Raw genomic sequence first — 144,179 nt, forward strand, 5'->3', positions numbered from 1 at the left:
ACGTGTAGATAGCAAACATAGCAAAGGATGGCATAGGAAACATGACTCATAGACCTGATAAAAGGGGTTGCTGCTTTTAACATGGCGCTGATTAGAGGAAGCAGGTTGAAAACTGTCAGCTGTATCAAGAAGTGCTGTGATGTTGCGTTCGGCACCTGATAACATCACACAAATCCAGTCATGTTAAGCAGAGCAGGAAGTGGGTTGAGTTGAAGCATACGGCTGGGGCTCCCCGCTGAGCTGCACAATGCTGACTGACAGAGCGCAATCCCCCATATCTGCGGGTGAGGATCAAGGCCGCCTCACACTCAATCCCTCCAAATTGGGCTCAAGTCAAGAGGAACATGGCTTTGACAAAACTGCGTCTGAGGACCGCTTTTCTCCAGACAGCAAGGTGAAGTTCAGTGTGTCATGATTGCTGGGATAACGGCTTTGGTTGAATTACAAACGGGAAAGTAGGTAGTCAGCATAATTATAAAGATACGCCGTTATCATTTGGAAGCATAAACTCTATAGACAGTACCCACGAAAATCAAAAACAGCAAGCTTCTTGATCTAAAACAGAGCAGATAACAACCCATCATAAGAACAGTTTGCGATACGGCACTCAACGGTGGCATTTCAATAAACAGCAAGGCAGAATGTGTATCTTTAGACTGAATGGCATTATAAAACCAAATGAGTTGTGAAACTTGAAGTGGCAAGTTCTATTCACCTTACTCCGGGAGTTGCTGTGGGCGGGTTGTATTATTTTGCATGGGGCTGCTGATCTTGACAGCAAAAAAGTTGTATACGGACTACAAAGCTGTTTTAAAACCTCCCAGAGAATCGGTGCAGTGTTGACTTGTTGGTCACATGAACATAAATGGTTTTAAACAAATCAACCTACTTTATATCATATGTTAGTGACAAAAATGTTCTAAAATTCTCCATTGAAATGAATAAAATGGGATTTCAGCTAAATGTGAATGTGCCACCACAAAGAAAGTGGAGTTTGGCAGCATTTGGAGGCAAAAGTGGGCGGGGCAGAATCAGGTGAATAGATTAGAGAAAGTCTAATAATATATTATGTTGTTAATGTTAGAGCACCACCATAGTTTCATTACAAATTTCAATTCAATCCTTCCTATTTATGTTATAAGTCTGATGAAAAAAATAAAATCGACTGGACTGACTGGCCTTCTAGATCTCAAGTAGCTTTTGTACACCGTCAAATATAAAACATTTGAACTCAACTGGGACTAAACACAGAACAAACCTGGACTAAACCAGAACTAACTATGCACTAGAACAGGATCAAACCTAGTCAACATCCAGACTAAACTAAACAACTGCGCATTGTTTGAAAATTCACATAATTTCCAACCTGCTTTTAAATGAGCATTCCCTTCTGCATTATTCAATCAGCGTGCTCCACCATCTTCCTTCCTTGACCCCAGTGGGATAGTGCTTCAACAATAACCAAACACGCTTACCCTACCGCGACTCTACCTCTGACAACAAGAATACATTTATAATCAACTGACGAAAATGGTCCATGTGTCGTGTGCTGAAAAGATTGAAAGAAAAGTGGAGTGACTGAATGGTGCCAGTGTGCGGCTGGGTGAGGACTGGAGAGGGAAGCTGACAGGTATTTCTGGACAAATGTCATCTGTCACCCCACGCACTCCATGTTCACTGGCTTCTCCTTAGGGGTTAGTTCCGTTTGACAGTGAAGTGAATCGCAGGCAGTCTCATCCCTAACAAAGGAGAGGAATAGAAAGTAGGACTGCAAAATAAATGCCAACCGATTTGAAACGGTGCTGTTATAGGTAGTAAAATGTTTGTGCCTTTGCAAACATGTAATAGTTTGTCAATAGGGCTGAACAACATATCGCAATTGAATCAAAAGTGCAATTTGAGTTGGTGTAATTACCAAATTTGCAAAAAACAAAATATTCTGTCTTTGTATGGAAAAATCCTGTTTTACCTCTAGTTTAGACCTCTAAAAAATTCTGTCTTTTCTCAAATGGAGTTGAATTACAATGTGCACTCTCAGAAAAATCCTACGTTTTAGAAATAAATAGCAAATCTAAAAGCAATAGCCAGTATTATTTCTCAGGACTTTCTCTTTTGTCTCTTTTGATAAAAAAAAAAGCCTGGACATGTTCAAAATGTGCAAAAGGAACTGGATTTATTGATTTATTGTATTGCATTTTTTCGATATAGTTTGGCCGTAAAGGAAAGCACTGTGACTTCATGTGCCTGCCTTCTTACTAAGCCAAAAGATAATTCCATCGACATTTTATAATTACTGCTACATTAGTGCATTGATATTACTTAATGAAGAGATATTTAATAAAGTTAAGTGTCCATCATTAGAACTATACTAAAATGTCAACTAGCCTCAGTTTAATACAGATTATTCCTATTATTAATGCGTCTATTTTTGATGATGTAAAAATGGCTAGTTCAAGATTGCATTCATTGTATCCCGGCTTTTAATATGCTGCCAAGTCGAGGTTTGGCTTTGCGGCTTAAGTGGGAGCTAATCGCTTAATTATATTCTTTTGCAGCCATTACAACGCACAATGCATCAAAATAGGGCTATTAAAGCTAATGCAATATGTAGCAGAGAGAATTCATATTTGGTGCAGCTCTACCGACATAGCTCCAAGACATATGATGAAAATAACAGCAGGACTAAATCTAAACACCCTGCCGTCCTACATCTTGAAAATGTGATGTTACATTCTGTGAAAAATACTTGATAATTCATGCATGTAATGGTTGTGTTCTGCTTTTGTGGTCTGCTGTTGTTTGACTTGACAATGAAGATAAGCAACAAGTGCACTGATCAATGTTTTGAGGAAAATATATGAGATATGAATCTTTTATGCCACAGTCTTTTCATAACAGCGCAGAGTGTATTTTCCATGGCTGAATACAATTACAATATTAGTGCATTCAAAAACTATATTAACAACTGTACAATAAATATGACAAGCAAAAAGCAATTAAGTTGGCTTATTTTGGTTTTGCTCTCCCTGATTATTATTATAATTATGTAGAGTTTTTCTATTCAAGTGTGCATTTAGCTAAAATTACTGCATTTTCTGAAGTGAAGCCAGAAAGGAGAAGTGATTTGTTGTTCCAGTTGTCAGAGTAATGCGGTTGAAGAAGATGAAGACGGTGAGGAGGTTTGTAGATCTGCTGCTGCGGTGAAGAGAAACATGGATAACTGAGAACGATGTGAGATATGAATGAATAAGACAAAGGTCAATTTTACATAATTTCAACAGTAAAATTTGGATGCCTCAAAGTTCAGAAGAAGGCCAACAAAAGTCTACGTTTGGAGAAGATTTAGGTCAACAACAAACTTTCCTTTTCCTATTGTTCAGATTACATGCCGTAGCTTTATTTCAATATATTATGAAAGTGCTTTTACAATCAATTCATTCTATTTTGCAAACCCCTATTCCACAGTTTCAACTTAACATGCTAAGTTGGAGTTAAAAGTCTGTAAATCTCCTTTCTCAATTGCAATGTCACCTTCTTTGACAAACGCCTAGTGCTGCATTGTGTCCTTTGAAAAGCCAGCCTGTTGTCCCCTCAGGCCCCATCGCCGTGCCAACCACCGGCTTACATCTTCCACTGCAGCGCCGATGCTTTTTATCCTCTCTTCCAACCAGCGCTTAACACCCTCTACCAAAACTGAGATGAGAGCTCTCCATTGAAATGAGACACTAAAGATCAGCTGCGGAAAACGAGAGCGTGATCCAAGTGCTGTCCTCCAAATGGATTAATAAACGAATATGCAAAATATGATCATTTAAGCTGCCAAAAATGTAGAGCTGCAACGATTAAAAGGCCTATTACGCTATTTTCTGGTGTATGTTATAATGTTGTGTGAGTGGTGTTTTGTTTCATTCACACATGTTTAACAGACAAACTCTGCATATTTCTCTTCTCTTATACTTCTCTCAAACAAACAAAAAAAAAACAGTGTGATGTCATGTGGTAATACAGGAAGTGCTCCACTGTGTTTTTAAACTCCATACTCCTTCTCTAGAATCAGTTGGATCATTTCAGCCCTCACATTGCCGATAACTACTGAACCAAAGGTAAAAGCAGCTGTTAACTTAAAAACTAACACTTCCTGACATCACAAGGTGGAACAGAGCATTTTGAGCTTTGGAGATGTAGAAGGACTAATAATAAAAGATGACTCCAATATGTGTGAATGAAACAAAACACAACTCAAGGTATGTTTTAGTTTTTGAAGAGGCCACAACATTGTAACATAGCTTAAAGCTCACAAGAGTAAATTCTGCATAACATAGGACCTTTAATAGACTAATCGTGACTCGTCGAATATTTAAAAAAGATATCCATAATATTCAGACCTTAAAACACTTAGACCTTTTTCTATCAAAGACAGTGGCAAAAAAAAGAGTAGGCTAAACTATTTCAGAATTTCATTAATAATACACTTTATTCCTAAAAATTCTCTATTTAAAAGTAGGCCTGTCATGATAACACACTTTGAAGTTTGATATATCGCTAAAGTAAACATAGATGATAAATGATAATATTGAAACTCATTTATGCCACTGACACAAGAACCAAAGAGCAGATTTAAACCACAAAAGCTACTCTGAATCTTCAATATTGTGAAAAATCATGCGCTGCTATAAATAAACCGCAGAATGAAACACGTTAGTACATAGTTTACATCTGTAATGAGCCATAGATGCTATTGATTCAACCTTTAACAGCTCAAATCTTATAATATAGTCAAAAAATAACCAAACATTTCCCAGTGGTACAAAGTCCACACGATAAATACTAACCACCAAAGATCATTGTTCCATCTTTCATATACTGAACGATAAGTCGATATAGTGACTATCGTGACAGGCCTATTCAGAAACCTTCAGTCTCCATATTTCAACCCTTATTTGGTTGATAATGCATTTAAAAAGTCAGTGTATGACAGAAATAATCATTTGACTAGTTCACTCATCCAAAAATGAATCGCCCTCAAGAATGCAAGAGAAGTACTAAAAAAAGTAAATCCCCAAAGCTTGTATTTCATATTCTAATAAAATTTTCACTGCTGGGTACTACTGTGGTGTAAAAGATAACTTGATTTCATAAAAGTGGAGTGCGCCCTGTGGTTGTCTTGACTACTGAGACGGCATACGGCATCTCCGCACTTCCTCCCACTGCAAACAAAAGCTGAAAACCTGCGGCTTGAGTTTACACACCGCACGAGACTTGTCTTATGGAAGAAACAAGCCTGTAAAAAATATTCCCCTACGGTTTATGTTCTCAGCGGGCAGGTATAGAGGTTTCGAGACAGAGGATGCAATGCTGTTGAGAGCAGGTTTGTAGGTTCAATGTTAGCAATGCTCACAAGAAGTAAATACACACTTTTACTAAGATATTAACCATATCTTGAACTATAGATACGACAATTAGTCCTTCACGATACTACATTTTGAAGCACGGCATATTGCCACAGATAAATATCACGATAAACGATAATATTGAAACTACGTTATGCCAGTGACACAATAACAACAAAGCAGGATAATCCCAGTAAACAGTATCATTAAAAGGCAACAAATACATGAAGTTACTTTTTATACTATACTTTCTATAGCTCAAGAAAGTATATAGCTCAAATCTAACCATATTACAAAAAAAATTAAAGAAACCTCTTCATTAGAAAAAAAAATTGCACACACGATAAATATTGAGTCCCATAATATATTGTTCCAGCCAACAAATACTGACCAACAAGTCGATGTAGTAACTATCACGACAGGCCTAGTCCTTTGTGGATGGCATATTTGAGGTTGTAACCAAGTTGTAATGTTGCTTCATCAAAAAAGTACTTTGTAAGGATTTAGTCATGCGTGTTGGATTTCTACCAACTGATATAAAGAGGTGATGTATTACTTTTACTGGATTTGCTTTGCATTTATGTAATTTTTTTTAAGTTCTACCTTAAATTAGCTTGTTATGATAGTTTCCACACTCAAATTATCATTATTACAAGTCTGTCTTGTCTTGTTTTCGGTATATCTGTTTTTTGTTGACTTTTTTTGTTACGATCTTTGGGCAGCTTAAGTTGTATTTTAAATGTGCTATATAAATAAAACTGAATTGAATTGAATAGGTAATTAGTCCAACTTTATTTGAGATTCAACCAATTCTAATCACCAATGATACGCTGCTTTTTAATCAAAACATCCATAGCCATTCCTCACCATTCGTCAGTAAAAGCATGTGGTTTGGAGCAGAGTTCAGACTTTGGAGGAAAGAATTTGAATATTTTTTTGCTAAATGCTACTGATTAAAAGCCTGTATTGACTATATTCAGGAAATTCCTATTGAATATTTATTTATTTTTGAATCAAAGCAAATCAAAAATTGTCAACGATGAACAGGATGGGAAAAAGTCAGGATTTTTTTATTTTTTATTTTTTTTTGTCAAGTCTTAGCATAACAACAATAGTGACAATAGTGGAATTTAGGGCTGAATTCTACCTATTTCATACATTACTTCATTATTTGAACTTACAGAAATATGAATTATGAATGTTAGGCAATCCAAAAGTGCTGACCTTATATAGCTGAAATTGGAATATGCTAATATGCTACAAGAATTATGATCTAATTTTGAATACGAACAACATAAATGTCTTTTTTCCACCTACGCAACATCGCCCGTCTCTGCCTCTCCTTCTCTCAGCCCACTGCAGCAATCCTCATTCACGTATTCATCACCTCCAGAATCGACTACTGCAATAGCCTTCTGTACAGCCTACCCTCCACCCACCTACAAAAACTGTCCTATGTCCTCAAACGACTCCACTGGCTCCTCGTACAACACCGCATCCAATGCAAGGTCGTCCTCATCACCTACAAGTCCCTTCATAACCTGGCCCCTCCCTATATCACCAACCTCTCAGATCAGCCGACACTAACCTCCTCACTCCCCTCATCAGGACAAAGCACCGAACCTTGGGGGAGAGAGCCTTCGCTGCTGCCGTCCCCGCCTTCAGGAACTCACTCCCACAACCCATCAGGAGCTCGGACTCATTGCAGCACTTCAAAACACTACTAAAAAGTCACCTGTTCAATCTGGCATTACCCCCATGATTCCCACTTGTCTTCTTCTACTGTTTTCTTGTTGTTTGTGAAGCGTCTAGAAAGCGCCCTATAAATCCAATGTATTATTATTTATTATTATTCTTTACTTGCTGCTTAGTTCCTGCAGCTGAAAAAAACAGTTCTACACTTGAATATTTGGAGAAAAAAAAATCATTCTCTTGACCAATGCTGACAAAAACAAGCTTCTAGACATAATGCCTTGTGTGTACTGTCTCAGCCAACATGGCAAAAACAGAAAAGTTGATTCCAATTTGCAAGTCACAGAATATTGGCACCTTTCCAAAGCTCCGCTCAAAAACAAGAATTCTGAGATCAGAGTACATACACAAAATCATGCAAGAAGGAATGAATTTGTCTTGTTTGTTGATATTTAACTTATCAAAACATTATGATGCATTATTCATTTTCCAGTTTTAAGATGCACACGCCAGGGTTTAACCGAAAGGCAGCCAGCATGCATATAATTGATTGAATTGGTTAGTCAGGTCAACAACCAAACAGAACCCGTTTTATTATGACAAGTATTTGAAAGTCTAATTTACACATTTACATAATACAAATGCTTCTGTTGTTTTAATTTTCACTCTAAAATCCATTGTAGTCATTTGCTGGACTACACTTACCAAAGTCATTCTCTTCTGAGTAATATCTGTCCATTCAAGGTGGTTTGAACAGACTTCATTAAATACAGTGGCGAGAGGAGAGAGTACTATGCATTATGCGTATTAATCATCTCCTACATTTAAAAAGGGCTCTGTACTCTCCACTCTGAAGCACTGATGAGTAATGTATGAATGAATAGTGACAGCCAAGGACAGATAAAAGGCAAAATTAAACAATAAATCTGCTCTTTTAGACTGTTGATTGTGATATATGCTAAAGCAATCCTTGACTATGTTTCACTGTGTTACGTTTTCCTTATCGCCCGTCAGAAGTAATCACATTGGATTAAAGGAGAAAAACATTACGGTTTGATTTGTTATGTAAACAATTTGAATAGAGATGTTACGTCCTTACACCTCCACTGGAGTTCATTTCGGAGCTTAAATTGCTGTTATGACAAACCAGCTAGTTGTGTTTATGTGAGGTTGCATACTTTACAGATTGGAAATTGGTCAATTGCAATAGTCCAGCTGTAGACCTGGTTTAGATCCTGTGGGACTTGGATGCTTGGTACTTGGTGTGAAAAGTGAGATCCAGAGTCGAATAGGGCTTGGCTGTACCCCGTGATGCTAATGACCTAAACCTATCCATTATATCTGCTGTGAATGGTTAAATATTTCCTTTTCTACTTGTAAACAGATGCATTTTCAAAACAGTGAAACATGTCCCTGTTGGTATTTCGAAGACCTACAGCATATATTTTCATTCCAGTAACACACACACACATTTTATTTGAATAATTTCATCTCATGCTGTTTGTATAAATGCCACTTATTTACAATTTTTAATCTTTAAGCAGTCATTTTTGTGTGGTCATTATAAGATGTCTGTATAATCCCTCAATCGTCCAGGTATTATCCATCATTTTTCTTTTGCTTAGGTCATTATAAAATAATAAATCAAGGCAACAGCAATCCAGATCAGGTTATTTTAAACTACAGGGGGAAAATTCAGATATACGGGGAGAGTACCATAGTGTTCTGTATTAATGAGATTCCTCTTATTGACTGAAATCGTAAGTCACTGAAGTAGCAGTAACTACCTATCCACTGGGGCATACGACGTACATGAAAATCAAAGTCATATCCAAGCTCACTGTGCCAGCTAACTGAACGCCAACCTTGTAGTCACTATCTATAAATAAAATCAGGCCTTGTGACTTCTGCACCCTGCTGGGAAAACAACTCACAAGAGAACCAGCAACTAACAGCCAGAACCCTTCACACTTCACTGGAAAGACCACAATCAGCTGAACGCCATCTTGTCCGACAATCAAAAATCAATAATGTTGCCTTGGTACGAGCTACACAAAGAATAAGAATCGACTTTGATTATACTTCAGTCAAGGGAAACAAAAGCAATGTAATCGAATGAGAGACTTACACATGTATCAGGTACAACACTGATGTCTGTTTGTGTAAAAAAAAACAAAGGCAGTCTAGAAGGCTGAATCATCGGCCTGATGTTCTAAAAGTGAGATGAAAAAATAGCTTTAAAATCGATCAAGAGTTAAGTGCTTCTGGTCAACCATGCCAATAACACTGAAAACTCATCTCTCTTTTGGTTCTAAGAAAAGGCTTTCAGTTCTGCTTTCTCACATTTAATAGAAAGGCTAAGCTAATAACTGATTTCTAGGGGCTATTTGTGAATTCATTATCAAATACACTTTTTGCAAATTGTTTAGGACCTAAAAATGTTGAGAAAAAAAGAAGGCTCTAATATGTTTTATCACAGTAGTCATCAAGTCATCACTGTAAATTGTGCGTAGGGCAAGATTTATAATGAGTTGTCTATAATAGATGGCCAAGCAGCTACAGTTTAAGTTGTCGGTCAAAGTGATATATTATACTATTTCTTTGCCAGGAGTCGAGCACAATGTCCAATCTCATCAGCTGTTTCTGAACCAACCAATCAAAACTTTCTTCTACCTTTGCCTCTCAGGTTATTCCTATAAGTACACTCTCTCATCACGTGCAGCATCTTAACTGCAGCAATAGAACCCTCAGCCTCTCAGCCTCTCCATCTTCTCCATCACCAGCCACCAGCCTGTCTAAGCTTTTCCCATAAATCTCTTTCTTCATTCTATTCCAGACATTTCTACTTGCCAGGGCCCAAGCGCCAAAGGTTGTCCATTCATTAAATTATTCATGGCACCTCATTCATGTGGAGTTGTCAAAAAATGATACCCAGATATTAAAACTATTTAAACTGGACACTGGGTATCAATACTGAAAAAAACACAGCCAAATCTGACCTTTCCTCAATAGTTTTACAATATTCTTAGTACACATAAGAACTAGTATAAAACCATATTGTTGTGGAATAAATGAAGTAGCCAGACAGTCTAGAGAGGACAGGCAAGACATTGGATGTCTAATGCAGGAGAATTTTATTTACCACCAATACAGGACTTGTATACTCAAAACACTGTCATATTGTCCAGTTAAGTCTAGCTATGCTTCTGTTGTTGGACATATTAGTCAGTGACACTGCCAGACTGAACTTTTTCTCTATCCTATATGGTAATATTAAAGAAACTACTATTCTGTTTTAATATCCTTGAGATAATGAAATCAGTATCAAGTCTTTAGTAATGAAATCAATAATTCTCAAAATTGCAGTATCTTAGCAACACTGCTCTAATAATTGAATTTATATTTTTAGTTTTCATTAAACATATTATGCAAAATCGACTTTTCACAGCTTTTAACCATGTTATAGTTGTTTCCCCTTCTCATGTATCCTCTTATAGTTGTATTTGGAATGATTCAAGCATGTTTGATGACATATTTGACTCCTGTTTTCACCGCCACCAGTATACGTCCACTGCTCTGTACTTATTTTGTTCTCCAATTTTGTTTTGTTAATCGGAGAAATGCATAGGATTCGTCAGAATGGCCAAGTCATTTTGCTATAAATGAAAAAATCTGCTGCACGCTAGTGTAATGTGCAGCTATCCATAAGAGGAGACGACAACTTCATGGCTCTTTGTTGTGATGAAGTTTACAGCAACGTCAGCTCCCAATGGGCACCGTGGGTTTCTAACATATAAGTCAGTGGACTTGTTTCTTTTATTAAGTCAATTTAGATGAATATTGCGATTTAAAATGTCCAAATTATAACATAATGATCCACGGGTGTCATAGATTATAACTATGTAGCAGGCTCAAGCACAATATGTCTTCTTTAATTACATAACATCTGAAATTCAAAGCCATTTTCACCTCCTCTCAATTGTCGTATAGGCCTTTGCCCACTGCAAACTCTCCCCCCACAGCCCTGTTTGAGCCTCTGTACCTGTGAGTGCTGCCCTCCCGCTGCCTCTGACTCAGCCTGGCTCCAGCCCAGAGGTAGCGGCGTTTGTGTGGCATTTTCTGTAGGGACCGCCACCGCCACTTAGACTTATTGTTAGCCCTGAAAAGCCGCTGATTTATCGAGCTGCCTGTCCAACTGAATGTCAACTCTCCGAAGTCACACACATCACCATTACAATTTCAATAGCCACAGAGCATTTTCAAATCAAGAGGTGTACTTAACACTTACACCCGTTGTAATCTGGTATTGTAGATTTTAACAGTAGATGATGGGCTGTTTGGAATGGCTAGAATAGAGTTTAATTCCCGCACAGACCTCATTAGATGCTAGCTCCTGAATGCCATGCGGTTTTTCCAGCAAACAGCCCTGGAATGCCAGCTCCCACAAGCACAGCAGCAGGTTACGGCAGCTTAGAAATTCATGCATAGAAAATAGAGAAATGCAGAGGTTAGTGAAGCAGTATGTGGAAAGGAATGCGAGCTATATATTTCTTCTTTGTAGCACCTATATGATGCCACTCCTTGCCAGACTTCTATGGACTCCTATATGAAAAAATAACGTACTATTTTTACGTAGAACTGTAGTCGAAGTAATAGTAGAAACCAGGAACTCTAGATAAATCAAGAGTTATTTCTGTATAGATTGCAGTGCCCTTGCCCTTTGGTATAGTGGTTTAGACTGCCACACATGTTTTTTACCATCTTGGGGTCACTGGTTCGATTCCCAGTCTACCCATCTCTCACGCCATGGCTCTGGTGTCTAATAAAACTTATGGGCCAAAAAAAAGCGATATTCCACTTCCTCCTTTATTCCATACTGAATCCAAGCAATGAAGCAAACAACACCAGCACCATCAGCCATCTCAGGAAAACACTCCATTAAAATTGTCTTGCCCCAGTGCCCATATTTTGTAAACAAAGCTCTTGGGGTCAAAATGAGACTGCTATGCATTTTCTGTATCTAATTATAAAGTGGTTTTACCTTCCATGAACCAGGAAGTAAGGCTGGTACGCTGTTAGCATGCTGATTGTTGTTAGCATTACCGTGACGACCTCTGAAATTTGTGGAAAGCGCTCATAAAATCACTGTGAATAATTAGGATGCGTTAGGAAAGTGGGGAATAAGTCTGGGCTGCAGCCAACTGCTTAAAAGTAGTTTTAGAACAGTCAAAATAAGGTTTAGCACCATGATGGACGTATGACAGGTATGGGACTAAACTACTTTACACCTTATTTGAGATTTCTCTGCCTACTTAACACTGTAGCAACAACAAACAGTGCAAAAAGACACATTTTCTACACAAATATTTTTGAAAAGCCACAGTGAACATTGCAAATACTTCAAATTCCTAACATGCACAAGCTGCCATGGTCGCACTTTCTTATTAACTCCACTCAGATATTCCACGTTGCTTAGCCTGCGCTGATTTGTCTGTTCCGTGTGAATCCAGGCTCTCTTCTTGCAGCACCTGTGCCCTTCTTCAGCTGTAGTGTGCTGCAGAGGAGGGAGAGAGGGAGGGGGCCCGAGCAGCAGCTGTAGCAGTGTGAGCGGGGGCCATGATGAAAGGGTGCTTTTTTCCCCACTGAATTACAGCCCACCTAGGTCCCTGCTAGTGCTGCCAGTGTAGTGCGCCCGATACAAGTAAGCCATCCATAATACCAAATCTCAACAACTGCATCCCGGATTTCAAAAACAGGAAAACTGCATTGTCGCAATATATTTTGAAGGTACTACCGAGATAATAATTGCTATTAAAACTAGTATACAGTTTGAAAAGGTATCAAAACTGAAAGAAATCTCATACAAAGGACAAAGTTGGACCTTTCCTTGATGGTAATAATTATTTGAACATGATATTCTATTATATAAATGCTTTGTTTATAATCTTCAAGACTTTCGAGTAGAAGTGGAGACTTTTCCTCAGTGTCTAAATCAAGTTTGAGACTACAGTTATAACACTACTAGTTATCACAAAGTGTCATTATTATAATTAACCTTTGCCATATTGAATGGTCAGCTTTGTGTTTTAAATGCAGTGCTCTGTTGCAGTAGTAAACTAAATAAGACTTTTTTTTATATATTTCTAGTATTACATTTTAGTTATTTCTATGCCTGACGGTCTTCCTGTTACAATCAGTCCCATTATTGTGACTGCAGTGGCCAAAAACTGTCGGACACAACCTCACAACATTAGCAGGTGCTCTAGTGGTTACCCTTTGGCTCTCACACAATTTCTACACTATTGCTTTTACCATGAGGTTAATATCTGAATTACTCTAAATTGGATTTTAAAGAGGGGGTATTATGCAAAACAGATTTTTTTTTGGAACTCTCTACCATGTTATAACATTCTTCCCTCACCTAAAACCTGCCTGAGGAGGTTTAATATCTCATCCTTGCATGTTTGAGTAATCCTGTAATCTCTCCCAGGCACTATTCAAACCCACCTTACAGTTATCAGTATGAACAACACTCAGCCCACAAGCCTACGTCACCCATGCACCTGCACAAGAATTTTTCATAGAAGTACAAAAGATATACAAAACAATACACTGCAGCTTCACAAACCTGATGCGATGTGCAGTAGTTTCATTAGCGGGATGCATGCTGATTGTGTTGTGATAGCGCTCTGTAAAGGTAGGGACTTACAGAGACTGTAAGTTTCATTTTTTTCATTTTTCGTTTCATTTTTGACACAGAGTGTCAAAAATGAAACTGAAGCTAATTCAACATTTCAATACATTGCTTTTGGCGAATATAGCATTTTCAAAAATATAAAAGGTAACATGATAATTGAAATATGTTGTGTTAGTAATGAATTCCCATGTAAGTGTAAAACTACCTCTTTAATATTGTTAGGTACATATATTTTTCTCATGTTAATTCTACAGCTTCAAAAGGAATTTGGCATTTGGTGTAACTAGACGGACTAATGTGGTTGTCTGAAAAGCTGTTATTATCGCTTATATCCGTCATGCTCCAGTAGTGGTCTATTGTAACACAGTGCAGCTCTGCGGAGATGAGTGGCTGCAAGATAGGAACACCATGGCTTGCGATAATCAGGCAGCCTTCATCTGGATAGTCCTTAATGGGGGATTTGGCTCCAGTTTTACAGAAGCTATTATCTACTATTATGGTGCGTATGGTACAGTGGAGTCATGGGAGAATGAGGCGTATTATATGATTTTGCTGCCGTGCAAAGAATGTGAATAACATGTAGGCATCTAGATGGGATCAGGTCAGGCAAAAATGGCTGAAGGTTATTTTAAACTGAATGTGAAGATATTGACATGCAGCTTGGAAAATGATTGAGGTATTACTTTGTCTGGACGGTTTCGCAGTATGGCATTAAACTGATTTACATAGAGACAAGGAAGTGAAGCAACTAGGCTGAGTTTTATTGGTCTTTTTGTGCAATAAAACACCTGTACTTGAGTGAAACATAGATAAGTTTAATGCCATACTGTGGAATATTACTGGCAAAGCAATAACATTTTCAAGTGGTGTATTAGTAATTGTTTAGGTGAAGAGGTGAGCAACTCATAACTGTAATTGTGACAGTCAGGGGCAAATTATAATAGGCTATTTGAATATATCACCTATTTACGTATTTCAAAGTAGATACTCATTTGAACAAGTATCGATACTAAAACCATTCACAAGAGAGAAATGAACCTTTCCTGAATAGCTTTAGAATGATCTTGAGCTGTATCAGAGCAAATATAAGACACACAGGCTAGTATACACCCATGGACCACTATGGAACATACCTCGACGACTGAGGGATTACACAGATAAGATAAGACCACATGGGAATATAGAAGAAAGTACTATGATTTAATGTTGAAAATTACATTCTATTGTCTAAAGAAAGAGTTTTTACTATCATCGTGGTATCGAAATTGGTATTGAGTATCAAGTATATATATTAGCATCGAAAACAAGTTTGAATTTCTACTGTTCACTGGATCTGTGAACACCGACAGCATCAGGCAAGTAATTCTTTATAGACAAGCCTCCATCATCTACTATTGTCAGAAAACATTTTTCATGCTTTTGACATCGTACATTTTTAACATAGTTGGATGATGGTGTTGCTTTGGCACAAGTTGTTTTCTACTCATTAAATATACATAGTTGAGCTAACAGGAGCAAGGCGGAAGAAGAATGACCTGGTTGAACTGAAGAGGTGCTTTTTAGATAAGGACTTACCAAGTGTAGATAGAGCAGTGCATGTGCATGTTTATAGTAGACTGAAGTGGGGGATAATATAGTAAATCACATCATAAACCCTGGGCCCATTTATGCTACAGTGGAGCACAAAAAATGCCAATAACATCTAAGCTATATGGCTAACTAGCGTAGCTGCGTGGCCATGTTGGTATTATCATCCATTCTGAGACACATAATTGAGTTTATCTTGAATGTGCAGAAATAAAACTTCAGACCAATTTCAAGGCTTGGCAATTTCATGGACGGCCTCATTTTTACAGAGCAAGAAAAAAGAATCTACTGCTGATTTGGCTTCAGAAGACACATCAAATTGGATTAGCTATGCACAAAATACTCTAATGTAGTGGAAAGGAAATAGACAACTCCTCAATTTGAGATGATCCCAGCAGACGTCTAATTGTCCTGGGGTATTTGTGAGTCATATTAGGATTCCATTGGGCTATTTTGGTAAATACATCACAGTCATGCTAATCCGGTTTGTGCTCAGGGGAAAATGATTGCATAAATACAATATGCTGCACTTCTGGAATGTCTTAACACCTAAACTCCGCCCACAACTACATTTCAAATAGAGGCACTAAACTGGGCAGTACCTGTGGACTAAAGAAAACAGTGAGGGGAGAGGAAGAACAAGGTCTTGACATATGAGAAACAGTGTAATTGGTCAATAAATTCTTCCACACTTTAAACTCCATCCCTAATCTGGGCAGTCTTTTGTGATGTCACCAATTACTTGAAATTGCAGTGGTCGTTGGAGGCAGTACGCAGTTACTTGCTGCAAATTTACCTTGTTAGTGCTAAAATTCCCCAAAAATGATCAGGAACGATATATAATCCTATTAAAACACCATATACACATTTTAGTAGCAAAATCAGGTTTTATTTTTAAGGCATTACAGAGATATTTTCTTGTTACCAAATAGGCTGCCAATGGGAAAAGTAATGTTTATAGACTAAAATTTTCTTACTCCTGAGGAAAGGCTTTCAAATATCTTGAAAATCAGAAAAACTGTCAACCATTTGGGATAATTGACAAAAAATATATACAAAACTACTCAAATTAAGATAATCTTTACTGTGTTTTTTCAAGGAAAATATTGCCAGAATTCATCAATGTAGGACACCATGTATTTTTAATGATTTGAATGCTAGCACTTTGACACTATTGCAGGTTTGTGGCCATGTTTCAGGATTTGGTGCATTAGTGGAATGAAACGTCGGGTGCACCTGTCAGATTAAAGGGATTGAAGGTATTCCATGCTGTTATTTGTAGGCTAACTGTAAAATCTAATCGCCTTGTCATGCAGCCAAATAGATTGAATGGAAGTATGCTAGCTATTTTTATTGGACGTCAAAGAGCCCCTGTCCTGAATCACGTACACTAGCTGCCTTTTACATTCACCCAGAGAATGAAAGTGAAATATTTATAGTGTGTTTTGCTTCCTGTTGTGCGCACTTGGTTGGTGTGTATCTCAGATTGTGTACATGCTAAGGGGAAAAGAAGAACTCCTCTTTTATGTTATGCTGCTTTGATTATTACTTGCACAGTTAATATTCAACATGGCGCCCTCGGAGGACTGCGCGAGTCATTTTTAATTTAGGCCTATCTATGAAATGTGAAAAGCCTATAAGTGCGTCATTGGCTGTGGTATAAGCATCAACTGGATAATTCCCAAAACAGTTGTGCTTATTTTCACTTTCAATTTGGTTCAGATGTGGCTGTTATCCCGTTGCTGTATTTAGAAAGAGTTGGATTTTGGGAAGCAGAGGCAGAAGCAAGTTGTAAACACAAACCAAATCGACATTCATGCTAGATCTTATAAAAAGACAGAGAATGAACACAGCAATATTGATTGATTGGATTTGGAAATATGGCAAGGCCAAATATTGTAATTTTAGTTAGCCAATATTTGGTCTAGCTAGATATCCAAATCCAACTCTAACCCTAACCCTGCCGTCCATCTTTGAATTGAAATTAAAGCAGAACTAAGTAACATTTTTAACTTATTTTATGTCATTCAAAGTCCCTCTGGTGGTTACAAAGGTGATTTTGGGGTGTTTCAAAGGTCTGCTGGCTCACCCAGCAGTCTCTTGAGCAGAAAAAACAGACATGCAACTTGGTCGCCACCGACTCTCAGGAGTCTGTTCTCGCTCTTGCGATAAACAAATTGCTTTATGGCAGTTCAATATACACGCAGGTAACCAAGCTAGTGACAGACCCCTTACCAACACTGTCCACAGTTCACTACAAGAATAAATGTTCATTTGTGATGTATCAGCCATGGCACAACCAGATAAAAGACAGAGGAAGCCTTTGTCCAAGGATGCAAGGAAAAGGACAGGTGAATTGGACAGGGCTAGAGATCAAACACGAGTAAATCTGGGGAAGGCGTTTGAAGAATGGAGAGAGCTCAAGGAAAGAGAAAGGCGGAAGAGCGACGCAGATCTGGCAATGTCATTATTGATCACGTAAGTTTTATTTGCATTACTCACGATATCATTGTTCTAGTTATGTCATTGGAATAATTGTTTGCTTTAGTACGCAGTTACATCTGCATGCAGCTAGTGTCTTGTAAACAAGAAAAAATGTGCAAATTTGATGTGATATCTGACTATGGCTAACTTCATGCCCACCATCAAACGAGATTATCCATTTGCATGTGATCCGACCGCTTGTCACGTTGGGGTTACTGCTGTAATTGACACACTTTCATCCGTATGCAATAATGTTATATGTTTTAGCAGCTAGATGTGTTCTTTGTTGTCAATGAGCATTGTCAGTCTGTAAATGGAGCAATGAGCAACTTTAGCATGATGTAAAGTCAGCCCGAGGCTGCATTCACTTTAAACAACTTTGTGTTCTGGTTATAGTTACAAATGTTGGCAAACCCAAACCACATCTACACCACTGTCATTACCAGGTCAAGCCTCACACAGCATGTACACAAGATATTTACAAGAGGCTTATGTATAGGATAAAGTAAACTAACATTGCCAAACTGAGACATTTTGTTGCGTAAAGTGTTCAATGGCTTTATAGCTTTAAATTTATTTTTGGAACAGGTATGGGTGACTGAGGGACTGCACAGACATAAAGCCACATGATAATATAAAATAAAAGTACTATTATTTAATGCTGAAAATCACATTCTATTACCTAAAGAAAGGGTGTTTTCTATGATCAATGTTGTATGGGAATCGGTCGAGTATTGAGTCTAGTATCAAAATCGATTTGATTCATCTATTTGGAGTGTAATCTCTAGAGCAGTGGCTGTCCAACATTTCACAGTACAGCCACAAGTGTAATCTCTAGAAGAAATGTTGATAGCAGCTCAAATGACTATCTATTTTCATTTTGATAATGTTAGTACCAGCATGTCAGCAAATAAGCTAATACCCAGATTTTGTTCGCTCTTGTATTTTTTCAAGTTGTTTTACAGCAAACTACAGCAAGTACAGTATTATGTTGCGGCATTACATTAAGAAACACACCATCTATTGTTTCAGAGTTGATCTTATCATGTAGCCAGCTGAATGCAATTTCTGACACCTAAAATAATGTGAGAAAGTCAAACCAAAGGATTTGCTGGCAAAAAAAAACAAAAAACATTCCAGACATTTGTGGCAGAAATAGCTTGTCAGGCTTGCAGAGTTTAAATGGGTTTTTCAAAAAGTCTTTCCACATATTCCATGAGCCTGAAGCGGGACTGCTGACGATAGAGTCATCAAACTCCCAGTGAAACATGCTCCATTTCCACAGTGTAAGGGAGAGGGCTGCTGTTGCTACGGCAGCCAGTTGAAATCAAAGCTCCTTCCGTTTGGTGAATCCCGTGGGTCCTTGGACTGGTTTGCTTCTCTGATGTTTCTCCTCTCATCATCATCACCATCGTTTTCACCGGAGACACCGCTACCACCACGGATGGCCTTTAACACTTCATTACAAGCGCCTGACACAAACTGGCACGTTCGACAGTCTCCACAGAATCCAAAGAAGATTGTGTAAACGCCGGCAAATCCACGTGCACACAGGCCCCGAAATTACCTCCGGGAATTATGATCATTAAAAGAGATAGAGCGCATTATGAAATGGATAGAGAGCTTGGGGCTGAGGTTGGAGCTTTGATCTTAAACTGAGGAGAAAGTGAAGGTAGCGGCTTACATCTTAATGCAAGGCAAACCCATCTAGAGCTGTTAAAAGATGGTCCATTTAGCTTAGCTGTGTGAGGAGTTCATAACTTCTAGCTTTCTAAAGCAACTGGAAAATTCTGTCATACTAGCCAATCTCTCAGGTCATTCATATAAAGGTACTCTCTCTCCCATTCCATCAACTATGAGTTCCAACCCCTGATACAACCTAATTCAACCACAGCAGCAGAACTCTAAACCACCCCAGCCTTGTCATTTTCTCCTCGTCTCCATTATTTGTCATATTGGTAACCTGCCAGGGTTGAAGCGCCAAAGTTGATCTATTTACTACATCATAGCTTCTCACATTTATCTCTCTGCTTTTCGGTCATATCATCGTGTCCTTGGTGAGTGAGTGACAGCTGGATTTAACCACAGTGAAGTGAGAATTTTCCAAAGAAGATGACTTTATTTACTGTTATTGAATCGTGATAAAATCAAAATCATGATCTGGCTCCAAGGAAAACAGGATATACATTTTTTTCCTATAGTATTAAGTTTAATTTCAAAATACCTATCTTGGAATTATGTAACAGTTTTAAATCTAAATTATGTTTTTATTACAGAAACAAATCTTGTATCCCATTGAATTACAGAAAATAAACTGTTCAAACAACTTTTCTTTCTGTACTGGATTATGGAGGTATAATATATATATACCGGTACAGACTTCAGCCTCTACTTTGAAACCTTTAGATACTCTCTCAGCCCTTCATTTCAGAGCAGGCAGTGATTTAAAACCCATCAGTGTACTCTCTATGAAAAAGTAGGTTGGTCATCACTATCCGCCAGAAGAGAACAACACTGTATAAAATGTATTTATAAGGGACTACTTGATAGACTGCCTGAATGTCTCTCTAGTTTGTTGAACTTTGACACGAGGGCTTTTAATACAAGATCTCTTGATGGTCTATGTCTAAAAACTGGTCACACTAGAACTGAAATGGGGAAAAAAAGCTTTCGGTTATTTTGCTTCCCAAAAATAGAATACATTTCAAGGACATGCAAAACTGGATACATTGGTACCACTAATGCACTTTAATAATGTGGTGATTTATAATCTCACCCGCACCTGTTTTTAATGTTATAAATGGAACTATGTAGTCATTTGTTTTGGTTGTTGTTGTATTGTACTGTATTTTAACAGGGCATTCATGAAAAAGACTGGTACTCTCATTGGACTCTCCCTGTATAAATAAAGATACAAGAAAAAAATGAAAGAGGTTTTTGTTCAGCAGTATCATGAATAACAAAATAATGTATATGCCAATAGTAACATAACTGCTATGATCAAATGTGCCTGTATGGTGAATGTGTTTACCAATGTATGTAATTGACTACCTTCTTCACTGCTATAGCTCGATGATGTTATTCAGATCTTATTGTGACTTGACAAGAATATGATAAGCAAAGTTTCAATGGTATCTCTAAAGGTGGCGCATCTGTTCTTGCAGCTTTTATAGCCGTATGTATGCATTAGCTCTCACTTAGAAGTCACTTAGAATGCCACAATTCTACCTCAATCTCCCAACACCCACATTTTCATTACCTCTCTAAGTACGGCTCCAAAGGACACAGCATACTTTTTGACTAATCGCAGCCATGCACTTAACCCTTTTCCCACACAATCACCTTGCACTTCAGGGACAGACAATATACGTAGAGATGACTTACGATCAAAAACAACACAGCCTCACTGGGAATGGTCATTAAACGCAGGATGGCTCACCACCTCGCTTGAGAAGACATGTTGTTGTTCTCCTATAGCAGTCCTAAGACAATTACTCATCTCCAATCCAATAACAGTAGCCATCACATGCTACAGCAAGCGCCCCGGATCAATTAAAACTCATTTAACGGGATTCGCGTGGAATATAATCCGCCCGTGCAGTTCAAATCCTATTGTGATCATTAGTAATCATTTCCCAGCGCTGGAGGCATAGATATGTCCATAGGTTTACAGACACAGTCATTTATCAACACGCAAACACAGCAGGCTTTAATCAATCCAATGAAGCCCAGTTGAAGCAGTGCACTGGGCTAGCCCGGCCATCAATCAATCAGCCCCCCCAATGCTTAATAGTTTAATTCTCTTGTTTGAGGATCCTCCGGAGAGCAAAGTGAAAGCACGTCTGAGGTAAGCTATATTAAGGCCAAAGTGATGGAGAGGGGCTGTGCTACTGTTATTGCAGCAGGTTCACAACATTAATTGCTGGTAATTAACAAGGGCCTATTACCAAGGAAACGGGGAGGAGATCGAAAACTGTGGATAATTATAATGGTGCTTTTTTTTCATTCTGGAAAAAGAAAAAGGGAGTACATTTTAGCTTGTTTATTTAGGATAGGATAGGGTGCTGTGACTCCATTAAATAACATCATCAGGTTGGATAGCCTGCTCTGTCAAAATGTTCAGACTAATTGTGAATAGCTACAACTGGATGATCATGTATGAATCAATTATTGACCTCAAGTTTTCACACATTGAGCCATGGATTCACTCATGTAAACAAGCTTTTTTTTCTATTGTTGCTAGCTGAGGAGGTAGGCTAACTTGTTATTTTCATACTCATGTTCATATTGTACCAAACTAAACATGTTTTAAGCCCTTACACGTGGACTAATAGCCTTTTGTTTGCATTATAAAGACTTTTTGTCAACTATGCTACATCCCAATTAACTTATAAAGGCTCATTTAGATCACACTTGTAAGTTTTTGGGGTTTTTTTCCTAGCACGCCTTTTGCATGTGACCGTCTTAAAGAAAGATCATAAACTAAGTGTGTAAAAGTGTCCATTTCTGTGTCTTTTCCCTGGCGCCTGTCCCCCGTGAGCTCGTCTTTACCGCATTACCTCGCATCTCCACACGGCACACTTACGTCTCTGAAGCGATTCCAGTGCTTGATCTTGCGGCTGTACTGTGAAATGGTGGACAGCCACTGCTCGTCTTCCATGAAATTCCCGGTCTTATCCGCTTCTTTGCCGCTCTTCCCATCGGTCTGGAGACTGGAGCCCGCCAGCATCACCAGCGGGACGAGAAGGCACACGATATCCGTCATTTCCACCATGGCCGCGGTCAAAAACACCAGTGTTCGCTCGGGCTGTCGGTGTTCCTCTGCTGCCGGAGGAGGGAGAGAGGATGCTGAGGCTGTGATAAAACTACCAACTGATTAGCCTATAGGAGCGCGCGGCTGCGGAGAGAGCGCGAGGAGAGAGCGCGAGGGGAGAGCGCGAGGAGGCGGCGAGGGGAGCGCGAGGGGAGGGCTCACGCGCCGGTAAGGAAAGGTATGGACCAATGGTATGGACTGCAGCTAAGGGTACACTCTGTGGCCACAACTGGACGTTTTAAAGTTCAGTCACCCCCATTAGGCTTGACTTTTCCAGATTTAGCACAAAGACGCTCAGAGATGATGCAGATAGGAGTTACAAATAGCCTAGTTTTATCTCACATTTAATCACAATGCAAATGAGTGCATAATGATTTTGTATTCAATTTGAATAGCCCTAAAACAACTAGGATTAGGCTTCCAGTATAAGCCTGTGACAAAGGACATTTTTCTCTCAGCGAATTGCAAGTAACAAGCAACTTTAAACATGTATTAACACACAATGGGTTTACACATAAACAGTGTGTGTTTGCATTTGTGCTTTTTAATGTTTTTCCTTTAACTTCACTTATTCATTCATCAGAAAAATAAACACGTGCAAAATGATTAAGAATACCATTTTTCTCTTTTCTGTGGATTAATATTGATTTTTCCCACATCGCAGTGATACAGATTTCCAAAGAGGGGGGATAGTTTTGTTGATGTAGCAGAAAATGCGCAGGTGTAAGTGAAAAGTGTAATGATGCTCTGCTCTATATACAGCCTGTGTCCCACTAAGCCACTGAGGCAGGTAGAGCCCCAGAAAGTGGAGCAGCTAACAGCGTGGCAGCTATAATCAAGTTCATTAATTACCCCTGCACTACTTCGGCTATATTTATGTCAGGGAAAATACAAACAAGTCCACAGTAAACTTCATAGCCTATCTCATATAAAACATTGGGTACAGCTATTAAACACACAGCTATTGCAGTTTATTTTTAAGATTGTAGAGAGCCCCACAGCGAAAGTTCCCCATGACACTGAAAGTTTTTAAGTCAGATGGCCTTCCATGTGGATATGTCTTGCCCAAGGATACAATAACAATTTCAGTGTGATTACAGATTGACAGCTTCTATCAAAAGTAAAATATGTCATTATGTTTTGCTATAGGCATGGGACGAAATTGAAATTTAGTGTCACAATTATCATGGCCAAAATAATTGTGATTAACGATTATATCATGATAATTATTGTTGCTGACAGTTTAAAAATGTTCTGGATACGAATAATTACAATTTTAATATTATGAATAGGTTTCATATTTAAACAACAATTAAAGTATTGTACAGTGTTACAACTGAAAACAACAGTGATCTAGAGGAGATGATCAGGGAGAAGTTTTTTTTTCTGCACATTCTGATGATGCAGTGGTGGTTATCTTTGTTAGCGATGTTATGGCATTCTTTATCCTAAATCTTTACTTGTATTTTTATAAATTGTTATAGATCTCTTTGACCTAACCTTCATGATATTATCTGTTATTACACACAGGTGTATCTCTTGTCTGTTAGTCTACAAGACGATGTGTCCAGCGGCCTTGAGCCCCTTAGACTAAACCGGTATGATTGTTTTGATGGTATAAATACACTGTATGCATGTTCATTTTTCATCTGAGAGCGAGATGACACTAGAGGGACAACAGCTCTTTGAGGATTGTGCACAATTGATTCAATAAAGCTGACTTTTTGATTCACGGCAACTTCTTTGTTGATTTTATATTTTTTAAGCTTTTTATTATTAGAAATTCCACAACAGTGATTATCACGATTATATAAAAAGTGCCACGAATGATTGTTGTCAACCCTTTTTATCACAATAAACAAAATTATTGTTTATCTATTTTGCTATTTTGTGGATTAAATCAATGGATTTTAACCAAACATTTATTTAAAGCTGCAATCTGTAACTTCTGTCTCCATGGAGATGTCATGTTCCACAGTGCAGGATTAAACATGCACAAGCAGGTGACACTACCAACAACATATTTCTTTTAGCAATTAAAATACCTGTGATTGAAGAAATGCAAGATAGATATGTTTAATGCCATACTGCGGAACATTCCAGGCAAGAAAAGTTACATTATGCACCTTTAACAATTGTCTGTGTTGGCCTACGTATTTTGTAGCATATACTACTGTAAAGATTTCCAAGCTGATGCCATGGGGAGACTGGATGTGGAGGGAGAAAAAATCACCAACCTACAGAACAGGAATCAATATTAACATATCGCTGTAATGAGTGAATGCCTCAAATGCTACATCCCTGTATGAAACTCAATTCTCGATAAATTCTATGACAACAAATCAATGCGGTCCAGGATCCGTCGTAGTGTTGTGATGGCCTATAGATGTTGCCTCGGTGTATTCTGGGAAGGGAAGCCTGCTATGTTATCTCACAATCTGTATCTCTCCTCTGCCTTTTCAGTGTCTCCCCTGGGAAACACAGTCAGTGACAGCTCCTAACTGGAATGCTGCACTATGACACTAGCTTTGTCAACAGCCTCTAAAATATATAAGGTTTATATGAGGATCATTTATTTATTGGATTATCAATCAGTACATTTGATCTTGCAGCCTGAATAGCAAGTGTATTATCTATTCAAAATAAAATAGGTTTAAAGGTGCAGTATGTACCTTATCTGTTTGTCTATGGAGATTTTATGCTTTGACAAGAATGTTCCACTGTAATATCTCCATGGTAACGGATTGACACCTGACCGAAAAATGCGTAGATTTAAGAGATGATTAAATATAAAATGAAAGGTAACCTGCTCTTTCGTGCTTTTGTAGGATAATTTAAAATTTTGTGCCATACTTTAGCACATTTCTAATGCATTGCTAAAGTATCATCTGAATATCTTAATATACATTTTTGTTAATATAATCCACCCCAAACATGTAGTGTTGTCATGATACTAAAATCTCAATCTCGATTTCGATAGTAAGGATTGAACTCAATACGAAATACCGATTCCAAAAACACAATGATCATAAAAAAGACTCAACAATAGAATGTGATTTTCAGCATTAAATCACAGTACTTTCTTGTATATTCCCATGTGGCCTTATATCTGTGTAATCCCTCAGTGGTGCAGGTATATTCCATAGTAGTCCATGGGCATACTTGTTCTGGTACAGCTCTTTCTAAAGCTATTCATTAATCAAGGTTAATTTCTGTTCTGTGAATGTGACTTTTTAAATATCGATACTTGCTCAAATGAGTGTCTATTTTTAGCATCAATTAGGATTTGATTTTTGATACTTTTGACAACCCTACAAACATGTATCAGTTTCTTGTTCCTATATAACAAACCCTGGTCTCCTTTAGTATCTCCAGAGCTACTACTTATTCTTTCTTTACTGTACTGATAACTGGAGAAATGAGAATCTAGTTGATACTAGTTTAGTATATTTTGGTATTGAATTGTTTGTCAACCAAATTTATACTGGTGGATTTCAGATTGTGATGATGTCATACTCCCTGATGGGCGGCACAAGGCCACACCTCCTCGTCAAAGCCTGATCCTGTCAAATGTCAGAGGCTAACCAGGCCCGGTCTGTTTAGTATTTGGATGGGAGACCGCTGGGAATACCAGGCGCCAGTGTCCTTAGGCAAGATGCTTCACCCACATTGCCTAGTATGAAAGTGGTGGACATGTGAGTGTTGGTGATGTTTGGAAGAGCTGATGGCGCAGTTTGGCAGCCTTGCTTCCATCATTTTGCTCCTGGGCTACATTAGTATTATTTTTATTAAAACCCATTTTCCCTGTTGATTATATTGTACTTCGCCATGAAATAGCCAAAAGACAGATGCCCAAATACTGAACCTGATATTTGTGCTATGTACTGGACCCAATCATTCAGTGTATTACAACAAAACTCTGCAGTTTAGCTGACCCCCATCTGTATCAAATAGTACTGGCCCATAGAATGTGGAGATGTCATCTGAGACCCAGCAGTACTTTTTGGAGCCAGTATGTCTAACTTCAAACCCCTTCCAGCGAAAAGTAGAAAAATACTATACTTATAGATTGTGAATACAAAGAAAGAAAAGCGAAAACATACCAGCCAACTGTGTCTCTCTTATTAGAAGCTGATGAAAAGGACCAAAATGGCGGAGTAATTTTAGAGCCAGGGCCATGGGGAGTTTCAGGTAATCTCCTTGGGAAATCTTGAGAAAATGTCCACCTGTCTGTCAGTCAAAGTGCCGTCCGATGGTTCTAACGGAGAGCAAATTGAACTGTGTGTTATCTGGCATGGCTGCAGGGCGGGGACATATACAAAGATCAGATGATACAAAACACATGTCAACAGGAAAATACGTGCGGAATGCTAGCACCGAAGATGATATTTATTAGCTTAGGGCAACTTGGTATCAATCACTGGTGCTATTTCGTACGCCTTCTAACCCAGGTGTCAAGTTTTATATTTACAGTAGAGCTATTGTTTGGCTAATAATGCCTTTTCTTGCTTTAGTATGCAGGTGGAATGGGAGCACATGTGGGACCTTTAAGATGGAAGGAGCAGTGCTTCAGTGTGTGCTAAATGCACAGTAATACTGGATTATTACACACTGCACAAAGTTAGCATTATCAGGTTAGAATCCTCATTGTAAAGAAATAGATCAATGATCATTGACTGTGCTTCAGTTTGTGTGTGAGGAACAGGAACAGAGAGCTGGCCATGCAGATGTTTAAAGTGCACTATGTAACTTCTAGCCGAGAGTTGGCAACCAGCTTGTCTTCTTGGAGATGTGATTCTTTGCCAAAAATGTTTCACAGTTTTTAACTTATCTCCATAGGGTCAAGTAGGTGATGCCACTTTAGATCAAGTTACAGATCAGGTCTGCGGAAAGGTGAGCTAACTTACAGTTTTAAAAAAACATGATTTTTAGGGCTGTCTCACATCTTCAGGAAGGTTTTAGCTGCATAAAACTGAAACCCTGATTCTCCATGTTTAGTCCTGACTCTGGCACCAGCAGGAGGCCGGTCCCTGAAGTCCTCAGAGTGTGAGACGGTTCATGTGGCTCTAACATGTGGGAGATGTACTTTGGTTCTGGTCCGTGGAGAGACTTGTTCACACAGAGCTGCTTTAAAGTCTATTCTCTGAGCCACAGGAGCCACAGAGACCTAAGCACAGGACACATGTGTGAAGTACTTCCTGGTTCTAGTCAGCACCCGAGCAGCAGTGTTTTGGATGTACTGTTCTGTCTTAACACTCGTTTGGCAAGGCCAGTGAGCAGGACGTTACAGAAGTAGTCTAACCTACTGGAGGTAATTGCAGGAATTGCAGTCTCTACGAGTCTGGTTTTCACTGTATTCCTTTGATTTTTGCAAAGTTTTTTTAGGTGGTAAAAAGCTGCAGATGTTATTGATTTGATGTGGCTGTTAAAGTTCAAGTCTGAGTCCATTGTTACCCCTACATTTCCAGCCTGATTTGAAGGTTTTAGAGAGAGAGAGACTGGAGGTGACTGCTGACACTTTCTCTATGTTTCTGTGGACCAAAGACTTTGACTTCAGTCTTGTCTGAGTTTAGCTGGAGAAAATTTTTTCCATCCACACACTGATCTGTTGGATGCAGTGGCAGAGTGAATCCACTGGTCCATATTCACCTGCTGCCAGTGAGACATAGATCTGAGTGTCCTCTGCAGAGTTGTGGTAGGACACATTGCTGTGTATTAGCTGGTCTAACGGCAGCGTGTACAGATTCAAGGATTGACCCCTGGGGCACCACACAGGTCAGGGACATTTTATCTGAGACACATTTTCCAATTTCAACATAGTACTCTCTGTTTTCTAGATAGAACTTGAACCAGTTTGGTGCCGTACCAGAGATGGCCTCCCAGTCCTCTAGTCTCTTTTGGGATATTTTATCATCTTTAATGAAGATCGATCAGTTTAATGCAATTTTGTGAACACAATTCTTGACAAATTAACTAACATTAACATTTAGACAAAAAGTACATATAATATCTTTAAATTCCTACAGTTTACTTACTACCAAAAGTACCACAAATAATTGCAAAAAAGACAGTACAGTAGTACTGTGGTCCGTTTGGGGTGATAGTGCTTACACTGAGACGCTGCAGGTGAATAGGAAAAAATTTACATTTAAACATATCAATTTGAAACTCCTTCAATAGTTTAATGATGTAAATGTAAAAAAAAAAAAAAAAAAAAGTATAACTTTTTTTTTTTTTTACATTTTTATTTTTCATATAAAAATAAGATATTTTATGTGCAACAATGGCCAAAATTGACCATATTTGAGACATTTAACACAAAAACATGGAAAGAATCATTTTTAAATGTCTTGCTTCATCATGTTGGCATATTGGATACAAAATAAATACAGAAGCAATATCTTTTAAATACAGAAGGAATATCTTTTAGCTCTAGATATCTTTTTCAGTATTTGTGAAAACAAAATCTTACTGAAAATTTACCTAAAAATTCAAATCTAAAATTTTAATAGGGTTGAAATTAAATATCCACAGACCCTTCTGCATGATTCATCGCTTCTCTGTTCATATCATTGTTATGCCCTTGAGCAAGACACTTCACCTATATGAATTTATAAATGTATTATATGATTGATTTATGTTTAGCTCTTTTTAGTATTTTTAAATCTAATCATCAACTTATAATTATTCCACTGTCACTGTATATTCAATGATAGTGGAATAATTCTAAGTGAATTTGTGTAAAGCACATTTGTTTTGTGTTATTTTGTGTTCTAAAAATAATGTTGGATTGTACTTAACCAATTATTTTACAACGCCTAAATGTAAATAGGAAACAACTTCAGTATAGTCTGTGTGAGTCACAACCATAACCCAATTTAATTTCGGTCTGAAAAACAGTCCAGCAGAAGTGTCCACAGAGTGTTGATTAATTCAGAGGCAAAGTGAAAACATAAGATAGGCAGCAGTACACATCCTCAATAATGCATGTGCTTCTAAAATGAGACATGCTCCACTCAGCGGGACAGGGTAAGTCATGGGAAGGGTACTTATGAATTATTATAAACATTCTTTATTTTATTCTGATGTGCTTACACTCAATTTGCATAAGTAAATATTGGACTAAATTTTCGATCTAGTGCAATCCATTGTTTAGGAGTTGCATAGTTCAAATAAAAATTGTATATGAAAGTTTTGGAAAGGTGTAGACAAAAGCCTTCAAATCAAGATAGAATTATTAGCCTGAAAACCATGAATACTTAAAGGTCCTATATTACGTTAAATGTATTCATGTGAGATTCAAGCCATGTTAGAATCTTGTTACCACCTCAAAAACATATCTGGAGTTGTGTTTTGTTTCATTCACACATGTTTGAGTAACACTTTATTATTAGTCCTTCTACATCTCCAAAGCTCAAAATGCTCTGTTCCACCTTGTGATGTCATGAAGTGGTAGTTTTCAAGTTAACAGTTACTTTTTACCTTTAGTTCAGTAAAGAATGGCAATTCCAGGGCTGAAATTGTCCAAAGTGAAGGTGTGTGGAGTTTAAAAACACAGTGGAGCACTTCCTGTATTTCCACATGACATCACAAGGTGGAACAGTTTTCAGTTTAAGAAAAGAACTCAGCCTAAATATGCAGGGTTTGTGTGTTAAACATGTGTGAATGAAACAAAACATAACTCCAGGTCTGTTTGTGATGAAGAAACAACATTATAACAGATCACAAAACGGCATAATACAGGCCCTTTAAAGGTCTTATAAAAGGATAGTGACTTTTGGACATTTAAGTCCTGGTGTTTCATGGTTTACAGCTTTAATGGACACTAGGTAACTAACTCAAAGAGGGTCCTTCACCTGCTTTGCCTGAAATGTTCCACAGCATGACATTAAATCTAGCATCACCGTTAGGACAACCCGGCCATGGTTTAGAGAGGCGACCACCATCACATTCTTTATTCATTCATGTTCACGTTATTTTTGAGCTATAAAAACTCCTGTAATTGAATTAAATAAATGCATAAAAAATATTTTGGACCCGTAAGTCAATTTAATGGACACTGTGGCCCCAAAACAATACTTGTCCCACAACTTAAAGGCCTGTATTACACTCTTTTCTGCTCTATGTTATAATGTTGTTTCCTTGTTTAACACCCAAACCCTGCATATTTAGAATCATTTGGATAATTTCAGCCCTGGTATTTCCGATCTCTACAGAACAAAAAATAAAAGGTAGCTCTTAACCTTGAAAACTACCACTTCATGACATCACACGGTAGAACAGAGCATTTTGAGCTTTACAGATGGAGACTAACTAATAAAGTGGGATTACTCAAACATGTGAGAATGACAAAACATAACTGCAGGTATGTTCCTGAGGAGGTAATATCATCATTTAAAGCTCACAAGAATCAATTTTGCATAATATAGAACCTTTAAACCTTTGTACTAATCATCCCATCCTCTGTCAGCCTATGAAAACAGCACTTGCTTGTATTTAGTTGCAGTGTCAGCCACAACATATGACTCAAGTACATATATTAGGACATTGTGCGCAGAGTTGTTAACGCTTTGATAAAGAAGAGTGGGCCTCAGCAGAAGTTGCCAAAACATCAACATTTGTACTCCCCCCCTTGAGAGCGCGGGTCTCTTTCTGCTTCCCCCAGCAATAAATCAAAGCCCAAATGGAACCGTGTCCGCTCTCCAAGTTCAGGTGACGCAGGCAGGCGCACAGAGGCAGAACACAGCCCCTGTCCTGTCAGAGCAGAGGGCTGCAGATAAACAGCAGGCTCGGATGGCACATACAAGAAAAATGAGAATGTAGTTTATCTCTTGTTTAGGTGGAATCAATGCTGCGGACATAAGCAGAGTTTGGTACAGAAAGCAAGGATTTTACTTCCCTGCGGCAAATTAAAGAGACCACATTGGAGTTTTGCTGCATTACTTCCTGATTCTCGGAGGATAAAACGCTTTACAATGAGACGCATGCTCAGCAAACACTCACCTTACGAGCTTCTTATACCATATATCTGTACTGGGGTAAAACAAATGTTCAACTACACAGATAGAAATCAGGTACAGCCACTTTAACATTATTTAAAGGTTCACTTTGTAATTTTTCTAGTGGAGGGTTTCTTACTTGCTTGTCTCCATGGAGATGTTGCTTTGCCTGGAGTCTTCCACAGTAAGCTAAGGCATAAAACTTAGATCCGTTTTGTTACATTTATTTATCGCTCAAAAGTACTCACATGGATTCTTGTGAGCAGGATCGCACCTCCATAGATCTGACGTGTAATTTGGCCTGCTGCTGTCACAACCTTCTATTTGCATGGTGGGCATACTAGATAAGTTTAATGCCATTCAGTGGAAAATTTGAAACAAAGAAATAACATCTCCATGAAGACAAGGACGTGGTGAACCCTCCTAAAAAAATGTTACATACTACGGCTTTAACTACATATGAAAAACATTATTCCCAAAATAAGTAAAAACTGGTTGATCAAAAAAATGCTTTAAATTCTGGTATTTTCAAATTATAAACAACCAAAATCTGATAAAAAAAAAAAAAAAAAAAAGATTGGTTTGGTAACTTTTAGATACAATCTTTTAATTCTCCTTATTGTTAACATAAAGCTTTTATAGTTGTCTGAATATTGTTATACCCTATAACAATATTCAGACAACATTCTATCAGTCCAACACAAGTGTGTTATAACCTGTTCTTACACGTGTTAGTGGATTAGTGCCTGTATTAGGAGAGGAATGATCCACAAAGGTGCAAAAATATCCCTTCACACCCTGGAAGTTTACAACATAGGCCTACATTTACATTTTCATTTTTTATTATCTCTTTTCACCATTTTTTAATTGGAAGAGCAGCCAGATCCATTGACCCACAGATTAGCAGTGCGATTCTAGCTCCCACAGATGAATGCTGTCGTTGTGTCCTTAGGCAAGACACTTAAAGGGCCCATATTACGCAATTTTATCATCTATATTGTTGTTTCCTCATCACAAACAGACCTGGAGTTTTGTTTTGTTTCATTCACACATGTAACACACAAACCCTGCACATTTAGGATGAGTTCTTCTCTCAAGCAGAAAACACTCTGATCCACCTTGTGATGTCATGAGGTATTGCAGAAAGTGCTCCACTTTATTTTTAAACTCCACACACCTTCACTGGAATCATTTGGATGATTTTAGCCCTGGAATTGCCAAACTCTACTCCACAAAAGGTAAAAAAGTAACTTGAAAACTACTGTTTTGAGACATCACAAGGTGGAACAGAGCATTTTGAGGTTTGGAGATGTAGACATACTAATAATAAAGGGTTACTCAAACATGTGTGAATGAAACAAAACACAACTCTGGGTATGGAGGAGGTAACAACATTATTACATGGCTTAAAGCTCACAAGAGTCAATATTGTGCAATATAGGACCTTTAACCCCCTCGCCCCCAGTGTCTGTGTACACTGGTGTGTGAATGTGTGTGTGAATGGAAGAGAAGTACCTTGATGTAAAGCCTTGAGGGTGTACACTGTATAAAAATGTGACCACTTAACATTAGAAAAGATCTACTTGATATTGAAATTTTGCATATTATATTACACAATGATATAATGTGAGTAGAAGTAAAAAATATACATCTATAAGTAGGCCTATACTGTTCATCAATCAGTTAAATCTGAAATGTATATCTGAATGTAACTCATTCTTATTCATTATGCGCACTACACATTCCTAACTTCATGTTGCTATAGAAAAATACAATGGTTAATTAACGAAACATTTCAGGGCTATCAGCAGTTTAGTACTTTGTGTAGTGCATGCTGTTGCTATAGCTACCCACCACAATGCCCAGACCCCCTTTACTCATTGTGAATTAATTAACCACACATATAAGTGTTTTCATAACATCAAGAGGCAAACATAATTTGAGCTCATTTCAATATAAGTCCACACCTTTTAACACTCATAATGGACATTTTGCCTAGGTTTATTATAACAATAGAAACATTCTTAAAAGAAAGAGCATTTACATTTAACACCTCATGAAGTGCTAAACTTATTATCCATGCTTCAGAAGGCTTGAGGCGGCTGACAACACTCTAAGGCTAGTTTGAATTGTAAAACACAGCTCTTGACACACTTTTATGTCTCCATTCCCGTTGCACGTTCTTTTCCATGACGTCACACAAATAATGGTTAAGCTAAAGTACAACCTTGTACAAAAGTAGGCACATTTGACTCCAAGTAACAAAGAAGGAGCATGACTTGTGGGGCCAGTGTAGGGAGACCACGAGTTTCTATTTACCCGGGACAGTCCCAGTTTTGAGCCCTGTGTCCCCTGTCCCAGCATATTTATCCAAAACCAGTGATTTGTCCTGGTTTTATTCAAGAAATGTGCCAGGTGTCCCTATTTTGGATATTTGCTTAGGTAAAATACAGAAATCCATGCTTTATAATGTGCATAAGGTAAAAAAAAATATACATCAACTGAAGTCCCTCAGATTATGACAGACGCACGAGTGTGTTGAGAATGAACAATGGTGCATGCTCTTTTTACTATTTTATTTATACCAACCATCCCAACCTGGGTGTGTCCCAGTTTTGAATTTTGAAAATCTGGTCACCCTACTCCAGCGTAAAAAGTACAGGCTTATTTTGTGGAAAACAGCCTATTGTTTGTGCATGCCCAGACAGTAAGTGTGCTCTCAGGCAGACACAATGCACATGCAAATACATGACAACTGAAGAAATCAGACTCTCAACTTCTCTCAAACATTATTCGAGAATGCTGCAAGGACGCCCCCGTGTGGTACTTTGGTAGAGTACAGTCTATGATGACGCAGAACGTGTGCACAAAACAGTGCATTCGGTCCTTTGTGTTTTTATATTAGACCTATGTTTGAATGTGCTCCCGGGTAATTCATCATTTTTTTCACTTATAATTGAGTAATTTGTATATTTATTGCAAAGTTACACTTCAGCTTTTTGAGCGTGGGGTTTGGTTATGGCATTGTAGTCCGAATTGCAGCCCTGCCTTATGTTAAGAAAAACAACAAAGGTTTTCCAACACAAAACAATATTATCAGCCTATAACGTGCATGTTAGATTGTGGAAACTTTAATGGTGACCACCTTTAAAAGTTAAATGAGAGAAAAGTTGTGGATGAGCAGAAACAGTCATCACTCAAATAGGTGTAACTTTTTATATATTTGGCAGAATCGACTTTTTCTTTTACTATGGATCATCCCTGGACTGAGGGATTACACAGACATCTTAAAATAGAGAGAAGTAAAGTCCTGCTGTGAGCGGCCTGTTGGAGGGGGGTGGTTAAATGTGGACGTGCCCCTAAGACAGGAGCCCAAAAGTGTCAAAGTTTCACATGAGGCTTTCTGACGCCTCTCATCATCGTCCTCTTACTCATCATCATCACTGTCCTGGTGCTGAGAAAGCAAATAGCCTGTAGTTTTCTTTACCTTTTTCTATCTTTCTTTTCCCGTGTTTATCTTTATCTCTTTCCTTAATTAGCTAATTTGCCCATTTACTTTACTATTCATTTCACTTCTTTATTTAGCCTATTTACATTTCCTTTTTTTTTTTTTTTTTTTTTTTTACAAATAACACTGCCTAATGCTAAAAATAAATAAGCTACTCTGACCAAGTTGACTAAGACTACTTAACACTGGGTGGAAACACAAAACAAACAGACCTCTCCTGACCGTTTACTACAGACTTCACTAAAATGAGTGGCCTTGTAACTATAGACTGTATAAATGTAAACATAAATCTGTAAATAAGATTGTGTGGGGTGTGTGGAGGTGTGTGTGTGTGTGTGTGTGTGTGTGTGTGTGTGTGTATATATATATATATATATATATATATATATATATATATATATATATATATATATATATATATATATATATATATATATATATATATGTGTGTGTGTGTGTGTGTGTGTGTGTGTGTGTGTGTGTGTATATATATATATATATATATATATATATATGTATATATACACACACAGTCTTTGCTAGGAGCTAAAGTGGCTAAAGAGGCCGTGTGTTCACCATGAAACAAACTACATTTCATTCCCCGTTAGTTGCATACTCTATTATTCTATTATTCTGTCTGTTGACACTGGGCTGACACTGGTGGATGTTAATGTGAGGCTTGTGTTTTTAGCTGAGTAATTCATTTCAAAAAGCCTCTGTTCAAATCATTTGCAATGATGCCTTAGTCAGAATTTGCCAGTGTTTTTCCCCAAATGTTGAAATTATTCCCGTTAGCTTGCAACTGTAATAAACACGTCAAAACGTGCTCATCCGGTCCCGGAGACTCGGCCTACGTGCCATACGTGCTACGTGCCGTACGTGTCACGTGTCATTGGGACTGAGCTAGAGGGGCTTTTCTTTGTGACGTTTTCACCACTTCTTTTGTGCGAACCAACTGTGTGTCTTCTGTCTTTTGTTTGGGTGACGACTAACAGAGCGATGCACTAGTCATGCCACACCACACATAATACATAATACAGTATATTCATTAAACATGTTTAAAGTGTAAAAATGCTAATTTCGTCCGTTGGGGGAGGCCAGCCTTGAGACGCCTGAGGTCAGGGGCCAGGGGACATCAAAGGGCCAAATGTTACCAGGCAAACCGCAGAGCTTGGTACGTGAGGTCACAGCTGATTGGTCGATAAATGCAGGAGGCGGGGCCTCTCAGCTGGGGTATTTAAGGCTTTGTTCCATTGTTACAGATTGTGCTTCAGCTGGTCTGGCTCCGGGGAAGGGGATCAACTATAGAGAGGATACCAACTATAGCACTTACTCTTACACACCCGGGGTATTTTAACTATATTTTAGAAATATGCCATTTTCTTGCAATCAGTCTCTGGACGGCAGCTTTCCTCCTTCTCCTGTGGAGGACAGGAGTTTGAATAGGTTGTCTTGGGGCAGTCTGCTGAATAAACTAGTCGAACTTAACTGGAATCAAAGAGAACAACAGTGCAACTGGAGTGACACTGGTAAGTCTTCAAATTTTCAAATTAAGTCTTCAGTTTTAGTGTTTTATTTTATTTAGATAAAAATAAGATAGCACATCCATTCATATATAACATTTTAAATAGGCCTATTTTACTGATTGTGTGTTTTTCATGTTTTCTGTTTAGGTTCAGTAGCAGACTTGTCTTTGTCAGACAGTGACAGCAACGACTGCTTTTATCCTCTGGAGGAGTTGCTGGCTTCTGAAGCTGTGGGCACTATTGCACAAAGTCTGGATGAATCTTCACGTTTGCTGGGCTGCTCTAAAATCATTGTGCCTGACTGTCTGATGCACAACATTGGCCAGGAGCTTGTGCACTTGGCCCTCAGTGAGCCGTGTGGTCTCAGAGGGGCCCTAGTGGACCTGTGCGTGGACAGAGGGGACCAGAGCTCCATGTGTGTACTGGACCAAATCGCAGTGGACAACTCCGTGGTGCCCACGTTTCAGGTGACGCTGGTGTTGAGGCAGGAGTCGAGTGGACTATGGCCCAAAGTCAAGAAGCTCTTAAAGGGAAGCCAGTCTCCACAGACCCCCACAAAGCACCAGCCCACCCTCAGACTGAGCCGCAGCTTCAGAGCCATCAAGAAGAAGCTGTACTGTTCAGGAGAGCTGCTCATAGAGGAGTGCTGCTGACCAAGCACCATTGTCCTAATCCTCCCATTTGGACAAACTATTATGAATGCACTTGTGTCATTCACTTAAACTGTACCTGAACTGTTGAAACACTTATCTGACAGGTGCAAACATGACAAAGACACATTGTCTTCTCTGTAAATGTGAAATGCCAACAATGTGGATGGCATTGTATTTGCACTCAAACATGCTCATATGTGATTTGTATACTAGTGCTTTTGTAATAAATTATTTTTTTTTATAAAGTGAAGCTTCATTTAACTATGGTAATAATTATTACATTATAATAATTGTCAGTCCTGATACACAGATTATGCACACATGGAAAGAATAGGCATACCAGTAATAATTTGACAGTTTTTAATGAAAGAAACATATTAAATTTAGCATGTTAATTTAATAAATAAGATTTACTTTTAATTGTGCAATGATTTCTGATACTTAATCCAACGAGCTACAGGCAAATCCACATAATAACAGCATATTAAATTATATTAATCCCATAAATCCTGCACTGTTAAAAGTAAAATGTATATATACATGGCGAGAACTATAAAAATTACACGCTTCTCATTTGAGTGGCTCAGAAATGTGAACAGGAGGCCAGGGAGAATTCTCTAAAGTTTTAGGTGGACAGAGAGAGCTTAAATTAGCAGCCTTGTCAACCTCTTTAAATAAACCATTTCATCTATGTAGTTACTTCTCTGCAACATCAAATGGACATGGGATCTTGAAGAGTAAAAAAATATCAGCAGTCAACTCAAGCGTCTCACAGTTCTACAGGAAGTCCATCTACAGAGTTGCAGAAAGGTTCCCTGATAAGGTCGTCTGCTGCCCACTGCGAGTAAGGCATCTCTTCTCTTGGTTTGCTAACGTAATATGCTCCTGATGAGTGGGCATTCCTTCAGATTCAAGTACCGACCAACCTGTAAGAACATGAGGTATTATACGTATTAGTTTAGTTTTAAATCCAGTGTCACTGGCAGCCTCACAGAAAAAGATCAGATTGTCAGTGGTGAAGAGTAAGATTAAGTACATACCTAAATGTCCTTTAATTATATATCATTAAACTGCAGACACTGTCAGAGCAGAGTCTCTATTAGGGCTGCAAGATTCATTACAATCAATCATTTTGAATGGATGCAATTAGCAAACTGCAAACTGCAATTTTTCAAGTTCCATAATTTCCTCCATAAAGACAACATCCTGTCTTATTCTGCATAAAAACTGTTAACCTTGTAATTTAGATCTGTTCAAACATGTTCTGAAATGTGATTCTTGTATTAGTTGGTCAATTCTTCAGGAAGGGTTTAAAATGTGAACTCTGAACAGAATTCTATTATTAAAAATATAAACTGCAAATCTAACCTCAATCACATTGCTTGTCAGAAAAATCACATTGAGATATTTTTTCAGCCCTAATCTCTATAATAAACTATATTATCTGTGAACGATAAATACATTTTATTGATAAATCCTCAATTCACAAAACATTGTTACCTAAACAGAAGGAACTAAAAAACTCTTGGTATGATTTTAAGGCACAAACATTTAACGGTGAATGACTTGGGAAGAATAGCTACCAGTAATTGTGATTTTTTCTGACAAGCATTGTGATTGAGATTTGCAATATGTTTTAATAGTAGAATTCTGTTCAAAGTACATATTTTGAGTGTGTTCAGAAGATTTGACAAAAAGACTGAAATATGAAATGACAAACTCTGAATCACATTGCAGAACATGTTTGCACAGGTCTAAACCACAGGGTCAGCAGCTTTTTATGCAAAATATGACAGGATATTTTGGTGTGTGGAGGAAATTACGGTACTCAAAAAAAACGCTGTCTTTGTGATTTGGTAACTGTGTCCATTGAAATTGCAATTTTGATTCAATTTTCTTGCAGCCCTACAAACATAACGGCAACATGGTTACGATGAAAAAAGGTCATAATTTGCAAATTATGTCTCCTGAAAGTAATTCACAGTAACCCCACAAACAATACAGTACCAAACATGTACAGATATTGTACATGTGAGAGGCATCAATAGCAGTTATTGGATATGGTTGAGAAATCATAAGGCCATGCAATTTAGAAACTGAAGGATCCATGTGCTGAGAAAACACAGCTGACTGTATCAAACAATGGCAGTCAGGTTGAGGCAAATGGACAATAGTTCCAATAACACATACAAGTTGCCTCTATGTTATCTATACTGACAATCTAGAGAGCACTAGGACAATGGACTGATTACTAAACCCTTTTCATAATTATTTTCTTAGAATATAGTAGAATCATATACACTGTTAAAACCCAGTAATCACTAACTAAAGCCTACCACACACACAACAATCAGTCTTAAACTATTTTTAAACATGCCACAAAAGTGCACATCACAGACGTGAGGAGAATCGTATGAGATTTTAAATCTTATGATCCCCCGAACGCAAAGCCTGCAGCGGAGTGACCGCACACCACAAGCTAAACGTTTTGTGTTTTGTGCTATCAGAACTATAGAGCACCTTGCATCAGCTGTTTCCTGTCTACAGTAAAACAACTCGCTTTAAGACTATATTCCAAAGATTAGAGCATTGCACTTCTATTTTAGATGCAAGTCAAAACTGTGTTATTATTTGTGAAATGTGGTGCAATAGTTCAGATAAATGCTTTTAATGCACAAAAGGCTGGAGATAAGCAACACAGAAAGTAAAATCGTGTTTACTGTAGCAGTATGGATTTATAAACTGCGTGAGGAACTACTTTCTTTTACTTTTAAAGAACGCTTCAAACTGGATTAACAGCACTGTTTTGTTGACTGAGTGTCATTATTTGTGGAGGACAAAATCTAATGGATAATATAGATCAGAATGCTGCAGTTTATTACTCGCCTCTCATAAAGTTGTAAAGTTAAAGTTTCCTAATTATTTTTTCCTCTTATCTTGCACCTCTCTGTCTGTCACTCTGTTTACCCCTGACACTGTTTTATTGGCTGGTGCAATGGTGGTGATGTTTTGCGGTTATGATATGAAAGAGCAGCTCAGCGTTGCACTGACACCACACACAAAGAGTGCAGTGGATTAATAATCGCTTATCAACATTCAAGGTCGGGTCTCACCTACTCAAAACCAGGGAGAAGCAAATCGGGTCCAAAATCAGGCAAATTATCCTGTAGTGCGGGGCTTAAGTGGTATTTGGATACTTAGTGTTTATTGAGATAATAGATAGTTTATTAATATAATTGTTAAAGGGGTATTACACTTCTATGGGGTATTAGCTGCTAACACATAACATATTAGAACCAACATGTTACCTTTTATGGTTTTGAAATTGCTATATTTGCCAAAAACAACGCATTAACATGTTTAATATGTTTCATTTACGATTTGAGTCCCCCACCCCTTTTCTCCGCATGCTATGTCACTCCCCCTATTCAAACATGCATGTGGAGTCACTTACAAAACCTCTTCATTGAATTGTTTAATAGTTATTAATGTTTTACTCTTTATTACTGTATTTAACAAGTGCTTTATAAACATCAACAAAGATAAACATTGAATATTGATAGAGAAACATTTAATATAAGATCACATGGTTGTATAAGTCAAAGGACTGGCCGCACCAGAGCCGAGATGTGAAAAAGGGCTTTTGGCTGTTTTGCTACCCAAGAATTGTATATATTTCAAGGACAAGCAAAATTGGATACTTTGGTGCCACAAATGAACTTTAACAATCTGGTGACAAATATTTATACCCACACCTGCACCCGTTCTTAATGTTTTAAATGGACTTATGTACTTATTTGTTCTGTTTTGGTATTTTTTCTTTATTTGAACAAACTCTCCCATGAAAAGGAGAGTCTGAGTGCTCTCATCGGGCTTTCCCTGTATAAATATAGATAAATAAAACAAAATATAAGATCAAATTAACTACTTTTTATGCCTATTACCACAAGTTGGCTATTAATATGTGGTCCCTAAAAAGTGTAACCAAAAAATAATAGAGCATACAGCGAGCCACGTACCCATAGGTGTCCAGTGGTTTTTAGCCGTCCAGCATGACCTGAATTTCAGATAATCTGGAACAACTTGGAGTTCCCATCCTCTGCGCCCTTTGGTACAACTCCGAATCCCCAAAGTAACGAGCTCGATACAATAAACCCTCCTCTGAAACAAAAAAAAAAAAAGAACATGCCATCATTAGCAACCCATTTTAACTTGTCCATATGCATGTTTTCTTTTCATAAACTAGCAAAATAACACAATCTGAATGATGTTGAGCAGATTATATTTTATCTGTAAACCAACACTGCAAAAATGTTCACCCTCTGGATTTGTTTTATTTGTTTGCGTGATGTAACATTTTTCACTGTTCCAAGACATTTCTGACAGGTTCCACTATAGGTGTCAGTAAAATAAACATAACAATAAAAAAATTACCACTTTCCATTCACTGAAACTCATTTTTTGCAGTGTAGAACCTACTTGATAGTCTAAACATCTCTTTGCACCAAATCGCTTTTCTTATATATTGAAAATAACAGGTGGAGCAGATGATGAAACAAGGTGTCAGTATAATGGGAACTTATCTAGCATTTTCCACATATGGAAAATCACTTTATGGCAGAGACGATGACTGTAATTTAACATACTCTGCTGTTTCTCCTTCCAACAATTATTCCTGAGGTTAGAGATGTAGTCCTCTTCGACACTCCTCTCAACATTCTTCAGGCTATTTCCACTGTATTCTTCGTTGAAGCGTTCTCCCACATAGTAAAGCACTTTCAGGCTGGCTGTATGCCTTTTGTGAATATGTCCAGCTGACCTATGGTATGGAGAAGAGGTTTAATTTATTATAGAACAGACAAAATAGGTAAGCATACTAGGGCTGAGCATTTTTGGAAAAAATCCAATTGTGATTTTTCTCACAAGCATTATGATTCAATTTTTGATTTAGGTTTTAATACTTTGATTTTGTTCAAAGTTCACTCTTTAAACACACCCAGGAGATGCAAAAAAAAAAAAAAAAAAAAAAAAAAAAAAATCAAAGTTCTTATACAGATTAAGATATGATATTGTGTAATTATTATAAGTCAAAAATTGTTAGCTTTTTCGATGAGCTATTGGCATCCATTCAAAATTTCAATTTGATTGTGATTAATCTTGAACCCCTAAAGCATACCTACATGTGGTGCTCTCAAGCTGTCACTGACTACTTACGGGCGGTAGCTAAGGCTATAGGGAGGCTGCGTCACCATCAATTGGCTTAAAGCAGAGACAATGATGAGGATTAGGATGGGCATCAGCTGGACAAAAAGAGCCAGACCTCCCTATTGAAAAAAAACATATCAATACTGATTAGCAATGACAGTAAAAGGAAAAGGAAACACATGAGGTAGAAAAAAGGACAAACATCTCTTTGCTGTTCTCTTCTTTCATGTGTATTGTGATGGCCAAAGTGCATTCTTCCATTTCTGTAAACATGGACATTACCTAGAGACAAAAGAAAGGATAATTTATTGATTTGAAAACAATGTACTAACCTGTGTTAAGGTTGGATTCACCCATTGTCATAAGGGAAATGTAGATTTAAGATTGAGCAGAAAATGAAATTGAGATTCAAAAGTGTCAAAATGCCTATGCTATCTAATAATTTGTTTATTTTATGCACAGATTAACTAGCAAGTTTTTTGTACTACCATTGACCACAAAAGGCATGAACAATTGTCGTCACTAGTTAGCATTCAGCTAAAAGAATGTACATTGGGGTTGTCAAAAGTACTGAAAATCAGATAGTAAAACTAATATTGAAATTCAAAATTAAGTAATCATATGAGCAGTTCAATACTGCAAAAAAAAAAAATAAATCACATTAACAGGACAAAATTTGAGCTTTCCTCAACAGTTTTAGTATGATTTTGAGCTTTATCATAACTCGTAGTAACATAAAGAAAGTAGTATTATTTTGCGTATATGAAAATAACATTTTCTTACTAAAAAAATAGCATTTTTTATCTCCACAGTGGTATCAAAATCAGTATCGAGTATTGAGTGAATTCCTTAGTATCTAAATCGAGTTTGAAATTTTAATATCGAGTTGTACAACACTACGCATAATAGCACCCATATCCTAATACAAAAATGATTAGATGCAACATTTGTAGATTTCTTGGTTTACCTCACTGATAGAGTAATGTTTTGTTTCTATACTATAATTTAAATGACTGAATTCTCATTCTCAAACATGAATGCAAACATTGCTTCTATCCAGGACTTACTTGTTGGGAAGCCACCACCAAAGAACATGTTGAAGAGATCCTCAGGTGAAATGTCCGCTTCAAACTCGCGATGGTGATGTCTGTGTCTACTACTTGGTTGTGCACTCTCCTCCCCATACTGGTCATAATGTCTTCTTTTATCAGGGTTACTCAACACAGCATAGGCATTTCCAATGGCTAAGACAACTCAGAATGAATACATTTTTTCCTGACCATAATTAAACAAGAAAAATATATATTTGGGTGTACCTTTAAAAGCTTCTGTGGCTCCAGGCGCATGGTTTTTGTCTGGATGAAATTTCAAAGCTAATTTTCTGTAGGCCTTTTTTAAGTCTTCTTCTGATGCATTCTTTTCTACGCCCAGAGTTTGGTAGTAATCTTTACAACTTTTAATCCTGGAACAATCATACATTAACAAGGTTAATCACACATAAACATCACAAAAAAAGAAAATCATTCCAATTCAAATTTAAGTACTAGGGCTGCACAATTAACTGTTATTGAATTAGAATCTCAATCTCAGCGCAATTAGCAAATAACAAAGGCTACAAATTTTGAACTAGCACAATTTCTTCACACACACCCAAATATTCTGTCTTATGATGCATAAAAACAGCTAACCCTGTAGTTTAGATCTGTACAAACAAACAGTGAAATATAATTCTTGTATTAGTTTGTCAGTTCATATTTCAGTCTTTTTGTCAGTTCTTCAGGACACTTGCAAACTTGTTAACAGAATCCCATTATTAAAACTTTTTAAATATAAATTGCAAATCTAATTGCAATCAAAATGCTTGTCAAAAAAAATCATTATTTGATACTTTCCACCAAGTGTTCAACCCTACATGGAACATGGTGAATCCTAATTAGGATGATTGTGCTTTTTCTGTTTTTCCATAGTTTCCATCAGTTCTCTCATTATAAAATGTTACAGAATGAGGTAATCATTTATAATTACATATCCTAAAGGCAAACTCCAACTATTATAAGAGACAGACAAGACCAAGGGGATTACACCCATGTTAATAAGCACACGCACAAAAGTAGTTTGTTTTGTATACTTAACAAAGGCAAACCCCCACAGCAGAAACATCGTCTGGCATTAGGAGTGGAACGTGAAAACACTATAACCCGCTTGGATTTAGCACTTGCATGAAATGAACTCACTTTCTGACCGCCTCCAGCTGCTCTGCGGTGTAGGGCTTAGCAGTCTCGGTGTGGGCCTGTCCGGAGCCCTGCGCCTCCTCTGTGTGGCCCCTGTGTCTTACTGACGGGCCTTCACCATTCATCGTAGCTCCATTCTCGCTCGAAGGTTTACCGTTTTGAGTTATTGAATCCAGTAAACCTACAAGATAATAAGTAACAACACATTAGGTAAACAGTCACTTTAGCAAGATAAGCTATGTTAGCATCTCACGTTACCCTATAACCTCCCAGATCCAAACATTTGACAAATTAGATCACATAAAACACTAATACTCAACAGCAGAAAAAGTAAGAATATTCTGGCATGTTTCTAAATAAATCGCCAAGCATGTGAGGTGATATATCAAGACATAAAACGTTGAACGTTAAAACGTTGCTAACAGTAGCCGATTCGGTTTCACGCTGAAGGCCCTCCATTTTACAACACTCCAGGACTAAAACATGCACTTATTTAACGTACTTTGGGCGTGATCGGTCGGAAACAAACGCTGAGCCTTTTCCAAAAACTTCCTAGCTCTGTCCGGCTGGCTGTTGCTGATGGCATTTTGGGCTATTTTAATACATCGCTCCGCTTCGTCCTTGTTTGAATCCATCGCGTCACAGCGGAAATGTTTACCTGTCCAGAGCCGCGTTTTGATGACGTATGTAGCACTGGCTCATACTGTATTCGTCACACGCTCAAGGTAATGTAGCTTGCATGTGTCAAGTATTTACGTATGGTCTATCTTTCATTTGGTAGAGCCATACGTTTTATCATATGAATTGTAAGCATATCTTTCGTTAGCATCTATATGGCACTATCAGCAGTTAGATCATACGCGTTTGTAAAGTATATCATTTGGAATCCTGTCAAGACTGCATATGTACTGTTTTCTACCAACCATCAGAGGCAACTTCTGTCAAAGCAACATCAGAAAAAACAGAGACCTCCTATATCTGAACATCTATCTTGGGAGGAAAGATTGGCAGATGTCGTCACCCCATTATGGAGACTGAATTATGATAAACAACTTGAAGTAAAGCAAAAACGCCAAGAAACAATCCTTTCTCAGCTTTATGGACATCTTAATGGAGATCTCCGGTCATCATGCATTAAAGTTCAACCCAACTTCCCTATCCTGTCTATTTTGCCCTCTCCAGTTCAAAATGGGTATAGGAACAAGTCAACATTTTCTGTCAACAAGGGTGTGGATGGAAATCCAAAGACGGTTGGGTTTTATGTTGGAACAGCCAGGTCCAACAACATTGTATGTGTGAATGGAGACCATTTGCTCAACATGCCTGAGAAGCACAAACTGGTGGCTAGATGTTATCAGAACTTCCTCCGACTCTCCCCTCTTGAGCCCTGCCTCCTGTTTCACACTGGCGGGCACTGGAGGGAAATCACCATAAGGACCAATGCATGGGGGCACACCATGGCGATTGTGTATTTTCACCCACAGACACTATGTCCAGATGAGGTGAACGAGCACAAGGCAGCCCTAGTGGACTACTTCACAACTGGGCTAGGCTCAGTTTGTCAGCTGGACTCACTGTTCTTCCAGGAGAGTACCATGACTCGCTGCTCACATGAAGAATCACCCTATCAGCTCCTGCATGGTGTGCCCTACATTTATGAAGAGGTAATTAATATGAAATGAGATAAATACAAAATAAGCACAGTGCAATTCAAGGACCACAAAGTGTACGATAAATATGCTGCCAGAGTTTTTAGGGACCTCAATTTGACTTTGAAACCTTAACTTTCAACCAATGTGCTGGGAAAGAAAAGTTTCTGTCAACACATTCACATTTAATTTAATAACTTTCCATTCTGGAGTGTCCCGAGCAAACCTCTGAATCAGAAAAATTGCCAAATCCAAAGAAGACATAGTGGCATGGACAAAATTAGCTCCAAGTATTTTTAAAAAACACGTGTCATTTGGTAATATTTGGAGGGCCACATAATCTATTCAGGATAACAACAAAAAACTCATAGAAGATTGGAAAAAAATACAACTTTTGAAAGAGTGAGAATACAGGATTACTCATAACAGTGGCATTCAATGGGGAATGAAATATTAATTTGCCTAAAAATTGCTTAAAATAAAAATCTTTAACTACACGGCACACAGTGACTATATTATGATTTTGAAGAAGAAACAAAATGTTGTATGAGGACTACCAAAAAATTAAACCCTTTATTTACTTTTAATACTGTCCAGATTACTACATCCATTGGTCTGAGTTTAAGGTAAAGCTATATTTAGAAGCACAGACTATTATCATTATTTAAAATGAATTATTAATCACTGTTTTAACTGTAAATAAAGTTATCTTATTGCATTTTTTTCTTAAAAAAAGCTCAAGTTGTATAATATTTTTTCTTTCTTTTGACAGATTCTAGGCTTTAAATTCCGTATATCTCCAGATGCCTTTTTCCAGGTGAACCAGGCTGCAGCAGAGGTTCTCTACAGAACTGTCAGAGACTTATGCACGCCAACTTATCACAATGCAACACAAACTACTCAAGGTGGTGGCACTCTCTTAGATGTGTGCTGTGGTACGGGCGCTATTGGCATCATCACATCCCCCAGAGTGAACCAAATCCTTGGCATCGAATTAGTGGAGCAGGCTGTCCAAGATGCCAGACACAATGCAGACCTCAACAATGTGCATAATTGCGAGTTTAAATCGGGGAAAGCAGAGGTGGTCCTTCCTGGTCTAATGAAGGAGTTAAGTTCCATACAATCTGGCCTTACGGCAGTGGTGAATCCAGCTCGAGCAGGCCTACATTATCGTGTGGTAAGAGCGCTGAGGAACCACTCAGCCATCCGCAGACTGGTGTATGTGTCATGTAAGCCAGAAGGTGAGGCCATGAGGAACTTCAGAGAGCTGTGTTGTGCTCCAGATTCCCAGAAGAAACTCTCAGGAGAGGCTTTCACTCCTACGTTAGCTGTGCCTGTGGACATGTTCCCCCACACCCCGCACTGTGAACTTGTCCTGCTCTTTGAACGGTAGGGTTATAATAACTACACCTTAATTAGCCAGAATAATGCAAAAACAGAGACTTAATTCATTATGAACTAATATTTTAAGAAGGATTCAGGCTTAGAAGCTAGTTAATTAAGGGGTTATGAGATATAGAGTATTAACAAAGTAGTTACTAAGCCTCAGTCATTATTATTAAACTATTTGTTCATTATAAAGTCATGCTTTATTAAGGCATAAATAAGTGTAGTTATTATGTGTTACCAAAGGTTGAAATTAAGATTAAGATATAAATGCATTTTTATGCGAGTTGTGTTTATGTGCCATAAAATTCTGCAGCTAAAAAACAAACAAAATTGTAAATCTTTACAAATGACTTGGCCTTTGATTAAAATTGTAAAAATGCATTCTCTTTCAGTGCACATCCTTGTGTCTAAAATAATAATATAATTTGTGATTGTTGTCCTACAATACAGTGATTAGGTTAATTTTGGGGTAGGGCTGTACAAACACTTGAATTTAAATTTAAATTAAATATAAAAAAATTCTAATTCTCAATAAAGTTTGGGTCTTGTTAATCGATAAGTGGCTTAATGAAACAACTGTGAATTAATCAAAATACGACTCCAGGTATGTATTTGATGAGAAGACAACATTACAACATGGTTAATATGTTTTAAAAAAGCCATTTTGCATAGTGGACTTTCAGACTCACAGACTGAAACCTCATCAGAAGATTTTGTTGTAGATAGGTTTGTGTCACTCCCAACTGCAGATTCAAATGAGATGGTGTTACGGCCCCTGGGCTCCAGCTCCTCCTACCATGTGCCTCTTCCTTTTTTCTCTCTCTTCCTCTTGGCCCCTCCCGTTATGCCCCGCAGCTGGCGTTGATTGACAGCCTACTCTACATGCGATTGGAGGGACAATCAAGGCTCAGCCAATCGTCGCCCTCCACCTGTGTCTGCTCCAGATTCAAAAGGACTCGCCCCCAGTTACTCCTTGCTGCTGTAAGCATGTTCCTTTAATCTGATCAGAAAAATCACTGGAGACCAGAGAGTAGAATCACTCGAGTTTTATTATTCCCTATACATCCAATCTAATACACGTCAGGCGTTATTGCTGTCCCTAGTACGTGCACGGAGATCTCAGGGGTGGTCCCGTTTTGATCTGAGTGCTTGACCCTGAACGCCACATTTACACATAAATCATGAATATTCAGTTGCTGGGCATGGACATCTTCTTCCTTCTGGCACTCCTCTACCCTCCAGGCGCCCCACTGGCGCAGCGTTATCTATAACAGCTTGACCTGGGAGGACATGCTACACTATCTATTGTCACAGTACATTCTTTTCTATGCGATAGGGCAAGGATGGAGTTTGTTTGTGCAGTGTTGCGTGAAAGTCCTAAACCTCCTTTTAGTCTAAACTTTGATATTATGAGCAATGATGTTTACGTCCTTCACTGCCAATTCTGTTTGTGAATCGGCATGCCATTTCACTGACTTTGTACTCTACTCTTAGAGCCTCCTTTTGTTGGCTTTGTTTTTTTGTATTGTAATCCTAAGTTGTTCAATGCCCTTCATTTCCCTACATAAACGCTACTTATTTTATTATACTATCTTGTGTTGCCTTCCTTTTTTCCCTAGGAAATGGTTTGTAACAGATGGGAGGACTTGTGATGAAAATATTGTCCTTTGAAACACAGGTGACTGATGTCGGAGATCTTATGTCTATCTCCATATCTGTCATCTCAACATCTTGGTCATATTTGGAGCTTTCTTTTTGCGATGTTCCAGACTCTGTCTCACTAACATGCATTAACTCATGGGCCGCCTCTGTGTAATCATCCCCTTCAGGTAAATCCACATCCAATTTAAACATGTTACTGAGCAGGTGAAATTGTTCCATGTCTCTAGACTCCTGATCAGGCACAAACATTCTGAAAGCTTTAATTAGCTGTTCCAGGTTTGTGGCTGGAGACTGGCAAAACCTTTCAGGAGTGATCCCAGTGGTTTCTTTAAGCTCCGGCCAAGTTTTGAGTCTCCACTTGGAGTTTTCCTGCACAAAGTACTTCGAGGTGTACAACGCTTCATTCATCAGTTTGACTTTGAACGGCTGTTGCGTGTGATTCACCAACATAATATTGTCTGGTTTGATGTCCATGTGCATGACTCCAACACGCCACAAACCGTGTAGAGCTATCAGGAGCTGCTTTACCACTGGTCGAATTTGGCACAGCGTAAAAGTCTTGGTCTTTTTCATGAGATCATAGACACTCATATCAAGCATCTCAAACGCCAGGCGCTGACAGCCAGTGTAGTCAATGGTGTCTGGCAGTTTGATCAGGTTGAAGAGATCTGGACCAAGCTCTTTGATGCAACCCAGCATCTCCAGCTCTCTGAGAAGGTCCCAACATCTGTTACTCAATCACGGCAGCATCCCTCTCTAATGACCTCCCCCTCCCCACTACCTCGTATTTGCTCTCGGGGATGGTTTGTTGGTCCACAATGAGTGGTTTTGGAGATCTTATATCTATCTCCATACCTGTCATCTCAACATCTTGGTCATCTTGGAAATCAGTGAATTCCAAAACTGGAGACATGTTTGCAATAATGGTTCACAAGCTCTAGTGAGTCTGTGTGATCTGTGTCTGTGTCTGAGGTCAAATGAACAGCAGAGAGCACACGTCTCCACAATATTACTCCATTGAGTGTTGTGATGTCACCTCATTATGCAAATAGAATGGCCCAAACACATGAATGAATATGCAAATAGATTTACTATTTCTGATTTATTATACAGTATATATACTATTATTTCAATTCACAAATTGCATAAAAAGTATTCAAAGTAAATTCCATGAAATCGGTCCACTCTCTGCATCAATAAAATAAGTCACAAATGTGCAACCAACTTCCAACTTTTTTTTCTTTCTTTTTTCTGTTTTTTAAAGTTGCCTCTTCGGGCTGAACATGAGAATTGATTTAACCAACAGAAAGTTAGAAAACTTTATTACCGTCAGGCCAAGTTTGCCTCAGCCAGGAGTTCGGGGAGGCCATGGAGGAGGACTATCCGTCGGCCTCGAAGAAATTCTGGCAAACCGTCCGACGCCTCAGGAGGGGGAAGCAGTGCTTCACCAACACTGTTTACAGTGCAGGTGGAGAGGTGCTGACCTCAACTGGGGACGTTGTTGGACAGTGGAAAGAATACTTTGAGGATCTCTTCAATCCCACTGTCACGTCTTCCAAGGAGGAAGCAGAGTTTGAGGATTCAGAAGAGGACTCGTCCATCACCCTGGCTGAAGTCACTGAGGTGGTTGGCAAGCTCCTCGGTGGCAAGGCTCTGGGAGTGGATGAAATCCATCCTGAGTAGCTTAAATCTCTGGATGTTGTGGGTCTGTTTTGGCTGACACACCTTTGCAACATGGGAGGGTATGTTCCAATTACAGGGGAATCACACTCCTCAGCCTTCCTGGGAAGGTCTATTCCAGGGTACTGGAGAGGAGAATCCGACCGATAGTCGAGTAGGAGCAGTGTGGTTTTTGTCCCGGTCACGGAACAATGGACCAGCTCTATACTCTCCATCGGGTGCTCGAGTGCTCATGGGAGTTTGCCCAACCAGTCCACATGTGTTTTGTGGACCTGGAAAAGGCATTTGACCATGTCCCTCGTGGTGTCCTTTGGATGGTGCTCTGGGAGTATGGGGTCCGGGGCCCTTTGCTAAGGGCTGTCCGGTTCCTGTATGACCGGAGCAGGAGCTGTGTTCGCATTGCCGGCAGTAAGTCAGACGTGTTCCTAGTGCATGTTGGACTTCGCCAGGGCTGCCCTTTGTCGCCGGTTCTGTTCATTATATTTATGGACAGAATTTCTAGCCGCAGCCAGGGGCCGGAGGGGGTCTGCTTCGGGAACCACAGGATCTCATCGCTGCTGTTTGCAGATGATGGCTTCGTCGAGCCAGGACCTGCAACAGGCACTGGGGCAGATTGCAGCCGAGTGTGAAGCGGCTGGGATGAGAATCAGCTCCTGCAAATCCGAGGCCATGGTTCTCAACGGGAAAAAGGTGGTTTGCCCTCTCTGGGTGGGTGGAGAGTCCTTGCCTCAAGTATGGAGGAGTTCAAGTATCTCGGGGTTTTGTTCACGAGTGAGGGACAGATGGAGCGTGAGATTGACAGGCAGCTCGGTGCAGCTTCTGCAGTGATGCGTTTACTGTATTGGTCCGTTGTGGTAAAGAAGGAGCTGAGTCGAAAGGCAAAGCTCTCGATTTACCAGTCAATCTACATTCCTACCTTCACCTATGGTCATGAGCTCTGGGAAAGACCGAAAGAACAAGATCGCAGATACAAGCGGTCGAAATGAGTTTCCTCCGCAGGATGGCCGGGCGCACCCTTAGGGATAGGGTGAGGAGCTCAGTCACACAGGAGGAGCTCAGAGTAGAGCTGCTGCTCCTCCACGTCGAGAGGAATCAGTTGAGGTGGCTCGGTCATCTGTTCCGGATGCCTCCTGGATGCCTCCCTAGGGAGGTGTTCCAGGCACGTCCCACTGGGAGGAGACCCCGGGGAAGACCCAGGACACGCTGGAGGGACTATGTCTTTTGGCTGGCCTGGGAACGCCTCAGGATCCTCCCTGAAGAGCTGGAGGAGGTGTGTGTGGAGAGAGAAGTCTGAGCCTCCCTGCTGAAACTGCTGCCTCCGCGACCCGGCCCCGGATAAAGCGGAAGAAAATGGATGGATGGGTCAGATAATATGGGGTTTTGAGGGAGGACATTTAGGTCACTGATCTCTACAACATATGTTAGAACAAGGGTATGCTTGTGACTGTGGGTTGGTTTATTCACATTCTGGGTAAAACCGGTAACATCTAACTTAAACAAAATGAAACATAGCTGCATAAAGACCAAAATGGGGAAAAAATAATTATTATTCTGTCAACTTTCCCATTTATGTGAGCAAAATGGGTTTTGCTTCAGTACAGATATATTGTATAACTCCATGAAAAGAGTTCCACACCGTCTGGGAACATTATTTATGTATAAGTCTATACTGGGTCCTTTGTCAGTAAAATGAAAGAAATTTGACTGTGCATTTTTGCATGTCTTAAAGGACATTTATTAAAAGTTTGTATTGTTTATGTTCAGGAAATTAATATTAAAATATATTTTTATATGTTTTTAATTAGACAAAATGATTAATTTGGTCACCCAAAAAGGTATACTTGCTATAGGACTTGCTCTGGGGAGCGGTCAAAGTTGGATGGATAGTTGGGGACATAATTCGTCTCATCTCAAGTGTGTAGTTCTTCATAATGGCCACAAGACGACACTAGCGCATCAATTTCTGGGTTAGACGATCTTCAAGACATCCTAGTTATTTAAAAAAATGTGGCGTTGCTCAATAATAAATAACAGACATAAGTCAGTTGAGCTATAAAGGCGTTCCTCTACTACATGCAAGCTTATTGTGTATTCTTTTCCAAAAACAGTTATCTATATTTTAAAGGCACGTCCACAGGAGCAGGTCTCAAGAAAACGTTAACTATGTTTATTCAATGACTTAAATACTTAGCCTTAAATATTTGCTGACATTTAGAATTGTGATGAAAGCAAGAAACAAGAACAAGCCCTCCCTGCTCAAACAGAGAGGATGGACGCGCGCAACACCAGACGAGCCAACGGCCAATGGGATACGCGCAGCCAGGAGCATCAATTTCCCCATCCGCTTTTAAATAACACTGGGCTGAACAACATCGGATTTGAGAGAGAGCGACACGTCTGATATAATCCCCGCATTTACCTTTTGACTAGAACGAGTGACACCGGAGCGCACGACTAATTGCGCATTTCACCATTACGCACGGCTGTTTCTACCAGGCCACCGTAGCCCCCCCCCTTTTTTTTTCTCAAAACATAGACCTCTCCTCAACATGGACTGTTATTTTTTGGCTTTCTTTTAGCTAAATCTACGACAGCAAAAATGACTGAGACGCAAACCATCAGTCACCACGCGCCGCCGCCGAAACAGCACCAAAACGGCCACGCCACGGCACCAGGCGATGAGGCTTTTGACGCAACGTACAAAGGAAAAGAGGGACGTAGACCGCGAATGCAGCTGGTTTGGAGAAATATCATTCTAATGTCTTTATTGCATATCGGGGCAGTCTACGGATTCACGCTCATTCCTTCTGCCAAGACGCTCACGCTCATTTGGAGTAAGTAGACCGTCGTCATGAGCGACAGTCGCGGCGGTTGTTGGTGTCACACCCCCCTTTGTAACCAGGGAACAGAGTGTGTGCGGGTGTGCGGATGTGCAGGGGTCGAGGGGTTCATCAGCCAGTAGTCATAATGTAGGGTAATGTTATTTAATGAGGAGAAAAACTAATAACCAACAGGTAGGTTATAGACCCTTAAAAATAATAAAAATAAATAAACAATAGAAATAATAGAATTAAAATAAATAAATAAATAAATAAATAAAATAAATTCAAGGCAAAGTGGAACAACGTAATTTCAATGTGGAAACCAGGATTAACCACAGAATATCACAAAATAGAACATTTATTATTTTTTTTTTTACTTCATAATCATCAATATCATCAATAGCCTTTAGATGTCTTGTCAGTTGTGAAAACATATTTTGTCTGTATTTTGTGCTTCAATTCACCTAATTGACATAGTATTTTAAAGGGTCTATAAGCCGAGATACATCCAGGTGACTAAATGTCCTCGTGTAGAGTAGGTTGCCTTCGTGTCTTCTTACATATGTCAGCAACAAGCACTAATATGCCAACATGTAAGTTTTTGCATAGCCTTTTTTATTTATATTTACAGGACCTACACCCAAAGGTGGATGGAGGAACCAAAAACCTGTTACTCAAAATAATACCCAAGCTATTACTTTAGTACATTAGTAGTCTTGTCATCACACTAAAATTTCAAATTTGATTGAGACAGGATAGACTCGATACTCGATACAGATTCCGATACCACAATGATAATAAAAACGCTCTTTATTTACACAATAGAATGTTATTTTCAATTTTCATTAAATCATAGTACTTTCTTTTATATTACCGATTATCTGTGCAATCCCTTGTCTGTATGTTCCATAGTGGTCCATGGGCGTATACTAGTGTATGTGTCTTATACTTGTTTGGATACAGCTATAGATCATTCTAAAGCTATTCAGGAATAGTTAATTTCTGTCTTGTAAATGTGATTTTTTCATATATATATTTGTTCAAATAAGTATCTAATTTCGATATTAGTTTTAATATCAATTTGGATCTGATTTTTCATACTTTAGACAACCCTAGTAGTACAAAGTATGCTAGTGGTCCAAGAAATGTCAAGTAAATGTAGGCTAGTCTAATGGAGTAATCACTAAAGTAAGAGTAGGGCCTAATTGTTAAAGTAACTGTCTGTACATACAGTTTGCATTCTAATTACTGTGTTATTATTGTATTGTGTATTTCCAGAGAATATGATGCACCAAACACAAAACAACAAATTATAGCTGAAGCAAAACATGCAAATGTTCAAATCATTGCGTTACATACAACATAAAGCTTTTGTCACTGGCAGAGTAAGCACAAACTTGTAAAGTTATTTAAGAGTACTGTTATTTATACATTACCTAGCCTAAGTAGAGGTAAAATATGATGAAAAGTAGGACAGCATTGGTCAGTCCAACTTTAATTTTAATCCTAGTTTCTTCAACTAAAAAAACTCTCTACATTCTGTAAAATTGCAAGATCGGGGTCAAACACTCCACCAGAAGAGTTCAGTAATGGAACAAGATTAGTTAATTGCCCACTGACAATCTTTTTTTACTGTTTTTTAAAACAATTTTAACAATTCAAATGATATGGTAACTACGATTCAAAAATCTCCACTGTCAAAACTACTGAAAATCTGATACAAGTATAAAACACATACTATACACCTATGGACCACTATGGAACATACCTGGATGACTGAGGAATTTGCATAATCCCTCAGTCGTCCAGGTATGTTCCATAGGCCAGATGGTAATGTAAAAGAAAGTACTATAATTTAATGTTTAAAATCACATTCTAATGTCTAAAGAAAGAGTGATTATTATCAACACGGTATCCAAATCGATATTGAGTATTGAGTCTATTCCTTAGTATCAAAATTGAGTTTGAAATTTTAGTATCGTGACAGCATTAGATATGGCTAATCCTGTCACAATAACAAATTTTGAAGTATATATAGACGATAAACAATGATACTAAAATGAATTTATGGCACTGACACAATAAACCTTACCCCTCAGAACCATATTGTGCATGTTAAATATTGTAGTACTTTAGCAGTTTAAGTAGTAGTAGTTTAAATGTATAATGAGTCATAGAAGTTATGTATTTAACCCAGCTCAATTCTACTGTGAGTAGTACAGAAAAACAACAAAAAGTTGCCCACTAGTACAAAGAAGTCCTCACGATAAATATTGACCAAAAATAATCAGAAATAATTGTTCTATCAGTTATGTATAGAATGCGGAAATGTGGAGTGTGATGTTTTTAGATGAAAGAATGGCAGAATGCATGATTTAATTGTAAATGGATGGATGTATTTCTTGGATGTATTTTAACTGCTTGTAACCTGCCTGGGGACTGCAGATGGAAATTAGCTTTAGCTAAATTTGGCTTAAGCATCTCTTCTTTTACGAGATTAATGTGTTTTCACATGGTTCCTGTTAAAATAAACTAATAAACTAGGCAATATGTATGTATGTATGTAGTATTTGTCATGACAGGCCAATGGCGCATATGGCGTCTCTGTATATAGTGATAATAGTTTGCAGTTTGCATGTGGACCATATAGAAAGTATGAGGGAAGCATGACAAGAATTTTTCAACAGTGCCAACTTTGTTTCCACTCTGCGTGCCTAGTCGTACCCTCTTATTCCATTACGGAGCTGCAAGCTATTCCAGAGGACAAAGCACAATTGCTCGGTTCCATTATAGACATCCCATTGTAAGTGACGTGCCATTAGCTGATCGTTTTCCTCACAAAGGAAAGAAACAACTTTTATCAAAATTTGAATGGACAAAATTGGCAAAATGCAAAGGCTGCAATTTTTCAAGTACCATAATTCCTTCCACAAACAAAATACCCTGTCTTATTCTGCATAAAAAACACATTTATATCTGTGCAAACATGTTCTGAAATGTGATTCTTGTATTAGTTTGTTGGCTCATATTTCAGTCTTTTTGTCAATACTTCTGGATGCCTTTAAAATGTGTACTTTTCACAAATAGCAATTAGATATTCTCCCAAATGATTAAGCCCTGCCTGGCACAAGTGTTTTGGAATAATAGACATATTTTATGTATCTATTTGGCTTAAGAGTAATACTTTTGTGACCTGCCTGTTTGTATTTCAGCGGCACTGTGCTATGTCTTCAGTGGTCTTGGAGTAACTGCTGGTGCTCACAGACTATGGAGTCACAGATCATACAAGGCCTCATTTCCACTAAGAGTCTTCCTTGCTCTCGGAAACTCCATGGCTTCCCAGGTAATCCACTGTGGCCTGCAATGACATTACTAGGGCTGTAGTCGACTAAAGAAATTCTTGGTGATTCCCTACTGACCAATTACTCGACTAAAAGGGGACAATAGCATTAAAGTGGAAAAAGTGCTCAAATTCTTCTGTATCTTTATGGTCTGACCACGTATCTGACCCAAACTGTACTCACAAGACTTCAACCACATGATTCATACTGAAAGGTACAAACAGTGTATTTAAACTCATGGCTCACTGTGTGCCTTCTTTAGGCTGCTGTCCTATATAAATCCCATGTAATATAAATTAAATAATTAGTTGACCCATACAAAATTTGATTAATTGACTAACGACCGAAGCCCTAGACTCTACTACTGCTACTACTTTAATATATAAATGTACTAAAAAAGTACCATGAAACAAAAATAAAATTATTTAATGAGGACATATCATCTAAATTTGACTTTTTTGAGCTTTTAGGCAGTGGTTCCCAAATGTTTTTGTCTCTAATACATACAAAACATATCATACAGAAACATTGTTAAGGATGCAAAATGTATTACAAAGAATATTTTACACTTAAATATAATAACAATGTCAATTTTAAATCTGAAATCATTGCAAGTTCCCCCTGGCAGTTGCTCACTTATCCCAGAGGTTCCTATATGCCTGGTTGGGAAATTCGTCATCTTTCATCATTAATTTACTCAGTTTTATTTTGATAGATTTATGCATTAATCCTGTATATCTCATTTAAGCATTGGGAGCTTAAAAAAATGGACCCACCCACTTCTCTTTACTTAGTTGTTATTATTCAAAAAAATCAGGTCATACACACAAGGTTAAGAAATGGTGAAATATATATATTTTTTTTTACAGTAAAAACAAGTAAGAAAATCTGATGCTAGACTAGGATGGTGCAGAAAAAAATCCCTAATTACTTTGTAAATGCTTAGGAACACTTTATGTAAAAGATAGTTAATAGTAACATGGAGTCATCAATTCAACTATATAATTAATCACTGTTTTGAATTTAATATAAAAAACTTGATTTTGAAACTAACACTTAAGTTTACTGTTCATTTTGGTAACCATGATTAAACGCCTGCATAAAACATGTATAATAATCATATAATCTGAGTGCTTTTACATGTTTACTGACCTTAATCTGGTGAGTGGATGCGTTCATATTTAAGTCTGTCTCACGCAATCCTCTCTTCTCTTTTCACGTGCAGAATGACATCTATGAGTGGGCCAGAGATCACCGGGTCCACCATAAGTACTCCGAGACTGATGCAGACCCCCATAATGCCACACGGGGCTTCTTCTTCGCCCACGTGGGCTGGCTGCTGGTGCGCAAGCATCCAGACGTCAAAGAGAAGGGGCAGAAGCTGGACATGTCCGATCTGGAGGAAGACAAAGTGGTGATGTTTCAGAGAAGGTAAAAGTCTATGATAAAAAAAATCTCCATTACTTATCCTTTTCAAGTCTGTTCTAGGGTTTCCAGATCTTCAAAGAGCAATAAAATCACACAAATCAATCCATAAATAATCACAAATAATCATCATAAAATGAACATTAAAACAGAAGAGTGCAGAATATAACCCTTTCAGTCATATGTACAACTAAACAGAACTGTTTGGAGCCTGGATTTATACATTGTCAAAGCAGAGGCCTGTCTCACATCTTCAGGAAGAATGTTCCAGGTTTTAGCTGCATAAACCTGAAACACTGATCTCCCATGTTTAGTCCTGACTCTGGGCACCAGCAGGAGGCCGGTCCCTGAAGTCCTCAGAGTGTGAGATGATTCTTATGGCTCTAACATGTGGGAGATGTATAAAGAAATGGATGTGGCAACTCTGGTCTGTCTATAAGATACTAGATACTCAGTTGAGCAAAGTATCGATACTAAAAGAAAATCACATTAAGAGGACAAAGTGTGACCTCTCCTGAGTAGCTTTACAGTGATCTTTGCCCCTCTGTCTGCAGACACAGTCGCCTGTCTCTGGTGGTCATGTGCTTTGTGCTGCCCACACTGGTACCGTGGTGGGGCTGGGGCGAGTCTTTGAAAGTGGCGTACTTCCTTCCTGGACTCTTCCGATATGCGCTGCAGCTGAATGTCACCTGGCTGGTGAACAGTGCTGCTCACATGTGGGGCAACAGGCCATATGACATCAGCATCAACCCCCGAGAGAACCGCCTGGTGTCGTTGAGTGCCTTGGGTAAGAACCGAGCTCTTATTATATTAAAGTGGCAATGAAAAATCTAAATTGTTTATTTCTTTTTAAATGAACTGTATGAAAGATTTCGATTTTAGATTCAATAAATATAACCTAATTGTGTGTCCCCAGATATGAGGTAGACATGATAAAATCAAAAATAGCTTTTACTGATAACAATTATAATGCTGATTTATTTTTAATTACCTTCCATATCTTTATGGTCTGACCATGTATCTATTGGTTAAAACATGTTTTTTTTTAAATTTGTATTTACAATGGACAATATTGGGCATGACTGTCAAGTTGTTAACAATTTGGTGTTTTGGTCGTCAAATTTGTTAACCTGAAAGTGGAGGCTGTGTACATTTCCTTTAATTATTGCCCAGTGACTGCAACAACGGTTTTGAGTGGGACTGAACCAACTCAAATACTACAAATTGACAGGGAATTTAGTTTTTCAGTCCATTCATCTCTGCCCTTTTCTCAGATTGTTGTCCTTCTTTTTCAGGCGAAGGCTTCCACAACTACCACCACACCTTTCCTTTCGACTATGGCGCCAGTGAGTTTGGTTGGAGACTCAACCTCACCACAGCCTTCATAGACCTCATGTGCTTCCTGGGTCTGGCTTCAGACCGTAAGAGAGTCTCCAAAGAGATGATCCTGGCACGTAAGCAGCGAACAGGCAACGAAAACAGCAAAAGTGACTAAGTCCTTTCTGTTTACGGCTATGTATGTGGCCCAAGTCAACGCTACTGCCACGAGAAGGTGACTATTATAATGCTTTGTAATATAATGTTTTGGTGTTGGGTTTGAATGCTTTATTTAAGGCACTGTGTCTGATTTTTACTTACCCTTAAAAATGTGAAAAACAGAACTAGTTCTTAAACAGTTTGCAGTGGTCTAGTTATTTCTCACTTACCTTATGCATTCTGAGCATCTTAATTATTCACCATGAGTTTATAAGCGCTTTTAACAACAAATGCAGAGACTAGAGCGGAGTTTGCAGTGACAGTAATGCTAACAACAACTAGCATGCTCACATGCACTTCCTGATTATCATACAATAAAGCGCTTTCTAAGTAGATGCAGACTGCACGCAGTGGACATATTTTGACCTCAACAGCTGTTTATATAATATATCTGTACATGGGTAGAGACATACATGGAAAACATGAGGCCCAGGGGCTTTAATGACTTGTTTAAAGGGAGGGTATGTAGAATTTTTGTTTTAGATTTCATAAACATTTTAACAGGTAAACATGTTCAAATCAAATATTACTTTTACTTTTACTGATGGTTAAGGTGTTGACAACCCTGGATCAGTTGTGACTGTAGTTCCCTTTTTAATGCAGGCTACATACTCTGCCTAGAAATGAAATGCACAGATCTGGCAACTGTATGTCAAATCTGCTAATATTTAATTTCTCTTGTGCTATATCGACTGCCTACTCCTGGCACTTTGTTACATTCTTTACAAAGGTTTATGGGAACAGCAGTATCAGTCTCTATATATTATTACAAAAGAGGGGTGCAATCACATTGGTTGTCTTGCACAGTAGCTATGTCAAGTTATAAACTGAATATTTTAATGCATGTGACGTGTCTAAAATACTTGCATCTGGTTCGTTTTGCTTTGACAAATCCAAGTAGGCCTGTCACGATAATTACTATATAGACTCAATAAGTGATGGATCTAACCATAATGGAATATTTATCCTTTGAACCTTTTCCTTAAAAAAAAAAAAAAGATTTTAATAAGATTTGAGCGGTAGAAGGTTGAATTTATAACTTGTCTCATAACTAAATACAAAGTGTTGCATTCTGATATTATATTTATTGCATATTTATGGGCTATGTATTTATTGCAGCTCCTGTTTTTAACAATATTGTACATTTAGAATAGTTTATCTGCTTTATGGTTATTGATACTTTAAAGTGACATCACTCTGGAGGTTTACTGCATGTATTTACACTGCCTGGCCAAAAAAAAAAAAAAAAAAAGGTCACACACTCTAATATTTGGTTTTAGCTTTGATTACAGCACACATTCACTGTGGCATTGTTTCAATTTCGCTTCTTCAATGTCACAACATTTATTTCCATCCAGTGCTGCATTGATTTTTCAACAAGATGCTGTATTGATGATGGTAGAGTGTGATGCTGCACAAAGCTTCTCCAGCACATCCCAAAGATTCTCAATGGGGTTAAGGTCTGGACTCTGTGTTGGACAATCCATGTGTGAAAATGATGTCTCATGCTCCTGAACCACTCTGTCACAATTTGAGCCAGATGAATCCTGGCATTGACATCTTGGAATATGCCCGTGCCATCAGGGAAGAAAAAATCCATTGATGGGATAACCTGGTAATTCAGTATATTCAGGTAGTGAGCAGACCTCATTCTTTGAGCACAGATTGTAGACCTGACTCGTACCTATTTGCTTAGTTAAATCCAGGTGGCAACTTTTTTTTTGGCCGGGCAGTGTATTTCTATGGTGGAATGTTGAACAGTTATCATGGTGACACAATGCACACATTTGTAAACACTGCCAAAAAAGTAATAGAATAAAAATACAAAATGGATTTAAAAAACACATTTTAAGGAGCCTGTGATCAATACGAGCATTCATGGTCCTGTTTATGTGTTTGATTTTAAGCAAAAAGTGTTATTTGAGAGGGACTTGTTTAACAGGACAGATCAGCTCACCTGCTGTAACTCCAGCTAAGTCACTGGTGTCAAAGGCATAAATTAGGTTCAATATTATCGCTTATTGTCTGTATTTACTGAAGAAATATATCAGACTTCAGAATGTGTTATCCTGACAGGCCTGAATCCAAGAGTTCTAATGTTGTAGTGGCTGTGTATTTTTTCTTTAAGAAAACTGTACCTGGATGAGTTTTGCTACATTGTGCTCCATATGATCCATGATACAGGGTTTGTGTCAGGAGGACAACACTGATGGATTATAAGAAAATGCAGTATACATTGTGTTGGCATATTTCACAGTTTTTGCAAAATAATAAAAGAAACATGTTGATATGTAATGCAACAATCTGATGTTTTTGTTTTTCATGATAATGACATATTCATTCATAGAAGCTACACTGAATTCTTCCACCCACACCACTGCTTTCAGAGAACATACAGCCTGGCCTGTACGATATGCCTATATAACATATAATAATGTGTTTGCCACACACATTTATTGGTTAAAATATGTTGTTTGTTTTTTTTAATTTCTAATTACAATGGACATAAATGAATAGGCTACACAGTTCTTCATATGTCCAGAAGATGGCACCAGCCCATCAGTTTTCATGTCCAGTGATAAGGCTCCTCAAAATCTGTGCATTTGTAGGTCTATTTTGAAATATAAGCCCAAAAGTGTTCTTGTAGTACAAAATTCCAGAGAAATATCTGCACATTGAGTTAGTGAGTGTAGATCCTGTATTGTGTGTGCTTATGCTATTTACGGACATTATGTATTTTAACAGCTGTTAAACAGGATGAAGAGGAACAAACTTAAGACCATTACTGCCTCACAGCAAAAAGGTTCGACAGGGACCTTTTGAGGCCTTTCTGGAGTTTGCAGATGTACCTCAAGTGTTAATTCTGTCGACAAAAATATTTTATAGTTTTACCAAAAAATAAAAGTTAAAAGTAATCATAATGACTAAAACAATGAATATTTAATTTTGTTGACTAAAACTATGCATATTATCTAAAAACTAAACATAAATTAATTAAAGGAAGGAATGAGTGGAGACCTAAGTTTAACTTTTCAGTCCCAGTGCCTCAAATCAGGTCATGAAGCAATGCAATACAGTATGTCATAGATAAAAAAGACAAAAAACTAACAAAAACTTGAGTTTACATACTTGCATACGTACAAGGAATCCCTACGCCCTCCGATGGTTCTTTAAACACACTAATTTCATATTGTAGCCTAGTAAGTGAAGATTAGGTTAAGTAATATGCGGGTCATAATTGAATCATATGAACTATGAAATGATAATCTAAATATAAACCTAAATGTAATGAGTTTTTCAGAATCAGAATCAGAATCAGAATCACTTTTATTGATCCCCGAAGGGAAATTCTCTTAGTTACAAGATGCCACAACCACGGGATAGAATTTAAGAATAAGAATAAAAAGTCATTTAAATAATAATAATAATAATAATTTTGCCACATTAACTAACTAAATCCAGTAGCTACTGTTGAAAGTGTACACAACAAGTTCCATAATCAAGTTACAGAACTGTCGTGATGTGTTAAGTTCACTTTATTCATGGGTTCAGCCTCCAAATACATGCAACATTCTGAAGATTCAAAAGATGGGATATTTTCCCACTCAACATTACATAATGGGGCCCATGTCTGTATTATATGGGTGTATGCAGACCAAAGTATCAGTTCTGTCAAAGGCATAAATTAGGCTCATTATTATCGCTGTCTATATTTACTGCAGCGATATATCACACTCCAAAATGTGTTATCCTGACGGGCCTGGATCCAAGAGTTCTAATGTTGTAGTGCCTGTGTATTTTTTCTTTAAGAAAACTATACCTGGATGGGTTTTGCTACATTGTGCTCCATATGATCCATGATGCAGGGTTTGTGTCAGGAGGACAACACTGATGGATTATAAGAAAATGCAGTATACATTGTGTTGGCATATTTCACAGTTTTTGTAAAATAATAAAAGAAACATGTTGATATGTAATGGAACATGTTTTTCATTATAATGATGTTCATAGAAGTTACACATTTTTCTACCCACACCACTGCAAGTATATACAGCCAGGCCTGTGAGATATGCCTCTATTGATCTTATTCACCCACTTTTGCCATAAATGCACCTAAACTACACTTTCTTTGTGGTGGCACTTCTGGTTAAGCAGGAATTCCATTCATTTTGATAGAGAATTTGGGAAACGTTTTGCTGCTAAAATCTGATATAAAGTAGGTTAATTTGTGTAAAAATGTTCTATGTTTATGTGACCAACAAGTTAACACTGCACTGGTTCTCTGGGAGATTTTAAAACGGCTCTGTAGTCCTTATATAACTTATTTGCTGTCAAGCCCATGTAAAATAATACAACCCCAATGGCAACGTTGGTGCCCACAGCAACGTCTGAAATATGGAGAATAACTTATGTCTTTGCCACATCCATTTATTGGTTCATTTTGTTTTTATTTATTTATTCATTTATTTTATTAGTAGGCTACAGTCTTCATATGTCAAGATGGTACCAGCCCAGCAGCTTCCATGTTCTCCAGTGATAAGACTGCTTTTGAAGTACAGGCCCAAAAGTCTTTTTGTGGTTCAAAGTTCCTGAGAAATAGCTGCGTGATGAGTTACTGTTAGAAAGCCTGAGTGTAGATCCTGTATTGTGTATGCTTACGCTATTTACAGACCTTAAGTATTTTAACATCTGTTATACAGGATGAAGGAGAACAAATTTAAGACCATTACTGCCTCACAGCAAAAAGGTATCAGAGGGGCCTTTTGGGACCTTTCTGGAGTTTGCTGGAGTACCTTAACCTTAAGTGTTAATTCTGCTGACAAAAATATATCTTTTGTAAACTAAAACTACGGATATTATCTAAAACTAAGCACAAATTAATTAAAGGAAAGAATGAGTGGAGACCTAAGTTTCATGTTTCTGTCCCAGTGCCCCAAATCAGGGCATGAAGGAATAAAATACAATACATTTTAATCTGTACACTTAAAAAATATAAACCTAAATATAAAAGGTTTTTGTCACAATAACTGTACTTTTCATTCAAATAGTTTGATTTCAAATTAAGTATTTCATAATCTAGGATAAGCATAACATTTATTTATTTTCCATCAAATATAAAGTGTGATATCATGACAGTGTGAAGACGTTTTAAAATAGGCTACATGAAACACCAACGAAGGAATAGTTGGAGTTAGCCTACTTTTTAAAATCTATACATTTTGGTCACATGAAAAGATTCACCTCCCAAATAAGAAGTCAGTAATAAGAATAATGAATGAAAATATGCGCTCTACAGAATCCAGTAGCAACTGAAAGTGCACACGACAAGCTCCATGCGCCTTCTACAGCCCTCATTACGCACCGCCATTACGCACAGCCAAACCATGCGTCCTTTTGGTCAGGAGAGTTTAAAGCCTGTCGCAAGGTTGTTGAGTCACGTTACATGATGCTTTATGCCTTTCGGGAATTCCCATACAGATAGTGACATATGGAGTCTGCAGAATCATTCGTATTTCCTAGGATTAAAAAATACCTAAAACAACACATTGATCCCTCTTTTGTTTCACGTGTCATTCCGCTTTAAATCTCAATCCAAAAACATCCCTCAGATGTCCTCCCCAAATCACTTTTCGCCCTAATCCTAATTTGCACACAAGAAGATGGCTAAAGGGCTGCCTGCGCCAAAGGAAAGAGACCTACGGGTCAGACGGGGTTATGGGGGAACTGCCTTTATCTAGTGTGTGAGCTAGGAACGTCTGGATTAGTCATGCAAATGCACTCCATCTGATCAATAGCTCGGCCTTCTTGAGCCCGGCACAATTCCTTACCTTTTATTTTCTGTAGGGGGATCAACACTATGAGAAAATGTCCTTTTTGGCATCAGCAGTCAGAAAGGCAACACCAAGCAGGCTACCTTCTGCTATCATCCCCTATAACAAGAACAAATAATAATAACAACTGTAAGCATAACAAATAATAAAACACAACGAAATACCTAGCTAAGTGAATTTCTGTTCCTACTATTCCAAATCAGGCTGCTGTAAATTCTCTGGCAGTTTAAAAATGGCGCACAAAACGAGCGCGCGTAAAACTTTGGCTCATGCGTAAAAGCTGCTTCTCGTCAATTGATAAACGATGATTGAATCATGCCTTAGACATGAAAGCAATCACTAGCAGGCCCTTTATACTTTTACGGTGTTATCAACCTTAACTATACCATATCCACTCGCTAATCCCCAATAATCATCCGTGTGTTAAGTTAGATAGCCTAAATAAACTTTTCAACGTGGAGGGATCAATGTTACACTTTTTCCAACGGGATTACAGGGAAGAGCGGATCTCCCTGCGCCCGTGAATGGAGCCAGAGGGCATAAGAAGGCCCGGGGTGCTCTTTTGATCATGTCCTCCTCCGCGCTGCACCGCTGATTGGACGAGAGGGGAAGAAGGGGGAAAATCTTTAATTAAGCAGATAATCTCTTGTTGGGGACTCGAGCAGCTCCATTTCAGAAGCCCCCTCCTCGAAAGGTCTGGAGAGTCGCTGGTGGTTCGCTGAAGGAGGCTCAGTCACTTTGAACAGAGCGCGGACGGGCACGCTGCGGCCTCACCTGTCAGGATGTTCATGCATTTGGAGGTCTTCTGCTACGTGGTGCTTCTGCTGGCCAATATGAACGCGTACGGATGCTGGTAAGGCCAATTCGTGGCTGTAGTTTGAGGTTTACGCACGGGCAGGGTCTGGAACAAAAGGATGTCATTTTTTGTTCCGTGGTTTTGGATGAGGTTGTGTCATGATGATTTGCTGTAAGGCCTCTCAAATCTATAAGTAAAATGCAACCACTTTATTTATTTTGATACAATTTTGGAATAATCATGTTACGGAATTGTCTCAATAAGCTAAGTTCACTGTATTCATGGGTTCAGCCCCTACTACATGCAACATTTTGAACATTAAAAAATTATGTGTTAAATTGTTAATTGCTATGGCAACTGTCCTAGTTTGTAATCATTCTTAAACCAATGAACAGACCCACAGACTATTCTGCACAATGTGCATTAAAACTGTCTAGACATTTGCTGAGATTGAGAGTATTCTATTTATTTTTTAACATTTAAATATAAGAGCAAGAAACAGAGGCCATTGGTTTGCCTTTTCTCTGATATAAATGTAACTATTACAATAGGGTGATAGGTAAGAAAAATATTATCTGTTTTGGTAGATATACATTTATTTTGTTGTTGTTTATTTTGTTTTTGCACCCCACATACAAACCACTGTTTCCTCATTCTATTTTATATCCATGGATTTAACATTGATGACAAATTTGGATGGTTGCCACAGCAATTAACTATTTAAAGCAATATTACTATACTATATCTTTTGAAAGGTGAAAAGTGCTTCAAATGTTGCAGCTTATCACAGCAGGGTGAAATTCATGAATAGGCCTGTTTTAGTTTTAGTTTACTGGTTTAGGAGGATTAGCTATGGTAAAATGTATGTTTATATTTTGTATTCTCATAAGGGGTAAGAGAATAGCCTCCGTAACTGCTGATGCTACAATTACATAATGATTGATTTACTCTATAACACTATGCACACGGTGGTGAGTTTCATACTTCAAGTGTTAACCCTCTTAGACGAACTCATCAAACACAGAGCATCTGATCTATACATTCATATTCTAAAAACAATCCAAACCCTTCCTATTTTCTCACAGCGCTCCAAATCCTTGTACCTCACTTTCACATGATCCTACCGCACTAATGAGAGAGATGAATTTGCGGAAGGACACTGAGCTTCCCTGACTAAATAAGCTTGTCTTCTTTTCCAGGTCAGTGAATAATTTCTTGATGACTGGACCTAAGGTAAGCCAACTCTCTTTTGATCCCCCTCCCTTCCCCTTTTCTCACGCATATTGTATGTTAAATTGACACGTATATGATAGACTATGTGTTGTCCTGATACTAAAATTTCAAACTCAATTTCAATACTGAGGAATGGACTTGATATTCAATACCAATTTTGATGCTACAAAGATAATAAAAAACTCTCCATTAGACAATAGAATGTGATTTTCAACAGCATAGTACTTTTTACATCACCATGTGGTCTTGTATCTGTGTAGGTTCATAGTGGTCCATGGCTGTATACTAGTCTGTGTGTCTTATACTTGTGCTGGTACAGCTCAAGATCATTCTAAAGATATTCAGGAAAGGTTCATTTCTGTCCTGTAAATGTGACTTATTTAGTATTGATACCTGCTCAAATGAGATTAGTGTTAGTATCGATTAGTATCAGATTTTCTATACTTTTGACAACCCTAGATAGACAAGATTCCCGGCTCTACTGGTCTCTCACTCGCTACACTTGACCTTATCATGGGCCCCTGTGTTTCCTTGAGTTGAATGTGTGAAGAGGTAGGAGAGGAGAGGGGCAGCCCAGCGGTGTAGTGGGTGGTCATCATTAACGAGCCCGAGCAGGAGAAAGAAGAGGAACCACTCCATAGCTGCAAAGACCACTTGAGACATATTAGTTATATTATAGTGGGCCCGGTCTGTACGAGCCGCGGGGACAACAGCAGGCGAAAGCCAAGAGCTGAGGGCTGCGGCTTCACACACGAGAGGTGTAGCCATACAAGACAGAGTGCCCGTAAATAAACAGGTCTAGCACTTGTTTTAATTATATTGTATCAAACAGAGAAGGCCTAATGAAATAACATGAAATATATTGGACTTGGTTTTAGACAAAAGCAAATGGTCTGTTTTTGAGGGGCATGTTTAAACATATCAGTGCACAATTAGCACATTTATAGTTTGAGCAAGCAAAAATATGCAAATAGAAACAGATAGTTAGATAGTTAAGATATTTATTCAGCGATTACTGTTGTACACAAACCAAATAATTCTTTATCAAAATCACTTTATTTTACAATTTAATCGTTCTCAAAATCTGTCAGAAATAAAGTAATAAGTGGATATTTCAGTATTTTTTATTTAAGTAGATATTTTCAGGTGATACTTTTATTTTTTTATTTTTTTGCTGCTGTATTTTGTACTTTTACCTACATAGCAAAATTGAGTACTTTTGAGACCAATGATCATTAGTTTACTCAAAGTTGTATTTTGATTGATTTAAGCATGTTTTAATAATCCTGTATTGTCCTCTGCCTATACCGGATATCAACCGATACCAGTGCAGAGACTGAAAATGGCATGTATTTCCTTTAAACAAACAAAAAATTTTAATTAAATGAGACAAAACTGATCCAAATGTGTTATGGAGCTGTTATTTATCTCTGAAGTAACTACAGAACAACTTGGTATAAGTAAAAGTTCAAGCATTATGAGACTTTCTGGAGCAGCTACGACCAGCTAATAGTCTTATTACATCAAGGTATACATCCAACCAGGATATCGGCTGAATCAATATTTGGAAGCCGATATCTGATCCGGTCCATCCCTGGAGTTCATACCGAAATATGAGATAGAAATGTCCAGGCATAAACGTCAAATACGCTCTTCCGTTTACAGCCAATTGTATCAGCTGGCAGTTAGAATCATGTCTTTAGAAGTAATCATTCCCTCAAGATCTATGGGCAAAAATTTGAGATGGACCGATGTGGGTTTTTTCATGGACGATATGATTGTTTAAAATCCGAACAGCTGATTCTCGATAATCTCTACTGTTATTTTTTGGCCGATATGTAGAGACCATTTTGATCATAATTTCCCCAAAAAATGTGATTTGAAATGACTGCTAACATACAACTTATACTACGAATAGAAATACTTTTTAGACATCCACAACACTGTTTTTACTACTTACCTATAATGGAGCAGTATCATCTTATTTTGTGTATGCCATTGTTGCACTCAAATGTTAAAATAAAGCTTTATGCAGAAATTGGTGAACAAAAAATACATATTGGCCTAGGTCAATAGCTGATACACAAAAATGTGCAAATATTGGCCCAGTTTGTCCGTCTATATCTAATAAAAATCCTCCAGCTAAGGTAGTCCTGACCAAGCCTAGCTGAAGATGGGTGCTCCTGATACATTGCTCCAACGGCAAATTTATCTATGGGGACAATAAAGTGTCTCTTACCATAAGAATAAGGCTTCCATGTGACTGTGTGAAGTTCTGCTGTAGAACACATTGATCTCACAGCCCTGTCTTGTCCTCTAGGCATACCTGATCTACTCTAGCAGTGTGGCGGCCGGGGCTCAGAGCGGCATCGAGGAGTGCAAGTATCAGTTTGAATGGGACCGCTGGAACTGTCCCGAAAGAGCCCTTCAGCTGTCTACTCACAGCAGTCTGCGCAGTGGTCAGTCAACACCTCATTAGGGTCACAACAGTATACTATCACAATCACAGTTAAAACGCTGCAGTTATTTTGATTATAGAATGTTCTCTGCAAAGAATATCCTGTCTTTTTATAGAAAATCTTGCTGTACCTATAGTTTTTACATCTCTACAAACTATTCCTAAAATACGTAGAAGTTGTTTACATGTGAACACTTTTAAAATATATATATCACTGCCCAAAATCATGCAGCCGTCACATGTCCAAGAGGATCTATCTATAACAGAGCAAGTGTGAACTGTTGGCTTGGTCTGAACAACTGCTCCCATTGGGACTGTTACATTGGCCACATTGACCAGAGCCAAAACAAACTCACTAATCCAAAGCACAACATGCACCAAGAAAGTGTCTGAGTGCAGATTGGCAACAGATCCTAAGCAGACAAAAGGGCCCGTCTGCAGTACACTGTTGGGAAGCTTTTCACAAACTTGTAGTAAACTTGTGTAAAAAAGCTCTTTAAGAAACTAGTGAAACGCGCATGTTTTTTCTCCGCAGCAAACCGCGAGGCAGCCTTTGTCCACGCTATCAGCTCTGCAGGGGTCATGTACACTCTGACCAGGAACTGCAGCCTGGGAGACTTTGATAACTGCGGTTGTGATGACAGCAGGAACGGACAACGCGGTAAACATCTTCTCTATTCTACATTTCACACAAGCTCACATTAGGGCTGCACAATATATCACAGTCAAATATATACATAAAAATAGCACAATATTGAAAATGAAAGGCTGCAATTATTTATTAGTTTATAGTAAAATCTTGACGTGCCTGTGTATTAGACCTCTATAAACAGGTTTTCATTCATTGCATTTATGTTTATCTGTGTTTCAGATGACAAACATTCTACAGACTAATAACATTTAATACAAATGAGGGACAACTAAAATGAATATTGTTCAAATTAGGAATGCATTTATCTAGCTTTTTCTGTTTTAATCATTTTGATATTACAGCTTTACAGATCTGCTGATACCTGATATCAACTGATACCAGTGCAGAGACTGAAAACAGAATTTATTTTTTTTAAACAAAGATAAAATAAGACAAAACTGAGCAAAATGCATTATGTAGTTGTTATTTATCTCACTAGTACCTACTGTTGTGGAATTTCTAATGGTCAAGTCTTAAAGATATAAAAATCAACAGAGAAGTTGTCTTGAATCAAAGGTCTGGTTTATTGAATCAACTGTGCACAATTGTCACAGAGCTGTGTCCCTAACGGTGTCGTCTCGCCCTCAGCTGACAAATGTAAACAATACAGAGTATTTATAGCACCAAAACAATCTTGCCAGTTTGGTCTAATCGAAGTGGCTGGAGGCCGCTAGACACACAGAAAAGACATAACAACATAACATACATAACAGATGGTATTATGAAGGTTAGGTCAAAATGATCCATAATAATACAAATAAAGATTTATGCTAAAGAAAGCCATAACACTACAGAACAGCTTTGTATAAATAAAAGTTAAAACATTATGGCCTTTTACATAAAAAATTAAATGGCCTTTTACATAAATTTATATGCTGGTTGAACCAATAATTGGAAGACAATATCCAATCCAGCAAATGTTTCTGTATCGGCACGATATCCAATTCCAGTACCTAGATCAAATGAAAATTTTTGGCTCTAGTGATATTAGAAATGACTAGATTCAACATTTGTGCGTTTACCTTTTAGACATTTATTAACAATATGAAAATCTGTCTCTTGCCGCCCATCTGGGAGTATGACATTGTCACATCCTAGAGTCTGAAAACCACTAATTGCATTGTATGTGAATTCTGAAAGGAATCCTACTGTTTAAACATAGACACCACCACATTTGAACTTTTTTTTTTCTAAACTTGTGTCGCTGTAACTCACATACCGGACACAGCTCTTCTCCTCACACTTCTTCTGCTGCTGCTTTCAGGCGGTCATGGGTGGCTGTGGGGAGGCTGCAGTGACAATGTGGGCTTTGGAGAGGCCATCTCCAAACAGTTTGTGGATGCTCTGGAGACCGGTCAGGACGCCCGTGCAGCCATGAACCTGCACAACAACGAGGCAGGACGCAAGGTACAGCACTGTGAACACTAGATCTATGCATGGGCAGTGGGTACATTTACATGGACAGTAAAAATCTGATCACTAGAATAATCAGATCACTGAACAATTAGATCTGACATTTGGTGTTTACTTGCACAAAAGAAATAATCAAAAACAGCTGGTGACATGTGTCAGTTAATCAGTGGATTTTATTTGAACTGTTGTATTTGGAAAAGAAAGTACAATGAAGTTTAAAATAGCTGTTTACATTTTTTATATTTAAATTTTTTAAAATCTTTGCCACATTAGTTAGTTACGACAGAGTATAAGAGTCACTTAAATAAAATAAATTATGCGGGCGCTACGAGAATAAAGTTGTAGCATTTCGACATTAAAGTCGTAATTTTACGAGAATAAAGTCGAAGCTAGAAAAAGTCGTAATATTACGAGAAAAAAGTCGTAATATTACGAGAATAAAGTCATATTTTTATGAGAGTATAGGCTGCTGTGCATGAATGACCAATGTGTTATGCGTTATGGAGAATTTGGAGCATTTTGTTCAGATAAACTTTCAACTGGGGTTTACCCACGGTGAAATACTGTGTCTTTTAGCCCACCATCACCACACTATCATTACTATAAGTACTTTGAAGGGACACTGCAAGCATTTCAGTTTGTTTAGTCAGAGGAACCAGACAGATTTGGAAAAAATTCTTCAAATTCTTCCAAATTCTTCATAACGCACTGGTCACTCATTCACACACAGCAGCCTATATTCTCATAAAATTACGTCTTTATTCTTGTAATATTACGACTTTATTCTCGTAGTACTATGACTTTATTCTCGTAAAATTACGTCTTTAATGTCAAAATGCTACGACCTTATTCTCGTAGCGCCTGCATAATTTATTTTATTTAACTGACCCTTATACTCCGTCGTAGTTAGTTACCTTATTTCTTTTCATCAAAACCTGTGCAAGTGTGAACTGTCAGAAAGAAAGACTACTCACATCAGATGTAACTGTTTACTGGCATTTTGTCACCACTTTATAATAACTACACCTTCTTAAATAGCTTTAATTAAACAAATTAAATCAACAAAAACTTAACTCATTATGAACAAATAGTTTAAGAATGACTGCTTAATTAAGGGGTTATGGTGAGGAGTTAGGATTGAATCATTCTTAATACACTATTTGTTATTATGAATGTATGTATTTTAGTGAAATTTGTCTTGCCCAGTACAGATGTATTGTACAACTGTGTATAACTTTGGAACACTGCAAACTGTTTGAAGACGGGAAAATCAGGTACAGCGCATTGAAGAATGATTTAGGCTACTTACTTAAGGGGTCAGGAGCTATTTGCTCATTATGAATTCACTCAAATTTTCATGCTTTATTAAGGTTATTAAAAGTGCTACCAACATTTCAATAATCTGATAACCCCAGAAATCAGATAAAGACCACATTTTTGGTGCGTGTGTAAACATAACCAGTGAGGAGCTAGTTTGGGCATCCTGCTTAAACCTGATCATCTCTCCAGGCCCTCTGAACCATGGACAAGTGTAAAGCACCTTTTCAATAATTCCTCTCTTCTCCAACTTGAACCGAGCCATGCCACCCAAGCATCCCATTCACATCCCCAAAAGTAAGGTGCCACTCGTCCCCAAAGATAACAGTGTGCTCGCTGTACCAGAAGAGCCCATTAACAAGCACTCACCCTCTCATAACAATCCCCAATCCAAAATCGGTACCGCTTTAATTAGACTACCCGCAGTGCCAGACAGTTCACAACACTCTGTACGCCGCTGCTTTTGAAAATAAGTGTTTAGTTTTATTCTTGCGATAAGGATCTTGCATTTATGTTAGCTTTTGTTTAGCCGCGGGGAGCCAGAGGGGACCACAGGAACGCTGATTGAGTGGGCTTTGTTTACCCTACTTATGGAACCCCACGGCACCTGGACCATCAATGTAACAGAAAAAAATGGGGAGAGAAAGAGAGAATAACTCCTCTTTGATTGCCCTCCTCAATGCGGTAAAAACATGTTGATAATGGACATGCTAAATAAATACGTCTGCGCTTTCGGATGGGACAATAAGGCGCAATGTGAAACTTTGATTCAGGGAGAGCTGCTTTTCATGGGACAGCTGTTTTGTGTTGGGCAGAGTCAGGAGATACAAGGAGACAATAGTGCTAGGCCATTTCAGCTATTTTGTGCATTCAGGCTTCCCTCTTAACTCGAGTACAATAAGGGAATTTGACAACACATCAGTCAAACAGCGTGGGTCCTCTCTTCCCTTTCATGAGTATTCACACATGAGGCGAAACATGAGACAAATATTGATGTTTATACTATTTCACAATGTTTCGATTTGTCTTGTTGCATCCGGCTTCCAAAGATACTTACAAAAGACTACAGCCAGGTGATATGCTTGTGTTTAACATTCATAGTGAACTACGGTAAAGTTGGAAAGGCTCTGATAAAAATGTGACCACTGACTATATCTCATTTACGTCAACACAAATATTATCAAGAGTGCAAATGTAGAGGGTGGTACATTAAGGCTGCACAAAATTGATCATGTTTCTAAGGTTCTACTAACGTTACAAAATATTGAAATAGTTTTACTCTAGACTAATTCATTCCAAATCTAGACTTTTTGGTCCTGGTTTCTCGTTTGGTCCTGTTTAAGATTGTATTTGGAAACTTTTTAACTATGTCATAATGGTAGTTGCATTTCAGAACACACTGTTTGGCACGAAAACATAATACTATTCAACCACCTAGATGAATATTCAAACTCACACATTAGTATAGTGTAGCAAGTGAAATCTTTTCTGTGCACGAAAACCTGAAATGAGGTTTTTAAAACACTACAAGATGCAAAGTAAATATGATTAATGTATAAACTTGTTTGGAAGGAGGTAAAGGTGCGCTCCACTGTTAAAAGACTCAAACACCATGTTATGTGAGCTCCCTAAATGGAACACCGTAGCACCAAGAAAAAGTGTGTGGAGCTGCCTCTACTTTATAGTAATAGTCATTTGCGTTTTGTGTCCTTGTACTGTCCATTTTGCTAAATAAATCAGTCAGGACTAAACATGAGGAATCAGTGTTTCAGTTTTATGCAGCTAAAACCTGGGACAGTCCTCCTGAAATGTGAGACAGGCCTCTACTTTGACAGTGTTTAAATCCATACTCCAAATGGTTCTGTTTAACTGTGCATATGACTGAAAGGATTTTATCCTGCACTTTTCTCTTTCAAAGTACATTTTATGATGATTATTTATGTTTTGATTTGTTTGTTTTGTGATTTTAATGTCTTATTCTTTAAAGCACTTACTTTGTATAAGAATTGTGCAATAAAATAAACTTGCTTTACCTCCCTTGCCTAAATACTGATGAGTGTTTTGTTCCCCAGGCGGTGAAAGGAACCATGCAGCGTACCTGTAAGTGCCATGGTGTGTCGGGCAGCTGTACCACACAGACCTGCTGGTTGCAGCTGCCTGAGTTTAGAGAGGTGGGGAACTACCTGAAGGAGAAATACCACCGGGCAATCAAAGTGGACCTGCTCAGAGGAGCGGGAAACAGCGCAGCCAGCAGAGGGGCCATTGCTGAGACCTTCAGCTCTATCTCACGTAAAGAGCTTGTTCACCTGGAAGACTCGCCCGACTACTGCCTGGAGAACCGCACTCTGGGTTTAGCAGGCACAGAGGGGCGCGAGTGTCTGAAGAAGGGCAAACACCTGACCAAGTGGGAGAAGAGGAGCTGTAAGCGGCTGTGTGGGGAGTGTGGGCTGGCTGTGGAGGAGAGGAGGGCCGAGACCATCTCCAGCTGTAACTGTAAGTTCCACTGGTGCTGCGCCGTCAAGTGTGAGCAGTGCAGAAAGACAGTGACCAAGTACTACTGTGTGAAGAGAACCAGAGGCCGGGCAGAGAGCGCAGGGGCCCGGAGGAAGAACCTCCGACTAAGGAAGAAGCACTGAGGCAGTGTGGGACATGAGGAGGTGAGCTCACCAGGGCATTCAGCACAACATTTGATAATACAAGGCTTCATTATCTTCGAAACATGGAGTACTGGTATTGGACAACACAGATGAGAATGTAAAACTGAAGAGGCCTTTACTACGAACAATGTATTTAAGTGCTCTAAAACCTGTCAAGTGAAAGTCTGGGGCTCAGTAAATGTTATTGGTGATTTAGTGCCATAAGTAGTTTAACACATACAAAACATAGATGTGAAATAATGAGGATTGTTCTCTGAAATGAAAACATTGAAGACATTCCTTGTCTGTTCACACAAACGAGCTGCCCTCTGAAGTACCACTGCACTATAAGAATCATATTTTGTGAGTTTGGTACAAAACTGTAAAGCACAAAGATGAGAGTGAAGAGAGGATGCTTTATGACCTTACTAAATGTATTTAAATATGTATATTTTTGTACTACTTTTTTTAAGCATTTTAAACATGTTGGGTATTTTATGGCTGTTTCATTTCAAAACATTTTTGTTGTAAGTTATTGAACTGTAAAATGTTTTACAATTTGGCAATCACATGACCAGGAGGTCCTTCATCCCTTTGTAAACATATTGTTCCTGTTATTATGTGTGTTAGGAGCTCTTCAACACACCTGCTGCCCTGTCCTTGTATTTAAATGTACATAAAATGAAGCACTTTTTACTGTACATGGTTAATTTATTGCACAGTATGTCCTATAGTTGTACTTTGTGCATAGCTGTCTCTGTGTTTTTTGCTGTTTCCTACTGAAATAAAAGAATAATACATGTTTGTACATATTGCTCCAAACATCCTGGTCTAACTTCTTCTACTAGTGACAGTTATACATGCTGATTTGAGCCAACAAAAGTGTGCTCAATTGAACCGACTTTCTCAATTCCGTCTCTACAAATCCTGGGTGTAATCCTCCAAAGAGCCCCTGGAACTTTCTCCACTGTTTAATACTGGTTTAATTAACTTTGTGCAGACGGACAAGACCTTGGGGGTGGACGGGCCATGCTGCAAGTTACCCATGACAAAACACACACACATACACTCACACATGCACATATCTCATTCTCTCATTTTGTATGCTAATCTCCTTTTTCACGGCGCACCTCCGCTTAAGAACTGTTGGGAAAACTTTGGCTTGTCCGCGCTGGGCTTCCCGTGGCTGTCTTATTGCTCTAGGCCCACCTATTTCAGGGTCTTTTCTCTCGTCTAGAGCCTCTCCTTTGGTCGATTTAACAATGAACGCAGCCTAATCAGCTCGGTCGGAAATGCACCACCGTCGGGCAAGGTAATCCTGCGCTCCTCGGGCTCCTCAATGGGCCGGCCTTCTTCTAAAGAGCTTTGGGAAAAGGCTTAGGGAGCATTCACACTGCTAGCTCAAAGAAAGTTAGTTCAAGTATTGTGCCCAAACAAGTGGCTTTTATAAACACTTTGCCAGGATAGCCTAGCGAGCGCACACACTGTCACTACCCCAAGAAAAGTAGTACCAGGCAGGGGTAGCATTCGCCTGGCATGCCCCCCACACCCCTTTTCCTCCCCTCACCCAACCTCACAAACCCTTAAGACGATGGGGTATACAAGAGGAGATTAGTGGGCCCATTCACCGCGGGGTAGTTCATTCCTGCACTCTCCTCCTTTGGCTCAATAAAGTGTCAGGGAAACACCTTGTTGACATCTTATTTACCAAATAATGGGCATAATCGAGACTCCGCCTCCCGCGCTGGTGACCCCCCGCAGGCCGGCTGGATGGATGACAGGGCTGGGAGGACGGATGCTCGGCAATAAGCGCCTGGCAACAGAGAACGAGAAATTTATGAGAAGAACAATTTATATAGTATTAAGTATTTTACATTCTTAATTTAGTTTAATTGTTGTAGATATTGTATGATATTTTTGTATTAAATTTCTTCAAGGGTATTCCACAAATATTCTAATATAGTATAATAATTATACTCTTAATCAAGTACAAAAGTAATGGTCCAAAAAGTAAAACTGAAAAGGTATTTAGAGAAAAAGCTAAAGTAAGAGTAACTGTAAGAGTGACATGTGATTAAAGGGCCCATATTACGCAATATTCTGATCTATGTTATAATGTTGTTTCCTCATCAAAAAGATACTCAGAGTTGTGTTTCGTTTCATATTGAACACAAACTCTGCATATTTAGGCTGAGTTCTTTTCAAACAGAAAACACTCTGTTTCACCTTGTGATATGATAGTACAGCAAGTGCTCCACTGTGTTTTTAAACTTTATACACCTTTAATAGAATAATTTGGATTATTTCAGCCCTGGAACTGCCAATCTCTACTAAACAAAAGGTAAATTCTACCTGTAATAATACAGGGTTACTCGAGTAAGCCTTAAATGCCTTTTCAGCTCCTGAAGAGCTCTTTTAGATCAACTTCATAATTAGCATATATAAGTGAACAGAACAGTGTTTATGCACATTGTGGGACCTTCTCAAGTGAAAATGAGTAGAATCCAGTCCCAAGTTCACTGGTAACTAGAGTAGCATTGCAAGGGCAGTCATAGTTTTGATGGAATTTGATGTAATTTCCCACAGGGACCCCAGAAAAGTGAAATAGTAAAAAAAAATATACAATCGATATCCAAGGCATTTTTGGTGTTCAAGTAGGAAGTAGGAACATGTACAACATTCTGCCACGTTGTATGTTAAAGTTATAAGCCACTGCTGCGCTCAAAACGTGACATGTTTTATGGTGATACAAAGCAAATAAAGACAATATTTTTGAAGTATAGTATGTACTGTGATGCATTCAAATATGCTTTTCCCATGGACCGGCCTAGTAAATACAGACATATTTACCATGAACTGGGCGACACCATTTGACACTTAAACAGACGACTCTCATGGGATTGTGACCTGTTATGACACCACATACACGCAGCCCATTGGCACTCACCCCGAGAGTGACAGGGCCTCCGACAAAGGGCTGTGAACTTCCGATGTCAGGGTGCGGAGCTCGGGGCTGTCGTCTGGATCAGCAGTGAAGCATGAGCGAGACAGACCAGAGAGAGGAGCATACAGACACTTTTTAACATGGCAGGTCTTATACACAGTTATGAGAGTTATGTGTTCTGAATTATAACAGAAAATGCATGTACAGATGATGAACTGAATAATAACTAATAATAATAATAATAATAATACATGCTGTCTCCCCTAGCGTGAAACCGTACTTTCCCCTTAATCATAAATTATTCAAAGGGTAAAGGCACAAAATGTTGACTTGTTCCAAGAACTTGCTTACTATTACAACAAAAATCTCGACATAAAGTTGCACTATGTAACTTTTCATATTCATTCTATGTTTGCCTAGAATGAGTATGGCAGAGTATTGTATTAAACATTTCTATCCACAGCCCAAGTTACAGGTAAACTCTATTGAAAGGTGTAAGAATATATGCTTTACAGTGTCCCTTTAAACAGTATCAATTTTAACTGCCTCCTGTCTGTATTAAATATTATTGGACTATAAAATGTTGTGACGTCATCTGCAACAAAGCACTTGGCCTTTACCCCACATCCTCTACATAGTCTAAATATATTTTATAATCACTGGATTTTATTTTATAGGTGCATTATGTAACTTTTCAGGTGGAGAGTAGGTCACCTGTTTGTCTCCATGGAGATGTCTCTGGAGATAACGAGATCACCTTGAATGTTCCACAATACAGTATTAAACATGATCTATAAGGCATTTGTTCAGCTCCAGACATTTTCTTGTTAAAATAAATACGTTGAAAAAGATGCATTCTCACTGTGAGTGGTATTGCCTCTCCACAGATCCGAACTGCTTGTCTCATTGTAAATAAACAAGTTCACTCTCATACGTTGGCACATTACAGGCAAAAACGATAAGATCTCCATGGCGACAAGCAGAAATGTTACATAGCATGCCTTTAATTATACAAGATCCACATGCATTTCAGAACATGTTTCCTAAAGTCATATTATAATTGACTTTAAAGTAAAACTATGTTGACACAATCACCAAACTGAAACTAAGCGCACATATAAACACATTGGATAGCTACATTTTAAAATTTGCCTATACAGTATATTTATTTATCAAACAGTGATGCTTGGAGGAGGGCACCCACAGTAATGCATTGTGGGAAAAGGAAGTCTGGTTTCTCATACGTAACACCTGAATGAATGGGGAATGGGAAATGCCTGAGAGAGAGAATCCCTGACTAATAGGATTTATAGCTTAGGGATGTGCACCTACAGGGCCCAGGGTCAGCCTGATGTGAGGCGCTCAACACTCACCACTGCACGAGCACACACTTTTCTGTTCAACATATGCCACCAATTACCAGGGTGTAGTTTCAGATAGAGGAAGATCACATTTGTAGTTTTGGAGATATGCAACATTTTCTGTAATTATAATGATTAAAAATTATCTAAAAAATGAAACAGACGGCAAATTTATAATCTTCCAGACAAGGTATAAAGTGTCATTTCTGCTCTTTGGTGGTTAATGTTACGGTCCATTCATGTTTAGTGTGGGAGAAGATGTTAATGAGATTTTTGTCACTATCTCCCACCCGTAGTTTCAGAGGTTTAAAGATCCACTATGTTTTTGTTTCTGGTGGAAAAAAAAACAACCCTTGAAATACATTTGAAGGGTTCATTTGCAAAAACAGATAAAATCAGATAAAAATCATCGGAGGATTGTAGTTTACCCTTAGTATAGTAATATTTTCAAAAACCAAATGTATTTTACTGTTATCAAAATATGATTCCACCCCTTTTTGATAAAATCCACTACACATGATCATGACTATGACTATAATATTGTAATTGATAATATCTTAGAAAATGGTAACATAAAGAAAAAAAAACAAAACTTTTTGGCAATTTTTCAAAACAAAAATATCTGTTTTTGCTAGTAAACTCTTCATGTATTCTTATAGTGAACTGGCTAGCCTCTCCACAGATCTGACCTGTAACTTGGCCTGGTGGCATCACATTATACATTATACTGTATATTATGTTTATATTCATCCAGATCTCTATACTGTCAAAGTGCAAGTAGATTATATGCCTCTCATTTTAAAGGTACAATATGTAGCTTCTCTGGTGGAGGGTTTGCCAACTGCTCATCTCCACGGAGATGCTTTGCCTTGAATCTTCCACAGTGTGGCATAAAAATGATCTATATTGCATTTATTGAACTGTGAGTGTTTCTATTTCTAATAATCCTAATTGCTATAACTTGCAAAAATATCCAGCCTCTCCACAGATCTGACCTGTAACTTGATCTGGGGGTGTCAGCTGCTTGTCTCAAAGGGGAGTTAATACATTTAAGTTAATACATTTAATGCTACGGTGTCGAACATTCTAGAGAAAGCAATAACAGCTGCACAGAGAAAAGCAAGAGGCAGATCCTTCATCAGAATGAGTGAGTTGATCTTAGATAGACTCAAATTTAAAATGATTGTGTGTTTTATATCTACCTATATCTGACCTTCTTGTTGCTGGATTGAGATGTTGCTGTCTTGCCCCTCCCGGGTGGTCATTCTCCAGGCTGCCCGGTGAACGGATGGGGAGGGGTGTATGCGGGGTATGGGTGAACATCAGAGGATCAGGCTCATCTCTAGATCTGCCACTGGAAAACACAGAGCATGGGAACACTCCAGGGAGTCGCCCCACAACCCCCTGGGAAGAAGAGAGAGAAGAGAGAGAGGGGAGAGAGGGGCATGCTGACAGGGATAAGAACAGCAGCTAAGATCAGCATATGAGGAAACAAATACTGAGCCAGCAGGATCAGAGGTGACAGGGGCAAAGTGAATACATGGAGAACTGATGAGTCAATGCTGCCTGTTGAGCAGTGCTGATTGTTACTACTATGAGTGCACGACTGTGATAGAATTCTCAATTAATGTTGTCACAATACTAAGATTTAAAACTTAATTTGACACAAAGAGAATGGCTTGATATTCAATGACAAATTTGATACCACAACAATAATAATACAAAAAAACAAAACAAAAAACAAACAACCCAACCCCCAAAAAAAACAACAAAAAACAGTGATTTCTAACCCAATATGATAATACTTTCCTTTGCTTAAATTTGTGGAGGTGGCACATTAACTACATGATTCCATGGAGATAATGCTAAATCCATACTTTCTCCATAGAAAGTGGCGCAGTATTTCCATGAAGACAATCAGGAGGACAGGCCAAGAATAAAACTGCTACGATTCGTATACAGAATGTATGTGGGTCTATTCCATACTAATTCTCGCTACCTGTTCTCAACTATTGAAGTCAAATGTATAGACTGGCCATAAAATATTTTGCAATATAAAAATATGCAGCATGTTAACTGAAACAGAAAAAACAGAAAAAAGTCGAAAGTCGTCAGCTTTGAAAGTTCAATTGCACATACAATGTCTCCCTCGACTGGCAGATATAAAGAACTACAACAAACACTCAGCCTCCAGGCCGCGGGGGGGCGCTGTCCTCCGCTGCTCTGGCGCGTTCCCGTGGAAGTGTCTCTCTGGTATCGTTAGTTTCTGTCACCGCGGTGTTTACACTTTTACTTCAGTTCCAAACCTGCTCTGAGCAGCGGCGCTCCCGCCTGCGCTGCTCCTGCACCTCATCTGACATTATCTGTGGATCAGACCGTGTGTGCATGAGCGCGAGGGTGTAACTCACCGGGGCCGTCTCCAGGCACGAGCCGGTCACTGTGCTCTCATTGTGAAAGCATTCCCGGGGCAGTGACAGCCATGGCAGCGGCCACCGTGGTGGAGGCTGACCCGTCTGCGAGCGAGGCTTCTGCCGCCTTCTCCGGAGTCCTGGGCCGGGACTGGGACGAGTCTCAGCTGCGCCAGTACACCTTCCCCACTAAAGCCATCCCCCGGCTGTCTCACGCGGACCCCCGGGCCGAGGCGCTCATCAACAACGAGGTAACGCCTTGATCATGGACAGCAGATCATGTCTATTTCAGGATAAGTTAACTATTATGTTAGGTACTTTCGGTACAAGCGCGTAACGGGACCAAACATAATGTGTATTGTCCGTGTAGAGCATTGTTTCTGTAGACTAATGTGCTCTGAAGACAAACAAAAAGAACCTGTGAAAGTGAAATTAAAATTGTTATATTTACTTCACAGGAAGCTTGTATTACTTCCTTACAGTAGTTTTGTCATTCACACAAACCTTTCGCCTACATACAGCAGACAGAGCAGACAGCTGCAGTGTGTGTGTGTGCAGTGTGTGTGTGTGCAGTGTGTTTGTGTGCAGTGTGTGTGTGTGCAGTGAGCGGTGCGCCTGTGTCACACCCGTGTGGCCTCAGCCTCTGCTTTACCACTGATCCCTTCACCTGTGCCGCAGCACCTGTCAGAGCTCTGCTGTGGCCTTGTCCCAGATCCACAGGAGCAGCTCGTGTCTGTTCAGTCACGTCTGTGTTTGTTTGTGGTACATTCCGGATGACACAGCACATGCGCCCACACCATAAACATACAATCATTTATCTATCTCTGATAAAACAACAGCCAAAATGTCTGAAATACTGTGAACTGAGGCTATGGACAAAAACAAGAGCAAAGATTAGGCCTTTGGTAAATACAGGCTACAACTAGTCTATAGGAGTGGAGCTTAAAGACTGTCCATTGTCTGTGAGAATACCAGAATGTTCTGGACCTGGTCCATGGATGGATAGCAAGGGCTTACAGGGAGAAAAAACCTCTTGCGCCTCTGGTCATCCCCGCTGTACACAAAACCCGCGGAGACTTTCACTTACGCATCTTTACCGAGCATTTACACAGAAAATGTCACAGGTTTAGGTCAAATGTTCAAATGTAGCTTCGGTTTGTGTTAAACAATAAGCGCCAGCCTGCACTCAGTCACACAGAATGATGCTATTCCCGAGTTAATGTTAATGTGGCTACCAATGGTGCAAACCCGCATGTCCTGCAAACTTGTCCAAACTACTGATTTGGACAAAGACACGTGCTTGGTTTTATGCCAAAGTGCAAACGCTGTGTCCGCGTCGCGAGTGTCAAAAGTATGCAAAAAAAACAAAACAAAAACAGTTTCATAAAAGACGAGTGCACTTAAACACTGCGCTGTGAGGCAGTATCAGAGGATAACGCGCACATAAACACACAGATGTGTCTGTGCTGTCGTTTGTTGTTGAAGGAAAAGCCTCTCGTGCGCCGCGCGTGCTACAGCCTCTAGCTGACGGGAGCGCGCGCGGGTGTACCTTCAGCCTGTCACGTAGCCCTCGTGCGCAGCGTATCCTCAAGTATCACTTCATCTGTGTGATACCAGATTCGCACATACAAATTACGTATCTAGTTGCATTTATTACTATTTTTAGAGGGAAAAACGCACATTATAACATGCGCTGCTAAATAATAGTTGTGTTTTTCCAGGAGCCAGTGGTGTTGACAGACACAAACCTGGTGTATCCTGCTCTGAAGTGGGACATCGGGTACCTCCAGGAGAACATCGGGAATGGGGATTTCTCAGTTTACGCCTCAGAGAACCACAAATTCCTTTACTACGATGAAAAGAAAATGTGCAATGTCCAAAACTTTGTCCCCAAGTCCAGACGAATGGAGATGAAATTTAATGAGTTTGTGGAGAAATTGCACGAAATTGAGAAACAGGAGGAAGGCGAGAGGTAAGACACAACATTATGTAACGCACACTGTAATGCATTTGCACACTCATCGGTACTTTTTGTTTTACTTCCTGCTCAAGGGACAGTCCCCAGAGTACAAGGAAGTAGGATTTATTACATTATAAAGGAAAATGATATGAATGTAATGAATGAATGACATTAAACAATGATAGACAAATGTTACCATCTCGGTAATGGTAATAAGTACTTACGTCTTAGTTAACCACAATGAGTGTTTTGCATTTGGACAAGACTTTACCACAACATGCCATCACTCCACATAGAGCTGGGAGCTATAATAATGAATTCCTTTAAAACAAAAGGAACTTGCATTGTAATCTTCCAAACAAGAGTAGAAAGTGATATCAAGAACTAAGAAATTTTCCCCTTCAAAATGCCTGTAATTTAATAAATGAAAGATATATGTTTGTCTCCATGGGGATAGACATGTTTAATACCATACTGTGGAACATTCAAGGCAAAGCAATAGTATTTTCATCAGAAGCAGGTGATAGATCCTCAAAAAACCTACAGCGCATATAACTTTTTTATCATTTACACTGTATTTAGATTCAGCACAGAACATGGTTGAAAGGAATGTAACATTTCTGTTGAATGGTGTGACACCTACCGTATTTTCTGGACTATATGTTGCTCCGGAGTATAAATCACACCGGTGAAAAAATGCATAATAAATGAAAAAAAGATATATAAGTCACACTAAGTCAAATTTTTTTGCAGAAATTTATTTTTATAAAATCCGAGACCAACAACAAACATTTTAGTGTTAAAGGCAAGTCATAATAGTAACAATAAAATAAAGAACAACAGGCTGAGTAGCAGTATAGCACGCTACATGATTCAGCTACATGAAGCATAGACAGAACTGAACATGTGTCTGGTTTGTGAACGTAAGATATTAACAGTTAATCAGATAAATAAAGCATAAAAAACAAGCTAACAAGTTTTCTCTGAATCTCACTCCAAATCACTAAACCCATTGAATTCTTCATCCTCGGTGTTGCTTCTGAACAACTCTGCCAACTCCAGTGGTAGATGAAGCGCTGCTTCCTCTTCCATGTGGCTGTCATCAGACTCAGCAGAATACTATTTTCTTTTAGGGGGCTTTCTCAGATGTCCTTTAAATTACCGTAATGTTTAAATTAAAATTTTCAGTGTTACAGGAGCAGTAGATACTGGTACACAAGCCTAGAGTGCCCTCGCGCAGATGTCAGTGTAACAATAATGAAAATGTGAAATAATATATTTTAATAATTTTACATATAAGTTGCATCTGTGTATAAGTCGCACCCCCGGACAAACTATGAAAAAGGGTGCGACTTATAGTCTGGAACTTGTCTCCATAGAGATTTTATTGCTTTGGCCATAGTTCCACACTGTGGGTTTAAACTTATCTATTACCTTACCATTTTCTAAGCCATTTCTTTAGCTATGAAATGCCTCATATGTAATAAATGCAAGATAGAAGGTTGAATATTCCAGGCAAAGCAATAACCCCATGGAAACAAGCAGGGGGCAGGCAGCAGACCCTGAATCAGAAAAGTTGCATAGTGCACCTTTTAACAGGAAGTCCATACTCCTCTATGGCACTAATGCAGATTTTTATTTTATGATCAGTGGTACAAGTTGCAGCGCTTCAGGACTGCTAGTGCAGGTGTACGTGACAGACTGAAGTAGTAACAGCCGAAGGGAGTGAAGGAAATGACTAAGCACAAGCAGAGGCAGAGAGCAGCCTCCTCTGTGACCTCCTCTGCTCCTGATACTGTTTACATGAACACCAAATCAAATCATTATGTGATATATGGACATATCAGAGGAGGTCATGTAAACAGTACAGGTTTTGATCAGGACAATTATATGAAAAAGGGCAAAGTAATGTGTACACAGAATCTTTTTAATTAATTGAGCTTTGTCTTCCAAATACAACAGTTAGATTTCTTTTGTGCATGTAAGCACACCAATAATCAGACTTAATATGTAAAATTTGTTAAAATGTTAAATTTTGTGTATTGACGTTGAGGTAAGTGTGGACGATATGGCAAAAAATATTACAAATTACATGACACCTGAGGGCGATTTAGATTTTTTCGTGATTTATGCACACTTAAGTATTTGTTTACCTCTTAAAGCCAATAATAAAGTTACCTGCTGCTTCTGAGAGTTTGCACATTCACAGAATAGCAGATTGTCATAGGGATGAGATGATTTGATTTTTATTGCCATATTGCTCTGCCCTCTAACTTTTGATGATGGGTTGCTGATACAATTTGAATTTTAAGTCTAAAATTCTGCTGAATTGATGTACAACAGTGTATTGTTTGACACCTGTCAAAAGTCATCTGACCAGTTTTGGACACTACTCAATTGTTCTCGTCTTTAACTTTAACTTACCAACTAACAACTAACTAAACCGACTTTTTGCCTTGTGACATCAGGGTGTACCTTCAGCAGACCCTCAATGACACGGTCGGGAAGAAGATCGTGGTGGACTTTCTGGGTTTCAACTGGAACTGGATCAACAAGCAGCAAGCCAAGAGAAACTGGGGCCAGCTGACATCCAACCTGCTGCTCATCGGCATGGAGGGTATGTGTGCTATTACACTACTTCTGCTGCTGCCAGCACTGGGACAAACCCAGGGCAATAATAACCCATTTGTCTTGTATAGCGCTTTTCCAGACACACAAAGTCGCATTCAAATTTTGTGCATTATTCATTCACTACTCACTTGGTTGTGGTAAGCTACTATTGTAACCAAAGCTATCCTGGGGCAGACTGATGGAAGCGAGGCTGCCACTCTGCTCCATCAGCCCCTTCAACCACCATCAATCACTCACACGCACATTTACTACTATGCAATGTTTAGGTGAAGTGTTTTGCTTAAGGACACAGCAGAAGTTTGCACTAGAGCGACTAATGCCCCACTGTGTGCTATTCCCAGCAGTCTCCCATCCAAGTACTAACCAGGCCCAAACCTGCTTAGCTTCAGAGATCAGATAAGATTGAACTTTTACCAGGTGAGGTTATTAACCTGAGGGCATCCTAATTAATAAATCCCTTTATGTACTTGTCCAACTGCAAAAATAAAACTTGTGTGATGTAAACAAAATCTGGACCAGGACATGCCTTGAATCACTGGAAATTGTAAGTCTGAAGATTAAATTGTAGGCTCTGGAGTAGAAGAAATGGAAACTCCAAAAAGAAAACAATAACTTCTTATGTTACTTTTGCATTTACTGATATTAGGATAACCATCATTATTTTATGTTATTTACTAAACCAATCATAGGTAATTGATTTGAAATTATTTTTCTTGTAGGGAATGTGACGCCTGCACATTATGATGAGCAGCAGAACTTTTTTGCACAGATTAAAGGTCATAAGCGATGCATCCTCTTTCCTCCAGACCAGTTTGACTGTTTGTATCCTTACCCTGTGCATCACCCCTGTGACAGACAGAGCCAGGTCAGTCACTGCTCGTTTTTAATACTAAATCTCTTGTATGTCACAGAATAACTTGCATGTTTTCTTCTTCCAGGTGGACTTTGAAAACCCAGACTATGAAAGGTTTCCTAATTTTAAAAATGTAGTTGGTTATGAAGCTGTTGTAGGTCCTGGTGATGTCCTCTATATCCCCATGTACTGGTAAGTACTAACATGGTTGGATTGGTCGTGTTTGTATTGCTTTACTAAGTCCATCTAGTTGCATGATAATCTGTTTATGGCCATTTCTTGTCGTATAGCAATCCTAAGGCATTATGGTAACTGGAGAAGGCCATTACCTTAAAATCTGGTATGATCCCATTTAAAGAAGGGAAAAATCTGAAGTAAAACAAAAAACCCACCTTTTACCCTGATGATGTTGGGAGTTAGCACTATATATGTCAGTGTATAGTCTGTATAATTATTTCAAAACTTTTTTTTTTTCAGTTCTGTTTCAATAATGTGATACAGATATGTGATTTAAAATGTGTATGACAAGTTCTAGTGTTTTTCTAATTATTACTGTTTGGTTGGACTAAATATAAGTTATATCACAATTGAGAGTTTAATTTTGCATCAATTCACTGATTAATGGACCGTACAGACTCTAAAACACATACTAATTTTTTTTGTTGATAAAAATATGTTTTGAAAATCAAAATGTACTTATTAATTAATTACTTCACTAGTTGACTACTAAAATAATCAGTCAATCACTCAATAAGTAGTTAATAAGTTAATAAGTAGATAAAAAGTTTGTAGCAATAATTTTGTGTCAGTCTAAATGAAGGTGGTGTCTATTTTTATTTGTCTTCTATTATCATCATTATTATTATTATTATTATTGCTAAAATTCAAATAGTAAATTAGGTATTAAGGTAAATTCTTGTTTTTCTTAACATGTTTAATTCTTTCTGTTTTTCAGGTGGCATCATATTGAATCCCTGTTAAATGGTGGTATTACAATCACTGTAAACTTCTGGTACAAAGTAAGTTTTTTTGCATTCTCTTTAAAGTTTTGATGTTGTCTCTCTGTGTATGTCAGAGACTAATGAAAGTGTATTTATGTGTTACCATATGATGAGTTAATGTTTATCAATCACAACCATCACCATTGATTTGCCCTTTGACCTTTGAATGGACAGTTAAACTGAAGAATTTGTAGTTACTGCAAATTTAACATCAGGATTGCTCAAAAACAACATTAAGTTAAAGCTTTGTCACCAAATAAACTGGTGATATGAAGATGTTTTTTGGTCTTAACTTAACGTATACCTCTGTGCTTTCCACTCAGGGTGCACCTACGCCCAAGAGGATAGAGTACCCACTGAAGGCTCATCAAAAAGTGGCCATTATGCGGAATATTGAGAAGATGCTCGGAGAAGCACTAGGAGACCCACATGAAGTAAACATACTGTGTTTCCTATATCATCTATCTGTAGGCCTGTGCAGACAGGCTTCTTAGAACATCAAATGCGCACTAGCTACATTTAGGTCAGCTGTTGCATGTAATCCCGGGGGCACGTTGACCGTTTCAGCAACCCAATTAGCATGAATATTTATGGCTGTCTTCATATAGTACAAAGAAATGTCACAGTGTAGTGCTAATTTTTACACTGACAGTTAAGCTACAATACCTGGCAGTCGCACATCTAATATAGAGCTATGTCCGTTGATAATTGTCTTTCTAACATTTATACTATAGTAGAAATGTATCCTTGTGTTTTTTACATTAGCACATTCTAAACATTCTATTCAATCTTGAAAATGACTCCTGGATGGCAGTCGAAACCAAAAACAAACAACAAACAAACATGGACTACTTCGAAAGTTTTTCTATCATGGACCTCTCCTGGACAAATAAGGGATTACACTGACTCATAAGCACAGTCTGTCTGCTACCATCTAATGAAACCTCTGCCAGTTATTGCCTGGGTAAAAACAGGGCTGCTTTACTATGGGAAAAAAATCTAAATTGTCAAATTCTCTAGACCTTATGTTTCATTTGAAATGTTTTGTGACACTTGTTTAACAACTGTGCTCTTTCTGCCACTTTTCTAATCTACACAGGCTTTTAAAGCCACAGTATGTAATTTTTTTATTTGGTTACATTTACTACATGAAAAATTGCATTCTTAATGTGAGTGGGCTTATATCTTCCCAAATGTAAAACATATCTATATCCATGGAGAATGTTCCAAAGTATGGTTTTAACTCTCTATTTCCATGGCGTCATGCAGGTGATGTGCCACCTTCAGAATGTTATTGTACATTTATTTAATCGTACGTTTGATTACAATGATTTTGTAATTATTATACATTTTACCAATTGCACAGCTCTAGTAAAACACTATAAATGCATTATGGCTCAGTGTAATTGCACTGTGAAAAATGTGCTGTCATTTTATGTTATAAACCCAAGACAACATTTTAACTTTTTTCAGTAAAGGTTAGGCAGCTATTTTGGCACTTTTAGTCAAATCTTTTATAAAGCATAATCTCCATGGAGACAAGCAGGTGGCAGACCCTCCAGAAAAATTACATAGTGCATCTTTAAAGCACAGTATTGTATTTTTTGCTTAATCTAAAAATATAATCTTGATTTTGTTTTTTGCAGGTCGGACCTTTACTTAAAATGATGATCAAGGGGCGATATGACCAGGAGTCCAGCTAAAGCTTACCAATGAGGTGAAACCACTATAGACTTGTGAAGAGGCTGCATTCATGTGCTGCTGTGTAGGAAAAGTAGGGTATTAATGAAGACTATGGAGCTACACGTCTGTGCGTGGCATTAAACGGCCATTTTGAATCCCCTGCTTTACGTTCCATTGTGTCATCACTACAGAAGATACTCACTGGAACCGGCCTGATTTTGATGCCTAAGAAGCATCTTTATTTAATTTTAAGAGGCTGAATCACTGCATTTGTCAGTGTTGAATTATCACTATATCATTTATTACTGGTACATATGGAGTAGTCTTTATTGCATATTGTATGAATCTTTCTCATGACAACTTGATAACTGGTTCAAATCAAAGTGTTTTTTGAAGTTATGTATTTATCTATGTAAGCAACATTTTTCTGTTGGCGCATTAAATGGCTTAAGGGAGTGATTGTAATAACTTTAGCGGCCATAAAGGTTCATAAAACATTACATTTATATAGTCCAGTATGTAGGGAAGCAATTTAAAATAGCACATATGTTCAGTTTGAGGAATATATAGTTTAATTAAATCAGGACAGATACGGTTGTTTTTCAGACTACACTCCTTTTCAGATTCATGTTTGACTGACTTCAACATTAAATGAATTGTAGATAGCTGTTGATTTACTCCACCCATGTAATAATTTTTGAGCAGAAACAACCTCTGATGTCAAGGCCATACATTTTGGCAGTAGCAGCATGACACAACTGTAGCTTAAGTACACAGCCAAATACTTCACTGTAGACACACTCCAGTGTTTTCATCCACAGTGATGCTGTCCCATTTTGTTCTTATGATTCCCGCCACATGTAATGTTCACGTTTCATTTTCATTTCATACTGTACTTAAAGTAAGTAGGTTATAATTCTAAAACCATTTGTATACACAAGAGAAAAAAGGTAATTGTGTACATAAAATATCTGGTCCGATTTGTTTTTGTGCCAATCTTTATGAAATACTTGCAAAGACTCCAAAAGACAGGATATAAACTCACTTTTCCACACTGAAGCAGTGCTACTTCCATTATAAACCTGAGGTTTAACTGCTTTTGAAAATGTTTACTGTGTGCCTTGCAGAACAAATATGGCAGTGTTGTTCGCAGTTGATTTTGTTAACATATTAATGTTGTGTTGTTTTCATCAAGTGTTCATTAACATGAAGAACGTGTGCGTTCCCTATTCCATTTGGAACTGAAGTCATGGATTTTCATTCCTGGAGAATTTCTACTGCATGTTGCTTAATAAAAGACAAAAGAGAAAATAAATGTGCCTAAATCATTTGTTCAACAGTGTGGAACAGGAAATAATGAAAAGCCACAAATACTTTACAAAAAGTTGTATTTATTTACTATAAATTGTGCGTCTGCTAAGAGCCCAAATTATTTTGACTAAAACTTCCAGTTTCTACAGTTGAACACTTAGGACATTGCTGTTGATAAGTATGAACATCTTGATTGCATTACATAACAACTGCATATGACTAAATGTTACTGAAAATACAAAATATATATTTTGGCAAAGGAAACGGCCAAATAAATTACACAGCCATACTTAAAGAATTAGATGAAAAAAGCCTAAACTATGTACGCACATTAATAGCACACACACAATATACAAAAACATTTAAAAAAAAAATAAAGGTAATAGCTGTCATATTACACATCAGTACAATTTTTGTCTAATCTACAGAGCACTGAACAGAGTGTAGATCAACTCCAACTTAAAAACTTTGTCCTTGAATTTCTAAATACTGACAATCATTGTTCAGTTAGCAAATCCCCATAATTTTCCAAATAGCTGTTCTCTGGATGTGTTAAACATTTGTGACATACCTCCTCATAAGCTTTATCTTGCCTGTCTAAACATCAAACAAGTTATGGTTAAAAAAAACAACTTAAAAAAACTAGAAAAATACAATTAACTTGAGTTTGAAAGCACTGTCAGAAATTGGCCCGCAAGAACTAAAACCAAAATAAAAAAATGTGTTAGATTCAAGTTACATCTGGCACAATCTATGGACAGAGTGGACTGAATCAGAATATAGGAAATCCTTTATGCATGGCACGTTTACACACACAAAAAATCTAAATAAATTTAAAAAATTTAAATTGCCCAAAACTCTGCCCCATAAATATCACACAAGATCAACATTTCTTACAACTTTGGGAGTGGGTTTTCCTGCTCTAGCTAGAGGCTGCCACTAATCATGATTAAAATCTAGCAAGCACCATAGCTATTTACAGTCTCTATGTTCAAGGTTTTTTGGTGAAATGAGAAGCAAATATACAAAATTGTCAGTGCAACATCAGACCTACTCAAATACAGTATCTGTTAGGAACAAAAAGCTTCACAATGATCATATAAAAATAAAAGAAATGTGCAGTGTAATCTAAAGTTATATTTCTGCACTTGTGTGATTCATTTTATAATCCAGTTACACTTGTGTGATACTTGGACCTCAACCAAAATATTTACAGACACGTCTCTGATGGGATTGCAAAAATACCACCCATTTCCTATTAATTACAAAAAAATATTGAGAAATAAATGTGAATATCTCGGACGTCTGGTTAGGCAATTATGCATAAAACACAAGATGCTCACTAAATTGTTATGTAAAGTTTCAACTGCAAATTAAAGCAACAATTTAAAGAGGCACTGTGGAACTTATCTGTTGAAGGGTTCTCCACTTGGCTTACTCCATGGAGATGTGACTGCTTTGCCTAGAATGTTCCACCGTATGACATTACACTTATCCATCTCCATTAGGACAAGCAAATGGAGCCATCAGGCCAATAAACAAGTCAGATCTGTGGAGAGGCGAGCCTGTTTACAGTAAGAATGCATGTTTTTCAAGGCATTTTTAGCAGAGGTTTCAGAATGAAAGAAGAATGAAAAATTATGACCATTGCCATAGCAATTAACAATTCAAAACAAAATATCCTATCTTAAGTGAAAAGTAGTACTCAAAAGTGTTGCCTATAAAGGAATCTGAAACCTATATATGCGTTTTATGCTATACTCTGGAACACTGAAGGCATAGCAATAACCCCAACTCCACCAGAAAAGTTACACAGTGCACCTTTAACCAGTAATAAAAATAAATGCATGTAATTGTGACCACTTTGTTCCAAATAAGCCACATGCACAGAATAGTTTAAGTGAGTTCAATAATAAATAATATATGTAAACGATATGGTCAGTAGCTGCTCATAGATTCATGATCCAGTCATCAATGGAACCTGTACTTTCTGGCAGGTTTGAGGTTAACGTATGTCTTCTTCATCTCCTCTGTCTCGTTCTTCTTCACCAGCTGGTAACGTTCACCTTTTGTTGTGACCACCTGGTTGTCATGGTAACGCACTAGCTTCTTCGGCGCCTGCAAGATGGTTTTCGGGAAGGTCATTACAAACGAATGAGAATGAACAGAGCTGGAAGAGGGATGAACTCACGTCTTTGGGGGCAACAGGTCGATGCGTTTTGTTGTCTTCCTCACTGTCCACAAGCATGTATCTAGACATTACAGAACATTTTCATTGCACATACTGACTATTGAAATAAAAAATAAAAAAGGCAAAATTTAAATAATAAAAATCTGCAACTTGTGCTTCACTCACTTTTCCAAAATGCTCTCTTTCAGCTTTTGGTCAGCCACTGATGTTACAGTCTTTCCTTGGTTGACCTTAAAAAAGTGAATAGTATACTTGTTATGCCATAATGAAATACAACATAATAAAAGTGGATCATAGAGGGGGTAGTATGCTAAGACAACTTTTTTTAGCTTTTCACTATGTTCTAATGTTGTTCCCTCATCAAAAACATGTTTCAAGTGGTTTTCTGAGTCATTTGTTTATGATTGAGTAATCTAGTTGTCTCTCATAGGCACTATTCAAACGAATGTGCCTGGTCTAAAGCTCAGACTACAAGTCTGCATAACCAAGGGGCACACTGCAGCGCTCCCCATGGTCCCATCACACGGCCCCTCAATGCCTCCATACTCAGCATTATATGATATACTAACACTTTAGCACATAGAAAGTTGCACTGTACAAATACACAACTCAACATGGACATTTCATATCTCTAGATTTGTCTCATTGTTCTTACATTTAGAGGAGTAGGGCTGAGTTGAACATCCCCCTCAATGATGAGGCGCACAGCTTCCTCCATGTCTCCCTTGGCGATGGACAGAGCGTTACGTGCCTCCGACACAGTGCACTTGGGGAACATCTCAAGAAGGTGTTGTTCCTGCGCCTCCCATTCAGACACTGGCATCTGAAAATTTTAACAAATACCCAATGCCATAGTCAGTTATGAGAAAGTACAGCTGTCATGTGAAAATGACCTTCTGTAATTCCCCACTTTTTATTGAATAACCATTAAAGATATTTTGTTGATTTGAGATCTGGATTTAAATAGGGGGAATGCCTAAAAGGGTTAAATGATCAAAATCATGAATTGTCAAAGGATCTCTCATGGTTCTTGAACTGAACTAAAGATTTTTAAAATATCCATGGAAACAAGGCCAATAAGAGTCAGGTTTGTCAAGATACAACCCTGCTAACAGTAACACACGCTTTAAAGTTTACAGTGCAATAAAAAACAAAATGTTTTTCTGGTCTATTGTTTCACTAAAAAAAGTTATAAATACTATTTTTTTAATCAGAGCTTTTTCCAAACTCAATCATTCACATTGTAACTTGAATTGAGGCTGATTAATATCAAGTTTGAATCAATAGTTGTAAAGGTATGAAGTTGTTGGTCAACCTGCAAATTACCAACTGATACCAAAAAGGGGAATATTTATTTCCTGGATTAACTGAAAGCACTGAAATGATAAAAACCATGGCCAGTGATTACCTTGGCTGTGGCGCCCTCTGTCTGGTTTGTAAGGCACTGCGCTTCACTCCCTGTTGGCGATGCACTTGGCATGGTGGTGAGTTTCAGTGAAATCTCATCTGTCCTCGCCTTAGGCACACTGTTTTCATTGTCAGCTGAAAATGAAATACTAAACTAATTAATCAGCAGCAGCACAGCAGAACAAATGTCAGGCTGGTGATCCATGTCTGGCATTCATATCACAGTGTAGAGCCTCTGCCAGCAGGATATTGATAGGAAATCACATTAGAAAGATGCTTGGACAGTGTGCACAAACTTGGCATGGATCTGTACCTGAATCGCGAGCTGTGGCCAGTTTCGAAGCCAGGCTGAACATCATTTCACACACTTTGACACTGCAATCACAACCAATATATCACATTAGTTTGGCTTCATCTTGTTTGTTGTCACTCACACAACACATTTAACATAAAAAATCTAATACACAACAGAGGACGGGGAGGAGCTAGTTATGTAATATTTGAGGTATATCTTATATAAAATAAATTAAACAAACACTACATAAGTTTTTAGAGATGGAATCGAAGAAGAAAGTTAAAACCATGATTCAGTCACACTTGTAAGACAAAGATGCAAGAACACAAGGATGCAGTGACGCAAGGAAGAAAGGATGCAAGGAAGGACAAATGGAAGGAAAAAAAGAGGCAATAAAGGAAGGAATGACACAAGAAAGGAAGGAATCAAGGACACAAGGATGGAAGGAAGGAAAGATGCAAGGAAGGAAGGCTGCATGGAAGGAAAGATGCAAGGACGCAAAGACGTCAGGACACAAGGAAGGAAGAAAGCGAGGAGGGAAGAAAGCAAGTACATAAGCAAGGAATGAAGGAGGCAAGGAAGGAAAGTGGCAAGGACACAAGGATGTAGGAACACAAGGATGGAAGGAAGGAAGAAAGAAAGCAAGTATGCAAGGATGTAATGAAGGAAGGAAGCAAGGAAGTAAGGAAAGAAGGATGCAAGGACACAAGGAAGGAAGCAAGCAGGCAAAGAAGCAAGGAAGAAAGGAAGCAGGAAGCAAGAAAGGAAGAAGGACAAGGACATAAGGACACAAGGAAGGAAGGAAGACAGCAAGGATGCAAGGAGCCAATGAAGGAAGAAAGGAAGCAAGGACACAAGGAAGCAAGGAAGGAAGGATGTAAGGAAGGAGAACAAGCAAAAAGGCAAAGAGGTGACAGTTGAATATGAGGGCTTGAAAATATGTGCTCTGAATATTTAAAAGGTGAAAAATGTATTTTTAATTTTTAAACACATTTACGCCACTCTCTCCGCACTCCTTACGTGTGGAGATAGAGGGGCGAATCAGATCCAAATGAATAAGCTCAAATCTGCCAACATGAGTGCTAAAAGTCCTGGGTAAGGAAAATTAATTATCAAAACACACAGACACAGACTAACCCAGAAATAAATTACCTTAAATAACTTAACTGATGTTTCAGTCTAGACTTTTCAGTGGGACTACTTAACTGTGAGTAAGGTTTGGCAGCTCGTTGTCTCCCTTCCTCCCTGTACTGTTATTATTAAGTAGTTAATATGCATTCAATGCATTTACTGCTTGTTTACTCATCATGTTTGTCTAAAACACTGATTCTGTCAACAGACTTTTTGATGGGTAGCTATGTCTTAAGTGAAAAGAATGCTATTAAAGTACCGTCAAGAGTGATGCTTTTGTTTAACACATGACAGACATCCTCATGTCTCTCCAAAGAGCAAGAAAAAGTCCTGTTAAAAGCATACAATAGTTTGATGCCTGTCCAGTTTGTAAACATCTTTGAAACCAACACAGCAGCAGAGCCTCTCCCACTTGCATACTCATGAACTAATCCATTCTAACGTGAAAAGGAGGAACGCTTTGATACCGGTAGATGAATTTGAAAATCAGATACTATTTGGAGAGTTTTTTTTTTTAAATAAACAATTCTCATTTATTATAAGATTATGAGAGAGAATATGAAATGGGTCTGAGGCCATTAATGGCCCTAAAGGGAAAATGATTGGGGGCCCCTTCAGGTTCAGGGGCCCTGGGGTGGCTGCCTACGCTTCAATAACGGTAGCGCCGCCTCCGTTTCTAGCCTCCCCACCTGTGATACACAGCTACACAGTGTAATATTGTACCTGTCAATTTCAGCAAACCCAGGGATGTAGGCCTCCAGCATTTCAGCAAAAACCTCCACATCAAAGTTCTCCTCCACACTCTCCTGTGAGCCCAGGTCCTCCAAGACCCCAGTGATATATGACAGCAGGACATCATCCAGTGTGCTGCAATGACAATGACCAGTTTACCCTCAGTCCGGACAAATATCGATGTATAAGTTGAAAAATCAAAATGCAATTTATCTGAAGAAATGCAATGTAAAATGTAGGATTCAGCAAACAATGTCAGTATTAACGTTTGAGAGAAGACTGAAATATGACCTGTTAAACTGGTACAAGAATCTGCTCGACAGGGCATTAAGATGTTCTATTAAATGATTAAAAGCTTCGAGATTTGATAAGTGTGCCAACTCAAATTTAGATTTCACTCCAATTGTGATATATTGATATAAGATAAGAATAAAAATAATACCTGAGATCTGCATCTGGAATGTAAGTCTGGATAAACTCGTGCAATGCATCATGGATAATTTTGTGGAGGTCCATTGCTTTCTCCTAACTGAGGGACACAACACAGAAGGGAAGAAGAGGTTGCACAAAGTCACCAATGGTTCATGTTTTCATAACCAGTTGTCGCATGTGTTTATGGTATGGCAAAACGATTACTGAAGTTTAAAAGCCTGTTACGAGTTATTCAATTTGGTACGGGGGTTTCATAGACTAAGCAGAGGTCCACGTAATTTAAAACAAGGCAGCAATGCAGATCATGAGGGATTTAGAGAATTCAAAAGTCAATTTACGCACAAATTCACGGGTACAGCATTTTGACCAAAGCCACTTCATTTCACAGTGTATTAGTTGACCACTGTTATGCTATTTTTAGCCTTACTGCAGAGATAAACTGCATCAGCTACACGGCGCCAGAAACGCAAATGAATGAATAAAACCTCCCAGTAGCTTACATTTTATCGTACATTACAAAAAATGGTGGATAGCATTACTGTTTACGTTAGCCGATCTGCTAATAAGGTTAGCAGACATTTGTTTTATAGCTAGCATAATGTTAGCATTGGACACCTTCTACTGTGCATAAACATTGTCAACTGCAATACCTTTACATTAAGCTAGATGCTAATAAATATACGTACTTTAGGTCTAATTATGGCGACATGAAGCACGTAGATCTCCCCAAATGTTGTAGGGGATGCTAGCTCAGAGATGTGTTTATGGTGCAAATCGTGCAACCTCTTTACGCACAATTCAAAACATCCGTACGTCACTTCCGGTGATTGTGGACTGCCCCCGAGCGGTTTGGACATAGTCAGGCTTTAATCAGTGAGCCCAAGCGGGAACGGCCTTTACAAACCAGGTCCTCTTCTTTTTCCTCTTCACTTTATATCAACAGTCTATGAACCACGCTGAAAAGTGACCTTCGAAATTCAAGAAATCCAGGGTTTGAGCTTAACCCAGTTTAACCACATATTTCGCCCATTTATTAATGATTGAACTTGATCTTAAGCCTGCAAGTTAGTACTTACAATAGATTTTTTAGGTATCTGTAGTTTACTTAAGTACATTTTTACTGTGGATACTTTTTACTTTTACTCCACTACATTCGAGAGCAGGTATCTGTACTTTCTACTTCTACTACTGTACTCTCTACATTTTTTACAGGACTGAAAAGTAAAAAGTACTTTTCATATGATTTGAGGGGTTTTATTTTTCTGTTTGTGGTTACATCCTGACTAAAGTTTTTGAGTTCGAGCTTCGGCTTTGAGCAAAACAAAAATAAATACACAAAATTCATAAGAGAATTTTTGAAACTGATTCATATTGCAACTATATTTTTTAATCAACAGCATCACTACATTTAAGACTTTAACCAAACAGTTTTATTTTTTACTCTTGAAGTACATTTTTAAATGTGTGCTTAAAAACTTTTACTTATGTAGATTTTTGATGTGATTCTTTTACTTTTATTTGAGTAACTTTTTACCTCTGTATCTGTACTTTTACTTAAATAATTTTTACCTCTATATCTGTACTTTTACGTAAGTAATTTCTACCTCTGTATCTGTACTTTTACTGAAATAAGTTTTTCCCTCTGTATCTGTACTTTTATTTAAATAACATTTTACCTCTGTATCTGTACTTTTACTTAAGTAACTTTTTACCTCTGTATCTGTACTTTTACTTAAGTAACAAAATTGAGTACTTATCCCACCACTGCTTATTTCTCATTTACAAAGCTAAACCAAAACACTGTTTCCTGCTATCTACTCAAGTAAAAGTAAAATATAGGACAATATCAGAATTATCTATGAGTTTCAGAATGATGAGGATTTATCTCTTGAATGTAAAAAAAGTTCTTAAGCTGTTGCATTATTATTATAACAGGAAGCTGAAACCCACGATTAGACTATTATGTATATTTTTGTAGACTCTGATTGATAAAATGTATTTCTTACAGCCTACAACCCGCAAATTTAATGTCACAAAGCCGATAAGATAATGAGTGTCAACTGCTTTGTGCCTCCTACACCAGAGGTTGGGTGTGGGTTGGCCATGTTTTGAATAGCTCATGATGATAAGTAGATATATTACACATCAATCTGAATGTACTTTCCCTTATGAACATTCTTCAAAGTCATGTGGCTATTTTTGTCTTTCAGGTTCTCCTGTCTGGACTGAGGGTTGCTACAAATTATCTGCACTCTCACATAAAGTCATTTCCATAAGAAGACGGTATGGGTGCAGCACTGTATGACTGCACGGATAAGGTTTATCATAATCTTTTGCTCAAAATACTGATACCAAACTATTCATTTTTGCATGCAGTTTTTTGGATCTTGGAGTCAGGAAGTTGCCAAAACTATGGGTGCATTCGCCTAGTTCGATGTAGACTTGGTTCAGTCATGTTCAAATCCTGGTTTATTTATAAAATCTAGGTTAAATCCCAAATGATCATGCAGTGTGAGTGAATGTAACCCCTAAACACAGTTACCCATATTATCATACATTTTATCAGGGCACATGGATTAATAGAAAGTTTGAAGTTATAATCTCAAATCAAATTATTAAAGCCACACTATGGAATATTTTATTTTATTCCACCAAAAAACAGGTGCCTTTACTCTGAGCAGGCTTGCATCTCCACAAACCTGATTTATAAGCCTGCTTGTTTCTATGGAAATGTTGTTTCTCTATCTGTAATCTCCCACAGTACGGCATAATCTTATGCCATGGAGAATGGCCAGAGTATGTTTTTAAACTTTCTGTTTCCATGGAATCATGCAGAAAATCACCTACTGTACCTTTAAACCTTCAGGTATAAAGTTAGTTTAGTTTATTCCTTTCTTTATCAGCTGCACACAACATTGAAAAATACACATTACATTATAGTTACATTCCTTCACTATAACTTAGCTCATTAAAGCTACCATCAGTAACTAGACTGGCCAACCCCACCCCAGTGTATTCTCACATATCGCCACTAGATGTTGTCTATGCTACTGCTGTCTGATAGTGTGGCAGCTTTGGCCTGACAGAGGAAGACCAGAGAGCACAGGTGAGGAGACAGGAGGAACATGTTTCACATCTGTAATCTACTGGTAAAGAAAGACTAACAAACTTTAAAGGCACAATAAGATACACAATAAAACATCAATCCGAAAAAACTACATTTAATGCTTCCCTAAAAAATTGTTCATACAGATATTACACAATAATTATGTGCTAGAGTTTACAGTGAATATTACACACACAAGTGTCACATATAACTGACCATGTTGAGAAAAACAAAACATGTAGTGATACCTATTGGCCTTATTCCGCCCTGCCCATTTTTGCCACTAAATGTGACTAAACCGTGTTTTCTTTGCAGTGGCACTTCTGGTTAAGTGGGAAGTTAATCTTATTCATTTAAACAGAGAATTTAAGAAATGTTTTGGAGCTAAAATTTGTTATTAAGTACATTGATTTGTGTAAAATGTTCAGTGTTCTTGTGCACCAACAAATCAACACAGACTTTAAAACATCTTTGTAGTCCATATAGACCTTTTTTATTGTCAAGATCGGCAGCCCCATGCATAAAATAACAACCGCAATGACGACGGCAGCGCCCACGGCAACTTCCGGAATAAGGTCAATAGCTTCAATAATAATCTGTACATTAACTCAATTATCCATGGATCACCTGTTCAGCTCCAGTCTCCCCTGTCTGCCTGACCTGTGCCTGACTTGTCCTCGTGTCTATTTTTCATTAGACTGCTAAAAAGCGCACTCTCACTCGCGCATTATCTTATATCTTTTACCACTTGCATACATAGTTGATGACGGGGCTGTTATCTGAAACAGCATCAGTGATGTCAGCAGAGCCTCTCTCCGTTACCTGGGGCCGTGTGTTGGTATTATAGCAGATATGTACTTGTAAATCATTAATGCCAGTTCAATTGTCTCTCTCTCTCTCCTCGCAGTATCTCATGCCTCCTGCCGTGGATCATCAGGAAATATGGTCCCTGGCTGCTGATAAAATAAGAAGGAACAGTTCTGGACTTGGCTGAACTCTGTTTCAACCCTGAGCTCACGGCTAGACCAGACAGGTGGAGTGAAAGAGGGAGAGAGGGAGGAGGAGAAGAGAGAGAGAGAAAAGAGGGAGGATACTTCTCGTCTTCCTCCGCTGAGTAATCATGCCTGACTCCGGGATCGGCCTACTAGTAATACAACACACACATTACAGAGCCAGGCAGATCCTCTGTTGTGTAGACATGAAACTTATTTAATACATTCCTTAGTTAAAAGTGGACAATATTCACCAAAAAAGAATCCCTTAAAGTGCATATGAGAGGTTAGACTACTCTTAGTTCATCATTATATTTAAGATTTTACTAAAATGCTTACCTAGTTTATTTCTAGTTTATAATTTTATTTCCTGGTTGCACAAACGTAAAGGTAATTCCACTGTAACTGTTACACAGCAACTATAATGCTAATGAAAGGGCCAAAATGTGTCTAATTTATAATTATAATTTGACTGATAACAATATATTTAACTTAACATAACATTTAATATAACACCTGTTTGTTTAATCTGCCAGAAAAATGTCTCCCTTGTGCGTAAATTGGCACATTTGTGTGGGATTTTCAGTGTTGATGACAGACGTAAAGGGATTCTGTTTTAGAACTTCCTGTATTTTTGTACTTTTCTTTAATTAATATTTACCAGGTGCTTTGCAACCAAAACCAAGTAATAATTAGAGGAACATGAAAACCTGACATGTGCTTTGATATAATTTCAGTTTTTCTTGAATTTGCTATGTGGATGAGCTATCGGGCTAGAATCTGCTTGAAAAAGTATGGACAAAACATGAACATTAACTAAAAGTAACCACAAAAATATCACCATATACCCTTATTTGGAAAAGTGGAAGTTTTTAATGTTTTAATTTTGAATAAGCTCTTATAAAATATATACTCTGTAGTATTGTAATATAGACTTAGACTTACACAAACTGTTCATTCACAAGGGGCACAGTCTTCTACACAGTAGCTGACATATTACAATATAATAACAAAAAGCAAAAAAGAAATGGTAATCCAAAACAACAATGGTATCTGATATTTCTGATATACAAGTCTCTACCTTAACATGCACAATATGAATGTTATTTTTGAAACCACGATTACAACCCATTTGGGAAGACTATAATAAAAACAGTAATTATGAAAAGAGATTTTTTTTTTCCATTTCTCTTCTGTTTTTTGTCACGGGTCACCACAGTATCGCACAGTGATTTGGCAGGTTTTTATACTGGATGCCCTTCCTGATGCAGCTTGACCAAATAACAGGGCAGGCTTCACATGATACTGCCCCTGAGCTGGTTTGCAAATGGTTAACCAAGTGTGTCAAAAGGGCCCCAGAAAACAACAACAAATACTATTTACTACCTGCTTTCCTCACTTTCTGTGTTTGGTGAAAGAGACAAGAGAAATGCAAAAATAGAATCAACCTTAAATGTTCTTAAATATCATGCTAAGCTAATTACATTTTTAGCTTTTAGCCAAGTTATTCTGTTAGAATGGACATTTAAACAAAAATATACATATCAAAACAGCTAGAAAAAAACAATCTATTCATTTGTTTTTGCTGAACACAATTCAGCACAAATCTTTAGAATCACTACATCTGAAGCTTTATAAGACCTCAAAATACATGTGAAATACTTTTACTTTGTTGATTTTTTCAGATGATACTTTTACTTTTACTTAAGTTAAAGTGCAGATACTGGAGCAAAAAATACTCAAGTAACAAAATGTATGAATGGACACGTCTGTCCATATATGTTCTCTGTCTAATCTGAGTTCAACATAAGAACACCTGTTTGTAAACTTTGTCTTAATAAACAAGGCAATTTTCAAGCCGACATCTTATACACAAAACAATGAAATATCACATCAAAATGTGTCATTGTTCCAGTTACTGCTGTAGTCGACAGGCACTGTGCATCGATAAATCGACTAGGTGGGAATGTGGCGTGACACTGGAAAAAGTTCTCAAAATGATAAGGATCTCGCTAAAAATAACTATACACAGGGGAGTCGAGGCAGGGGGCAAAGTGGTCTGTTGTCCTGGGCCCCAAGGTCTAAGGGACCCAGAATTGGACACTCTTCCCATCAATGTATATCAGAGGGGGAACCTGCGAGGCTTCTTCCCCCCGGCCCCCAAACGTCTGTCCACGGGCCTGACTTTGCATACATGTATAAGCAGTAAACCATATCTTTATGAGTAAAAAGGCAGATTAAACTGCCCAGTCACTCCCAAACTCAGCTATCTGCTCCTTTCTACTGTAATCCATATAAATCCTTACAATCCTTATAATCCAAATCAAAATAATTTGTTAATTAATGAAAAGTCAGGCAGAGAAAAAAAACCCACTATCAACTGATTAATCAACAAAATGATTAAAGAACTGTAGCTCTAGTTCCATGCAGTATAGATTCTCTATATATCAGTGACCAGCTATCAGGTGGATGAAGTACTCAGTTTTGTTACTTAAGTAAAAGTACAGTCATAGAGAGTTTCTCAAGTAAAAGTAAAAGTATCACATGAAAAAAAATACTAGAAAGTAAGATAGCTAGAAATTCTACTGAAGTACAGTACTTTACTACTTGTCCTTCGTTACCTTCCACCACTGCCAACTTTATATATTTATAATCCCAAAAATATCTTACAGACATACATTTTTCCCTCTTCTCTTCTTTTTTCTAATTTTGTAATGTGCCACTTACCATTTGAAAATAACACATACATCACAATGCCACTTTACAAAATACTGGACTGCCATTCCCGTGTCGACCACAAGATGGCAGCATTGAGTCATTAGTGACAGGCGGCACTCATCGCTGGCGTGACAGACAAAGTGACAGGCCTTGCTTATTGAATTAAAACACGGTAACCTCCTCTTAGCCCGTACAAGTTGGTTTATACCGTAATGAGATCCACTCTAGTGACTCTGCACAAGATTTAAAGCACATTTCAACTTAGCTACGTTTACCTTGTCAACATTTTTGCCCAATTAAAGTCATTCCATCTGAGTTCTACAAGAATAATTTGGATTTTTCATTGATTTTTCAACAAACAAATAATAAAATACAACCAAACCAATATATTCAAAGTAGTTTACATTTGGGCTGAACAATTTGGGGAAAAATATGTTATTGCGATTTTTCTGATTTGGGATTTATGGTTTAATGATAGGATTCTGTTCAAAGTTCACATTTTCAACCCGCTCAAAAGAACTGACAAAAACACTGAAATATGACAAACTAATACAAGAATCACATTTCAGAACATGTTTGCACAGATCTAAACTACAGGGTTAGCTGTTTTTTATGCAGAATAAGACAGGAGAGTTTGTTGTTCTGGAGGAAGTTATGTTAGGCCCACTTCAAAATGAGCAGTTTTTGTGATTCGCTAATGTTGTCGATTCAAATTTCGATTAGTTGCGATGAATCTGAAGCCCTAGTTTACATGTATCTGAAAGCAATGCCCAACATCTATTCTTGGGTAATATCAGCAGCCGTTGTTGTTCCACTGTATAACGCCCTGCAAAATAAACAAACACTGTCAGACGTTATTAATTAGCGCATAATTATGTATACATGTTATAATAAAAAGTCTCATCACCTCCGACAATAGCACAACATATTAAGCCTTGAGCCCCGAGCCACACACAAACGCAATTGGATCTTAATTGCAGTCTTTGTTATGGAAGTACATTTGTAACTGTATTCTTTAATTAACACTGCGCGTCAATGGTGAATGTGAAAATGTGCATTAGAACAGTGTAGCCACATAATATGAAAGAATTATAATAGTTTTGTCATAAAAACAATACAAAAAAACACTAGGGTTGTTACAATACTAGAATTTCGAACTTGATTTGACTCTTAAGGACATGGCTTGAAATTCAATACAAATTCTGATACCACAATGATAAGAAATACACCATTTTATCAATAATAGAAAGGAATTTTAATGAAATGCAAAGTAATCTTTTCTATTAGAATGTGGTTTATATTACTTGTAGGTTTGGGATAGTCCTTGCCTCTTTAAAATGAATTATTGTGTTGTATTTTGTTGTAAAAGTTTAGCTAAGGGAGCTTCTGGTCTGCTCCCATTGCAAAACTTGGAATGGAATGAAGTTGTACTATGGAAGTAATAACTAGTATGAAATGCTTGACTTATTATTATTTTTTTGTACATAAATAATTCACGACCATTTTAAAACGTAGTATAGTATATAAATGTATTTTTTATACTTGGTACTTGAGTATCTAGGTTCCAATCATGATAAAATGTTTTTTGTTTTTTTTTAGAATTGTTTTAGTAGGGATGGACTGATGCTGATATCTGATATTTGACCTGCTGCTGTGGTGATAACTGATATTTGCTGATAACCAGTAGCTTTTAAAACATAGCAAGGCCCTCAAATTTATCTTAAGTTGAAGTAAAGTTTGGTGTTTGCGTAAACATAGAGCCATAAAATGTTCTTCTATTTCAACTGTCACTCATGAGTCTGTTCAAAACACAAATCAGATGCACTGAGGATAACACATGAACACACAGAGAATGGGGCAGAGCTAAAATGTGTCAATATCAAATATCAGTATTGAATATATCGATTTCGGACGATACAGAGGAATTTTTATCGCTATTGGAACTAATATATCGGCCATCAAGTTTTAGTATTGATTTTTTTACTGTATAATTCCAACTAGGGCTGTCAAAAGTGTTGAAAATCAAATACTAATCAATACTACAACCAGGATTGAAAATAGATAATCGATTTAGCAAGAATCTATACTGAAAGAATTCACGAACATGGCCAAATTTGACCTTTCTTGAACAATTTTAGAGTAATCTTGAACTTTACACAGTTTAGATCCACAAAGTTTTTTGTTTTTTTTCACCACCGTAGTGTCACTGTCGAAATTGATATCCAGTATTAAGACTTTTCTTCAGTATCGAATTGAATTTGAAATGTTAGCACCATGACAACACTAATCCCAACACAACATTTTCACAAGTGGAAATAAAAATACAAGAATTTGAAATGTTACAGAATGGATTAAATGGTCAATTTTAAATCTGAAAATTAGAAAAAATTCTTAATAAAAAATATTAGTTATAAATATGTGATTAAACGTTAGCAATGTGTAAGATTATGCATGGTATTAGATTTTAAACTACATTTTTATAAGCAATTTTTAGTGATATTCGTGATTCGTGATTGTAACCATCGAAATCAGTATCGAGTATCAAACTTTTTCCTCAGTATCGAATCGAGTTTGAAATGTTAGCACTGCAACACCACGACAACGCTAATCCCAACACAGCATTTTCGCAAGTGTGCAACCCAACAGTAGCACTCCATGACGAACTTGTAAATCTATATGCTTGTAGTGAGTGTAAATTGAAGCCAAACCCTATTAGGGGCTAATGGTATGTTTACACATTTCTGTTCCATATGCCGGGACACAATCAAGCATGTCATTCAACAATGTCGAGGCAGCGCTCCTAATGTGGAGACTGTACTGGTGCCACACACTTTCATTTGCGCACAGACAATGGAGCTGCCGATTGGCTGTGGGGGGAGTCTGAGCGGAGGAGAGGAAAAAAGAAATCATTTTACAATTCTCATCACCCAAAACACTGAATGATTTAGTGCAAAATTAATTACCCCTTTTACCCAACTTTAGACAATAACGTCGAGGGCTGTCTATCGGAACACTTTGATTCTATTAAAGTTCAATTTGCAGTTCGGCAAGAGTGACTTTGTATTTCAGTGTTTTTATCTGGTGCCCCTGCATGCACAATAGTGAAAAGGCAAAGGGTGTAGTTGATATTTTAACTTGAATTACCTGTGCGGCTAAAATGGTAAATTTGAATGATATTTGTGATAAGATTTGTTCAAAAAAATCTCACGTCTATGATTCGGGACGTGACAAAAGATGCTTTTAAAAAGGGTATCTGAGCATATTAAGGTTTAATTAATAAAACTTTTACAAAATAGGTTTAAATTAATCAACTTTAACCTATTCAGAAATGTTATTGTGTACTACTACGATGTAAGGAATCGCATAATTAATTTTGAATGTAAACGTCATAGTTGGATAATTATACGAATTTTAGAAAATAGGGACTTAGTCTATAGTAGTAGTAGTGTGTTTAAAAGGTCATTCAAGCAGATCTGTAAAATAAAAGGATTTGAAATTTGTTACAGAGTGGATCTTTACTTAAAGGGGAAGAGTAGTTCATTTAAAGTTTGAAACATTTTTAATTAAAAATATTAGCTCTAAATGTAAGTTGTACAGTATTGCATGATGTGAACAAATGTGAACATTAGCATATTTTTTCCAGGTCATTTCATAAGCAGTTTTTAGTGATATTAGTGATGTAAATACTCAATTTTACTCAAATACTCAAAATTTGACACATTGATACCCTCTTGTGTACTGTACCACACTTGTAATTCCCCTTTTCATTTCAGACCACAGTGGATGGAGATTTGCTGTAGCGGTGGAGGAGGCAGGCTGCTTGTCCAACTGCAGGAGCGATCTAATCCGGATGGGGGCCACCTGTGTCTGCTGGCTTAGGCTCACTCTGTCTGTGTCCTGTCCTACTCCAGGAAGTGGTCAGCGAACGCACCACGTCTTCTGCTCTTCTGCATGTAAAAGACAAAACACAGAGGTAAGAGATAGAACAGTAGTAATTTGAGAAATTTGGTGCTAGCTTTTAGTAACTAGCTGCTCTATATGGAGTTGTCAGCCTTTATAACTTAACTATTTATATCAAGTGTCTTTCCCTTCTGTTTGTTAACAAAGCACACCTATTGCTGGGTTTTGGATGAAAACTTTTTTATAAAGACAATAATATTTAATACAGATCGGGGCTAGTAAAATTAATATTGCTAGGCTCAACAATAGTAAAGGCATCGTCTAGGGATTTATTAAGAAACTTTCAATAATGCCTTCTAGTAATGCAAAAGAATATACGCAGTTAGACATTAACCTGGTGAATAGCACTTTTTTATTTTATTTTACAGTTGTACAGGCATAGGCAGGTACATTCATTTGGTAGTTAACTTCATATCCGATCTAATACAGAACATATGAGCGTGTATTCTGTACTGGTAACAGATCACTCAGATTCAATCCTCCAGACAACAGTACCACACCAGATTTTCAAACTGTGAAAGGAGGAATAAGCAGTGCTGGAAGAACTGTGTTAAGTAAGAGTACAGCTACTGGAGGGAAAAAAATACTCAAGTAAAAGTAAAAGTATCACATGGAAAAATCTGCTTAAAAGTATTAAAGCACCTGTACTTAAAGAGTTAAAAATAAAAGTATTTCATGGAGATTTTGAGGTCTTATAAGGCTTAAAATGTATTGATTTTGATAAAGGTTTGTGCTGAATTTTGTTCAACAGAAACGGGACTGATCTTTTTTTCCTACCTTTTTTTATTTGCATAATTTTGTTTATTACAAATATAAAAATAGTCCCTCAGGCTTTTCAGCAGGTCTCAAATAATAATAATAATAATAATAATAATAATAATAATAATAATAATAATAATAATAATAATAATAATAATAATAATAATAAACTTTTACTTTTCAGTCCAGTTAAAAAATGTAGTGGAGTAGAAAGTGGAGATAGCTGCTCTGCAAATGTAGTTAAGTAAAAGTAAAAAGTACAGAAACCTAAAATTTGTACTTAAGTATAGTGCTTTACTACTTTTACTTAGATTTAAATGCCATATTCCACCAGTGGGAATATGGCATTTAAATCTATCTAAATAGCTCCTAGTTCTTACAGATCTGTTAGTACATTGCTTGTATTCACATTTTGGGTGGGTGCATGCACAGCTTTAGAACCGCTTACAACCAATCAGCTCTCATCCCAAAGCCTCAGACAGTCTTTCTTACGAGTTTATGCTTGATCAAAGGTTTTGAAATTAAATGCAGACATATGCAGCGTTCTTATATCACAAATAACTGCTTTTACAATAGCCTTTATGAGAGGGAAATATATATGTGAGAAATTAGGTATTGCAGCTTTAATGACACTCACAAGTGAGTTTTTGTGCCCTATTTCTTGTTTAGTACAATCGGGGATTTGAGTTACAAGTCAATGATTTGAAATTTTCACCCAAAAAAGAATGAATGAACATAAATAAATAAATATTACTTGCCAAGAAATTACCTTACAATTACTCAAAACAAAACTGAAACGTATTAGCCAATATTATAATGAACTGAACAAGATCTTCATCATGAGAGAATTTGCACAAACTGTAGTCTCCATCATTACCACTACATCTGTCACTACGGCACATTCAAACCACTCTCCCCGACGCGATAATCTGAGGACAATTCAATACGCGGTGCTAGCTAGCGCGGGGGCCGTCCTCCCTTGTCTGGCTGCTTGTGTCTTTGTTGAGCAGTCGATAGGTTAACCTGCCCCGTGGTATCCATCTTGTGTGGCCCCCCTCGCATTACCATTGATCTGAGGGAAATAAAGAGTGCACGTGTTATTATATACAACCCAGAAAAACTGCCTCTGCGCATGATGGAGTGGTCCGGCCAAGTTTGAGAAAAATGGCCCCCGAGACATATTCCGTCTTCCTGTCAATAGCACAGCCTTTGCACCGCGACCCGGATCAATACGGACTTATGTTTTCATGATAACACATAACGCTGCTTGTCTCCTTCGGTTTGCACGCTTTATTCAGCCAAATTGCATATGTTTGAGAGAGGGGGGTATTCACAAAAACATATTGTCAATTTATGTTTATATTGATAAAGATAATCCAATGGAATTTTTGGAATTTATTGGAAATTTGCTAAAACATGTCTGCGGAATTAATTGCAAGCAAGTCAAAACTGCAACTATTCAAATTGCAGAGTGTGTAATTATGTTGATAGTGTCCTCTGCAAACATCAACATATCCTGTCTTATGTACATAGAACAGTGGAGGAAGGTAACGAAGTACAAGTAGTAAAAACCATGTCTGTGGTAACATCCTGACTCAAGCTTTAACTTTGAGCAAACAAAAATAAATACACACAATTCATAAGAAAAATTAAGAAATTGCTTCATATTGTGGGCCAAAATAAGTAATCAATATCATTAAATTTGGCACTTTAAAAATATAATTTTGTTAAACCGGTACTTAAATACTTTTACTTAAGTCAATTTCTTTCATGTGATACTTTTAGTTAAGTAACAGTTACCTCTGTCTCTGTAGTTTTACTTAAGTGACAAAATGTATGTGAGTACTTCTTCCATTATTGATATAGATCCTGTTGACCCTGTAGTTTAGAGCTCTACAAACATGTTCTGATGCTCATGAGATTCGTGTATTAGTTTAACAGTTCAGATTTCAGTTCTCTCTCAAATACTAATGCTATTCGATGATAAAATTGTGAAATAAATCTTAAATCACAAATTTAATCACAATAGATGATTTTATTGATTTATTTTTTCAACATTTTTATACTTACCTTGTACATGTCTTGAGGTTTGAGTTTAAAATCCACCTTGAATGGGCTGCACAGTATTGTGAATGTTGCATTTAACATATTCCAAATTTAAAAATAATAAAGAAAGATCTCAAAATGCTGCAAGGGCTTAAGAGTCATTTAAAAAAAAAAAAAAAAGAAAATATATGTTTTAATCTTCCAAATAAAGGTATAAACTGATCTGCTCTCTTGTAGATCATTTTACGCTCACGTTTGTCTTATACGTAGAACTCAACCAGCACATTTAAAGACACATTTGAACACATTTTTGCTGGATTACCAAAATATTTTCTTATTATCGTTACCGGGATGCTTAAAAAATATCAAGTTATCAGTTTTGTCAATGTCTCTTACAATTTTTGACTATTTTTGTCAGATTTGTTTTAGCTTTTTTTTTTGTGGCTTTTTTTTTTCATAATTTTCTTCGATTTATTCCAATTTTGCATAGCTTAAAAACATCTCATTCAGTATTATATATTCACTCTTATATTACCCACCTCTGTTATATTTTTTGCCATATATTTTTGCAGCTTTTTCATGAGTTTCTTCTTTCTGCTCCAGTTTTGCATATCTCCAATTCATCTAACCCAGCTTTATCTCTGCCTTCTCTTCTCCACCTCTAATACAGCATTCCCTTTACAATATTCTCCGCAGACAACAGGGAGGACTTGGCAGTTACAAATTTACATGTTGGTTTGGTGGACGTTTTTCAGAGCTTTTGGGGGTCTTTCATGTGTGAGACTGCTCAGTGGAGAGAAGACACCCCTCGGTACTAACATCTGTTGTAGAGTAGGGCTGTCAGACTGGCTTTTGTGGGCTCGGCTCCTTTCTTAGATTGTCATGTGCTTTTTTTGATCATTTAGGTGAGAGAGGGAGCCGTGATGAAAAGTGTATTTACAAACTGAGAGCACTATACTTACATGTCTTTTGTTTTTGCTGTTTTTTTTTTTAAATGTTTCGGGGGCGTCTGTTGACATTGATGCGTGTCATGTTGTTAAAAAGTGTCGGACAGGGTGCAGTTTGTGATTTGTGCAGTTTTTGGTAGTTTTGGGGTTAGAGAATGGCAGCTCGGTTTGATTTTGATTTAGATATCAGAGGTGAGAGATATTACAAAATGGAGACTATATAGAATTGTTGTTTTGGAGATTGATAGAACAAAATTGTACTATTAAATATATTTTATAGGACAAACGCTATTAAAAAGGCAGTAAGAGATGATTAAAAATAACAGATAGTGTAACATGTTAATTTCTGAACAATGTCTGTGCTGTGGTTGTTAGTTTTACACTCCATTTTACAGTCACATTTGACGCAGTACTTGAACTAGGAGTTGGCCAAATAATTAGATATTGTGATACTTCTTTTGTTGATACAGTACATGCAGACGGGATGTTCATATAGTGGTTTACTCCAAATAAAAACTGATGTAAGAATATATTTGTTTATATTCGAACAGTGATATATCATAGAATATCATGTGCAGTATCATGACGATCACATGTGTTTCCATAGTGGTGTTATTGTATCGTGAGCCATGTGTGGTCTATCTAACTGAATTGGGAGGAACCCTGTGAAGCCCAACCCTAACAGGAACTCAACCAAGATATTTGCAGCAATGTTTTAGATGGTCTGATGGATTGATATAATATAAGGCAAGTGTATTTCTATACCGCAATTCATACACAATACACAATAATTTCTTATTCTGTAAAGTGCTTTACAGAATAAGAAAGACATTAAAATCACACAATTCAAAGCATAAATAATATAGACTCTGTGCGCAGGGGCACACTAGCTAGCTCACTATTTCAAAGCTCACTTGTATTAAAATTGCAAAATAGAAAATAAACAACCTATTCAAATTAATTAAGATAAAGGCTACCCGATTATTTTTATACGAATACTTCAGCTTGTGGTGTTGTTTTAATATTCATAATGTCCCAAAATTAGCATTAGCATTAGCACTGAGACACAAAAACATAGAAGTGGAGAATTAATTTTATCTGTGTAGTGTTTAACATGTTATCAGTGACATCCATCCGCAGCTCCTGGTCCACTGCCTGATGTTTAAATGTTTTGATGCTAACAGTGAGGTTGCCAGGTGCTATTGTGCACAGACCTAATTGTCACAGGGATTATTAAAATATATTAATCTTGTCAGGATCGCCTATCCCTTGTGGAATGCTTGTAACTTTGTGGAGTTTGAAATCTGTGTACTTTTTGGTTGTTTTAAGCAAATTGCAGGTCACTTTGACTTGAATATTTTGGGTTGTGCTTCGCCGCCTTTGCTATTGCATGTGTAGTGTTTTGGCTAGGCTGGTGTTGTGATGCCACAGCAGGAAGTGTCTGAGAGCACCTGTCCTGTAGTGCCGCGGGGCATGTCACCCCCATGTAATCCCAGGTCATTCCTCATTTGTCTTAGTCAAACGCAGTGGTCGGTAATGTCTTTTAGCCTCTCGAGCCTCGATCATCAACTGGATATATAATAAAACATGTATCACTTTTATTTTGACCTATGTGGAAGGTTAAACTAATAGTATAAGTAGCTACAAAAAAGAAGTTATGGCAAAGAACTGGAGTATGACACAGTTGCTCGTGACTCCCTCTAGTGGTTCTAATGTAAAAGCCTTGTCACCCTTGATGACATTTTCTGAATCTTTATTTGAAATTTTTCTAATACAACATAATGACATACAGTAGAGCTCATGATTTTAAAATAATGTACAATTTAAATAATACATTTTAAATAAAACAAGAAACAGTTTGTAGAGGCTATTTTGAGTATTTTTTTAAATGTCCTTTTGAGATAAATTTATAGAAAAATATTAAATTATATGGTGTTATTTTGTTGCTGTTTGATCTGCAATGTATACCCAAGTTCAGGTTAAATCATGTTATTTGTGTGTGTTCAGGGTGGGGTCATACGTGTGCTTAAAGGTCCTATATCATGCAAAATTGACTCTTGACTCTTTTAGCCATATTATAATATTGTTACCTCATCAAAAACATACCTGGAGTTGTGTTTTGTTTCATTCTCACATGTTCGAGTAATCCTTTAATATTAGTCTCCATCTCCAAAGTTCAAAATGCTGTATTGTACGCCATGAAGCTGTAGTTTTCAAGTTAATAGCTATCTTTTACCTTTTTTAGTAGAGATGGGCAATCTCTTCACATTTGGGCTGAAATTATCCAGATGATTCCAGTGAATGGGAATAGAGTTTAAAAACAGAGGGGAGTACTTCCTGAATCACCACTCACTGATATCACAAGGTGGAACAAAGTGTTGTCTGTTTGAGAGAAATACTCAGCCTAAATATGCAGGGTTTGTGTGTTAAACATTATCACATAGATGAGAAAATAGTGTAACATGGGCCCTGCCAGCTAAAGTGACAAGTTGTTTTTGCTATTACACAGTTGAGTTGAAGTTTTAGGCTAAGATTATATACAATAACGACTTATAAATACACCATATCGTTTATATTGAAATATTTGCCGACAATGTATTTATTTTTCAATTTCTTTCATTTATTGTTTTAAGCCCAACCTACTTTACTACAACCAGCAACAGACACCTTCAAACTCAGACACTTTTGCACCATTGCCAAAACCGATTATCATAACGTCTACCACTTCACACCTTAGCCATCCCTACACCCCTTTAACTACATCGTCTCATCTCTCATACAGCGGCGACACATTAGCGACACACATTTAAATTATTAACAGCATGCCCCCCCCTCCCGCTCGGCCCCCGCCCCCCCTCTGTGCTCCTGTTTGCTATAGTCTAGAACAGGTGAGTGTTTGTACACGCTGACACCTCGTAAAGGGCCTGATAACCTGTCCCAGTGTCTTCTTATCTGAGCCTTCACAATGGCAGGTCCCCGAGCAGGCAGCTGTCTCCCTGCGGGCCCATTATCAGATACCCTCTCTCCTCTTCTCTCCCCTCTATTCCCTCTCCCTCCCCTCCTCTCTCCTCTTCCCCATTTTTCTTTCTCTCTACCTCTCCCCTTTTTTTCTTTCTTTCGTTCTTTCTTCTTCCCTCTCTTCTTTCTGTCTCCTTTCTCTCTCCTCCCTCTCTCCCTCTCGCTCTCACCTCTCCCATGCCCCCTACCTCTCTCTTCCTCTCTCTTTCTCGCATATCTTTCTCCCCATCCCCTGCCTCCCCCTCTCTCTCCTCTTCTCCCACCCTCTCTAACACACACGGTCATTCACACAGACAGTGGCTCCGTCTTTTATGCATCACTCTCTTTCTCCCTCTCAGATACCTTCTCTCCTCTCTCTTTCTCTTTTCCTTTCTCTCTCTCTCTCTCTCTCTCTCTCTCTCTCTCCCCTCTCTGACATACATGACACATACAGTGGTTCCCTCTATTCTGTGTCACTCTGTCTCTTTCTCTCTTTCCCTCTTTCCTCCCCTTTCTCCCCCTCTCTTCTCCTTCCCCTCTTTCCCCTACCCCCTCTTCTCTTCGCCCTCTCTCTCTTCTCAATCCCCTTTCTCCCCCCTCACCCCTCCTTTCTCTCTCTCTTCTCATTCCCATCTCTCCCCCCTCTCCTGTCGCTCTCTCTCCCTCTCATCCCCTCTCTGTCTTTCTCTGTCTCTCTCTCCTCTCTAAAGCTCCTGTGAGGTTATTGTGTGCTGTTTACAGGCTCATGATGCCTGTGATAACAGTGCTGTGTTTTATGAGTGCTGGTGAGTGCTGCTGCTGCTGGTTGGGGACAGTAGTTGTGTGTTGTTTGATGGAGTAGCTTCCTCCTGTTACTGATAAGACGAGGCTGTGTATATGACGTTGTTATATGATGTTTGAAAAGGAGAATAACCCCTAAAACAATTGTGCATCAGTAAAGTTGGGAAAAGAGGTGGGTAGTAATTGGCTTGAAAAGCTTTGCCAGTAAAGAGTACTCCTAAGTGTACATTTTACTTTTACTTGACTTTACTTGAATAATTTCATTTTAACAGTACTCTAGGCCAGTTAATCAGAGTAAACACTACTACTTGACTATTAAAATAATCTTAATATTTTGGTAATTGTAGCGTTACTTGGATGTATAGACTCTAAAACACATGCCAAAAGAGATGTTATAACAGAGACAGCAGCATAAAAATTCAGATTTTGTTCAATAACAACAATACACTATTAGTAAATATGCTCTATATAGAAGGCTTCAGTCACCATTTTGTGTTTCAACTGTATTTTTTTTGGTTAAAAATGTAATTTAAAAATATCAATGTAGAATAGAAATAAATAATTGTCTAACTAGTTGACTACTAAAATAACCGTTGTAGACCTACAACACGTTTTAGTTTAGTAGCTAGTCACAATACTAGGTTCATAGTGGTCCATGGGTGTATACTAGTCTATGTGTCTTATACTTGTTCTGTTACGGCTTAAGATCATCCTGAAGCTGTTCAGGAAGATTAATTTCTGTCCTGTGAATGTGACTTTTAGCATCGATACTTCTATTGATCTTGTTCCAATATTATTTTTAGTATTGAGTAAAATCTGATTTTTGATATTTTTGACAATCCTATTAGTAGCTCTACAAAGTCATTTATTTTCTTTTATAAATAATATTTCAGAATTTAAATGTTTTAGCAATAATAGAATACTAAAGTCCAAATTAAATGAAAGAGGCTCAAAAGCAAATACATTTTTTGCCACTGCACTTCTTATAGAACTTATATTATTGTTTTTTTGTAATTTATTTTTTTTTTTTATAAAGCCAACTTTTTGAGTCAGCTGAAGCCACAGGGGATCAAAAATCCAGAGGAGAGAATGGAGAGATTCAACAACAGTGAGGTCATCCAGGGTAAAACCTCCGGAGGCACAGACAGTCATTCGCTGCAGGGAGACAAAGAGTTTGAACTCAAAAACAAAATCTGCACCAACATGTTTTGGATAATGGAAGTAATTATGCAAATAACTATCAATGAAAATTAGAAGCAAAACTTTTCACCAAATTATACTGGAAATAATGGAGACTGTTATATAACCTAAGGACACGATGTTTTATTAAAATTAAAACATTTAAAAACACCATATATTTTCATAAACTGAACATAAAATCTTAGATGAAGCTAGAAAACAAAATTGTAATTTGAACACTGCTAAAGCACTTGGACATGAGACATTTTTATTCTAACAAAACTAAAAAGTAAGGATGGCCCCATATGGATTTTTTCCATTCTTTTCATTTATGTTTATTCATACAGAGAGAGGCCAATGAGAATACCAGGGTGTCCTGTTACAATATGGCACAATACAGACAAAAACAAACAAAACTAATACTAGGGCTGCAAGATTAATCGCAATTAAATACAAATTGAAATTTAAATCGAAGTACCATAGCTTCCTCCACAAACAGCAGCTTTTATTCTGCATAAAAACTGCAAACCCTGTAGTTTAGATCTGTACAAACATGTTCCGAAAAGTGATTCTTGTATTAATTTTCACTTCATATTTCGGTCTTTTTGTCACTTCTTCTGTATGTGTTTAAAATGTGAACTTTGACCTGTATCCTATTTTCAGAACATAAATCACAAGTCTAATCGCAGTTCTTGTAAAAAAAAAAAATCACAATTAGATATTTTTCACAAATTGTGCAGCTCTGGTTACTAGTTTTATGTCTAATCTCCACCACCACATCTGTGAAAACCATCTCCCATAACACACCAGGCACACACAATTTAAACAGAATTAAGCGCGGCGTCTATCTGCAAACATATGATTAATAATCTTTGGAATCGTGTAGCAGCGGGATCGGCCCCTTCTACTATCTGTGGGAAAACCTGTTATCTGCCCCTGCCATTCATGTACACATTTATTGGATTCTGAGTGCGCCGGATCAATCTTTTGGCCACCAGAGGAGCATAACTAATGGCAACATTAGAATGGCTTTGTGAGAGGGACTGGCCGGATGCAGGTTAACCAAGCAGCAAATAATCTGGGATTTTATACCCCGCATGAATGACCATAGGAGGATATGCTGTGAATAAATTAATCTCCCACCCCAAAATTTTCACAATCACCGTTATCTTGTGAATTAAATATATAATAATTTTTGGAGAGGAGTGGCCTTTTTTTTCAGTTCTTTCATTTTTTTCTTTTTTTTTTTTATTTATTTAATTTGCAGATAATGACGACCATGTTGGTGTCAGAGAAGTCATTTCAGGACTGTGGGCATCTTGTGAAATTAACAGTTTTTTTGTAAGAAGTGGTCTTTAATTTCTTTTTTCTTTTCTTTTCTTTCTTTTTTTTTCTTTTTCAATTTTTTCAATTTTTTTTTGTAGATAATGACCATATTGGTGTCCCAGAATCCATCCCAAACTGTGGGTAATCTTGTGAATTAAAAACATTTTGGAGAGGAGTGGGCTTCAATTTGTTTATTTTTATTTATTTATTTTGCAGATAATGACCGCCATTTTGGTTTCAGAGAAGACATTCCAGGACTGTGGACATCATCTGAATTAGAATTTTTTGTAGTTTTTTGTAGTTTTGACTTGAGAATCCATAAATGATGATCAATTACAGATATATTATTATTATTTTCAAGGCAGGCTCCCTTCATATGAATCAAACTCATTTTAAAGAATCCCGTCCATTTCTTTTCAGGATGGAATTTTCTCCCCCATAATGACCACCATGCTGGGGTCAGAGCGTCCATTCTGCCGCCCTCCCCTTTAAGGCCCCTGTGCTCCTATTTGGCTGTTGTGCCCAAACAAGGATTTTATAAAACGGGTGACATCGCCACACAAGCTGTCTGCCGAATCCCCCTTAATTAAAGTGACGTTTAACGCTTCCCTCAGACACTAATAAACCCCCTCTCCATTAAGATCCTCCTAATTACCGCGTGGAGGGGAGAAAGAAAAAACAGGACATAGAATAGACAGTGGCGAGGTAAGCCTGCTGGCATTTGGCCCCATAAGCCGGGCGCTACACAAAAGAAAATGTCCACCATGTTAGCCTTCCTAGCCCTTTATTCTCTCACTCTTTCCCTCTTTTTCTCCCTCTCTCTCTTTTCTCCCTCTTTCTCTCTTTTCTCTCTCTCTTCCCTCTGACTTTCTTCTCTCTCATTTCTGTCTATTTTCTATCCCACTTCTCTCTTTCTTTTTCTTGTTCTCTCTCTCCCTTCTCTCTTTTCTCTCTCTGTCTTTTCTCCATCTTTCTCTCTCCCCTCTCACTTTGTTCTCTCTTTTTTCTCCTCTTTTTTCTCTCTTTTCTGTCTGTCATTTCTCTCTCCCTCTTTTCTCTCTCTTTGGTCCCATTCTTGTTTCTCTTTCTTTTTCTCTTTTCTCGCTCTTCTCTTTCCCTGCTCTCTCTCCCTTTCTCTCTGTCTCACTCTCTCTGTTCTTATGTTTTCATCTTTTTTTATGAATGAGAGAGTGTGACATATGCAGCCCGGAGTGTCCATTCATTCACTGAGCCGGAGGAATGCACCAATCACAGCCCCCGATGTGGAGAGGGCGCAGTAGTACAGGCTTAACACCGGGGGCACCAGCTGAAGTGGATTGGGAAGTGTTGCTAAATGCTGTGGCTAATGGGTTTAGAGTAGGTTTAGTTATACTTGTTTAGCCTATAGCCTATAGTGTAAATATGCTTTTGGAGAGGGACTGGCTGGAGTCATTACGATTCACGTTGGTGGTTTTGATATTTCAGATTAGGAAACTAGATTTGAAAAGTGTATGTGTTGCTATTGTAATTTTGGATGGACATAGGTTTACTCATGTTTCTTAATTGTATTTTCTACTTTAATTTTAGGTGGTATTTTAAATTAGTGAAAATCAACTAAATCAAGCCACTATGTAACTTTCCTAGTGGGGGATCTGACACATGCTTGTCTCCATGGAGATGTTATTGCTTTTCCTGCAATGTTTCTCAGTATGGAATTAAACATTTATTCAGTGCAGGTGTTTTTATAATAAAAACATGCATTCTTATTGTGAGCAGGCTTGCCTCTCGACTAGCGTTGACACTGTACTAAAATTCCAAACTCATTTTCAAAACTAAAAGAGAGACTCTCTACTCCGATGATAATAAAAAAAAATCTTGATTTAGACATACATTTTTTAATATTATTTTCAACATTAAATAATAGTACTTTCCTTTGTAGTGTAATTCCCTTAGTCGTCCAGGTATATACTTGTCTTATAATTGTTCAGATACAGCTCAAGGTTGTTATAAAACTACTCAGGAGGTTCATTTCTGTCCTGTCAATGTGACTTTTTAGTATTGATACTCAGATGAGTATCTAGTTTTGATAATAGTTTTAGTATCGATTAGTATCTGATTTTCAATACTTTTGGAAAGCCTATACTCTCCACAGATCTGACCTGTAGCTTGGGCTGTCCTTGAACTTGTCCATGGGGATAGATATTTTTATGCCATATTGTGGAACATTCCAGGCAAAGCTCCATAAAGATAAGCAGGTGGTGGACACTCCACTAGAGAAGTTCCATAGTGCATCTTTAAACCCTGCTGATGTTAACAGCTCTACAGTATTGTGCATGTCACATTCGTTTGTGTAGATCTACTTCAGATTGTCCATTATTGCTGCAGTTGAACTCAAATTAGTATTGGTTTATTTTTGACAGTGTTAATGAAATGCTCTTCATAGTCATCAGCATTTGAACCCATGACGATACAAAATAATCATTGCTATCATGCTAGCAGTGTTCTGATTTTTAGCTAACCATCTCTTGCGCGGGTCACGTTAGCCCCTGCCGCTTTCGCCTCACATGGCTCTCCAAAGATACAAACGTAAAGTGGGCCACACTGGTGGCAGAGGTTAAACGTGTTTGGTCCCTGTCCTGGTCTACGGATTAATGACATTAGCAGAAGTTTCCATTAGCGCCAGTGCAGGAGGGGGGAAAGGGGCAAGAGGGGGATGGAGCGCAGGGGCGTTCATGCGGAGAGCCACATGACCAACGCACAGATAAGACAAAATGGAATACGTCTTTGGCCTCCGCAGACAGAGGGGGCCAGGAAGTGCCACTCCAAATTAGCCGCAGGGCCAGTTTGTTGTTACTTCATTAAGCCAACAGCCCCGGGAAAAATAAAAAGCAAGGTCGCGGCCCTTAGCTGCAGGGAGGCCCCATTCTGCGAGAGGAAGATTCCCCAACTTAAAGCTCAGTGGCTATTGTTTACTCAGTGCACAAGTGTGGGGAAGAAGTGGACAGTTCTGGAGAGATGATTTAAAGCAATGGAAGATTTATAGCAGTGGAATCAGAATGATGTAAATGGTCATATTAAGCAAATCACAATTAGGCTATTTAAGTTACATTAAAACACAAACAAAAAACAAAACAAAATATCCTGTGTTTCTTTATTAATTGTAGAGAAGGTTCCAGAGGTGGTCATCTGGAAACTGATTTTGTAGTCAAAATGTTTTCGTTCCCATCCAGAAGCCATTTTGAACTTGATGAAATTGTTATAAAAATAATGTCCAGATGACCACTGCTGAAACCTTCTCCAAACTGAACCACTGGATGAATGTGAGATTACACTATTTCTTTATTAAGTATAAAACCTGGTAACCCTGTAGTTTACCCCTCTACAAACATGCCTGAAAATACATGTGATTCAGTTCATATTTCAGTCTTCCCCAAAATGTAATTTTTTAAAAATATTCTGCCAGTAGGGGGAGTCTGTGCAGTGACTCAAACCAAACTGCCAAACATTCAGTGCACAACTTTCCCATCTTGGACGAATGATGCACTTAATAGTAACATTTAAAAAGTATTCTGTGTATGTGCCTCTTTTCCTTTTGTATAATGTGATTGCGTTGGACTAAAAATGCCCTACATGACAACACTTGATAAAAATTTCAAACTTAAAGAGGTAATGCATTAAAGGTGCACTGTGTAACTTTTCTAATGTTATGCCACATAGTTGGTCTCTATGTTGATGTATCAATTTTTTGTTTTATTTTTATTTCATCATTTAGGGTGTTTTTATTGCTCACCAAATTACCTGGAAGAACATGCATTCTTATTCTTACTGAGCTTGCCCCTCCGCAGATCTGACCTGTAACTTGCTCTGGCGGCACCAAATGCTTATCTCCATGGACAGCTCAGTTTAATGCCATCCTGAGCGTAGCAGGTGGTGTACCCCTCCACCTTTAACTGGCCTTCGGTTGAGTGCTGACTCATTCTCCGTGTCCATCCACAGAAAGATTTAGACCCTGTGAATCAGCTCTTGAGCCTCACACCAAACACAGCTGTTAGTTGTTGAACTGGCAACCTCCGAGTGCGTGTCAACAAGTGCTCCCCCTACTAGAATCATACGCACGGGGCCTTGGGAGATGGCTTACTTCATGAATATTGCAGGGCGGGCGTTGTGGCGTGTTTGTTGCTTTCGAGCTCTTTAAAGCGAGCGGAGTGGGAGAACGCCGTCCTTGTTGTTGTAACCGGAGCTGCACCGTGCCTCTTTATTTGCAGCCGCTGACTTTATTAGAGGCTATGGTTACAGACCCTTGGAAGGAGGAGGGCTATTGTATTCTCAGGCCCTGCTCTGGCACACAGGGCACGGTTGCTTTACCTCTCCATGTGCTGTGTTCTTCATGATAAACAAACACGCAAAACACAATAGTGGTTATACCTGAAAGAGCTGAGTTGGTAAAACACAGTTGGAGTGAGTTAAAAATGTCTAATCGATGAAAGGATTAGACATGAGCATATCACTTTAAAAAGACTGTATTTAAGCTGCACTGTTTTTATTGTATGAAGTAAAAGCAGTAAAGTACTATATGTAAATATACATTTTAGGAATCTGTACTTTACTTTTTACTTTTACTTCACTACATTTGAGAGCAATATCTGTACTTTCAGCTCCACTACACTTCTGAACAGGACTGAAAAGTAAAAGTATTTTTTATTATTGTTTGAGACCTGCTAAAAAGGCTGAGGGTTTATTGGACTTTTATTGGCTTTAGTCACAATGTGTTTATTTGTTTATTTCACAGTATTTTAAAAAATTCATGCTAATTAAATCGACCATTTTAGGTCTTGTTATTGTGTTTTTAATAAGGACACAACTGAAATATTTGTATATTTAGGTTAAGATTATAGTATTTTCTCATGGAACATAACAAAGTAAAAGTAGTAAAGTAATGTACTTAAGTACAAATTTTAGGTATCTATAAATATATTTTGTACTTTTACTTCACTACATTTGAGAGCAGGTATTTGTACTTTCTACTCCACTACATTTTTGAATAGGATTAAAAAGTGAAAGTAAATTTTATATTATTGTTTGTGACCTGCTAAAAAGCCTGGGGGGTTTATTTTAACTCATTTGCAGTTTGAGCAAACAAAAATATATACATAAAAACAGGTAGGAAAAAAACTTTCAATTCAGTTGTTTCTTTGAACAAGATTCAGCACAAATGTGTATCAAAATCACTACATCTGAAGCCTCATAAGAGCTTTAAAATACTTTTACTTTTTACTTTTAAGTACATTTTTAAAAGGGTACTTTAATACTTTTAATTAAGTATATTTTTTCATGTGATACTTTTACTTTTACTTGAGTATTATTTGTGCCAGTATCTATTCTTTTACTTAAGTAGCAAAATTGAGTACTTCTTCGACCGCTGCATCTTTGCTCAAAATAAGCCTGGCTTTTACAAAAGTGATTCCAACTCGCTCAACTCTCTGCACTAAACAAACTTCTTATCACTCTGAAACTATTAATGAAATATATTCTCTTTCACACAGGCAGCCTCCGTATCTCCTCTGTTGGCCTACTTCTCCTCCCCGCGTGCAGCCTCTCAGCACTGGGGGTGAACAGGAGCTGACTTGGCTTAAAAGTCCCAAGGCAGGGTCCAGCGAGCGTCTACCCAGGCTGCCCGCACACCGGCCTGCTTGGTTTCACCTGGTAACTGAGCATGTGCTATTTACCGTGGGCTTAAATGCAATCAGAATCCCGGAGCTGCCAGGGAAGTACTGGGCCTGACATTAAGGGTGCTGCCTGCCCCCGCCCCCCTCTGCTCACCCCCCGCCCAGACACAAGGAGTTAAGAAGTGCACTGGAAATGTGTTGTCACAGTTTGGGAGTTGGGTGGACTTAGAGGGAGTTTTTTTTTTTGTTTAAAAGTGCAAACAAGGTAAAAAGTTAAGTTCAGGGACAGACTGAAGCACTACTACTTCACCTCAAGTATTGGTAAAGTGTTGTAGGTAGTAAAAGCAGCGAATTAAATACTTTTATTGCACTGGGTATTTCATTTGAGGGAGCCCTGCAGTGGTGACATATATTTTCTTGTCATTTATTTATTTGAGCAATTTCGTTTCATATTTTGCAGTGAATAGACAGAAACACTTGTCTTAACTATGTCTTGAAGAAATTTCAACTGAAAGATAATCTGTAATATCACTTAAATTATGAATTATAATTTTTGGCCATGGATTAAGTGCATGCCCTCTGACCAGGATCTTGCCAGTTGGCCAAGTGTATATACTGTCATTGTAATGAAACTGTAAAGTGACTTTGAGTGTCTGGAAAAACATAATATAATGACTAATGTAATTTTATAATTATTATCTCTATTACACACAAAAATTATGTTTGGCCTAAATAGCTGACAAGAAAATAAGTAGCAAGAAACCCCCAAAAGAAATCTAGGTGGCAAAGCTTCTTTAGAATTTGGAACCGGCTGGAAGGATAATTGTGTACAGTGGCCGCACCCTTCACTCACACTGCCCACGTCGTAGTATGCAGCTCTCGTCTAATGTGAGTGTCCATTTAGGCTCCAGCTTTAGACATTAAACATACCGTTGATGCACTTTGTCATACTTTGCCATACACAAGCCCTGTAGACTATTAGTTGTGTAGTCGATTAATCGATCAGTCGAGTAGTCAACCAAAATTTGCATTAGTCAACAAATTATTTTATTTAGATTATAAGGAGCAGCACAGATCTGACTTTTGTTTTACATATAAGTACACCATTTGCTATACTATTCTACTTACAGATACATGGTCAAAAGAAAAAAAATTCAATCTATGCTTGCCCGTTTTAGTTGACTAATGGATCGGTAGACATGTCTTAAGCCGATCAAGAATTTCTATAGTCAGCTACAGCCCTTCCATACACTGTTTATATATTTAAAATTTAACATTGCATTTTAGACCAGACCATTTGCACACAAGTTTAGCTCTTATAAATTGACTCCCTCCATGCTGAACACTGCACATTTGTATTAATCCTTCCCTCTTTCTCTTCTAGCTCTACTTACTCCTGCGTATATCGTACAGGAGTCAGCTGTGTGAAGTGGCAGGAGGGCGCGGCGTGGAGGGGCCCTTTATCCCACCCGCTTTCACCATGGTGCCCACAGAAGAGCCATTTAAGCACTCTAATGGGAGACACAGCCCAGCACTGAGAGGGGGCGCGGCCAGCCAGGAGACATTAAGAAAACCCGCTAATCTGGAGCGGCGTGCGGATGTCTGCCCGGGGAGCGCAGAGGGCCGCTTGGTGCCCGTTCAAGAGGCTCTTCTCCTCTGCAACTCTAGTAAGTGTCAGCTCAGCACTTTGCACAGTAGTCTGATAAGGACACGCTGCTGAACAAATACAGGCTTTAACAGAGGAGGGTGGAGTCCATGAAGGAGGGAGCGGAGAGGCTGGAGAAGTCAGACCTCCTAAAAACATTGAACACTGAGGAATTGGTATCATTATTTTAGATTGTTAAGTCAGCCTTGTAGATTCTGGATTATATTATTTTTTATTATGGACAAAACAAAACAAAAATTGACAAAGGTATAGAGAATATGAACAACATCACTGGAAAGGCACAAGTTAACATTTCATTAGATTCAATAAGTTGAATATACAAACAAAAACAAATCACTAACTATAAATGTTTATCACCAGATTATTAAAGTGCATTAGTGGCACCATTGTATTCAATTTTGCATGTCCTTGAAACATTCCATTTTTGGGAAGTAAAATAACCAAAAGCTTTTTTCCCCCATTTCAGTTGTACTTATGAAATCATGAGATCTTGTATTAAAAGCTCCTGTATCAAAGTTCAACAAACAAGTGAGATATTCAGGCAGTTTATCAAGTAGTCCCTTATAGTCTCTTCCAAATACATTTTATACAGTGTTGATCTCTTCTGATAAATAGTGATGGCCAGTGTTGCCAGGTTTTCACGTGGAATTGGTCGACTTTTTAAGAGCTGTCTTGGGTGAAAAATATTGTCCGCGGGTTTGGCCAGAGCTATTTTCCACGTAAAACGTATTGATTTTATAATAATCCTATTGAAACTCCTGAATTTTGGTGACAAATCTTCATACTGAAAGCCATCAGCGCTCTGTGGAGCTTCTATTTGTGTGTGAGAGACGGGAGGGGGCAGGTCTGTGCTGCTTTTATAAATACAGTGACAAATCCAGCTGCACCGTACGTGGGTTTTGGGCAGTTGAAGCCTGGCAATCCTCGCAATGGCCAAAATACTTTGTACAGTGATGGGTTTTAAATTCATCACAGGCTGAAGTCTGCATGTGTATTATACCTCCATAATCTTGAACAGAAAGAAAGGTTGCTTGATTAATTTATTTTCTGTAATTCAATGAAATACAAGATTTGTCTCTAAAAAACATTTTTATTTGAAACTGTAGCATTATTCTTAGGTAGGTTTTTTCTGTATTTGAACAGAACACTCATGACCAAAAAAGAGTCTGAGTACTCTCATTGGGCTTTCCCTGTATAAACAAAGAGAAATGAAAAATGAATAAGTTGAATATGATGCCAGAAAGTTTAGTTTAAAAAAAAAAATTAATTTAGTTACAATATAGGTATTAAAAATTACAACAATTCATAGTCTTCACTTTTGAGCATTTTTGTGACAGTAGCTTGAATCAAGCAGTGCTTTAAAGTTTTCACTTTTTTTTTGTTTCCAAATAGCATTGAAGCAATTTCGTTTAAAATTTCATTTGTTTCTCTGTATTTTTGTGTGTCTTCACAGTCACGCTAATCATCATAATAATCATGCTAGTATGTGTTACTGAAAATCTAAATGTAAAGCCACTCTATGTAACTTTACTTGTGGAGGGCCTGCCACCTGCTTGTCTCCTGCACTTATACGTATCTTCATGGAGACAAGCAGGTGATGCCACCAGGTGCCAAGTTACAGATCAGATCTGTGGAAAAACAAACTCATTCGCAGTCAGAACACATATCTGATATCTTCAAGTAAAGAAACACTCATAATTGAATAACACAGATAAGTTTAATGTCATAGTAGTGAACCCGACCCCAGAAAAGTTACATAGTGCACCTTTAAGAACCCAGGCCTCATTCTACCTCGACTTCCCCACTTACCTGTGTTTGCGACAGTGAGTGCTTTTAACCCCACACAGACGAGTGTTTACGTTGCATTTATGGAGCAGTCCCATTGTGACAGGAGTATTATAGCAAGGTCATCAGGAGCTAGAGCCACACTGACCACTACACTGACCACTTCACTGACCTGCTGTTAAAGTCTGGACAAACACAGAGCTAATCAGCACAAGGAGCACAATAACAGGAGTGGACACTACACTGGACAATTAGAGACAAGGTACAAACACAACAGAGTGGGCTGGGGATGTTTGGACTGTGTAAAAGACTCAAAGTAGTAGTTTAGTTAAGCCTATCTGCAGTGTGTTAAGTGGTGTGCTTTTGTCAATACTACAAATAAAATGAAGCTGGATCTGCTTAAAGGCACACTATGCAACTTTTCTGGAATTATACAGTCACAGAGGTGTTATTGCTTTGCTTAGAATGTTCTACAGTATGGCATTGAACTTGTTTATCTTAGAGGTAACATTACTCCACTCATCCAAGTTACAGGTCAGATCTGTGGAGAGAAAAAGCTGCACACAGGAAGAAAATGTTTTTCAAGTTTATTTATTTATTTTGTATTTAGTTATTTTTTTCTCCAATACAAACACCAGCTTTGAATACAGGTTTAATACCATGGAACATTCCAGGCATAGCACCAACATCTTCATGAAGACAAAGAGCATTATGCACCTTTAACTTACATGGGAGGAAGAATTTGGCTGAAATATTTTTTAGGCTATGCTTTATAACACTTGTTTTTTTTCGACAGGTGTTAGAATTTGTTATATTCATACGTGCTTCCATTGAACCACTGATCATTACATTATTCAGTGACTTCACTTGGTAAACTTTGGTAGCCACAGCTGCCCAGGGACAGAATGATGGATGGATGTCGGTAAAATCACATGATTCAAACCATCATCAATTTGACACAAAAACAACTCTTTGGAAAGTTTACTCCATAAATTCATAAATGGTCTTTTTTTGTACCCACATTTTACAAATTTGTCTGGAGTCTGTGCCGTCACTGACAGAGTGCATGATGGACAATGGCAATAGCTCGTAACAACCCCAAGTCCAACACAGGAATTCAACTCAGCTATTTCTTCAGGCACTTTAGAATTAGGTCATAATATCCAGTTTCACTTTGTATCTTCGTTGAATCTTACTTCCTCCTTTAAAAGATAACTCGTATTCAGTAACAATACTGCATACATACATACAACTTTACTTTGACTTTACAATTTTGACACTCAATTAAAGGCCCTGTACCCAATGTTTCCCCATGTATTTGAGCAACATTTCTCTTGCCAATACAGATATATTGTATAAGCAGATCTTGAGGTCAAAATGTGTCCACTGCATACTTTCTGCATCTAATTATGAAGCGTCTTATGATCTGATCAGGAAGTTCGTATTAGCATGTTCTTTGAGAGTTGTGAAAAGGGCTTATAAACTCATCGTGGTGAATAATTAGGATGGTTGGGATGCATAAACTTTTTCTGTTTTTTATGTTTTTAAGACAGATACACCTTTACCTATCATAAATTTAAACTAAAATGTGAATCCCCTTTTTCATGTTACAATCAAAACCTAACCTAAGACTCAACCCGGGCCAAAACCAAACTTAATTATATGATACAATTATGAAATACAGGGTTAAAACTGAACTTTTTGTGCACATTTTCATTTAACATTCTAGATATCAGAAGAAATTCCTTACTATTACTGTATTGCAATTATTTACATGTTTCCATATAGATGTTGTCTTAACCACAGCCAAGAGCGCAGTAATTTTCTGTTTATCTGTCACAATAATAATAGTCTTTATGACAGCCTTTCTCTTCTACATTCTCTTCATTGTGTCATTGGCCCCTCCCTTGGGACCCCATATTCATAACACACTCGCTCACATGTACACTTCCCCACAGCCACTTGTGTGTCATTGGCTGCGACAGATGCCGTATGGAGTGGTGCATTGTGGGTAGCGGGTGGTGGTGGCTGTGAGGGGCCCTCGGGGGTCCCTCCTGTTTGACACTACACCAGGGATCAGCTGTGCCACACTGACACTGATCCCACGTGTCACACATCGGGCCCTGAGTGTGTGTGTGTGTGTGTGTGTGTGGAGGGGTAAGGCTTTATCATGAGCAGATTTATACACCATGGGATAATCAACGCTCATAAGACAAAAATATGTTGTTTCTTTGTTATTAAGTTACTCAAAGTTATATTTCGATTTATTCATGCATGTTTGAACAGGAAGTCATTGGATCGGTTTCTGTTATTAAAGAGGAGGTATTTTAATAACACATAGCATATTTAAATCACCGTGTTACCTGTTATTGTTTTAAAAATGTGCATCCTGCTAATGAAACTACTGCACATCGCATCAGGTTTGTGAAGTTGTTATGTACAGTTTAGTATATTTATGGTTAATTCTCATGTGGGAGCATTAATGACACAGGCTTAAGGGCAGAACATTGGACAGAATCTTACAGCTAACCATAAGGAGAGTTCGGACTGGGTCTGGAAGAGCTCACGAATAATCGCGTCATTTAAACATGTTTGAATGATGTCTAGACCTATTCAGGCATGTTGATGAGGGTACTACGTTTTAACATGGTACAAAGCTAAAACAAAATCTATTTTGTATAATACCTCCTACCCTTTTAATTCAATATTATGGTTTGCAATTAACAAAATGTAGTACAATGATATATGTATACTTTTATACTAAATACCAGCAATAAGAATCATTTGTCTTCTTTCAAAACAAAAACACAGACAGCTTTATTACATCCACTTGGAGAGGTAGTAATTAATCAAAATGAAAATGTTTCTGTAATATTTCAAATCAAGGTACACTAATAGTGCTGGCTCTGCCACTATGGAGACGTCATTGTTTTTCCTGAAATGTTCCACAGTGTGACTGTAAACTTATTTAACATATATATTTTTATTGATTTAAAATGCCCTGAAGAACATGCATTCCTCCTGTGAGTAGGGTCGCCCTCCACAAATCTGACCTGTATCTTGGCCAGGTAGCGTCTTCTGCTCATGGAGATAAATATGTCTAAAGCCATACTGTGGAACATTACAGATAAAGCAATAACATCTCCTTGGAGACAAAAAACTCCACCAGAAAAGTTACATAGTAAATATTAAATTGTGGAGAAATGTAACCAGTTCAACTTTAGAACACCAAACATGTAAGGTCTGTCTACTGTGTATTATTATTTAAAGTCATATAAAATATGAATGAAGTTTATACTGTAGACAGTTTTACCTCTGTAGCCCTTTCTGTATCAGATATAACCTCAAATTATTCATCCATCAACATTGCATTGCACTATCCTTACCTCACCTAGTTTATGTGTATAGATTTACATTTTTTTTTTCTGTCTAAATAAACTAAACCAACAAAGTATTACGAACAGATGCAGTGACTGTGTTTGTCCAGCGGAGGCCCTACTTCCCTCATGCTATAGTGTTAGCTCTGAGGCCCAGTGTGGCTGATCCCAGAACAGTGCATGTGGGTCAGGAGGAGGCTTCAGTGCATAAGCTCCACACACATCATTCTACTACTACTGGTCAAATACTAAAGGCAGCTAAAGTACAGTATTGATGTGGTCTCTGCTGTGATAGTTCACTGTCAGGACTGCGTCTTAGTAAAATTCACTTTTAATATGATAACTATAGTGTGTTTAGAGCTTTGACTCTGAAATAGAGGAGGGGTCATGAAAAAGTGGATAGAACAGAACAGCACATGCTTTTAACAGTAAACACATTTAAAGCTTCAGTAGACAAGACAAGTTTATTTATTTTATTTAGCACAATTCGTACACAAAGTAATTCAAAGTGCTTTACAGAATAAGAAAGGCATTACAATCACAATGCAACAAAACAAAACATAAATAATTATCATAAAATTAACATTAAAAGAGAAGAGTGCATAATCAGTCATATCCACAGCTAAACAGAACTGTTTTGAGCCTGGATTTAAACATTGTCAAAGTAGAGGCCTGTCTCACATCTTCAGAAGACAGTTCCAGGTTTTAGCTGCATAAAACTGACACGCTGATTAGAGTATACAGTAATTACATTAAAATAACCACAGCAACATATACAATGGAAACAAATTACAAAATAAAACATATAAAAGTATATAAACATAACAAAATATGTTAAAATAACTAAGATCACAATTGCCTCCATTAATAACTGTTGGTTTTTGACCAATAGGCCCCATCCCTTTCTATTTCACTTTTCAGTTTTGGTCTGTTTTGTGAAGAAAATTCATGAGCTTTTCCAAATGTTGTAGTGTTACCTGTACACTACAATTTTATATAAAAGAGAAATCCTTGCTCACAAAATTAACCCAGTACTACAGAAACAGTTTGCAGCAGTCCAAACATATTATTTATAGCATCCCAATTATTCACCACAACGAGGCCAGAGCGGTCAAAACTAGCATGCTAACAGTGCAGCGCTTACTTCTTTTCCTTCCTTGCTTTAAAGTTAGATGCAGACAGCACAAAAAGGTCTCATTTTATCCTTAAGAATTACTCCTACAATATATCTGTACTTTATTACACAAAAGACATTGTTTACAGCACCTATAAAATACTTTTTGATAACTTACCACGTTAAAGGCTGTATCTACTTTTTAGTGTCTTAAAAATGTGAAAACCAACTAGTTCATTTTAAAAGGTTTGCTGTGGTCAAAAGTTATTCCTCACTTACCTTACACATTCTGAACATCATAATTATTCACTGCGATGAGTTCATAAGCTCTTTTCACAGTTCTAAGAGACCAGTGTGGAGTTTTCTCATGGCGGTAAAGCTAACAACAAATAGCATGCAAAGGTGCACTTCCTGATTATTGGATAATTAGATGCAGACAGCACACAGCAGACTTAGACTCAAGAGCTGCTTATACAATATATCTGTTCTGGGGCAAGACACATTTTTCTTGGTATAGGGTCTGTAACATTTCTATTTGCACATTACCACTGCTTTTACTAATTCTCCCCCCTCTTCTCCATTACAGCACGTATCCTCTCCTCTTCCTCCTCCTCTTCCTCCATGCTGCAGGTGCTTCTCCTCTCCTAACCCTGCACCAGGCCCAGGTGCAGACCAAACTGGTTCAGGGTTCATTTGAGTTTCAAAAGAGTGCCAACGTTATACTCTTCCATTAAGTGGCATTATTTTAGGTGCCTGACACAAGGGTGCAAACATTTCTAACGGAGGTTGCAATGCACCCTTTTGCACCCCTGTGGACCCAGGCCTGCCCCGCACCAGCCCTCCGTATCAGCCGCGTTCGGAGCTGTGTGGCCTGTGAAAGTTATCCGAGAGACGCTCCTTTGTTTCCTGGCATGTCTCACATACTTTCCGAGTTCAAGATAAGCCTTGCCGCTATGAAAAGGCCGCTTTATGCTAGCTAACGGGGAGTCCGGGAAGAGTACAGCCCAAACCACCAAGCAGGTAATACCTCTATCCACCTTATTAAAACAGCTAGCTTTGCATGGCTAACATTCAAGGCCTTGGAAGAATTGTGTTTTCCGAACAGGTTGCTGGCCGGTCGGATTGGGAGAAGCAGACGGATATGGTTGGGGGAGTTGCAAGGGGGGGTCCATGGTTGTTTCCTGAAATCCGATTAGCGGCTACTCTACACTTAGATGGTTAGGACTGGAGGTTTTAGCTTAGCCCCCAGCTCGGGACCACCCATCAGGTAAACAGGTACATTACAGCCGGGCCGAAGGGAGACTGGATCAGGATTCTCATGGGGCGTGGATACAGAGGAGGATAGAGGGGCGGAGGGATACGTACGGCCGGTTGGTGGAGGTAAAGATGAGGGTGAAAAAGAATGCTCTAGTTAAAAAAAAAGGGATTTCTTTTCCAAAACACATTTTAAAACAGACATTTTCAAATCCATGTGCATGTGATACTTGTAGGCCTTTGTTGCTATCGTGACTGCATTTAGGTTTAAAGGCAGGATTTAACCATTTTAGCTTCAGGACACGCTAAGTTCACCACTGAAACTACTAAACTATTGAGGTATCTGAGCTAGATAAATACATTCTTAGCTTACAAATAAATTTAGTTTTTGTTTTGCATACAGTTTTAAAATTTACAATTCACTTCTTGCTTATTAAATATGCTACCTATTCCCAGACAGGTTAAGCATTTAAACGTGCACTATGTAACTTTTCTGCCATCTGCTTGTCTCCATGGAGATGTTATCACTTCGCCTGGATGTTCCACAGTATGGCATATCAGTCTTGTATTTCTTTTCAATTACAGGTGATATAGTGTTAAAAAAAAATACTGTGGAATAACATGCATTCTTACTGCTCCACAGATCTGAGCTGTAACTTGGGCTGGTTGTGTCACTGGCTTGTCTTCATGGAGATCGATTACTTTAATGCTATACTGTGAAACATTGTGGAGTTATTATGTGTGGAGTTTGCATGTTCACCGTGCCTGGGTTGGTTTATTCCCGTTTCCCACATCAACCCCCCAAAAAACTAAAACAAAATCCTCGAGGTAAAGTAGTCCTGCTCAAGCCCAGCTCAAGATCTGGAGCTGGGTCCTCGGGCGCTGCACTGCGGTCGCCCACTGCTCCTGACAGGTTCCCCTACAAGGATAATAAAGTTTACCTTTAACTCAACTACTTACTTTCACTCAACTACTTACTAAATACAGCATTAGTAGCTATAAAATCAACCCTGGTGCCATTTTGGAGTGTATTTGCATTACCTGACAGATGCGACTAAAACAAACCTACAAAAACAAGTCACTTAACCACCCACCAATGAAACAAACAGAAAAGTAAAAACCTCCAAGAATGTCAACTGTATAACTTCTTAAACATATTCGCAACTCCCAATTTGTGAACTCGCCCTTGTGTTTGCAGCGCCCTCTGGACCTTCTGTATCTGCTCTCTCGCTCCCCACGCGCTTGCCCAAGATATCTAAACCTCCTCATGCTGTCATACCACTGGCCCCCTCTACCCCCCCACACACACATATATAGTATACAAAAAAAGCTCCTGGAAATGAGTTTTTGGCAAGTGGCTCCTCTAGCACACTCCTCCCCTGTCTGCAGCGTGCCACCGAGGCTTTGTTAGCGGTGCCGGGGAGCCTTCAGACCCCCATTATGCAGCAGGGCTCAGCGGGGCAGAAAGAGCACCAGTGTTGTCTGCAGTCATGTGGGCACACAGGCATTATGCTCTCTTCAGTGGCACCGCGGATATTTGTGAGCCGCCCGCGCAAACACACTGAGAGAGGGCGAAGGGGGAGAGGGGACGGCCGGCAGGAACAACTTCTGATAATTGGGAGTTATATAAGTTCCCCAAATCCTCACAGGGGGATTTCAACTTTTTTCCCCGCGCTCCTGATTGTGTGTTTTTGTGTGTGCGCGTAGGCCCCACTGCGAAGGTGACAAATCCTTTTGACATAAATCATTGTGTAAAGGTTAAAGCCGTACAGTCAAGTCCTCACTAAGAAGAGCCCCTAATTGCCTGCTTTGCTGCAGCTTTGTCAAGCAGTGTTTTACAAATGAAACAACAGGCAGCAGCAGAAGTGTGCGGGTCCCGGGCGCCGTGCTGCAGCGCACACTACACGTGTTTGTGTGCCTGTGTTTGTGTGTGCACGGCCTCAGTCTGATCAACAACAGCCTATGTCAGGGGAAGAAAGAGGTGGACAGTTTTTCACCAGGGAATAATGCGTCCTGTGTATGTAAAGGCTTAGGATGCCACATTGTCACATTTAGTGTAAAGATTCTTGTGAGAAGTGATAACTTGGCATGCAGCCTCATATCTCACAATGTATTTATTATTTATTTAACCAGGAAAGTCTCACTGAGATTAAGAATCTGATTTTCCTGGCCTTAGCTTATTGTACATGTTTTTAGGGGTAGGGGAAACTGGACCATCTGCAAGAAATCTAAACGGGCATGGGGAGAACATGCAAACTCCACACAGAAAGGCCCATGTTGCCTGGGAGTCGTCCCAAGACCTTCTTGCTGTGAGACTAAAACGCTAACTACTGCGCCTAATGCCATATGGTAGAACATTCAAGGTAAAGCAGTAACATCTCTATGGAGGCAAGATGGGGGCAGCTCCTCCACCAGAAAAGATTTTTAGGTTGATGAATCTCCTGTATGTATGAGAGTAATGACCACTTTGCTGGTCCAACATTGTGTTTGTAACTGCGTTTGTACCTTCAACATTTCAGTTAAAAGATGTCTTACGTGAACTTCTGTTTGACATAGAACTTGCTCAAATCCTCACACCCAATTTCCACGTCAACTTAACAACGCATTATGTAAATTTTCTGATGGAGGCTCTGACACCTGTATCATCTATCTCCTTGGAAACAAGCGGGCAAGTTACAGGTCAGGTCCAAGGAGAGGCTATCCCAGTCAGAGAATGCATGTTTTTCTAAGTAGCTTTTGGGAAAAATATGATAATAACTGAAATGCAAGATAAAATGTCATTCTGTGAAATATTATAACAAAAACAATAACCTCTCTATAAGAAGAGGGTGGACCCCACACCAGAAAAAGTTACATAGTACAACTTTATTTTGTCACTATATAAAAGACACAGTACATTCTACCCTCCATTAGAGTTGTCAAAACTATTTAAATTAAATTAAAACTGGATACTAATTTGTGTAGGTATCAAAACTAAACCAGTCACATTCAAAGGACAGAAACCTTTCCTTTAGAATGATCTTGAGCTGTATCAGAACAAGACATATACTGAGGAAGTACACAGTTACAAGGCCACATAGGAATATAAAAGAAAATACTATGATTTAATGCTGAAAAACTTATTCTGTTGAGTGTTTTTTTTTTTTTTTTTTTTTTTAAACTATCTTGGTATCAGAATCAGTTTTGAGTATTGAGTCTATTCCTTGGCAATGAAATGGAATTTTACCCCCACTTTACCCCCATATTTTAAGATGAAGTTATTTAGTATGTCATTCTTACTTCCTTTTACCATTAGGGGGCACATCTGCAAATCTCCCCTTAGTGCCACACATTTACCCGTCTTTGTTTTTACACTGTCCACTCGTTGTAATTTCTAAGCCTGCATCTCTCTCTCTCCCTCTCTGTGTGTATGTTTACAGATTGTTTGTATTACTATCCATGATTGTGTCAGGGGCCCTTGTACATGAGCGGGCTGACACCAGGGGCCTGTGGTGATGTAGGAGATGCACAGATGAGTGGCGAGGCCCTCCCTCGTGTGGTAATGCATGAACTGGTAGCAAAACAGTGTTACGTCTGCTGTTGGGCTCTATGTAAATTTGACACCGAGGGGGGAGGGGCATTGGCACATGTGCACATCACAAATTCATAATGCACACTCAGCAGGCACCATGACGCAACCACATGCAATTTAAAGGGACGGAGTGTAACCCGAGGAAGTGTTCTGGAAGTGTTTGGAAAAGTTGTTCTATGCACACTAATTTCATGAGAGCACACAACGTAAATATTTTCTACACAATAACATGAAAAAAAGCAAGCTAGTTTTGGACAATTATTTCTAAATATAAGAATACTTAAGTTGGTATGAATGCATATGACATACACAATGTATAAGTGCAATGATAATGAAGGAAAAAGAGCTTGTTTTATATATTTCTGAGTCTTGATGTTCAAATGCTTTACATGTGCAGGGCAAGTTTATTTGTAGAGCACAATTTGAACACAAAATAATTAAAATTCCTTTACAGAACAAGAAAGGAGCATTAAAATCTCAGTACAAACAAAGTATCATACACTTAAATATTATAAACTGAACAAACCATGGCACCAACACATGGGAGTAGACAGGATGGGACAAAGAGGCCCAGAATTGGAGTCATCCTTTTAAGATAAACCTTTATTTGTCTCACAATCGAGAAATGACAATGTTGCAGCGCAAAGTTTAAGAATAGTAGGAGAATAGGAAGTGTGCAATCACAGAGTAACATAAAAGCTAACACTGTGTCAGTAAATCTATAACGCTACAAAATGATTGTGTACAATCTTCCCCAAATTTCTTTCAATTGGCCTCTTCATATATATAAAATGGGTCATATATACTAAAGAGAAAAGGACACACGCTCTTCCTGCCTTAAAAAATAAATACTGAATGTCTCTATTGACTCTTCCAGCAGGGAGGGTCATACATATATCCAATTTAAAATACACCAATGCAACCATCTTATCTCCATGCAGAAAATCTACCTGCATCTACACCAATCTTACCTAATCATTTCCCCAATAAAGCACATTTTACAACCAATTTCCCTTCTCAAAACCCTCCAGAACATCTTGACACTTACCCGCTCATCTCATTATACCAGCTGCACCTCTGGCTTTTGTCCGACCGCTGTCAGCTCCTCCCATCACTCCACTCGGATGTTTGAGATTCCGGCCGGGGAGCTTGTAAATGTATTTATGAATGCATGATTTTTTGGTGCGAGTGTGTAGCGGACTCCCTGTGCTCTTGCTGTCTAATAACGCCTAACCCCAGCTGTGAGGTGGAGGCTGTTTTTTTTACCCAGCTAAAGCTCCAGCGCTGGGGGCCACTCATGCGGAACTTGGCCCCAGTCAGACCATCGCGCTCAGGGCAAAGACCAAAGAGCCTCCAGCCTGGCTTCCCCTTCCTCTTTCTCCACTCTCTGGGGGATTTGGAAATAGGCAGTCCGGAAGATGTAACATGCATTTATTTGGTACACAACCCGGCATTCTTGTGCACAATTTCAGCTTTGAAGATTTGCATTTGAGGCTTTGGTATTCATACTTAGTTGCATTTTCTCAGTGGATTTGCTGGAGATTAGTACATCCTCACGGCGGGTGTCCATTTTGGCTCTACGCATGCAAAGCTTAGTCAGTATATGCCCACCGATTGAGCCCTCTAACTGGATTCGGTCTTTGTCCGAGTTTGCATGTTAAAGAGAATGCGAGGCCTATGGTGTTCTCTCCAAGCAAAACTGCAATTATGTTCTGGAGTAATTACAAATAGTTTTCCTCTCACCAAAACGATCCAGGCTCCAGCGATTGTTGCATTTGTGAAGATCTTAATTTTGTGAGGTGTTATTCATTTGTTGTTTTTCTTACAGATTGGACAACCTTTCATATTTGATAGGACCCAGCCATTGTCTCGAGGTTGTGGGTTCAATCCTTGGGCCATCTCTCTACATGGAATCTACACGACCAAAGACACACACGAGCTGATAACTGAAAACAACTGCATACAGCAATTGATGCGTGAGTGGTTTGACATAATTGATCCTGTTTTATGCTAAATTTACTTTTTTGAGTGTTCTTTTCTTTTATATAAAATACATGGCTTGAGTGCTACTTCTCTTTGTTCCACCTAGTGACATCATTAGGTGGTAATCCAGGAGTCACTCAAAGTACTTACACTAGAATGCATGTGAACGTTTATGGAATAAGCTATTGTTTTCCAGACATATACAATAACATAGAACAGTGATATGGTTGGATTAAAAAAAAAAGCCAGAGTGTGTAATGTTTCACTTGCGCGTATTGGTGGATTTCAGATGAAATTGCAACATTTTATATTCGTATTTTATAGACAGATGGGGGGCAGCTAAAATGAATACTGTTAAATTGCAGGGTTTTTTTTCTAATACAGTGAATACTTGGGTTTAATCACAAATAGAAATAATCAGGTTCAACATTTGTGCTTTTACATTTTGGATATTTCATAGCAAAGTACAGTGTAATCAATAGGAAATGGCTCTTGGGAGATCTGCGTTTTATAACTTCATTGCACTGTAGAATCTGAAAACCACCAATTCTGCCTGAGACCCATGGCCAGTGCGGACAAAAGTGCGAAGTAGTAGTAAAGTAGTAAACGAAATTCCTATAAAGTGAAAATGACCTTATAATGTATTACAGTGGTCCCTCGTTTATCACGGGGGTTATGTTCTAAAAATAACCCACAATAGGCGAAATCCACTAAGTATCAGCTTTATTTTTTTTTACAATTATTCTATGTTTCAAAGCTGTAAAACCCCTCACCACACACTTTATACACTTTTCTCACACAGGCATTAACATTTTCTCACATTTCTCTCTTGTTTAAACTCTCTCAATGTTCAAACCTTCGTAGGCGCCTTTGTCGGTGCAGAACGTTTCATCGACATTGTGGGTTTTGACGGGGAGAAAACTTGCAAACATACAGCACTTCAGAGTCACACTGTGATCCAACATTTATGTAAATTTGTGTGAACACATTCTGTACTGTACAGGAGACACGGCACAGAAGAGACTGATGGACAATGGTCTACAGTCCAACAGCCAATCAGGACGCAGAACACAATGTACGTTCATATGCTGTAACAAAACATGTAAAATCGCACAAAAAAAATCCGTGAAACAGCGAGACCATGAAAGGTGAACCGCGATATAGTGAGGTACAACTGTACTGCCATTAAAAGTATCTTAATTCAAGTATATGACAGTTGTATTTATGTGCATGTTGAAAATATAACTAGCCTAAGACAATAATAACTCAACATTCTCCTCTTGCCTTTAAGCAGTGACTGAGGGGAGAACCAGCATGGTGCCTCAAGAGCTCCTGGTTAAGTGTTTTCATGCTGGATTTGAAATCAGATTATAAACGGGTCTGCTCAATTGACTTAATGGATTTGAAAAGGCTCGATCCTATTAATAAAGGAATAAAGGAGACGCAGGAAGAGGGCGAGCGAGAGAGGGAAGGAGAGAGGGGTGAGAGAGAGAGTGTGGCCCCTCAGGCTGTGGGCCCCACCGCTGGGACTAAAGGGCCCCGATCTGCCATGCAAATGAAATCCTGCCTCCCTAATGTCCCCCATTACACACCTTTTATTTGTGCTGATGTGCCAGTGTAAACAGATAGAGCCGAGTGTGAGTGGAGTGATTACTGCCAAAGATGGAATTTGTTCCCGGTTCGTGCTGTGCGCCGGAGGAGGGAGCGCTGGGAATATTCAGGGAGGGTTCTCAGATTGGGACTGACACTCCATTGCTTTGGGTCTTTAGGGATATTTTGGGAGAGAATATGGAGCGGTGCAAGTTACTGGAAGAATGCATGTTCACAAGAAGGGATGTTACAATGTTACAAATGATTATTGTGAGAAGAAACATCAGCATTTTATATTTTTCATCATTATTGACACCATGACCAACACTTATTTTTGACCTGTGGAATAGAATTGTACACCAAATAATTTTGACATTCTTATTAAGAAGCTACTTTCACTGAGGCAATTAAGGCAAGAGAAGTAACTGAGTGTAGCACGTTCGTTAGCGATGTAAAGCTAACCATTGAGATGATTCAAGTTTAAGTGCTAAAATGATTGTTTCATGTGTTGAAGATCGTGTGGCGGTGTATGACTTTCAGAAACATGCAGAGCCACATCCTGGCAAAAGAGTGTTTAGCATGTTTAGCTCGAGATTAACAGATTTTTTTTTTTTTTTATCAAAGAGTAAAACTAAAACAGCTGGACTTAGTTTGAGTCTTTGATATAATTGCTCTTTTTAAATGTCCTATATTACACAAACCTGACTCTTTAATCCATGATATAATGCTGTTACTTCCTCAAAAACATACCTCCTTTATTATTAATCTGTCTACATCTCCAAAGCTCAAAATGCTCCATTCCACCTTGTGATGTCATGAAATGGAAGTTTTCAATTTAACAGCTCCTTTTCAGTAGAGATTGGCTGTTCCCAGGCTGAAATTATCCAAATGATTATAGTGAAGGTGTATGGAGTTTAAAAACACAGTGGAACATTTCCTGTATTACCACATGACATCACAAGGTGGAACAGAGTGTTTTCAGTTTGAGAGAAATGAGGAAACAACATTATAACAGATCAGAAAATAGCACAATATGGGAACTTTAACTATTGCATACTGCATACCATTAACAAACTATTTTATAAAATGTATAAAGTGTCAACTCTATTGTTCACTTTGCATAAACAATACCCTCATAGAACCACAGTTACTTTCATCAACCTGCAGTTCTCTTGATCACAACATCTACTGCCTCATACTCTAAATACTCTAACCTCTCCATCAGAGTTCCAGACCAGATTATAATGTATTTAAGATTTTCTCCAGTGAAAGTGGCTACTTTCAGCACTTACCTCACTGCTCTGTTTTCTCTTAATGAGCCCATAATCTTCCTCCTCCCTGTCAGACTGTCAGGTGCATATAACATAATCCGATCTATGCTAAATCATGACAGGGATTACACTCTGTATGTACATTAGCCAGGGAGCTGTTAAACCCTGCTACATATTCTCCAATGGGAAATTACAGATACAAGAGTGAAAATAACCTTCAGTATAAGTAGATTTGGTGTTGAACAATAGCAGGCCAATTTACAGATGAAATTCTGGCTGAGTTTTGTTTGTTGTTGAGCAGTGGCCAGACGGTGGGAAAATCTGCACAAAACGGCTTAAACACAGATTTGAAAATGATTATTGCTGCGAAGGGGAATTCCAATCCTTCAATGAGTGGGCCTTATGTGAGTAATGGGATTTCTAAGCATGTGTACTGATACTTTGCAGCTGATGTCATCAACATTCTTTGGTAGTGTGGTGCAAACTGTAGGCACTGCTGTGTCTGAAGCTTTATTACTCAAATTAAACTTTAATCTGAGTTTTAGTTGACCATAAAGTACTGACTACAACGAACTACGACAGGAGAGCTGATTTGTGTCCTACACATAACATTACAGTTACAAGCTAGCTAGCATTAGCCAGTAGTTTTTCAGTTAGTCACTGTTACATTTTTGTGTTGTGTTGTTTAAATCCATTTTGTATTTTTTTTTCTTAAAACTAGAATGTTCTGATGTTATATTCCTCGATGGGAGACAAGGTAAAATCCCAAATGTTGAAACATGTTGACATAATCTTATATTGCAAAGTTAATGATATTATGGCTTTATAAGGAAAGTATCTGTCTTGTGGCCTGGGGTGAAGAAGAAGATGAAGAGGGTGAGGAGGCTGATGGTTCTGCTGCTGCGGTGGAAACAGCTGAATAGCAGAAAGGAGAGAGTGCATCTCTATGAAATGATTATTATTTTTTTTAATTACAGATGTTTTTATTACAGCAAAATACCTTGAAAAACATTCTGACATTGCCTCTCTACAGTTTGGACCAGTATCTTGGATTGGTGGCAACACCCGCTTCTCCCCATGGAGAGTTTAAAGCCACAATGTGGAACATT

The 144,179-nt window shown here is 38.2% G+C and overlaps 8 protein-coding genes across 10 annotated transcripts in view; 5 read left to right on the forward strand and 3 right to left on the reverse strand.

Annotated features, from left to right (window-relative positions):
• spock2 (SPARC (osteonectin), cwcv and kazal like domains proteoglycan 2) overlaps window positions 1–22,780 on the reverse strand; it is a 63,368-nt gene extending 40,588 nt beyond the window's left edge. Inside the window, exon 1 of the mRNA XM_033980220.2 lies at window positions 22,436–22,780. Coding sequence (XP_033836111.1) covers window positions 22,436–22,624 — 189 coding nt within the window. The 5' untranslated portion in view covers window positions 22,625–22,780. The remainder of the gene's footprint in view (window positions 1–22,435) is intronic.
• A 13,681-nt stretch (window positions 22,781–36,461) lies between these two features.
• On the forward strand, window positions 36,462–37,594 carry LOC117382514 (DNA damage-inducible transcript 4 protein-like). Its single transcript, XM_033979714.2, has 2 exons — window positions 36,462–36,699; window positions 36,844–37,594. The coding sequence occupies exons 1-2, from the start codon at window positions 36,543–36,545 to the stop codon at window positions 37,347–37,349; spliced, it is 663 nt and encodes a 220-aa protein (XP_033835605.1). The 5' UTR covers window positions 36,462–36,542; the 3' UTR covers window positions 37,350–37,594.
• Window positions 37,595–37,694: 100 nt separating this feature from the next.
• Window positions 37,695–45,464, reverse strand: dnajb12a (DnaJ heat shock protein family (Hsp40) member B12a). Its single transcript, XM_033979473.2, has 9 exons — window positions 45,288–45,464; window positions 44,789–44,966; window positions 43,871–44,016; window positions 43,622–43,798; window positions 42,757–42,836; window positions 42,564–42,673; window positions 41,996–42,168; window positions 41,369–41,510; window positions 37,695–38,275 (listed from the first exon to the last, which is right to left on the reverse strand). The coding sequence occupies exons 1-8, from the start codon at window positions 45,418–45,420 to the stop codon at window positions 41,389–41,391; spliced, it is 1,119 nt and encodes a 372-aa protein (XP_033835364.1). The 5' UTR covers window positions 45,421–45,464; the 3' UTR covers window positions 37,695–38,275; window positions 41,369–41,388.
• Window positions 45,465–45,493: 29 nt separating this feature from the next.
• Window positions 45,494–49,407, forward strand: trmt2b (tRNA methyltransferase 2 homolog B). Its single transcript, XM_033979472.2, has 2 exons — window positions 45,494–46,449; window positions 47,207–49,407. The coding sequence occupies exons 1-2, from the start codon at window positions 45,619–45,621 to the stop codon at window positions 47,825–47,827; spliced, it is 1,452 nt and encodes a 483-aa protein (XP_033835363.1). The 5' UTR covers window positions 45,494–45,618; the 3' UTR covers window positions 47,828–49,407.
• A 4,016-nt stretch (window positions 49,408–53,423) lies between these two features.
• scdb (stearoyl-CoA desaturase b) lies at window positions 53,424–62,587 on the forward strand. The gene is made up of 5 exons (XM_033979474.2): window positions 53,424–53,999; window positions 57,200–57,330; window positions 58,554–58,759; window positions 59,308–59,540; window positions 60,049–62,587. Exons 1-5 carry the CDS (start codon window positions 53,765–53,767, stop codon window positions 60,246–60,248), a joined length of 1,005 nt encoding a protein of 334 aa, XP_033835365.1. The 5' UTR covers window positions 53,424–53,764; the 3' UTR covers window positions 60,249–62,587.
• On the forward strand, window positions 60,984–77,471 carry wnt8b (wingless-type MMTV integration site family, member 8b). 2 transcript variants are annotated; one of them, XM_055227351.1, is made up of 6 exons: window positions 60,984–60,994; window positions 68,116–68,149; window positions 70,470–70,608; window positions 71,143–71,268; window positions 72,563–72,705; window positions 76,101–77,471. In XM_055227351.1, exons 2-6 carry the CDS (start codon window positions 68,135–68,137, stop codon window positions 76,662–76,664), a joined length of 987 nt encoding a protein of 328 aa, XP_055083326.1. In that variant the 5' UTR covers window positions 60,984–60,994; window positions 68,116–68,134; the 3' UTR covers window positions 76,665–77,471. The 2 variants fall into 2 exon arrangements, with proteins under 2 accessions (XP_055083326.1, XP_033835704.1); XM_033979813.2 differs by lacking the exon at window positions 60,984–60,994 and adding an exon at window positions 66,903–66,973.
• A 5,767-nt stretch (window positions 77,472–83,238) lies between these two features.
• Window positions 83,239–92,820, forward strand: hif1an (hypoxia inducible factor 1 subunit alpha inhibitor). Its single transcript, XM_033980021.2, has 8 exons — window positions 83,239–83,628; window positions 85,099–85,349; window positions 87,806–87,954; window positions 88,688–88,833; window positions 88,907–89,013; window positions 89,777–89,840; window positions 90,146–90,256; window positions 91,469–92,820. The coding sequence occupies exons 1-8, from the start codon at window positions 83,449–83,451 to the stop codon at window positions 91,523–91,525; spliced, it is 1,065 nt and encodes a 354-aa protein (XP_033835912.1). The 5' UTR covers window positions 83,239–83,448; the 3' UTR covers window positions 91,526–92,820.
• Window positions 92,821–92,877: 57 nt separating this feature from the next.
• Window positions 92,878–99,820, reverse strand: cuedc2 (CUE domain containing 2). Of its 2 annotated transcripts, none has more exons than XM_055227361.1 (9): window positions 99,691–99,820; window positions 99,015–99,101; window positions 98,564–98,707; window positions 96,728–96,789; window positions 96,416–96,549; window positions 95,663–95,830; window positions 95,173–95,237; window positions 95,008–95,068; window positions 92,878–94,934 (listed from the first exon to the last, which is right to left on the reverse strand). In XM_055227361.1, the coding sequence occupies exons 2-9, from the start codon at window positions 99,086–99,088 to the stop codon at window positions 94,788–94,790; spliced, it is 855 nt and encodes a 284-aa protein (XP_055083336.1). In that variant the 5' UTR covers window positions 99,089–99,101; window positions 99,691–99,820; the 3' UTR covers window positions 92,878–94,787. The 2 variants fall into 2 exon arrangements, with proteins under 2 accessions (XP_055083336.1, XP_033835539.1); XM_033979648.2 differs by having other exon boundaries at window positions 94,600–94,934; window positions 99,015–99,097; window positions 99,691–99,803.
• Between the last annotated feature and the right edge of the window lie 44,359 nt (window positions 99,821–144,179).

Source organism: Periophthalmus magnuspinnatus, chromosome 15 (genome assembly GCF_009829125.3).
Source record: "Periophthalmus magnuspinnatus isolate fPerMag1 chromosome 15, fPerMag1.2.pri, whole genome shotgun sequence".
Classification (NCBI taxonomy): Eukaryota; Metazoa; Chordata; class Actinopteri; order Gobiiformes; family Gobiidae; genus Periophthalmus; species Periophthalmus magnuspinnatus.

Bases quoted from the DNA above. Each gene is read 5' to 3' on its own strand.
- scdb (XM_033979474.2), top strand. From the start codon at position 53,765: ATGACTGAGACGCAAACCATCAGTCACCACGCGCCGCCGCCGAAACAG. The intron at 57,331-58,553 runs GTAATCCACTGT...TTTCACGTGCAG, and splicing joins GAAACTCCATGGCTTCCCAG to AATGACATCTATGAGTGGGC. The intron at 59,541-60,048 runs GTAAGAACCGAG...CTTCTTTTTCAG, and splicing joins GGTGTCGTTGAGTGCCTTGG to GCGAAGGCTTCCACAACTAC.
- cuedc2 (XM_055227361.1), bottom strand. From the start codon at position 99,088: ATGGACCTCCACAAAATTATCCATGATGCATTGCACGAGTTTATCCAG. The intron at 96,550-96,727 runs GTACAGATCCAT...TTTCATTTTCAG, and splicing joins GGCCACAGCTCGCGATTCAG to CTGACAATGAAAACAGTGTG. The intron at 95,831-96,415 runs GTAATCACTGGC...TAAAATTTTCAG, and splicing joins CAGAGGGCGCCACAGCCAAG to ATGCCAGTGTCTGAATGGGA.
- dnajb12a (XM_033979473.2), bottom strand. From the start codon at position 45,420: ATGGATTCAAACAAGGACGAAGCGGAGCGATGTATTAAAATAGCCCAA. The intron at 42,674-42,756 runs GTTTGTCCTTTT...TTTTTTCAATAG, and splicing joins GAAGAGAACAGCAAAGAGAT to GGAGGTCTGGCTCTTTTTGT. The intron at 42,169-42,563 runs GTAAGTAGTCAG...TCCATACCATAG, and splicing joins TATAGCCTTAGCTACCGCCC to GTCAGCTGGACATATTCACA.
- trmt2b (XM_033979472.2), top strand. From the start codon at position 45,619: ATGGCACTATCAGCAGTTAGATCATACGCGTTTGTAAAGTATATCATT. The intron at 46,450-47,206 runs GTAATTAATATG...TTCTTTTGACAG, and splicing joins TGCCCTACATTTATGAAGAG to ATTCTAGGCTTTAAATTCCG.
- LOC117382514 (XM_033979714.2), top strand. From the start codon at position 36,543: ATGCCATTTTCTTGCAATCAGTCTCTGGACGGCAGCTTTCCTCCTTCT. The intron at 36,700-36,843 runs GTAAGTCTTCAA...TTTTCTGTTTAG, and splicing joins GTGCAACTGGAGTGACACTG to GTTCAGTAGCAGACTTGTCT.
- wnt8b (XM_033979813.2), top strand. From the start codon at position 66,903: ATGTTCATGCATTTGGAGGTCTTCTGCTACGTGGTGCTTCTGCTGGCC. The intron at 66,974-68,115 runs GTAAGGCCAATT...CTTCTTTTCCAG, and splicing joins ATGAACGCGTACGGATGCTG to GTCAGTGAATAATTTCTTGA. The intron at 70,609-71,142 runs GTCAGTCAACAC...TTTTCTCCGCAG, and splicing joins TCACAGCAGTCTGCGCAGTG to CAAACCGCGAGGCAGCCTTT.
- hif1an (XM_033980021.2), top strand. From the start codon at position 83,449: ATGGCAGCGGCCACCGTGGTGGAGGCTGACCCGTCTGCGAGCGAGGCT. The intron at 83,629-85,098 runs GTAACGCCTTGA...GTGTTTTTCCAG, and splicing joins AGGCGCTCATCAACAACGAG to GAGCCAGTGGTGTTGACAGA. The intron at 89,014-89,776 runs GTAAGTACTAAC...TCTGTTTTTCAG, and splicing joins CTCTATATCCCCATGTACTG to GTGGCATCATATTGAATCCC.